This window comes from Diprion similis, chromosome 2 (assembly GCF_021155765.1).
Source record: "Diprion similis isolate iyDipSimi1 chromosome 2, iyDipSimi1.1, whole genome shotgun sequence".
NCBI classification, from domain to species: Eukaryota; Metazoa; Arthropoda; class Insecta; order Hymenoptera; family Diprionidae; genus Diprion; species Diprion similis.
This window is the reverse complement of record NC_060106.1, coordinates 21,944,535-22,062,365: the sequence shown is the minus strand read 5'-3', so window position 1 is coordinate 22,062,365 and position 117,831 is coordinate 21,944,535. Positions and strand designations below refer to the sequence as shown.

At 41.7% G+C, this 117,831-nt stretch overlaps 8 protein-coding genes across 9 annotated transcripts; 3 read left to right on the top strand and 5 right to left on the bottom strand.

The window, feature by feature from the left end:
- Positions 1–3,413: 3,413 nt before the first annotated feature.
- LOC124416020 (pikachurin) lies at positions 3,414–69,631 on the bottom strand. Its single transcript, XM_046896836.1, has 14 exons — positions 69,350–69,631; positions 50,415–50,531; positions 38,859–39,127; positions 37,647–37,893; positions 21,358–21,559; positions 17,811–17,955; positions 10,727–10,913; positions 7,121–7,260; positions 6,817–7,040; positions 6,506–6,755; positions 5,813–6,117; positions 5,250–5,495; positions 4,257–4,360; positions 3,414–3,778 (listed from the first exon to the last, which is right to left on the bottom strand). The coding sequence occupies exons 1-14, from the start codon at positions 69,456–69,458 to the stop codon at positions 3,630–3,632; spliced, it is 2,694 nt and encodes an 897-aa protein (XP_046752792.1). The 5' UTR covers positions 69,459–69,631; the 3' UTR covers positions 3,414–3,629.
- A 2,068-nt stretch (positions 69,632–71,699) lies between these two features.
- On the bottom strand, positions 71,700–84,544 carry LOC124414682 (putative ferric-chelate reductase 1 homolog). The gene is made up of 12 exons (XM_046895699.1): positions 84,304–84,544; positions 76,890–77,256; positions 76,514–76,605; positions 76,279–76,438; positions 75,296–75,493; positions 74,991–75,086; positions 74,742–74,898; positions 74,181–74,407; positions 73,880–74,120; positions 73,672–73,784; positions 73,481–73,594; positions 71,700–72,974 (listed from the first exon to the last, which is right to left on the bottom strand). The coding sequence occupies exons 2-12, from the start codon at positions 77,211–77,213 to the stop codon at positions 72,834–72,836; spliced, it is 1,863 nt and encodes a 620-aa protein (XP_046751655.1). The 5' UTR covers positions 77,214–77,256; positions 84,304–84,544; the 3' UTR covers positions 71,700–72,833.
- Positions 84,545–86,175: 1,631 nt separating this feature from the next.
- On the top strand, positions 86,176–90,248 carry LOC124414772. Of its 2 annotated transcripts, none has more exons than XM_046895841.1 (9): positions 86,176–86,320; positions 87,696–87,974; positions 88,031–88,294; positions 88,374–88,543; positions 88,650–88,721; positions 88,891–89,345; positions 89,543–89,653; positions 89,843–90,027; positions 90,114–90,248. In XM_046895841.1, the coding sequence occupies exons 1-8, from the start codon at positions 86,291–86,293 to the stop codon at positions 90,025–90,027; spliced, it is 1,566 nt and encodes a 521-aa protein (XP_046751797.1). In that variant the 5' UTR covers positions 86,176–86,290; the 3' UTR covers positions 90,114–90,248. The 2 variants fall into 2 exon arrangements, with proteins under 2 accessions (XP_046751797.1, XP_046751805.1); XM_046895849.1 differs by having other exon boundaries at positions 86,195–86,250.
- On the top strand, positions 90,057–91,516 carry LOC124416328. Its single transcript, XM_046897261.1, has one exon. It carries the CDS (start codon positions 90,057–90,059, stop codon positions 91,458–91,460), a length of 1,404 nt encoding a protein of 467 aa, XP_046753217.1. The 3' UTR covers positions 91,461–91,516.
- A 1,338-nt stretch (positions 91,517–92,854) lies between these two features.
- LOC124414761 lies at positions 92,855–95,252 on the top strand. The gene is made up of 9 exons (XM_046895831.1): positions 92,855–93,000; positions 93,092–93,337; positions 93,414–93,677; positions 93,830–93,999; positions 94,069–94,140; positions 94,213–94,511; positions 94,584–94,748; positions 94,838–94,936; positions 95,007–95,252. Exons 1-9 carry the CDS (start codon positions 92,944–92,946, stop codon positions 95,201–95,203), a joined length of 1,569 nt encoding a protein of 522 aa, XP_046751787.1. The 5' UTR covers positions 92,855–92,943; the 3' UTR covers positions 95,204–95,252.
- A 1,231-nt stretch (positions 95,253–96,483) lies between these two features.
- Positions 96,484–99,815, bottom strand: LOC124414939. Its single transcript, XM_046896134.1, has 4 exons — positions 99,543–99,815; positions 98,013–98,234; positions 97,643–97,854; positions 96,484–97,324 (listed from the first exon to the last, which is right to left on the bottom strand). Exons 1-4 carry the CDS (start codon positions 99,543–99,545, stop codon positions 96,616–96,618), a joined length of 1,146 nt encoding a protein of 381 aa, XP_046752090.1. The 5' UTR covers positions 99,546–99,815; the 3' UTR covers positions 96,484–96,615.
- A 7,320-nt stretch (positions 99,816–107,135) lies between these two features.
- LOC124414690 lies at positions 107,136–112,918 on the bottom strand. The gene is made up of 7 exons (XM_046895711.1): positions 112,427–112,918; positions 109,554–109,771; positions 109,284–109,465; positions 109,046–109,187; positions 108,191–108,910; positions 107,883–108,112; positions 107,136–107,790 (listed from the first exon to the last, which is right to left on the bottom strand). Exons 1-7 carry the CDS (start codon positions 112,458–112,460, stop codon positions 107,463–107,465), a joined length of 1,854 nt encoding a protein of 617 aa, XP_046751667.1. The 5' UTR covers positions 112,461–112,918; the 3' UTR covers positions 107,136–107,462.
- A 1,413-nt stretch (positions 112,919–114,331) lies between these two features.
- Positions 114,332–117,437, bottom strand: LOC124414785 (spliceosome-associated protein CWC27 homolog). The gene is made up of 8 exons (XM_046895863.1): positions 117,305–117,437; positions 116,787–116,996; positions 116,441–116,641; positions 116,101–116,240; positions 115,758–116,012; positions 115,512–115,685; positions 115,223–115,410; positions 114,332–115,160 (listed from the first exon to the last, which is right to left on the bottom strand). The coding sequence occupies exons 1-8, from the start codon at positions 117,344–117,346 to the stop codon at positions 114,832–114,834; spliced, it is 1,539 nt and encodes a 512-aa protein (XP_046751819.1). The 5' UTR covers positions 117,347–117,437; the 3' UTR covers positions 114,332–114,831.
- Between the last annotated feature and the right edge of the window lie 394 nt (positions 117,438–117,831).

The window sequence follows — 117,831 nt, the reverse complement described above, 5'->3', positions numbered from 1 at the left end:
TCATCATTTGCTAAATGTTGAATATGCATCATAGGTATTATATGGCATGTGTGTATGTATACTTATAGCATTACACCACTAACAACTTCATATACAATCATATTTCTTTATTTTACGTTAGTGTATATATATATATATATATATATACATGTGTATATATATATATATACATTTTTTTTTATTATTCCCTACGCAATTACCATTTATTTACTTTTTGTTTGTATATTATATTATATTCATTATATATATATAATATATAGTTTCCAGAAAATAACGCTTGTACAAAATTGACTATAGCCGATTGCTTCTACGATGTGTGGTGTGTGTATGTGTGTGTGTGATTTTTTTTTTGCCTTTTTTTGTTTTTTTATTTGTTTTTGTTTTCGTGTATTCATATCCGTAAGTATGTTATGTTTATAAGTGTGTGTATATTTATTTGTTCATTCACGAATGTTTTTGTCGTTTTACCTTTTTCACAGTTTGTTTTTCACCTTATTTCAATATATTCTTTATTGTTTCATTTTCTCATTACCTTTCACATAATGCTTCGCTGCTTTCTATTTTCAAATTTGATTCTCGATTAATTATCATGACCCTATACCTTGTCGTTCGGTAATTTTTTCATAATCGAGATAACTCGTCAAGCCATTGCATATATTTTCTCCCTTATCATGCTGTACGTCAAATATCTCATATACTCGACTCGTATGATGATCGATTAATTATAATAGACACAATCCTTAATACATAATTTTTGATTCATTCATTTCACTCTCGTTCTCACTCTCTCTCTCTCTCTCTCTCTTTCTCTCTAATTCTACTCGAAATTCTCATTCACTCGGATATGGCGCGTATATGTATGTGTATATATATATATATATACGTATTGACCTGGGATTTTTCCGACCGGTTAACTTTTCATCAATAATTTTAGCTATTTCTTTTCCTTTTCTTGCTGCGACTCGTCAAGGTTTATACACCAAAGGCGAATATTCATACATATAAATATATAATATAGTACCTATGTATCTACTGTTAGGTGTATGTGTATGTGTGTCTGTTCAGGTGATTGTTATTAATCATTTGAAATTTTTATTTCTTTCTTTTCTAAAAACACGTGAAAAAATTCTACGGACATATAAAAGTAGTGGCGTGTAGTGCAAGTTAAATTATTTATTTTTTTTTATTTAAATCTTTTTTTCAAATTTTCTTCTTCTGCCTCTTCTCTTCATTTTCCCCTCTGTTGAAATTCGTGTGATTATACATCACGTGAACGTTGTAATAATACAGCGTATTTTAACAGGTATTGTTTATCATATAGATAATAAACTGCAGCGGCTTTTCGTATAATAAATATAATTACAATGTGCGTGGACGTGCTTTAGCTGTGACAATTATGGTACACACATATATTATACATGTACATGGATATTATCTAAATGCACAGGATGGCCTACTCAACCCGTAAAAGAAATGAATAATAAAAAGAAAATTTTTGATTTCACACTTTTGAAAATCATATCATCTCATCGGGAATAGCTCTTTACACTTTTAGGAAAGTATCGTTTAAACGGGACGATCGAGTTGTGATTTGCATCTTTTTTTCGCACAAGCTAAGACAGTGTTGACATCGATCATTGCGATAGATGTTCAAATGTATCTCCTAGTTGGATTAAATTTTATATTCATTAGTTGATAAAAATTACCTGCAGTGTCGAGACAGTCAAAATAATCGTATTTGTTAAAACAAACTCACTTGGGGCCATCCTATAATAGTGAGAGTATAGCTGCTGCTGCGCTGGGAAATGTGAACTTGATAAGAATTGTCAAATTGGTAAAAGCAAATGAGAAAATACGAAAACTCCGGCATCGTGTGTTTCCGGTCGGATCAAGTGTACAACAAGGGTGTAAAAAATTGACGTCAAGGAGGCGTGTATAATTATTCAATCATTTCGTTTTACTCAACCAACCGTCATTTTTGTTAGGCCAGGCTAATCGTTTTCTACCGTAGCAACTTGCGGTTATTAACTTGTACAGTTTCAAGTTACACCTGACTTGTATATTTGTGTATAATTCATCTCTGACGGAACAGAGATTGAAGCAAGATACAAAAAGGACGAATCGAATTCCGCTCACCTCGACAAGTGGAGCCATAGTAGTTAGGTAGCCAATGCATGGTGGAATTAATAAGTTTTTGAATTCACTGCGCAGTACTATTGCGTCGGCCATTTTCCATCATAATTGTCACAAGAACGTCTTCATGCATTTGTAAACAAGCAAGCAGACTGTCTGTTTGATTACAAAACACAGATATTCTCACTATTAATTTATCATTCCAAAGACGACGAGAACAGCGGTAAATAATTTTTGAGGTTATGTTAACGATACAACTCGCCTTAAAATTCATGAACGATATTTATACGATTTACCTCTGACTCTGGCACGATCCTTACATGATATTTACATTTCTGTAACACAATCAAAGTATATAATGTTATCGATTTTGAATTCCCGCTCGAAATGGCTGGCGTAATACTACAACTTTCCCATTGGCTATTCACGAGGTCTGCGCATTACTACACCTTATTAATTTCACCATGGTACAATGCCTGCTGTTTACACAGCTGCAAGTTGCGATACGAGTAAAAGGCTTCGCCTATAGGTCAAAAGTCTCAATTGAATCTCTATAATATTTACAACAAGCTGACTAAATCCGCTTCTTCAATCATATTATATAATATAGTTAATAGTAGCGCTACAAGTATATCATATAGTTATAACATCGGTGGACTCGGTCGGTGGCTCGGTTTGAAAACGAACGTACGTACTTATTAATTGTGAACATACCGCGTTTACGGATGTAAAGTCCAAGTCTCGTATGATACAATGATATACAAAGTGGATTCTTGGCGGCTGTATGATTCGTCGCGTCGTCTGCTGAGATTTAATGCGCACGCGCTAAATGCGAGAGTGGATAAACAGCCAGGATGACCAACTGTCTCTAGGCTGAATTTTTTCACAGTTTTCGGCGGCAGTCACGCTCCATTCATGACTGTCAAAATTTTTTAGGTTAGAGACAGTTGGTCACCCTGACAAACATCCACTTTCGAATTGTAGCGCATGCGCATTAAATTTTAGCAGACGACGGACGGTGGAATTCACTCTGTACATTGCGCACATCTAGGTATACAATATAATCGCTGTATTGCGAGGAGTTTAGAGGAGGAAACGAAAATTGCATGACAGGGTGAAATATGTGTAGAAATTTGAATTCTTAAGTCATACGAAACATCGAACCGTTCATCCCGCGATAATTATTATACTTTGTATCTCTCTCTTTGGTCTCGGTTCCAACGTAATTGCCAAACTCCAAAGTGATCGAGCAGCTGGTTTCCTTATTTGATTTTTTTTTCTTTTGTTATAAATCTTTTTGCGCGTTATCGTATAAGTTATCGATGAATCGCGTTGTTCTGAATAATCATAATGCATTAATTTCCGTCTGGTCAAAACCCACTTAAACTTTGTCGATATTTTTCACATTATATGTATATTGTGTATATTATATTATCCTAGTTTTCTTTATTCATTCCTATGGAGAATTTCGGGGCCTAGAGGAACTTCCGGCGACCTCAGGGAATGCAGGAATGCGTGTTCGTCGCCTGACCTGGAGACGATAAGGCGACCGAGAAATCCGTGTCCAAGACCAAGTCGCTCACGCAACCAACGATTCCTCTGGTGTATCGGCCACCCGTCGTCCTCACAACGTCCGGAGCACCCCCTGAAGGATAATAAATTTCACCATTTTTCACCCAGGGATTATTTCCCAAAAACAATAAATCCAGGAAAACCGATTAAGCATGGTTGAAAACTGATTTTCCAAGAGATTAGTCTGAGTATTAATAATCACGTAAATTTTCTGTTTCACATATTCCGATGTGTCTGTAATATATCCACAAGAATTTAAACGTCAATCTGTAATTTTTTATGTATACCTGATAGATGAATAAATTAAAAATCAAAATTGTTCAATTTCTTTTCATTCTTTTTTCAATACTTTTGCTTACTGCATATTTTTTTTATTACTTTGATTCCCGACTCGACCATAATTTTAACTTTTACTGCCTGTGATCATATTTCCCGCAAATCCAAATCTTCCACTTTATTCCCTTGTGACATAATGTAGGTACTATTGAGTATTGCCCGGCTTACGCCTGGTATCAAAGAACGAGATAAGGCCCAGCAGCGATCGGACTTACCGACATAGAGGCCCGTGTCCGTGTTGAGTTGCCTGAGCTGCCCCGGCGAGGAAACGGAAACGCCGGTCCCGCTGTCGACGACGAGAGAAGCCCACTGTTCGTTCCTGAAAATCGATAAGCCACCAAAAAAATTAGCCCGGAAGTCTAGTGCGATTTTTTACACGCTGCGAGTGAAGCGGTGGAATAAAATTTACCACGCAGAGGAAAAAATTATATCGTACCTCTCTTGTTATGGAACTCGTGTAGTTTAACAGATTTGATTTAAAATGAATTATCTTATTTTCGGGTTCTCATTTTCACGAACAAAATGTAACATCAATTGCTAAAAACTTCTCAAATTTATCAAACGAGGCGAAGAAATCGTGATATAGTTGATTCGCGTGACAATGGTTTCACTTGAGAACGTAAATTGTTGTCGTGAAAACTTTTTCGCTCTATCAAATTACGCCTCTTTAAAGCAAATAAACATTTCTTTCGTCATGTTTTATCTGACTGATTTGATTTGATCTGACGGAAAGAACAACGATTCAAATAACCGAGGCCGTAATTGAAATTCCCGTCTTCGAACTGACTTGGCTCTCCTGATTTCAATGGCAGGTCGTCAACTGGGACTAAAACACTACGTCGCGTCGCGTCGGTCCGGGATGAAGGCTCGGATTAGAGGTCGGTCTTTGTGTACACAAGGGATTTGAGGGGCTCGAGATTTCTCGCTGATCTCAGATCAGAGTCAAAGTGTTTAATTCATAACGAAGGGCGTAACGAAATATGCGTGGAAACACGTGAAACAATCAACTTAGAATAAACCCGACTTTCGCTTAGCTAAAATCCTGAGAATTATCATAAATACGCTTTAAAAATAATCCGTATTTAAATGTCCCAGGAATACTTGTTTTCAATAATCCAGCGATTGTTTTTCTCACACTGCGTTAAGCAGTTCCTTATTTTCTGTCTCGATATGCAAACTGAAACGCTGGTTTAATTCGGATTACTCACCTGACGGCTCTGACCCGATGCCAAAGATCGTCGTCGAGTCTCGTCAGATTGTATCTTAGCGAGGCTTCGCCGGAACCGAGATTATAGGCGAGTGTTAGATAGCCCTGATCCAGTCCCAGGGCGAGGAAATCGCCGTTAGTATCCATCGTCTCCTGAGGGTCGAGCTGCCTTCCGCTCCAGAGAAGAAGGCCACTGCTGCTGCTCACCCTGAATCTCATGTTGATGTCGACCCTGAAGCTGATTATTCTACGCCAAGCGTGGAACAGAAAAACATACGATCAATTGCTGTGAGCAAATCAGATTTTATGGGGTGAAAATTTACGTTGGACTTCACTTGTCATAATTAATCGGTGCCTTAATGAAGTGGTTTTTGAAAAAAGTTTTACCAAATCTGAAAACAGCGAAGGACGCATCGATCCTTCTCTGGTGAACAAAAAAAAAAAAAAAAAATTTACTCGCTGTTATAAATTGACAGTTTTCGGGTCTCGATGGTTTCGATCGACTTTGCGAACAAAGAAAAGCCGACTTTCCACTTAAATCTGGAATTTGGCAAATCCACTCACCTCTTCATAGTGTCAGCATCACTGAAGTGAAGGTAGCTGTTGGCACCGGAAAAACTGGGAACGGCGCGTTCGTAGCGACTGGGTTTCGTGGCCCTGATCCCAGGATCGGGTCCGGGAATCGGAGTCCCCGGGGACGCCTCGTCGACGTCAAGTTCGGGGCAAGGATGAGGCATTCCTGGCCGACAGCGGCAGGTGAACCTTTCGCGAAGGGGACGACACTCGGCGTCGCCGCAGGGCCGTGCCTCGCAGGCGTGCCCGCAATTCCCGACATTCACGCCACCCAGAGCCTCGGCCAAGATGCCAACCTGAATCAGGATCGTCCTGGGTAAGAACTTGTCGCGTGGTTCGACGATTTGATGAGATATAGATAATGTAACGGTTTTGGATTTGGTTTCGAATTATCATTAGATTTATATTTATACAGGTAAATAACTCAGGAACAGATAAACGGATTTTTTTAAGAATCTGACAAATCGGAAGCCGGTAAAAAGCGCATCGATTGAGACGAAAATCGGAAAAATTTTTAGTTTCGACTTCGGAATATCGTCGGGAAAAAATCTGGTCTTGATTAACTGTTGGCATGATTATCGCTAAAACTCTCTCGGAGATTAAAAGAATGTAAAACGTGGGCAGACTTTCGTTTCCCAAAAAGGGAGGAACCCCCTTTGGAAGTCTCGTCCATCAACTACTCACCTCCCTCCGATTGAGGGTAACGGACTGAATGCACCCGACGAAGCTCGCGGTGGTTTTCAACTTTGGTGAGTATACGTCCGTCGCGGGAGCGCCTCCGAGGTATAAACTAAGGGGCAAAGAGAGCTGAGTGAAGGCTCCCGGCGCCAGGATCTCTCGGGGTGGTTCGTCGTCGACCTCGAGGGAAGCGAGGCGCCCCGTCCTGGAGACGTGGACCTCGAGCCACTCGCCGAGACGAACGGGATTCTCACTCCTGAAAGAAGGAACCGCGATGATCGCCGCGTCCTGGATACCATCGTCGTCGGGGGACTCACCTGAGGGTCGCAGGGCCGGTTCCAAGGTCAAAGGTGAACTGAAGGTGTCCCGCGGCGAGGTAAAGTGCGACAAAATCTCCGGTCGCGTCGCTGTGATGCCCGTTGTAGAGGATGACACCGTCGGACGCGGTCGGCTTCAGAGTTACGCCAAGCTCGAGCCACGACAAAGAAGAATCGCCGAGTCCCGGGTACCTCAGGTACGACGAGCCGTTGAACGAGGGCACCTGAAATTTGGAAGGCCCTGTAAGAAACGAGCCCTCAACTTCCCCCGAGGAGCAACAGCGGAGGGTGAGTTGCTACTCACCTGGAGGTCGACTCGGGTCTCGCAAAGGTCGCCGGTGTACCCCAGAGGGCAGAGACAGACGGCGGTGTCGCCTCCGGTCGTCAGACACTTGCCTCCGTGGGAGCAGGGCACCTTGCTGCATCTGTCGGCAGTGCATTCCTCTGGAAAAAATCATCGAGATTCGTTAATTTTGAGGTGCTGGGAGAGAGGTGGTGGAAGGAAGGGTGGAAGGGTGGGAATGTAGCGACGACGAGGCAGCCGAATCGATATTAAAACCGCGGCGATAATAACGAGGGTATAATGAAGAGGACGGCAGGTGGATGAGGTGAGGTGAGAGCGGTTACGTCGACGAGGACGGACGTCACTGTACGTCGTCGGACAAAACGCCCCTTCACCCAGCTGCCGCTGCTGCGGTAACGAAGTGGAGTATCGATGAAAGCGAACTCCGCGGGTTCGAGGGACGCTTCGTTTTTCACCGTGGAATAAACGATTCGTCCTTGTATACACGCGTCATCCTGTCTACTTTGTGTCCTGGATTCCTGGGTCGAATGTATTCAGGACATTATACGAACCTTCAGCGCGTGGGTACAGAGATATTTTTGCAAAAGGTGTTCTCCTCGAATCCGCGCGATACTCTGTAAACTATTATCATTGTACCTAAGCATCGCAAATTTTAAACTCGATCAAAGACTCCAGGTTGTACAGCAGGAAGTAGATCAATTTCGCGTGAAAGTTGGTTCGAGAAAAAGAGTAAAACGTCGTTAGACCTGCAGGACTACGATCTGGACCTCAAGGGTTGAAATTTTCACGGAAGCTGAAGGTCGCGAAAGGGTCGAACTGTTATTCTACATCGCGTCTGACAATATCAATCGGGTGAAAAGGATCAAGGGATGCCCGGGGTTTCAGAGTCCGAGCCTCGGTCGGCTGCTTATTATCACTCCGAGAGGGGAAAGACAATTGCGTAGGTAGGTTATAGGGATCAGCCGGCGTGAGTGAAGGCTGTCAGAGATATTCACACACACACACGCACACACACCTTAAAACCTACCCTTGGAGGAAATATTGCACGCAAACTTTCGGCGCGGCCGTGGTTACCATTCGGCCAATCGAATGTCACTCCAGGGGTGACCTGGAGGGGTGTGGAATGCCCTCGGGCATCCCGACGATGCTGCACGCGATGATTCGATACCCCGATTCGCACGGCTTCATTCAGCCTTTCTGCAAAACTCGGCGAATCTAACGTATACCAGCTGGTATAATCGAAATGCATGCAAAGCGTCCCAGAATAATTTGAAAAAAAACAGAATGGTAAGGAAAAAAATAACTCTTGCTAGGGTTTCAGCGAGAGGTTGTTGTCGGAAAAAATTCTTGCCTTAGATGGTTCACCGGGGAATGGAGTTTTTCTTTTCCTCGAAGCTCGTGTCGTCAACTCCCAGTCTATACCTTGAGCTTTATGGGTATCGAGTCGCACTATTTTCCCAGAGGCGAAAAAATCAAGGTACGTTTGCAACTTGACGGTATAACAATTTTCTATTTGAGTTCAATGATGGTTCTGAATCCACAGTGAACTCGGAAAATCCAATACAAATACGGAAATAAAGTCTCTTTTCACCAAACCCACCTTGTTTGAACTCTTCTATACACCATTTTCTCACATTATTACTAATTCTGATTCGTCGTTTTTCCGGGTTCTAGACGTCAAAAGGAAAAAACGAAACCCTTATAGGATCGCTTCGTTGTCTGTTGTTTGTCTGCCCGTCTGTCAAGACCTTTTTTCTCAAGAATGGGTAGAGATATCAAGTTGAAATTAATATCAAATACCAAGATCTACGGTCCTTTAGATGTGTAAAAAATTGAAGCTCCTAAGTCAACTAAATCGAAAGATACTGCCATTTATATCACGTATATTCTGATACGCGCAAACGAGTCCTACTCGAACTTGTCGTTTTTATTTTTTTTTTATTTTTCATTTTCAAACGGGCGTGCATCAATTCCGCGGTGAAATCACTGGCAAGTTTAAGTTACACTTCCTCGCTAAGCACGTGCCAGGTACAGTTATTGCCCGCACAGTTGTTACCGTTATTCCACTTGTTACCAGCTGCAGCTGGCTCTTCCGGCCAAAAGTTCATTAGCAAACTTACAATTTATTACCACCGGCTCTGTTTCACTCGAGCCCATATAGTAATTATGAAACAAAAACGTCTAATTGCCCGAATTATCATTATTCCTAATTACACTAACGTGGCTTCACTGCCACCAACGAACAACCAAAAGTATCATACATGGGCTTGTTCGAGAATGAGAAGCAAAAACCTCGCGATTTTTTCACGAGCCGAACTTCTACCTCAGCAGAAACAATGAATTCTCCGCTTTTTTATAACCGCTGAATCTCTGGCTTCATAGACATAATAAAAACGTGGAATACATGCAGCATGTTACACCGAGCATAACGTCATCCCAAGGAACTGTTTATCGTTTAGACGTAGGTATACCTACATAACTTCAGTCATGCGCCCACATACAACATTTTATGACAGATTTTTCACTTACGCCACGTACGTTTCTAAGGTTTTTTTTTCCTCTCTTCATTCATCTTTTCTTATTTCTTTTTCTTTTCACGAGATTATCAAGCGAAAAGAGTGTATAAAACCTACAGCAACATAGGACTGAATTTGGGGAAAATTTAAGACCCTGAAGTATTATCGACTGTTCCTAAATCCATTGTGAGGATAAGAATATCAGCAAAACAGAATTTATTTTCCCATAATAGCTTGAGGTCCGAACGTTCGAACGATCCTTTGTGTCTCTCGCGATTTCCAAGTTTTCCCGAGTTTCCTCGAAACTTTTTCAACGCCGTCTTCCCTTCCCTCCTTCTGTTTTCTCACTTTACTCTCTGCCCGGGCATCCGTGATCCTATTTTCCGCACTCGTTCATCCGGGGCGACAGAATCGCCGTAGGTATGCCTTCCCTCGGGTCTCGACGGGGCAAAATGCGACGAAAAAAAATGTCGGTATTCTTCGACGTGAGCTTGGAACCTCAGATTTTTCACCCTGATTCCCGATCGGCCCGAAACAAGCCGGCGGTAACCGGTAATGTGATTATTCTGTTACGTGTCTCGACGTGAGCTTCGCTCTCATTCACCCTTTTTAGCTCTCTATACACAAAGCACATTTGACTCCCACGTTGCAAGCTCGCGAGAATATTTGAAGGCGACCGTTATCCCCGAACTTTTGCCCGTAATTGAATTCCAGGATAACACTGATCGAATTATCAGTCTAAATTGTTCTAAATTCGGCTCGTTTGCAGCATCGAGTATACATTATACTGATCACCGATAGTTTTGGAGCCTGTATTACCGGCATTAATCAGCGAATAGTAATTTATACATGACTGAAATTGCAAAAAAAAAAAAGTTTATAGATAATCCCGTCAATTTTATTGCAGAATTTTTTTTGTTTTTGAATCCAAACGAAGACAGTCTCAAAATCTCATGATAATTTTCCTGAGCTTACAACGGTTTCGTAGCGCAGTTCAATTTGCTCACTCGGCCGTTAGGACGCAATCTTGTGTGTTCAGGGAGAAGCTGGCAAATATTTTTCGCGTGGTAGCGGATGTTGAAGGACTCACCGACGTCGAATCCGTTGGCGGCATCCCCGAGAGGGGCGAGAGGAAACCGATAGTGATGCTCGTTGGCTTCCAAGTGTCTTACGCATCCCCTGAACCCGACGGTCACCGGAAGTCTTTCGAGCCCTGTTGTGTTTCCGGGTCCGCCGACAAACAGGGGCTCCCTGAAGGTGATCCTGGAGAATAATCCCTGCAGGAATAAAAACAGGATTGAGAAAAGTCCCCGTGCGTATACTTCCTGCGGCATATTTATTTACTTTATATGGTTTATTTACGACGGGTATAACAACCCCAAGCTTTCCCACCTCCGTTATTACAGGCACGGGGTGTTCGCCCCAGGCATCCTGCAGTTGCACACAAGCTACGTAAGTATAACAAGAATTGCAGAAGCTTAAGCGCCGTTTCGCTCCCGTGGGTTATATTCATAATCCTCATCCTCATCCCCTTTTTGTTACCCGTACACAAAACAAGATTCTGCTCGTAGGTATTACAAAGGGGATTCTGGGGGGTACACAAATGGAACTGCAGGACGCCCCTGATATCCTTTTTTGCGAATTCGACTTCTCTTCATTTCGAATCTGTTTGCCTGAAAACTGGGAACGTACGTTGACGAAATTCCCATTTTATGGAAACGAAATCCGCCCTTTGTGTTGGTTTATTTTTTTGTTCAATCCTGCTAAAGGTAGAACGTACCTACTATAAAAATTCGAAACCGTCAATTGTTCGAGGAGAACGAGAATGAACGGATAAAGTAAAAATGGTCAAAATTCAAGTGCTGCCATCGATTGTGCTGTTCATCAAAGGAACGGTAATGACTAATAAAACAACAGAATAACTGTGCAACTAATTCAAGAAGAGTCAATGTTTTCGAGAGGTTCAAAACGAGAACGAACTACCTAGTCGGATTGTATATTTTGTAATTTGCATCGCACATAATTAGCCGTTCTAATTATCCCATATTTACTTGCTATCGCGTTCTTCGCGACTAGCTTGTGTATTCCCGGAATGACCAGCGCTAATAACGCTATACATACTGTATACCGTAGTTTAGCACATATAATATAATAAACAGGACGAAACTTTCCTGTAGAAGCTAATTAAATCCCCTTCGGTAACGCTTTGACGGATTAAACGTGCAGGGGGACAATAAGCCAAGGTTAAACAGGCGCAGCTAATTGGCAAGGTTAACGTACGTCACCCACGTGGGTGTTTCCAAGCCCAAAAACAGCGAGGTTTTGAGCCTCTCGTTTTCTCCGTTTACACCCCCATCTCAGGGTGTAATTTTTTTTTTCTCTTCCACCTACATTTCCACCTCGTTTGCCCCTGTTTGCGCCGTGTCGTTCTTAAGGCTATTAACTTCCGGTTTTGCGAGAGGGGACTTAGACGGTGACGTATAAGTAGGTGTATGCTAACGTTTATTGCCGAACATCTTCCAAGTATCACGAATCTCTTTGCAGACAGAGAGCGAGGTAAAAATAGAGATAAAAAAAAAGCGGGAAGAGTGACACGTAAAGATGGCGCTCGCGAGAAGAAGGGTGAGAATGAGTCCAAGAGCAGGAGGGGAGGAGAGTCTGAAGTATAAGTGAAGGAGCTTTAAAGAGCGTTTAGCTCTTAGCGAGGCGTCGCCTTCGTCGTCTGCGCGGAATATGGCACGCCGACACTTCATCGGTCAGGATTTGACGGAAGGATGAAGCGAGGAAGGACGAAGAGCGGTTGGAGGGAGGCGGAATCCTCTCCACCGACTTGCCGCTGGTCCGAGGGTCCTAGAGTAATGAATTTTCTCGTCGGAAGCGCCAGGAAAGAGCTGGCAGAGGGTGCGGAGGATCCACCTGTCTCCCCGCAGCTAGACAATCGAGCTTAATTGGAATTTCAAGTTAAAACTGGAAGGGAGCGCGGAGGTTTCGAATTAGGCTAGCAAGCAACGACGGGGTGGAGAGGGTGAGGAAAGCCTGGCGACGACAGCCGGAAACTCGGGGGAAAAACAACCCCGTAGAAATTGCAGTTATACGCGCCAAGGCATCTATGAGTACCGGCAGGAAAGCTGGTTGAGCTTTTAAGGTGCTTGTAAGACGCGTTGTACACCTCAAAAACGCGGGGAAGCAAAACTCCTAAACCGCTCAAGCGATCAGAATGAAACTTGGGCAGTTAATATCTTATTTTGGCAAAAAGTGGGGCATCTTTTTACTTTTTCAAAATTTTGAAAAAAATTTTACAGATTGGTTACCACCCACAGAAATTGGACAAATTTTCACAGTTGCACTGAACGGATCGAACTCTCCAGTATGTTGCCACTCGGCGGTAATGAAACACATATTTTGAGCCTAGTCCCATGAGATTTGATGGTGAAATGACGAAATGGCAGGTGATCTGGTTTTCGATTACGAAGAACACTGAAATCTCATTTTGGCGACAGTTGTTACCGACATTACGCGCATGCCGGTAATGCATGCGTGTAATGTCAGTAAAAAATTACCGACATGCGTGAAAGGTCGGTAACAAATGTCACCAAAATAAAATTTCGGTGTTCTTCGTAACCGAATTCTTTTTTTTTTAATCACACATTTTGTTTTCAAAACACTATGTTTAAACGACAAGGAAAATTCTTGTTCCAAAATTATTTTTTTTTGCTCAAAATGAACTTCAATTCAAGAAGCAAATCAATATTGAATTATGATGAATTCATATCAGTACTAAAGCTGAAAGCAATTTGTTCACGTTCAACCTTTTTCAAATTTTCAGTAAACACACTGCTCGTGCTTCCATATCAAACCTTCGTCAAATGGATTTCCAAGCCTTGTCAACCTTAGGTCCCTGAAATCCAGAGTACATGTTATTTTCTTTTTCTTTTCTTTTTCTAACTGAGTTATACGATAAAGAAAAATCTTGGCCTTGACAAAAGAAATATATGAAACGGAGAAGATTTAATTGAATGTGCAGACGATTTATTGGACTATTGAGGAACGTAAATGTATAAACAAAGTGGATTTTTGAATAGATGAAATTAGGATTTGAAATTAGAAGTTTAATTGGTTGGAGGCAGGAATAGAAGTTGATTAGATGAACTTTGGAATTGAAGTGTACTCAATGAAGTGAGGATTAGAAGTATAGTTGACGAAAGTTGGAATAGATGTATGTCTGACACAAAGAGTGTGAATGCAAGAAAGATGCGAGGATTGAGAGTGGTGGGGAATAGAAGTAGCCGAGTAAGTGCGATAGCGAGTGGCGGAGTAGTTTGAGACCGGGTGCGGATAGGAGGAGAGGAAAGAGGCTATAAGATTACTGGAAGGAATGTGGGAGAGTTAATAAGCAGCGAGAAGATGGGGATAAAACGTGTGGACGGCCCGCCGAACATAGCAGCCTTATTGAATCTACCTTTTTTTTTTTTGCTCTCCAATTTTATCCGTTTTACACTTACCAAAGAAATATCGATGAATAGTTATTAGATTTTGAAGAAAGGTGTGTCATGAAAATTGTCAATCCTTTTACCTGCAAGTCTTACAATTGAGAAAATGCTGACTACCAAAAAATTCCCATTTTCCAAAAATTTCTCGACACACTTTATCACGCAAGTGGATAAAAACCGTCGAGTAAAGTGAATTGGATTTAATCGGTTCGAATGACGAAGTTGAAAGAAAAACGTATATATACCCGACCTTCGATGAAAGCGTTTTCACGAAACATGTGACATCTGCAGGATAATTATCGTGATAAAAAAGCTACGTTGTAAAAATAAGAGTGAAAAATTGTGCAACCATGAACGGTTAGTTTAAAGATCGTTGATTATGCGGAGCAGAAGGCTCGGCATGTCTGCAGTATAACTGTTTATAGGTTAGGTTACATACACAGAGCGAGTCTTTCATTATAACTAAGCATTTACACGCACATAGGTACACACATGTTACGTGTATAAGCCGGTAAAGAGGCCAAGATCAATACCGTTGTCGACAACTCAATAATTCAGCCTCTTTCTCCTCAAAGTTTTCCACGGTGTATGTATACCTCCTCCACCTCCCCCCCCCCCCCCCTCCACCGCTCCTTCGAAAGTTTCCGGCTTTGGAAAAGGCGTCGTGACGGATGGGGTTGTTAGGAGGACTGAAACAGCGTCGTGGGCGGACGGCGCGCATATCAAGTACAAATTCAGCCGGCACGGCACGGCGTCGCGTCGCTTCTCCTTCCACCCTCGGCAAGGAGTGCCTGTAAGGAGTGAGCTTTTCGTTTTAATCATCATTCCGGCGGCTCCCTGCACCCAGCGACATGTCTCATGTGATGTAAAACAATGTAGCCGTGTCTCGCTGTGTCTCGCTCTTTTTTATCACCTCGCGAGGCAAGCAAGGCCAGGAATCTGCGATCCGCAAGCTCTCGCCTCTGTGCATACATTTATATGTGTATATAAATATATGTATGTACATATCGGTATGCATGTTCCGCGGATACATGGCCTGGATATGTTAGCTCGCGGTCTGCATGCATCGCTAGACATTCCTGGGGCTGAACCGACACCCAACACCGCCTGTTTCGACGATCCTTTTTTCTTTTTTTTTTAAGCTGTTTCCAATTCGAGGTACAGTAATAGGTTATGTTGGATCGATCTTGCAGGGATGCAAGGATTCTGTGATTTTTTTCATTCGAAGGGGGTCGGTGGCTCAGAATCAGTACGTTTACTTTGAAAAATACGTTTTCTTTGTAAGTTTGAAATCCAGCGAAACAAAAATCCAAAATATAATAGCCTATTTTGGTTCTTCCAGCTTACGATGAAGCAGCATCGAAACTTTAACTGATATTTTTTCCGACTGAAGGTGGTGAGGGTAATTCGATCCTGGAATTAAAATCAATTTCTCAACTTCGTCCAAGCTTTCTTTCGAGTTAGACGCAGACAATAGATCCTTCAGTTTTATTCGCGTATTTCTATAGCCAGCGGGATCGAATGGCTCTTACAATTAGGAATCTCGATTGAAAGACTGCAGCTCGAGACGATGGCAAGAGAGTAGTTACGTCGTACCTACGATATGTACGCGCGTATTCATATACCTTCGAAGTATATACCTATACCTATACAGTACATAAATCAAGAGAGTTATGTGTATACATAACCTCCAGTATACTGCATGAACTTTCAACTTTGCATAAGAAAAGTCCCGCGCGTCACTTGGCAAGCGTCTCGTAGACTCTCCTTAAAAATACACCCCCTTTCTTTTCTGCGCTTTTTCCTGCATCCTTATTCTTCTCAGCGGGAGTTGGGATTCCGTACGTAAATTACACTATCGGTAGTGGTGTAAAACTAAAGCGAAATCTCGCTTCCTTCGAAGTGAAAAAGCTCGATCAAAACGATCGTCAAATTCAAGAACGACGACCGCTCCTTTTTCTGCTAAAGCCCATTTCACGCGATTTTGAGCGTAATATTGATTGGCTTCGATTTACTGTTTGCATATTAAACATCGATCCTCACTTGGCGATTAATTCTCCACACTAGCTCGATCGGAATTGGATCGAGAGAAAACTTGGGCGTGGAAATAACTCGGTCTACAATTTTTATATTCTATTTTTGCATGTTTATTACGTCAATTTTATCTACCGGAGGATCTTTGGCGGCATTTGAAGTATACATACAGCGTAGATTGATTGAAAATTTGGAGTATATTAACGGTAAATTCCTGTTCGAGTTATGTACCTTCATATTGCTATAAACACCCCGTTTTCCGAGCCAAAATTTTACAACATCGTGCTCCCGTCAACGGGGTGGAGAAGTATTATTATTGCAAAGGTAACACATGTCATTCGTCAGTTTCACGCAACGAAACGTTACACGTAAAATCATGCCGGGGACGAACTCTGGTTGAAAAAAAAATTCACGTCACTGTCACTGCAAATTTTAAGCGATGACTGTCAGAGAAGAGAAACGTATTCAAGGAATTAACGTCCATTACCTAGAGTAATTATCTCAGCAGAGAATAACCCAGAGAAATACTCTGTAATCCATCATGGCGCTGATTATGCGTGAGACAAAAGAAAAAAAAACTCATCAAAGTGTGCTAGCAAAGAGCTTTGTTTATTAAGATAATTCATAGTGACACCGAACGTCGTTTTTTTTTTTTTTTGCACAACCAGACCAATCACAGCCCGGTTTTGAAATTGGCCAATTCTCGAATTTTCATCACCCGTGAAGAGAAACTGGCGTAAGGCGTGATGCGGAACTTCGGCTCCCTCGGTTTGGGATGGAAGATGCAGGGAGGGAATTCGGAGGGTGGGGTGCGATAAGGCTTCGTCTTCCTCGGGTGAACACCGAGGGCTTCTCTCTCGTCCTCCTGCCGGTGATGCTTTCTTCTCCAATTTTCCAGTACTCCAGTAATTAAGCTAACCATCAAAGGATTTATCACTCTCGCTGAGTCAATCCTTCTCACAGTAATCACTGCATCCTTTGACTCGCCGTTTCGCCTCGACATTCCGCAAAACAGGCTGCGCTCAATCGCTCTTTTATAATCTTAATCTATGCACACAGATTTAATATAATCAAGTCTTCACGTTACGTCGGATGACTCGGATTTTTCTTCTTTATCGGTAAAGTTAGTCAGTCTGAGTGGGGATATTCTCTACGCTCGATAGGTCTAGAAAAAGGTTCGCGACTTGGCTAATCGTAAGTCAAGTGTCGGTAACGGAATCTGTATCCAGAACTTCCCTTGACCGTTTACTTAAGAAGTTATTAGTTACTTTGAAATCATATCTTGTTTACCATTCTTTGCTTAAAAGGAGCAAATCGGTTTCTTGTTTTGGTAAAATGACTCATTAGCTATATGCGTACATCTGCAACAAAGTGTTCGTTTCATAGGACAATCTATATACTTTGGTGAATTTGAAAAAAGATTCCGTTAATGATACAAAGTCCTTAAAAAAAATACTTTCTTCAAACGAAAAGAGCGTTTCTTCTGCATTTTGCGATATCAACCAAAACTCTGTTTACTTTTGACACATTATAAGAAAAATGTTTACTTTATGATAAATAACATTTTTCTCAGAGTCCACTTTTCGCACCGTTTTCCACGTATCGCGATCTTTTCTTTTTTTCGTCATCCGATTCCTGACTACCACGTACCTTCGATCTTCCCTGCACTCGCCGTCCACCGTTAAGCTGGATCCAGGCATCCCACCGATGCCTGTAAACTGCCAGGGTATTCCACTCGTTCAGTTTCACCGTATCCGACGTCCGAGCGATGCCGACGCCACTCCCACAGTCGAATCTGCAATCACATTGAAGCAAACGGATGTCTGATGCGCGAGAATTCATTTATTGGCTTCATTTACAGATAAGGAGTTTAATAATTAATGATCCAAAAGAATCTAGGAAATCGATGAAACTTGCGAGCTTGGTATCTGTATTTTTAAAAAGAATACTATGATCAACGAACTTGACTGTTTGTTTTGTACTTTTCTTGTTTAAGAAACGTCGAAAAAAGTTTGAAAAACATGTTCTTAAAAATAAGAAACATTTTTACAACAATGGCTATTTTACTCCATAACCTCATTGCCAATTGAGTGTCTAGCTCTCTAGCCTAAGACTCATCGTCGAAAGACTAAACAACGAGGCGGGAGGGTGAACAAAAACCCGATGAACAGACGGCCCGCAGCTGTGAACAAACAGGATGAAACCTCGTTTTCTGCGTATTCCGTCTCATTTCAGAGTAAGTCGATTCTGGAAGGTGCCGGGGGTTTGAGGTTTGGGGAGGCTTAGTTAGACGGGTTGGTGGGTTGTTATCTCGGAGAGTCGAATCGTCCCGAAATCTTAATCAGACAGCAATGGTATGAGTCTCCGTTGTCTGGTGTCATGCCATCTTTAACCGTGGCGGTGGCAGGCCATGAGTTGAGAGAAAGCCTAAGACGAGCCGAGCTGATGGCATATGGCCCCAAATAAACCGGGGTAGTTGCACAGGTACCTGGAAGCAGGCTGAGGGTGTGCGCCACCCCTTCTTGTGCCTTGTGATACGTGGGCCTTGTGCCTCTTTCACCCTCCGCCCCCAGCAGCAGTCGTTTCGCGATGGGAGACGTAAGCTAATCTCAATTAGGGTTAATTAATTCTATTTACGAGGGAGAGACAGAGAAAGGGAGAAGGGAAGAGAAGGGAAAGAGGTGCTCCGGGGAGATCGTCTAGCCACTTCACCTTTCACCCCCGGTTTTTATCGCCTTCCGGCCATCTGCCAACCCGGACTTCGCAGGCTTGTTGGAGCTGACGGCTAACAACTCGCTGCAATCGGTGAACCTGCACTTTAACGAGAGATTAGTGTAAATTTCTTGACTGTAGCAGTGTAACTGAAAACGTCTCGGGTTCGCGACGCGACATCTCACGAATGTTGATAGGAGAAACGTAACTGAGAACACTGAAGGAAGATGGTTCATCCTGAAATATAGTCTCTTTGATGCGCCTGAAGCGTATAAAGATTAATTTGTATTTGTCAAGTTGAGAAATATCAAAGTACAGAAAGCTTCTTAAGCTACAAATGCGTGAATTTAGCTGATCGAAATTCTTTTAGCTGTGATTCAAAGAAACGATTTGAACAAACTCAAAATCGGTATAGTGTTACGTGCTCAGACCCTCTTCGCACTCACAACTCATTCTTTGTCCCTCTTATCTAGAAACTTCGTCATTTTATACCCAACAATCTCTCACACATCCTGTAACACTTTGCTCTCCGCTCTGCTCACGATTCTTCACTATTCATCTATCCTTTGAACGACTCAATTCGAATAAATGACAATAAATGTCAACAGTTATAAATATAAAAAGTTATTCTATCCTAACACCATCATCCTAACCTACGGTTGTCGTAAGACGAGAAAGCCAAGCCTAACCTTGGTTATCCCTCACCGCTCGGGAATAAACGTCCGTCAAGTCGTAACATTGGTGGCAGCGGTGGGATTCCGTGATCGAATCATGATTTTGCGAAAGATTTTGCTGCAATATCGACGAATCTACCCAGCAAAGAATTGTTAGCGAGAAATAAGCGTTTCTCCGGTATCTCTAGCAGTTCACATGTCCAAAATGGTACAAGACTACACATTGTGGAAATCCGAGCGTCGAATTTGGATGCAAAATGTAAATAGTTGATGACGTGAGAAAACAATGAAAATTGGACGTTGGACGTTTGCCAGGACTGCTCGCGAGAATACTAGGCTTCTGACAAAGACAGCCCGGTGGCTTTTCAATGGCCACACAGTAGGTGAGAAGCAAAGAAAGGAAACCCGAAGAATAATCGGAACGTGGAAGTGGATAATGGACCAAAAGTCGCGAGCCCGAGTTGTACCTAATTAGCGATAGTAGCGACACAGCAGTAGAATGGCAAAGTGAGTTCTGAACACAGATTCCTACATTACCGGCACGAGCCAAGACACAAACCTTTTCCTACACTGTTCGAGGTTGGGGGATATCCCCACTGTGACTAACTTTATCGATAATATTAGACAACCAGATGATCCGATGATCGATCAAATCAGTCAGAGTGGGAATATCCCTCTCCCGCGAACGTTCTTGACACAGGTTTGTGTCTTGGCTAGTGTCGATCAAGTGGGAATCTCTGTCCAAAACTCCTCTTGCTATTTCTATCAAAGCCGCCAACTGAGAGTCTGAATCTCGGCCTTCGTTCTGAGATTCATCCTCGAGGATCAAGCTCGCCAAAATTAAGAGGCTCGAGTTTCTCCAGATGGTATTCGACTTGAAATTGCGCAGACGAGTCCCGAATGTTGTTGCTATCCTTTTTGCTACGAGCATTTCCCGATATTTCTGCATTTGTGATAATAAACTTGATTTTTTCCAACACTGTCAGTGTAAGATATATGATCGAGTGAGATGAACGAAATTTCGAACGAACCTGTTCATATGCTTGGCTCTCAGAACGATCGTTCAGGCGCTACAACTTACCAAACTTTATACATAAAGCTGCACATGCAAAGATCGTGAAGACGGTAGCATTGGATGATTAGTCATTAGACCTTCGAGCCTGCGTGCAGTTAATTCGATTCGATACGCGAAGGAGGTTGAACTATGCGAAATTCGGTAGTTGGCGTCAGGAACCACGGAGTAGGTGGCAAAGGCCAAGTTCTGGGATAGAATTTCATCCTGTTCAACATCGATCGTTAAGACAAGGGGCAGACAGACAGGCAGTGAGAGAGTCTACCCGTCCGTGACGAGACTGACTTTTCCTGTTTTTATTCCTGTCGCCGAAACGCGTTACCTTCCTCACTCAAGAATTGCGAGTAAACTTTTTTCGACTCGTCCCAACTTTACGAAAACTTGAAACCCGTACGAGGATCCGCCAGCAATAAGGACGAAAACGCGGATAGGATTCTCTGAAAACTCGACCTCGTAACGCCTAAAGAAAAACAGGATCTCAGTTTCTTTCGAATTGTTTTCTCCAGTTCGTCCAACTTCCAACGAAAAATTCGATAACGTCTCTTGTCCTGAGAAAAAAATCCTCTAAATTCTTCACGATTCGAGTCCATTGGTGAAAATTTCCGATCCAGGCTCGATTTGTAGTTTCTGAAAAATGGGCTTGGAAATCTGGTGCATATTCCTCGATTTTGTGAATGGGGCAGTGGAAATACCATACTGGGACCAGAAGCTAGATGATTTAATGTTCGGTTCCGCTTACCTAAACTCCACGAAGCCGTGATGGAGTATCAGGGCCATAAAGTCACCCTGGAGATCGTCCCGCTCGCCGGCCAGCAGGAGTACCCCGTCCCAGGCTTCCGGGCGAAACTCGAGTTCCAGTTGAACGTGTTTGTACGCCGCTCTCAGGGCCGGAAATGCGAGCCAACCGGATCCGGTGAAGCGAGGAGACCTCACTTCCAATTCTGTGAAATTTAAACCCCCCATTATGACGCGTTACTTAGTCATCATAATATTGGGATAATCAAATGGACGATTCGTTGAGTTTGAGGGACAAGATTTTTCGCCAATCCACCGGAGCATTGACATAATGCAAAATACGGAAGAGTGAACGGCTTGTACGTACGCCCTCCGATTGCAAATGTGATCACTTTGAATAATCCTCCGGAAGAGAGAGAAATATAACCTTGCATGTATATGAAACGATTCACCCCAGCTGTGCGATGCTTCTTGTAACGGGTTGTATTCCCTTAAGCTTTAAGCCCTAAATGGATTATCGAATCACGTGTGCCGGACGTGTAATTGTTTATACCGTCCCGTCCGAAAACCGAAATATAATAGTAATCGCGGAAAGATGAGAAACCGGTTTCCCAAGCTTAGGAAAAAAATTTTCCAACTAGACCGGAAAAAACATCATCAGAAGAAAAGGATGTGATAAAAGATATCTGCATGCGGCAGCCAATTAATCCGAAATCCATTCGTTTCCTCGAATCCCGGAGGTGAGGCAAAGCGTCGTTTCATCTCACAGGACATGTGGCAAGGTTTGAGGTGAACCGAGGAACGAATGAAGGTAAAGCGCCGCATTATAAAAAGATTGATTCGTGAACCGTGAGTCGACGTCGTAAGAAAGCCGAGGTGTAAGTGAGAGGGGGGGGGGGTCTAATAAAAAAAGAAAACTGACAAGAGAGCCGAAAAACAGAACAGGATAAAAAAAAAAAGGAAAAAGAAAAGAAAAAGGACAAGGGTAAAAAATTGCCGATCCTAAGCCCCGCAGATGGCAACCGAAACTAAATTCGGAGGATCCGTATCAATCACGACGGGAAATATGCCGCGACTTCGAAGGGGAAACGCGATGTTTCGCGTGTTACCGAGACGGCGATAAATGAGCTCCGGCAATGAGTCGGAAGCCCTTTTATCCCGTGCATCCCCCTTTCAAACCTGCTGCGCAAAAACGCTGCATTGGCTCGTGAATGAAGCCTGCAGCTTCTTTCTTCTTTTCTCTGTTACCTCATTCGTTGGTTGGATTTTGTTTTTTATTTCTCTGTTGAGTGTGACTTTATTGTTGCTGTTTTTCTTTTCCTTTTTTTGTCTCTTTCCTTTCTACTTTTCGACTACGCAAATGAAAATTACCGAGTTAAATTTTTCGGTATAATTTTGCGCTTGTACTTACTATTTTTTCTTTTCTCAAAACAAAAATATTATATTCATTTTCGAAGAACAACGTTCAAAATTCGCCCCCTTCATATTTCCGCGATTCACATACACGCTGGAGGACTTCGAAATTTTTTAGCCAACGATCAGCCTGCCTCGCGAAATAGATTTCGAGAGTGGAAATCAAGTTCCGTCAGTTTGATTAATGGATTTAGTTGTCGGGCCCTTGTACGAGTATAATTACAGGCTTTACCAAAGAATTCAAATTATCTATCGTATTGATTGCCCTCGAGGCAGCACATAGTTGCAGACGACGGGGTTTTGCAGGATGGTTACCAGCGAGCCCGGTACATACAAATGACTATATACCGAACCTACCTACACCTACTCTTACATACAGGTATAGGCTAATCCATAGGGAAATTCCTGACTCCATTAAACCGCCTCAGCTACTCCTCCCCTTCATTTCGGTTCACCTGGCTATACATATACACCAATTTTCCCATTCCATACCATCACGCACGCACGCATGCACGCACGCACACGCGTGACGTGTAATAAAATCGTTATCAGGGGAGAAATTTTGTGGCAGCGGTAGAGCCGTTAGGCTACGAAAATTGACCAAAAAACTTGAAACCAGCGCGAAATTCATTCGGCCGGAAATCGCTTCTATTCACTACAGAATCATATCGAAAATTGAAATTTATCGATCAAACTCGAGAAATTAAAACGACGCGTGAAATTATTTCACCCAGGTGAAACCTGAGTCAGCAAATCCCGCTGTTTAAATGATTTCAAGGATTTCGCGAGCGCGTTTTTAGGAAAAGCGTCGTGTGGCGGTTTAATTTACACCCGAGAAAGTTTCACCCTGCAATTAATCGTCGAATTTATAGCAACTCCGTGCAGCCGCGCGTTTTACTCGGTCAAAAAAGAAGAAAAAAAAGAAAGAAAAAAAAACTCCTTGGAGAACGAAACGCGACGTCGTCCTCCATCCTCGCGTGCCGAATGCAGGAGGTCCTGCAGCGGCGGAATCGATTATGGTAATAACGATGCCGAGGCGTGTGCGGCATTACACGCGTCATTTACTACCCGCAATACACGAAACACGGTTTGTCAGAGCTTGCAAGCGTCGCGCCGCTTCGTGCGGTTCGAATCTATCGATTCTATGCGACGCTGTGGGAGTGCGGAGAAATGGGTTTTCGGTGCCGACCGGCGAAGGAACACGCCATTCGCTCGTTTCACTCTGGCTCTTCTGGAAACATTTGGGGACCCGCGCTTCGACGTTGCCCAGGCCAATTTCTTCTTGCCGAGCTTGTAATCAGTCTGATTTAGGGGTGAATAGTCACCGAATGCGGTCTAAATAAAAAATTGTAAGGAAAGGAGAAAGCGTTCAAAAAGACAATTTCCATATGAGCAGGCACGAAAAAATGTACTATAATATTTTCTGGTCACAATGCAAAACGAATCTTCATTTCATACGCGGAACTATACTTTTTGGCTATGGTAAGAATTGAAAATAGTAATAAAATGAAAAAGAAAAAAACTAATTAGTAAATTACAGAACTCAAAATTTTTTACGGCGCGGTGAATGATGGGGATGACTTTCTGGCAGGTATTAATACGGAGGCGGTGAATACCGAGGCGCATGGCCGAAGCACGCGAAAAAAACATTAAGAGCAACTAATTTAGCTGCAACATTCTGTTGGAAAAACTGCAGGAACGGCTCTTGGAAGCGATACGGGGGATAATTAGAGTTTTCGGAAAGTAAGTTCCGAAGTTTATCGTTGAGAAAAGACATCAGTGAACCTTTTTTGATTCGCGTAAAATTTTAAACACCAATAAAGTCTGAAGAAACAAGTGTTTCCTGTCTGTTCGAATTTATCGTACAATATACTCGCGATCGGTTTACGTTCGCGGATATTCGTAAGAGTAACGTAAAAAATTGAGGCGTCTAAAAAGCTCCTTGCGCAACTGTTTATTGCTTTATAAAAATGAGAAACAATTTCACAGCTATATATTCCAGGCAGCGTAGAAAATAAAATTTGCTCTTTAATTTTTAATTGAAAAAAATGTTGACAATCTGTTTGAAAGTCTAATTTCATAAATAATTCGAAAATATTAAACTTCAACATATTTGTCTCGTTTGTACTGCGGTTTCAACTCCTTTTCAGAAAGATTTAACGTGATTTGATTATCGCTAGTATAATCATCCGATTAAAAAATGGTTGGCGACTTTTGTTCTTCATGCTGCAGGGTTAGCTGTGGATGAATTTTCTCATAACCTAGTCTTATCATAGTAGCAGTTTACCAGCCCTTTGAAGTGTAATGTACAATCGGGTAAAAGTCACGAGCCATAGTCAAAGTAAAAGCGGTTGCGGTGTGGTGTACATAGAAGGCGGGCATCGTTTATCGAATACCTTCGGCCTTCTCTTTGTACAAGAATTCAATAGGTATAAGAGACCAGCAGCGTCAGAGGTGTCGCAGAGAAAAAGAACCTACGATATCACTTATCGAGATATTTATTCGATCTGACTAGCTTGACCGAATTTCCAAGATTTCAACTTTCGATAGAACGAAGTCTTTCTTTTCTTCATCTCATCGGCTAATATTCGATAAAATTCTTAAAGATCAGAGAAGTGATAACAATGGCAATGAAATTGTTTTCTATCATCGCGAAGCGGCGAGAAAAAAGCTTTCTCAATGGGATTCGAATTTTATGAGAAGAAATCTCCCGAGCCTATAAGAAAATGACTTTTTATGGCCACGCGTATCGGAATTTCGTCTCCGAGCTGCTCATTTTCGACGTGACGTCATTACGCCATTTACGATTATTTCACAGCGTAGATTATTAAGGGAGAAAAAGCGGCGGCGGTGGGGCAGGAATTCGGCACTGTTAGGTTGTCAGGCGATGAATTCCACGACGAAAGCAGCTTGCGATGCGAGGATGCCGCTTATGCCGGTCTCGCAATGTTATACAGCGCGTAACTGGGTCACCGAAAATGACACATTACTGGGTACACCATTATATTCACGTCTACTCCCTGCCCGTTTCTCTTATTTCTGTCTTTTTTCCCCTTCTCCTTGAAAGGTAAAAAATAAAAAAGTCACGAGAAAACCGCTCAACGATTTAAATAAATTATGAAGCTTTTTTACTCTCCACATAATTTTTACAAGGTGCAGGAGACGTCTGGGCAAAATAAATTTTCGAAACATTTTGTGATTTTTAGGAAATAACTGCAGTGTAAGAAACTTTGGACATCGTAGTGCGAGTTGCAGGACGTCATCGTATTTTAAAAAATGTAGAAAGCATCGAGAGGCGAAGAACACGAAGGACTTTAAAGCGTTCCAAATTACATATACATACATACAAGGCCTACGTAACGTTAGATATTCAAATAAGCAACGATGGTTTTGTAATCTAACATGAAAATCCGCTTGTAAAGTGTCACTTTTTCCTCTTATTGTTATTCGAAAGTTCAGTTTATTCATTAGCTTCTCGAATCACGTCGGGTTATATTATGTGGGCGGAAGTTGGAGGAATGAAGTAGGAGAAGGTGGAAAAAAGAGCTATAATGCCCGTCTTTCTGCACTGGTTCCATCGATTTTGTAATCAAGTCAAACGCGAGGAACACCGAGGAACACCGAGAAGACGGCTTTGCCGCTGTAGCTGATCGTGAGCAACGCCGAAGCTCCTCTAAACAAATGTATTTATTGCTATGCGCCACGTCACTGACAGCTGTGCGCGGGCAAAAGTTTAAGACCAACATTCGAATTTGAAAAGGTCGAGGAACGAAGTCTGCGACGGTGACCCGGGCTTTCCCTTCTCGATAATGCTCGTCACCTTTTGCTCGAACCTTTGACCACGGACCTCGACTCACCTGTCAGCCCTTTTCATCATTAACCCTTTCAGTCACAGTGGGTCGCTTAGTGTCTCACGTCCGTTTTTGCAAATTTCCATGTCCCAACTCTATCACAATTTATTTACAACTTCAAATGATCTTTGTTACTTTGTATGACTACGAATATGGGAAAATCCAATTTGATAGTATTTTCTATTTTACATCCACCATATTAGATTTAGAAACGATCAAATTGTGACTTCAGATTCGTGATCAGCGACCCTAAGAATCCTCTGAGTAATAAAATTCAGGGCAAAATATTGAGTGGACAAATGTGTGACTCGACGAGTTAATTCCGGAATAACACGTGTAAGTAAGTTTAAAAATCGTCACTCGGTTGATAACACGAATATAATTATTTACTGCAGAATTTGAAAATATTCTGAGAAGATCAGCACGTTGAAAATCAATGTTTTTTCGGTTATTTCGACACAACATAGTTGCATATTAATTATTCATTCGCAAGAAATGAAAAATGAAATTATAAACTAGAACTTGGACATCGTTTTTATTTTTCAACTTTTTTTTTTGTCATCTTTTAAATCGCTTCTAAATAGTAAAAAAAAACTGATATGTTCGTTAGATTTTATACTCCGATGATTCGTTATTATTGAGAAGTTTTTTCGTACAATTTCATTTGAGACAGATTTTTTTCCTTAACATTAACATTATAAGACGTGCATTTCTATGGAGACTGTACCGACTTTGTATGTGATCGACGAAAAAACGATATCGACTCGATTGTTGGAATAAAAAAGTGAAATCGAAAGGTTCTACTAAATTTTAAAGAATTTCGAAGCTTCGCGAAATGAATAATCGAAATCGTTTCCAAATCAATAATATTTGTCCTTGCATATTTAAGGAAATCATTATCCCTTACGATTTGCGAATAAATTAATTCGACAAATGCGCATTGCGCGACCATCTCGTCATCAAATAAACCCAAGGTATTGATCTCCGACTCACCAACCCCCAGAAGAGAGATCGGAGAGAAAAAAGTAAAATAAGCTGGGGCGGTGGAATCGGCGTACCAACGTCAGGCGCGTCACGTGGAACCTACCCGGTTTATCGGGGCGTCGATATCCTTCGGGATCCGACGGTGGCACGTAGATTATACATTTCGAGGATCGAGGCAATTCTAATGTAAGTAGAGGCGTAACACTTGGAGCCACCGAGTATTTCATCCTTCAGACTTTAGAATCTGGCAAGAACCGATTCCAACAGGTCGTGCTGGAAATTTACGTTATTTTTAGGAGGCTTACCTACGTGCGGTGCTCTCTCTCGAAACGTGATTCAGCCGCCTCGACGCTTTATTCCCTCCACCATATTTTTTATTTATTTTATTTATTTTTTGTTTTCTTCTTGTTGTTTTATTTTTTACCAACCGTATAACGCGCCTTATGCCTACGGGGATTTATCACTGCGGATACAACCGACGATTTCAGGCAGTGGTAACACGCAGGCTGCGTCAGACAGGAGGACGAGCATGTGACACACGTGTTTAAACTTTTACTACACGTGCGACGCCGGCCGAATTGGCTTTCTTGTTTATTACGGAATATTACGCCCACGGAAAAATTCACTGCAGGTATGACGGAATACGTGTGTGTGTGAAAAAAAAACGAAAGAAAGTACGAACACCAAACGGTTTGCTTCACCCTCTTCCTCCCCCCTCTCACCCCCCCTGCCGCACTCTCTCTCTCTCTATTGGCAATAATTTTTATAATACAGTTTCAGCTTGTATTCTCTGTTCGTTGTATTTTTAAAATTTGTTTATCTTTCTTTCCACCCTCGAAAAACGACAAAAATGAAAAACAAATTCCCGGTGACTCGATTATTTATATTTACATGTGAATTCTGGAAACGTAATATTTGCGTGGAGTACCTCGAACGATTCATCATTCATTTCCAGTGTTGATAATACGTGAAACAGCAACCGTTATTTGAGATGAGAAACCCAACAGAATTCCATCAGGGGACTGAATATTGAGTTTTGTGTGTTTTCGTTTTATTTTTTATTTTTTTATACAAACGCTGCAATCTCGTGCCTGGCATAAAAATCTCACGTTTATTGTTAAACTATATACCGAAGCCCTGTTTAATCCCCACTAAATAATTTGTTTTTGAAAAATTGTTGCAAAAAAAAAAAAAAAAAAAATTTATTTTCTAATTAAAGAAAAGAGACGGGTTTCAAGGAAAAACTCCGGGCTCGTTTTAGCTTTCTTTAAATCTTTTCATGACTCCGAAGCTTTTTTTCTTTCGCTTATCAAGCATGCGAAAAATTTAAATCACACTTTAGAGGTTGGTCCTTCCCTGCGTGGAATTTCATTTCATTTCATTTCATTTCATTTCACGTTCCTGAAGTCAACGTTTCACCGTATATATATATTCTTTCATTCTTACCACGGATGCGGCATCATAGCCTTACGGCTAATCGCGGTGTCGATATATTTTTATCCAGAGTTTGTCGCAATCGCGTGATTAAGTGTAGCCGTGTGATCAGCGGGGGTGGGCAGCTGCCTTACAGGCCCTTCGACCAGGAACACCCGGGGTTAAAGAGGAGCAACCATCACCGTCGGCCGGGCAAGCGAGTCTACAAACTCCTCGTTTATTGATTTTCGCCGGTTTCCAGCGGCGGGCGAACGGCGAACGAGCTCTTCGGAGTAGCTTCTTAATTTCATCGAGTCACCCTCACCTCCCGCGATGGCCGTCAGGAGCTTGCGGATGCGTGGTCAACTTTTACGGGCTTGAGAAAAAAAGGGTCCGCAAAAATAATAGAAGAAACGGCCAAAAAGCCAAAGTCGTTTTATCAGCCTCGAATTATTTTTTCCCCCTACGTTTCCTCGCAGAAGGTGTGTTTCAACACGAACGAAGCTTTGCAACGACGCAGGTTTTTCCCTCTCATTTACCGTCAAGAACGTTACTTCGTTGATTCTTCAAAACCAACGACGGCGTGAAATTAACAGTTTTGAATTTTTACCGCTCCTCGTGTAATCCGGACGTGCCTCAAATTGGTTTTTTCAACAAATTTATGTATATACCGGTTAAACGAAAGAACGAAAAGGTGGGCTGAACCAATTTGCGAGTCTCGTTTTTATCCTATTGGTCAAAGAATTATTATTCCTCTGTCCGAACGTATATTCATATTGAATTATTACATCCGCGTATTATACACGTATTGAAAATTGTCAAGTAAGATGAAGTCTCGTGAGAAAATTTGATCTTGAATCTTGAAATAATTCAGATTGCATCGGATGATCGAAACAACCTTCTTTCTCACGTTTCAATAAAAAATAAAAACACTGCTTTCTACACAACCCCGTTTCCCATCACCCCCCCCCCTAAATTGCGACTGTATGGACATAAAATCGTGGATGATGTTATATATCGGGGTGCGTGCGTGGAATGCTGAATCGTAATCCCACTCGATCGTATAATTATGAATTTGACGATGATGGGAATTTCGATGGAGCGATAATTCATCGCGATCGTAGCTTCAACACCGGAAACGACAATTGCCGCGCTGTTGCTTCGCGATTCAGTACGTGACTATCATCGTTGTATGTAATCTCCAAGCTACAGTTACATCGAATAATTTCTTAACATCTTGTTATATCACGCCTGCGAGATGTGAATAATTTATCATTCTGGAGGCAGCTGTTCTTTTGGTAGACAATTTTTTACATGTAGAAACGTCGAGGACTGTCTCGTGTGCGAAGAAAAGCTCTAACGGAGCAAGACAAACTCGACGTTCAGTCGCCGTGCCTTTCAGATCTTTCATGCTTTGTGACTTTTTCCCCTTGCACCCCCGCCCTCGAATTCCTTGCGAGTTATAAGACTGGTAAAAAGAGTGATACTAGCTTCTGACTGTAGAAAATCAAATATTTAAAGGGTGATGTGGATGGTGTTGTGAAAAAAATTCAACCCTCCAATTTGTACGGGGATCGTGAAATTCAAGTTTCAGTATCTGCAGATGGATTGCTGAAACCGCTTCGAACGACAGAAATTTCCATTCAATTTTTCGCGCGCGTGTCTCATTGTCAGTAAATTTATTAGAGGTGATTTCCATTCTTCACCATGAATATTTTGTTTTTAACACAACTTCTGAAATCCGGAAGCAGAGAGTCTTATTCTCCTCCACCTCCTTTTTCCTCGGGTCACGCATTCACGTTTTAGCCAACGTTTCATTTCGGTAGTGCGAATGCCACGCCGTCTGCGATATCGCCACCCTCCCGTTCCCAACCCCCCATAGGGCGGCTTCTCGTCATAGGAGACCCAGACGCTTGGCCTCCTGCTCTTGTACGTCTTCTTCTCACTGTTTCAGATTGTCACACTACAACTGCGGAGCATCCACCTTATGGATGGATGTACGGATCGTGTGGAATTCGAATTTATGGTATAGGTAAAACTACGATACCGTGAAGTCTTATTACTGAAATCTCGAATTATTTCAAAAATATTCTATTTTGTCATTTACAAATAATTTTTAACTCTGTATGCACGGAAATAAAATTTCTTTTACGTAGGGAAAAACTTGAGGCGACAATTTCATTTTTTTTCTCGTCCTATTAAACGAGAACCGATGGAACAGTTTCAATGAAATTCAGAACACAAAATGGGTCTCATAAAAATTTGTTATTTTCAACAAAGCGTTATCGTCGAATAGCTATTGCTGACTGATATTAATAACAGCCGTAAATCAGCAGAACTCATATTTTGATGTATACCTATCAGACAATTAATAGGTCCAACAAAATCACGATATTCAATCAACGAAATTTTTTGCGGGTAGAAACATGATTTACCTTTGAATCTTTAAACGATTCGAAAGTCCGCAGAGTCCAAAGAAGTAAATATTTTATTGAGAATATAGTTAAATAATGATTTGGTCAATCCAACAAACCGTGCTTCATTGATACGAACTTTTTTCGAAACGATGCAGAGCCGAAAATATACGACTGGCGAATCGTCCTTTGAAGCTAAAGTTGTAGGCAAGATATTTTTCGAAAGCAATTCTAAAAATTAGTTATCGACGATATTTTATGCTATATAGTCATGTACCCCTATATGCACACAATATATTACATGTCTACATAATGTACTTTTACATATATGTAATACATGTAAGTCTGCATACATTCCGCAATGACAGGCGAAGATCCGCATGGCGTATGGGGTTTACGGAAAATGTGGGAGGATCGTCTGCAAATTTTTCGCTTCACCGGAGCCGATAGTTCAACGAGGTGTATCGTCGCAGAACAGCTGCAGCCCCGAAACTCTGGAAGACTCCGTTACTTTAATACGTCAGAACTCCCCTTGCAGCAATCGCCGTGACGCACCCCGAGCTTTTCTTTTCCACGGTGTTCTCCTTCTCTCTTCTCCGAATGCAATTCACGCGAAAAACTGCAGCTAGAGCCGATAGTAAATAAAAGATAAAAATTCACGACGCGATAAAACGACGTTGTTGAAATTAAGGACATCTAACTAGTTACACCTAACTAGGTTGGGCTAGTAACTTTTAGCTGTACGTTCCCCTGTTTATACTCCTGGTTCTCCGTCGTCGATATTCTCTCCCCATAACGTGGTGTGAGTACATATTTTGTGCCTGTGTGCCTAAGAGTGCAACTTCTTTCTCTCGCGCGCTGGACTGGACTTAAGTAAGATGTGTACCAACGGCGTCAAAATACCCTAGATCGGTGGTGATTAATTGTTGTGACGTTGGATCGGCGTGGGAAAAAAATGAGCGGGACTTTAAATAACTCACATTACAACTATACATGATAGCATTACCGAGCAGGGTAGCGCTCATTAGAAAAAAAAATTCCCTAGCAATATAAGGATTTCTTTAGACTGTTGGTACACATCTCACTTAACGGCTTCAACCTTGAAGAAAGGAGCGTGTCGTAGGAGTTCTAGACACACGATCCTGCTTACAATAAATAGTATCTACAATCATAGATTCAACCTACAACTGATAAATGTTACAAACTGCATGAAAACGTTCCTTCATCGTTTTTTTGTGCCACCGTTTCACTTCGGCCGCCCGTTTTCCAATGCCTGGCAAATTCGAGATCGGAACGAGAGTTAATCAACGCTGATTTCAAGGTGTTTGATTGAAAACCGTTGATCGTGGATACCGACCTGGTAATAACCAGGGCGAGAAACCGCGGAACAATGAATATCGCGCGCTGCAGTGTGTATTCGGTATACCAACAGATATATCGGGCAGTTAGCTGCGCACCGAATGTGTGTAGAGGTCGCATCCCTCGGAATTGGCAATCAGGAATGATTAGAACGGGAGAGAACAATTCCGCCAGCGTTGGAAAAATTGACGCTGCTGTATACGTTATACATATATACAATATAGGGTTTACCAACTGTTTCTAACCTCAAAATTTTTGAGGTTATATTGATGTCGGTAAGCCCGGTTAACTCTGGCAAACTGCCGCTCTCGGATTGTATCGCGTATGCATTAAATTTTAGCATACGATGGACCATGCAGTCGTTAAGAAATCACTCCGAGGTCTTATTACGATTTTTCACTTTCCGCGTTTCCGACCATCCAAGTATTCTTACGTGTCTCATTACGAATCAACGCCGGTTGGTTTCGGCCATAGAAAGTTTGTTATTTAGAGAGGACGCCTCATACTCATATGTGTCTAACTTATTGATCGGACCTTGGTCTAACTATTTTGCATCCGGGTTACAACAATAAAAAAAAGATATCGCGGCTGCAAAATCGAGGAGATTAAGATGAAATTTGCAGGACCAATTTTCAGAAGTTTCGTAGCATCACAGCAGTCCATCTTGAGAATTAGAGGGAAAGACGAGAGAGAGAGAGCGTAAAAAAGAAGGTCATCTTTCAAATTCCGAGCTATTGAACTCCCGGTCGACGATTCAAGGGTCGAGGATGAGGTCACGCCTTCGCTTCGAGCACATCTTCAGAGTCGAGCGAGGCGTCGCGACTGGCGAACCGCCAAAAGCGTATTAAATCCTTGGCGTTAAATTGAGCCAATTAGGCGGAAATTTCCTGCAGCAGCCCCGCGGCTGCTTGCCAGCGAAATTCACCGAGCCTTACAGTCACCTGCGAGCGATGATCGAGGTAGAGAAAATCTGAACCCGATTACGCGATCTTCGCTAATGCTCGCTGCTCGGATATCCGACATGCTGCTTATCCGCCCTTTAATATTCCTGCTTTTTTTCTTTTTTTTTTCTATCATGCGTCATAAATTTTATTTCTTGTTGGTTTTTTCGTGCCCTCGTTTCTCAACCGAAAAAATATTGCGTGCTTGGTAGAATTTGAAATACAGGGAAAAGAAAATAGAAAGTCTTTCCGGTATACCTACAAGCCATAAGGCAGCTCGTGTATCTAGTTATTAAGTACGGATGTGATCACTGTTAGTATTGCCAATATCGCGCCCGAGTTCTGAAGGAAATTCAATTTCCGCCGAGCATTGCGTGCCTCGCGTCAAATATGGGTGCTTGTAGGACTTCTTGCAGGGAAAAACTCGACGCGTATCAATATGCGTAAGTATTATGCATGAGCCGCGGCATGTCTATACATACACACAATATGCCTACCTACATTACGTACCCACAGCAGGAACAGAAACGCGAGACGAAATCATCGAGGGGTAAAAATTGGGTGAGCCGCAACGCCTCTGTCACGGCAAATAAACCTTAAGGATTTAACGGATACTGCGAGGGGATTAGGTATATCTGATATTCAAAGGGATCTTGAAATGCCTCTTATTTATAAATTATAATTGAGATGGAGGAGTTTTCAATTGCCCGAAAATTCATTAGTAATGAGCAGCCGGGGTTTCAGCTGTTATCGTCTTTTTCGATATCATTGTTTTTCTTTTTCCGTTTCTTTTCGAGAAACAGGGTAAAATCGTGATTGATATCAAATTATCATTTCATTTTTTAAAAATATAAGAACACAAAAAACATTGAAATCAATCGCAAACTAAAACGTGGGTAGAAAATATTAGAAACGAAAAACCCGTGATTCAAATATAAGCCATTAGAAAGATGAATGCGATGCAGGTGAACTGGTTTCGGACTGAACAACATATTTTCCAATTTCAGAATCGTATCTAAAAGCATGTCGCACGGTAACATATCTTCGATCGGTTTTACGCTGTCTACGAGGTAAACAACACCTGCTGCGGCATTGAATTCGATAAAATTATTCCACAGCGGAATCCCAGGAGCATATAAAGATGCAAAGGGTTGATCGGAACGAGGGGGTGGCATGTCAGACTGCTTAATGGCGCTAAACGAATTACGCGGAAGGAAGAAAATACTGCTTCCAGAAATAAGAATGAGCAATCAGCGTCGATCGAAGAGGAATTTTTGGTCATTTGACAGACGCGTGATATCTAAAGAAAAAATTAAAACCGGTTCCGCAAGACGACATTCTGGTCATTAGTCTGCAGTTGGGCGAGAAGTAGCTCTTGGCTAATTTTAAACACACACCTATTCCACCGACTCGAGAGTCTCGTTATTCCCGACAAAGGAGGTGAGCATGGACTGCAGGTTTTTCCCTTTTTCCTGCAAATTTTTTTCTCGTTCTTGCGAGGCTTTAGCCCTGTCGAATTAGGATGTGACCCGGAAAAAAATGTAAGTAGCGATTTGCTGTTTGGAGCAAAAAAAATTCATTCGAAAAAAAAAATTCACCCCCTCTTTCCGGGTCTTAATCAAAAAACGTCGATCCTAGGAAAAAATTGATAACTGCCAAAATTGTAGGAAATTTAATTCCAAATAATTTTGGTAATAACCATTTTTTGTCTAAAATGGAAAATAAACGAGTTATTCAGTAAATTCAAGATGGCGGCTGAAGCAATGGGGTGCGAATCCCGAAACCCGAAATCTAGACCGCCAGTGACCCCTCCCCCCAACGATTTCCGAAAAAAAATCGCTACTTGTGATTTTTTCCGAGTCAGCCCTTTTTTTAGTCTAATTCGACTGAACTTTTTTGAAAACCCAGCATATTAGGAGACTCACTTGCGGGCAATTCCATGTATACCAATATAAATACTGCACCTTGAAGAAAAAGCAGTAATTTTGCGAGTATTCATTACGCTCATATATAGATATAATTTACTTCTAAACGCTATACGATGAAAGAAACAAATCTCTCGATTTGAAAGGTGAAAAAGTTGGAGAAAGAAAAAGACGCGCAAGAATAGGAATGAAAGTAGAGAACTGGCTACAGCTACTAAAACAGTACGATTCAACATTACTCTCCCTCCTATCGGCGGAAAGTTTGTACAATTTTCATTTTTATTTCAGCTCTCGAGTAGCGGCAGAAGGAAAAGAGAAAATCAGAAGAAAGAAGAAAAAAAAAAAAATCAACGCCAGGATTCGCTGCAGCGGTTTTGGCGTTGCCGGGGAGATAAAAACTCGCCTGATCCAACCGAGAAGTTATACTACTGCGAGTAGTTTCGGGGATACGGTATATTCTCGCTCTACGACCAGCAAAAAGTTTCGAAAGACTCGATAAACCTGCAGGTGCAAGTATCTAACGCTGCCGAGAGATTTAGGGTGTAATTAAATGGGTATATTCGTGCCGATTCCGCTGGAATTTTTGACTGCAGAAAAGGTTTGACTTTGGAAAATATGTGCGATGTGCTGATCACTATTATTTGAGAAGCAAATTATAAAAGATTTCCATTGAATTTTATGCACTGCGTGAAAAAAATTGCGATTTTGGATTTGAAATGGAACTGGATCGATGATGAAGATTTATATGTAAAACGACAAGGATGAGAAAAAGTGAGGATTACAGGCATGTATTGTATGTGTATAGGTGTAATGGCTTGCAGAGGGTGAGCAAATATAAATAGAGAATCGGACAGGGAAAACCCTTCGCAAGGCTGTCATCTGCGCCGACCGGGTTAATCCTAGGGCAGGTTTGGTCCGGGTGTTGTCATCGCGAAGCGGTATTCCCTTATTCCCTTATTCCCTTATTCCCTTCGGGCCCTGCGGAGCCTCATGCGTCAGGCTTAAGCCGGGAGAAGCAGACCCAGCAAAGGGGGTAAACGGGTTGAAAAAAGGGGCGGCTTTCTCATCGAGAATGCCGTGGTGAAGCAACGTCAGAACGCCGCCGGTGTTCAATATCGCCGTCTTGTTATTATACTTGCTTTTCATTTCTTTGCAAAACTTGAACCGGCTATCCTCGAAAGATATTGGCCTAGTTTTGAACTGTACAAAGTTTCTCGGGAGGCTCGAAGTGCCTCATATCTGGCCACTGAGGCAAGTCTAGATGGGTGTATGTAATGATAAGAAGAGAAGGAACGTCGGGATAAAAGTATACAACACCAGCCTGAGGGAATGAAACTGTATATACGGAGCGAGGGTATAATCGGGGAAAAAATTTTATCCCATCGTCTGAATATAATATTGCAGCTTATGTCGTAAAGTCGAGTTTCGAATTCATAACAGATTGAAAAACGGGGAACCTTTTTCGCCTGTTTCTTCTTTACATTCACAATCAGCATGAAGAATTATCAAAGAAATTAACCCTATGGCGATTTTTTTACGCTGACTTCAAAAACAGAATGCATACAAAGCCAGTTCTGAATATAGATTCCTACACTGACACAGTTGCCGACTCTTAGCCAAGACACAAACTCTGTTCTAGTACGTCTGAATATACAGAAAGATGCCCATTTTGAGTGTCTTTATCGATCATCGGTTCATTTAGTTGACCGACGTTATCGATCATCCGATGAGGTCAATCAAATTGGGGATATTCCCCACTCTCGAACGTTCTAGAAAAGGGTTCGCATCTTGGCTAAGTGTCGGTAACTGTGTCGGTATAGAAACCTGCATCTAGAACCGGCTGCGTATACCTGCTATTAACGCGTTGACACAGCTTCTGTATTTGATTACAATTTCCTTGTCCCCCGCGCGTCTCGAACCTCTGAACCCCTGATAATTGGAGATTGAAGGAAGACTAATGGATGAGGATAAGGCTCGGGTAGTCTTTGCTTACCGTCCTGACATCGATCACCGCCTCTCCCAAGCGGACACTGGCATCTCTGAGCAAAGGAAGCCTCGGTCAGTCTCGTGGTCGCAGCTGCGGTGGCCTCGAGTCCCGCCTGACTGACCTGACTTCCATCATCGGCGCGGCGAGGCTCCACGTAGCAATTCCCACCCGGGCCGCATTCCAGGACGCAGGCAGGGTCTGTGCTGACCACCGCTTCGGTGGTCGACGTCGATTTTAGCTCCTGCGTCTGACCCTGCGAAGGTCGAAAAGGCTCGTCATAGGTTTAGCAAATTAATTGTACCTTAATAATTGTAAGGTACGGTGTTTTCTGTAGAGGTGTTATCAATGAGAGGTTTGATATCGGATTTTCAAATATTAATAATTTTTTGCTTGTATCTGATCCTTGGTTCTAAAACTACCAAAAAATAAATTCTTACTGTGTAACCCTCTGGCAATTGGTTTTAGCCATCAAGAAATTCACAATTTGTGTCATAAATTTATAATTTTGGACAATAAAAGGATCGATGATTAGGTCTAAGCGTGTCAATAACTGACACAACAATCTTAATATTTTTTTTCTGCATGATTCGACAGTACGTTTGACCAATTTTCCAATTTTCCAAAGTATGTACATTTCTGAGAAAGGAAATGTTGAAAGTATTAGATTCCCAAGACCTAAAATCAGTGGACATTGAATTTGGATACGATAATTATGCGTCAGCACGCGCAATGAAAAATATTGTTTGATTTCCTAGAGCAGTTGGGGTACAACTTTATGGTAAACGGAAACAGAGCTCCCCTGAAAACAATAAAAATACAAAAGCAAACAAACTCAACAAAAAGTAAGAGGCACGTTCTTTGAAGTAGCTCCGTGTTTCGCTTTATATAAATATCGGCAGTGAAATTTGAAAACATTATAAAGGATCCACTATAATCAACTGAAAGCACGAAATTCTGTCAACCTTCTCTCTCTCTCTCTCTCTGTCTCTCTCAACACTCTACAAGTGGAACACACTTCCGGTCAACGAGTAAACTCATCCACCGAGCTAATATTGCCTATGTCCATTTCTGCACGCAGGGGGTTTGCAAATTAATTTTCGCCCCAGCAATCCATCGGCCCCTATAACGCGGTTTCATCCAGAGGGTTCGGAAATTTGTAACTTTGGTGAAAAATTCGTTTATTTAAGGTTCGAAAGAATTTGCGGATTTCAAACTCACCTGGGATGTTGGCGAAGGGTCGATAACGTGATTCGGAATCTCGTTGGTCTCTTCCCTGGCATCTGGGCTCGAATCGTTCGGGGAAATCGGGGGTGACGACGAGCCGACCTCGGGTCCTGGGTCCAGGTGAATTACGAAGGACGCTCCCCTCATGTACAGGATGTCCTCGACCGCGTCCTCGTCGTCAGGGTCAGGACTCAGCTCGTCACTTTCCGCGTCCTCGATGAACTCGCCCAGATCGCCCATCGAGGGTGACGTCGAGTTCAACTCTGGAACGAGAGGTTGAGAAGAACGAATTACTTTCAGGGGTTATGCTTTGCAGACCGTTGTGCCGGAAATTGAAGATATTCGTAATTTTTATTTCGAGTATGACGTCCTGCCTTGTAAGGATGGAAATCGATTCGAAGTTCCGTTGGAAAAAGTTCTAATTTTCAATTAAACTTTGAATGAATCGTACTCAAATTTACTGGATACTAGCAGATCACTGCATTCTGATACTAGATGAAAATATCTGTCATTGCACCAGAAAATTATGGTAGGATGTAAAATTTCAATATTAAAAAGATTATAATTTGACCCCTAAAATGAAGGGATTGAGTTTTTCGTAGATAATTTCGACGTTTTCGAGCGTGAAAATCGTGCCCAATCATCGTAAAATGGATGTTTTGATGTGTGATCAATTTCTTGTCCGACGATGCTGATTTTATTGCTGATCCGGAGCTGATCAAGTTTTGTGCGAAGTCGGCAAATCGATCAAAATTGTTTCTGAATTATTTCTAAGAATGTGTTTTCCGATTGAAAGTTTATCGATTGGTTCAGTTTCGTTTAACTCACAGCTGATCAGATCTCAATTAGAATCCAAGCAATCTCTGAGTTTTTCTTGCATCATTAACTTTGCATCTTGTTTTTACGCGATTTCTACGATTCTCATCGCAAATCGATATCGAAAAGAGGGCGCGATCCTTTCATTTCCGTGTACAAACATTATTACAGTTTCAATATCGTTTCCATTCCACCTCGAAGAAGGCTGTGTCCTCTCGAAGCGACATTCAATTTCACTAACGACGTCGCTGTAGATATAAAAATGTGAGAAGAGTTCGACGACAAGGTGTTGCAGGAAAAGGAAAAAGGAGTTGGACGGAATCGAGGCCAGGATACCGCGATGGAGGTTTTAAGACCGATTAATCTTCGTCGTGGAATGGAAACGGCGGCGTTTTAGCCACGCCCGAGACAAAGCAAGGGTTCAAGCCACGGCTCGATGTGAGACGTGAGAGGAGGGCTAACTGTACAGGGAAATTATTCTATTTCAACCTGGGGAGAGGCGAGGAAGGAAGAAGGAAGAAGCAGGAAGCAGGATGGCCATTGCCAGACACGGTTATTAAATTTTAAGTGGCGGAATTACCGTCGCTCCTTTCGCCGCTACTATTCCGCATCTTTCCTGCATGCTATACGGGAACGATATCTAGCTCCAGGTTATCGTTCCAGTATTGTTTCCCTGATTACAGCCTCGAGTCCTGACGAAGAAGCGTTAAATTTGACCCCCTCACCCTCACGCGTCTCGCTTTGTAATTAACCCTTTGATTATAAACAGAGCTAGAATCTGTCGTGCAATCAAATTCTTTATTTTGCATCTTTATTCAACTTTGTAGAAACCAATTATCAGTTGGGATTGAAAAGTAAGATAGAAAGTTTTTTCTCGTTCCGACAGTCACAAAACAAGTAACATCAAAATTTTAGATCAAATAATTTTCATTTTCATAATAAACTCTGCAGAGATAGCTCGTTCGGTTTAAATAAACTGTCAATAATTTTAAGTTCAATGAAATCGAACCAATGAACCAGGTTTCGTTTAAATCGATCCATCCGAATTTGAATTATTGTCTAATAAAAGAAAATCCCGTTTTTACAAATATCGCAGAATTGCAGTTATTTTTTTTTTTGGTTGGGGTGATTTTGCAAAAAATCTGATCGGTGTTGGGTTACAAAATCCGCATCGATTGAGGCCGAGATCATCAAAGTCCGTTAGAAATTACACATGGCTGATAGCTATTTTCTAGATTTCAGCAAACTTAATTTTCAGTTCAAAGAAATATTTAATGGTAAAGTAATTTTTTCGTAGTGCGTACATTCCACGAATTGTTCGCAGCGTAATTTTGCTATCTGGGTAGAATATGTACGGGGAATTTTTGCAGAGGAATCGCATGTGGTTTTTCGGTGTCGATTTCGGTCTGTTGGCTTCACCGCAAAATTCGTATCTGATTGCAGGGACACGGTAAATAACTTGTTGCGTGTAACAGACCAGAATTTCAACCCATCCCCTATACCGAAAGTAGCGGCTTAATGACAATTCGACATTTTAATGGAGCATGTTATATATAAACAAAAATTATAAGAGAGAAAAATAAATTTAATCTCAATTTAAAATCCATTACCGAAGCAGCGTGATTTAACGCGCTTGGGAAAATGAGATAGAAAAAGAAAAAGAAGCAGCAGAAAAAATAGCGTCAAGAGGGATACATAAATTAGTAGCATAAACTTTGATCAAAACTAATTTATTTCCTTTTCGCATCTTTCACGTCGCATTAAATTAAACTTGAACTTTAGTTCGTGAATAATAGTGATGATAATAATGATAGAAAAAAAAGTGAGGCAACCGTTCAAGTTTTCAGATTAAAAAACAAAACGACGATGGTATAATGCGAATGAAAGTAAAGGCTGAAGAGAAAAATAAGAAGAAGAAGAAGAAGAAGAAGAAGAAAGCCGTATACATAAGCTTATACAGGCAATCACGAAAATCGAGGAGGGGCTTAAAAATCCAGATCGGCTTAATTCGGGGGTGCTTTTCAATATATACGAAGGGTGGAGAGGGGGAGGTTCACAAGTTTCGAAGAACATTAGGCGAGCCGTAAAAGGGTCGGGTAAAACGAGGAGAAAAACCCACGACGGCGGGCAGCGAGCCTGAAATGTATTCGAACGAACGCGAAATCCGGGTCGATTTCCCCTCGCCCTTTCCCTTTGCCAGACAACCCCTGGCGCAAAATCCTTCAAATCCCTGCGAGATCCGTCAATCCTTTCTGAAAACCCACGCGTCGATCGCGACTGCAACTCGCTGCCGCATTTGTCGTGGAAGAAAAGTTTCTCTGCACCGATAGGCAGAATAAATTGTGATTTTTTCCGTCTATTAATTTTTTCATCCCTCTTCAAAATATAATACGTCGATTAAAGGTGAGAAACTTCCGCTCGCAGCGCCAATGGCGGCAATTCTCTGAACTCTGCACCCTGTGCTTTTCTATTGAGCCATTATTCGCGGATAGGCGCGAATTTCCGGGCAGCAGATTAAAGATTTGGATAAGAAGATACCAGCGAGAATGAGATCCGTTCAACAAAGGACGCCTGGGCTCGCTAATTTCCCTTCGATGGCCAACGAACCGAGATATTATCGTCGAATAAAGACTGCCATTTTGATGTCAAAAAGACGCCACCTCGAGTGACTTTGCTGATTTAAATAATGTTCGAATATATGATGATGTATTCGAAAATTATTTCCAATTTTTAGTAAAACAAAACAAAAGTTAGAGAAACGAGAGCCGAAATTTATCTGAATAAATGCAAAGGAAACTCCAAATTTGATATAAAACTAAATTCCTTTTTTCTCGCCTGCATTATCCGGTGGCCCAAAGGCATTAATGCCTCGGTGTACCGGACGTGGACAGGTTCGAATCAGAGGATTGACAAGGGTGGCTGCACGCTTCAGCGATGATTTATCAAGGTCATTAAGAGTCGTGATTTAGGGGGAAACGCGTTAGGGTTAAAACGGGGATTTTTGAACTGTGACGTTCAGCGAGTGTGTCGTCCAAATCCGCGACGGAAGCTTTTGGCGCTCGCTTTGAAAAATTGCGTTCTTTTTTATTAGCGGAATTACAGTACGCTGATAAATAGCAGTCAATAGTAGTTTAAAAACTATCTACCTTGGATTAATTATTCAAGACAGAATAAAAATTCACAAGCAAACGAAAAAATTTCCATTTCCAAGGCCGTCTGATTCCACCTGGCGTAAAATTTTGCATACCTTACAATTCGAAAGAGTTAGACAAAGTGTGACAACAGCGCGAAATTGCGGAGAAACGTATATTCGAAATCCTATTCCGTGGCAGAGTGGTGACAAAATGTAAATGAATGCGATTCTCACCGCAGTCGATGTTTGCAAAACTCGTTACGTGAGTTCCGTTGAATTCTACACCGTTCTGCAAACGCTTTGGCTAAACCACGAGCCATCAATCTCATGCAGAACTTCAAAGATCACCAAAGCCCTGCGAAATGCGAGTCGCTGGGAGTTTTCAGAAAACGACATTGAGTAATAATAACCATATATATAAGTAATAATAACCCGTCCATATTGGATATTTTCTCGGGAAGTTGTTGTAATACATCATCGCATTTGCTCCAGCAGCAAACGCCTACGTTATACCCCGAATTAACACGGCTATATCGATTTCCAAGGGCTGACTAAAGGCCCGCGTAAATCCTTCCCACACACGCAGCCTTCTCGCAAGGTTGCATAACGCGCGAATTCCCTCTCAATTCTCGCATCTGCCTATTTACGAGGTTCATGTTTTTAAGGAAAAATTATCATTTTGCATCCTTAGGATTTTCTGAAGATAAACTAGTGAGCCATGATAGAGAAAACATGTTCATATTTTGAGAGTCATTATAAAATTATACAATTTACGTTAATTTGTTAACGTTAGTAACTTCAACCCCGTGTCTATTTCGTCTTTCACATAGTCATGAACGTAATGTATGTATGTACACTTGTCCGTAGGGATTTCGAAACGACTAATTTCTTGGACAAGTCAGTTACGTTGGCAATACAGAATCAACCCACAGCGCCACCACCGGCCGGCTGTAAAACAGACTCAATTTTTATAAACGCAAGTTAACCCAATAAACCTGAATCTAACCTAAAAATAAAAATTCGACACTCACGAGTCATGTTATGTTTACAAAGGCAATCTAACCCAAAAATTCAAAATTCGACGGTCATAGGTTATGTTATATTTACGAAGATAACCCAACCTAAAAGTACAAAATTCGACGGTCATGGGTTGTGTGTAACCTAAAGATACAAAATTCGACGACCACGGGTTGTGTTACGTTTACGAAGATAATACAACCCGAAAGTACAAACTCGATGTCCATGGTTTGTGTTATGTTTACAAGGATGAAGCTAGTTTCTAGACCGGCCGAACTGATTCTGCATTGCCAACGTAACCGACTTGTCCAAAAAATGAACCGTCACAAAATCACTGCTGAAAAGTGTACGATGGTGAAAATATTTTCGGAATCTATGTCAGATTCGTGCGCCAATGGCGTCCTCCGGAAGGACTAAGAATCTCCAACGGAGGTCGCGGGAGCCCTGCATATGAAATTAGTCGACCTTATCCTGAACGAGAAGAAACGTTACATAGCAGTCTCGTAAATCGGCGTGACTCGACTTGACCGACAGAGCAGCGCTCCTCGATCGTTATTTGATTAAGCACATCTCTACAGATACGCCTGATCATCGGACAAAGCGGGTGAATTCAATATCCAGCCTGAGTAGCTGTTTGCCTGTTTACTCATGCCCAAAGCTTGGTACACCACCCACGCGTCTATTATTCCTGCAGACGACGCAGTCCTCATTATCCGGGACGATCATTATCCTCGCTCTGTGTGGAGCTGAGTTAAAGCTCTCTGAGAATTACACTCCCACGTCCTTAAATGTAAAAGGGTTTCGATACGCAACCTGTAAGCTCGTATACTAAACATCGATTCAAACCGCGATATTCTACCAAATTCAGCAACACCGTTTCCTTTGCACATGTATATTCAAGACTCGGGTTTATACATGTGAAAATCGGTTTCTGGACACTGATTTCAAACACAGCGTAAAAAAGGTTGTAAAAGTTTACGAATTGTGATCTAAGAACTGCCTCATCCAACTTGATTTACCCAAAAATCAGTTTCTAATTCTAAAAATCACTCGATTCAAAAATTTAGAACAAAATAACAATCCGGAAGTATATTCCGAAACAATTAATGTTAGTGTATGAAATTATGGTATAAATTTAAAATTTTGGACATACCTTGCCGAGAAAAATGCTCTACGAATCTATCGTCCTTGTTTTAATTTTCACTCACCAATTTAGGGGAGCTTTCCCGTTTTGTGGAAAGAAAAAAAACGACTGCGGGGTAAAAAAGCGGCGCATCAACTTCCTCCGGCTTTTTCAAAGCTGCGAATATGTATCCGCATACTCGTATATACCTATGTAGGTGTGTATGCATAGATATAATTTGTAAGTGTTGGGGGGGGATCGTCCTGGTCGTCGTTGTTGGGCGCAGCCACGCCTTTTGACGCGCCTTACAGGCGGCGCACCCTGTGCATTTTACTCTCGTCTTTCAGCCCTTATTACGTGCCGGCAACCCTTCGAGAATCCTATCTGAATGGATGGATCCACGGTCTGAATGCCACCACGATACCTGCTCCCGTTCCAAGCTGTACGATTTTATGGCGTATATCTTTTGAGGTGGTGTTTACCGTGCGCCGGTTTTACGCTTTATTCAGGCAGGCGTAATAACCGCAAAGCTTAATTCCTTCCCAGCGGTTAGATTTCTAAACGAAAAATTTCCAGTGCCACAAAGTCGCAGCTTTTTCTCCTACGATTTTTGACGAGACGTTACAACGTAATTCGATGAAAAATTTCACGCATTTTGTGAAAAGCTTCGATACGACACGCTTTCTGAATTCGAAGCTTTTTTTTATCGGTCGTCTCGCTAAACTCATCGATTAACTGATCGGTTTCTTTTAAAAAGAGAAGGCGGAAAGGAGGAAAGGAGGTAATCAGCAAAGTATCTTCGGCTGGTTCAGACCAGAAACAGATGCGAAGACAGTCGCTCGAGGCAACAGCGAAGAAAATTAACCCGTGAAAATCTTTTTCACCGGTATTTGACTACGAATATTGGATTATCGGAGATGTAAGTAAGTACAGTAAGAGAGTTTGAGAATCTTCAAACTTAGCATAAGAACACAAGTTGAATACCATGAAGAGAAATAAGCTGTACTTTTTTCTTCCAATTCGTTTTTTTCCAAGGCCGGAAGCTTCGAGGAAAATTGAGCATCCGCAGCCTCGATTCTAAAACGATATTCTTTATTCTGATCGGAGTAAAAGATAAGAACGTCAGAGCGATGGTCGGGTTGTTGCCCGACGATGAGAAGCCGGAGAAATTAAACTCATTCTAAATTAGTGCCGAGACGTTGAGCCGTTGTATTCGAGAAGGGACTGCACCGAGTCAGGGTTTTCGTTTTCCTCGGTGGATGGTGTGAACGGAGGGCAAAAAATATATTTACAAATTCAACTGAACAAAAAATTCCTATCAAATTTTTATACATATTGATTAAATCATGTTATTCCTAGTCATAAATGATTTTCAATTATTAATCAGATTGCAACGTTTGAATGAAACTATTCACCTTGAATTGAAAAAGTATTCCACAAACTTTGGGCTAAAAAAATTTGTATACTATTCTCTGATCGACTTACGCAAATGAATAAATAAATATTAGCGAATATTGAATATCCAACGAAATTAGGTTTATTCGTAACAAACCTTGCATCGGATGCAGTCGTTACCTTTTTCAACGTGCGTATTAAGGGGATGAATATAAACAAAGACATAAACCTTCGGATTATCCAGCGAGGGAACCGTAAGTTTTCGAAGTAATTTTATTCCGGAACTGTGTGTCTCTCTTTCTGTCTTTTTTCCTGGCCGCATCCTCTGTACGCTTTTCCTCTTCTTTTCTCCATAAGTATTTCCTTCTCTCTTCTTTTGCCACCACGTACGTGTATAGTTTCTCAGAATTTTCCATCCCCCTGGGCTTCTAGACGTTCAACGATCATCGCTATTCCTTATTCTTTTTTTAAAGTATTGCTCGAAATGAAGCGTGACTTTGTTCAAAACACTTTCTTAAAGACTCATGGACGAAAGAATTTGGATCAAAAGTTATAACAAGAAATTAAAAACATTTAAAAACTTTCCAGCAATTTTATTTGTGCCAATGATCGTGATGGCGAATAAAATAAACTCCCTTTATATGTAATCAAAATCATTTTATGAAAATTCAAACAATACAAACTAATATAGATCGATATAAAAATTTGAGAAACATGATTCACAATTGGAACGTTTAAAACGATTTGGCTTTGCTGTTTTTTATTCGATTCTAATGATTTTGAGCTTATTTCATTTGCCACAGATACCTCTGCAGATCCCATGAAAAAAAAAATCTTAAATAGTAAATTTTTTTTTCAATTTGTGGATCAGCGTACAAAATGATCCCAAAAACAATAGATATAAAAGGACGAAAGACTCAACCAGAATCCTAAAAGAGCTTTTCTCAAATGATCGATATCATAGCTTGCGATGCTCGGATTTGCTCCAATTCATTTCTGTTACATAGCAGAGATGTTTTATTTATATGAGTTTGCGGTCATCGATGCAAAAATAAAATTGCTGCAAATTTGTCAAACGCTGTTTCCTATTTCCTAAATTCTTAGTTCAAACTCAACGTCCCATTAACTTTCGATCGGCTCGTATGTTCAATATTTCATGAAACATATCCGAAAGTCCTCAAGATGAAAGTCGCAACGTTTTCGATAAAAGCATATATACCCGATTCCAAGTCGATTTGCCGAACACATCGCCAAACATTTTTCCAAGGAGTGAAAATTAACGGCGATAAATCGAGGAACGGAATGGCTGCAAGAAACTTGGTAAATAATTCAAGAGGCTGCGCTAATCTGCGGATAAAAAGTGCATCCGCCGCCTTCGTTCGACGCTTCGAGTCCCAGAGGAAGAACGACAGACGTACGTACAACGGGGTGGGGGATGAACATCGCCAAACGTATCCGAAGACATCATTGTCAAAAATTCGGTTGTAAGACCGAAGGCACGATCCGTCATCATGCCGCGTCGCGACGTGTCAGAAGACGACGTCTGTCGCGTCCTCGCCCTCCTCCTCCTCCTCCTGGATGGAACAAGACGCTGCCGAGTCTTTAGCGAAAGTGACGATCAAGAGCCTGGAGGAAGCGTCGAGTCACCCCCTTGGTAGGTATACAATTATATACACGAAGGCCAATAAATTACTGGCCCAAACCCCGTCTTTTTTCACGCGCGATTTCATCCCCCCCTGTGTCGCTTTTTTACACTCCCTTATGTTATTGCTGCACTCGTCGATAATTATCCCCGAGCGAACTTTTCTAACACCAACTTGAAACCCTTCCTTTATTCTCTGTCCTTCCACTCACTAGCCAGTATACCTATAAACACGGTGTTCAGTGGCGCTGGAAATGTCCTTGAATTTGTTAAGAATTTTTTACCGACCAGTATGATAAGGTAGAATTTGTGCATAGAATTATGACAGATGTAGATTAGTGATGTAACGAATATTCGCAATAATACATTATATTTTGGTTATAAAAATTGTGAAAATAATATTAAATAATACAATAAACATTATTTCAATTTGATAATGAACTTCAATTGAAACACTTAATTTTCCGTATAAAATATTCTTTGATTTACTCATTTTACCAAATCTTTAATCCCACTCTAACCTGTAGGTAAATTAATTTATTTCTGCCACCAATTTGTCGTTAAATAATCAAACAAACAACCGACTTAGATTTCAATTTTGACCTATCGGTCAATAAATTATCGACTTTCAACCACGTTCAGAAATGGCGCCAGATTTAAAAATGCATCTTCGCATTTGCATTCGTATTCGTGAATACTTAAAAATTTACCATCCTTACATCACTAATGCATACCTACGCGCTGTCGTCTCGTCTACCTTGTACCTTCTGCTCGTCTCGACGTCATGCGTCAGAAGCAACCGTGTGGAAGAGACTGCTTGTCCACTAGCCTGCGGATTGCTTCGCGTCCCGCGTCGTTACCCTCTCTTTCAACGTCTGACTTCGAAACTCGATATCTGTTTACCTGCCTACCTGCCTTATATACTTTGGTCCCGACGAAATGCGACCCTCAGGAAGCTTCGAACCCTTCCGGCTCGACTTTACACGTCTCGACTTTCTACGCGAAGGGTCGAAGCTACCAGCGTTCCGATAGAAGTTTTGTGCAATTTTTTTTTTTTTTCTCAGAATGGACATTGCGATGTATCGGGCATTCCAGGCCAACTCCACCAGTATATCAACATTTTCAGTGTGTTAAACTCTTTTTTGAGTCACAGTATAGTCCACAAAAATACTAATTTTTTCATTGTTTCTTTTTTATTCAATGATATTTTACTTGTGAACAAACAAACTATTTTTTTGGTCTACGTTTGATATAATTCTCAGAATATTCTGAAAAAGGGATTAATCTTTTTTTTCGCCTGGGAAATTTAGGATTTACATCGATCAGCTATAATAGAACTTTCTTAAAATTTCGAAAGGATTTGCGAATTTTATCTGTATCAATGAAAAAATTCTCAGCTCGGGGATATTTTAACGAAAGTTAGGGAAATGATTTATGATATTAAATTGTGTGAATTCAATATTTTCAAAGAGCTAAAGAAACTGAAAGAGAAAATTATTCCAATCTTAAGTAATGATACCGGAATAAGAAGCTACTGTGAAAGTATTTAAATACCAAAAACTGAAAAACCGTTATAAGAAAATTGACAAATAAAATTTCAAGGCTTTCAGAAAGGCCAATATTGACTACAAAAGTGTGAATCAAATGGAAAATGGCGAAGGTATAACCAACGTATAATCAAGTGCAAACCTATTGCGAATATGAGATTCCATTGCAAGGAGCAAATTGGTAAATAAATTAATGTATTTAATTTAAATCACCTTCACAGTGGGCGCGACGGTTCTCCATAGTAGAAAAAAACGTTTCCAATTAATTGAAATCTATTCACCTTGCTCCTCGAGGTTAATTTGAATAGCAGACTCCCGATGTAAAATCGTCTTATGTATCTTATGTATACATATATGTTGTATATATATGTATATATGTATGTATAATAAACATCCGCTACGATTCATCCAGTTTCTCATGCACCAAGATCCATTGCGCCGTTTTTTCCCAGGACTGAAGAGGAGCTGCCCGGCTAGTTTGCATCTGATGTCGAGGGAGGGAAAAGGAGAAGGAGGAGGAGGAGGTTTCGCGACAGCTACTAGAGGCAGTCGGGTGAAGGAGGTGATTAAAAACGGTGACGAGGAGCTAATTACCCGCAAGAGAAGGAGCGGGAGGGAGGCAGGGAAAAATACAAGCAGGAATTATGAATGGCACTCTGGTAACAAGCTCCTTCCTCCTTCGTCCCCCGCGACCGCAGGACGTAAAAGGTCCCGCGAAAATTGTTAGCCAACAATTGTTTAAACAACTCCTCGTGTGCACGTGGCATGGCACGCCAATTCTCGAATAAATTTGGCACGCAAATATGTTTCGCGTAAATATTATCATATATTCCCACGTGACACATGGACGTTCAGGTTTGACGACGCGAGGACTCACCTGCGCAACTGTATCCGTTTTTATGAAGGATGTATCCGTCTCTGCAGTCGCACTCGTACATCCCGTCGTGAAGCTCGTAGCACAGCTGTTCGCATGGTGATCCATGGCCGCATCTACCTGCAGCATTAAAGGAAAAAGAAAACAATTATTCACGTGAAATGTAGCCTGAATTTTTTTGAAACTCAAAGTAGATGCTAGGAATGACCAAAAATAATCAATTTTCTATTAAATTGATTATCTTTTTCCTCATTATGATCGAGTATAATGGATGATTATTTTTCAAACTCGATTATTTTTCCATGCAATAAGTTTTTGGTTTTTAATCTTATCGATGACGTGACACAATTTCAATTTATGTAATCAGAGTATCAATTATTATCATTGTCTTACGTATTAAGTACCGATTTAATATGATAAGTTGAAAATAAATGAATACTTTCACCTGAAATTTAAAATATCTTGAATAAAACTATAAATTGTCCAAAAACTTTACCGCTATTAAAATTACGTACTGAAATTTACAGAGTTATTGGTTTCATATGCACCGTTTCAAAAGAATACGAAATAATCGATTAATCGATCAATTTTTATCGATTCAATCGAGTCATCTTCGGAAATTTTTTTTCATTTAGTTTATATTAGTGGCCATCGCTAGCAGATAGGTAACCAAAGTATCTTCAGTTTGATAATCTGCGAAGTCTTTCAGCGAAAATACTTGGTACAATTTCGAAACGTATAAAAAATTTTATACGCCTATCGAAGAGGATTGTTTTTCACTTTTTTTTATATATCTTTACTTGACCACAGTGTGATTCGTATCAAGCACTGTGACATTATATCTTGGATATAAAATTTCGTCTGTGTTGTTAAAAAATTAACGTTAAAGAAACGAACAACTCGTGTTGAAAAATGAATATGATTGCAACGATATACGCAGTATGGATTATTAATAATCTCGTGGATCAGTTCAGGGGGGCGGTTTTGCCTCGAATTAAGGACGTACAGTCGGATCAAAAATGCTCCGAAACAAGCACATGTAAAATACGAATTAAAAAAGGGCTGATGAAGCTAATCGAGTTCAATGTATCGAAGGTGTTTCTGTGATCTAGGAGTAGATTATAAAATACTGAATTTTTTTTCATTCAAACTATTCCATTAATAAAAAATTAGATAAGTACAATATCACAATAAAAATTGAACGGTGAATTATTTTTATGCAAAATCAAACTCAGACGACTTGTGGAGAATTCGTTTGCGAATGAGATGAGATATTTTTGATTTCATGAGAAATGAAAAAAAAAAAAAAAAAAAAAACAATTCAGTTCCTCCGATGTTGTCAATATAATAAGACGTTTTGAAATTTCATCCTGCATAACGAGAGCTTTCTTTTGCATTCAAATAAAACCTATATTGACTTGAATACCAAAAAATGTCTAACTTCTAATTTCTATTTAGTCACATTTTTTACCTGACTGTACAACTCATACATTTATGAACCCCGGGAGTATCGTCAAAATCAGTATCGTCGTGTTATACTTCATAATTTTCATCGCTAAAATGCTTCCCAATTCCCACACGGCGATAAAACGCAATGATAAACATCCGTTTCAGAAAAAAACAGAGACCAAAACGAGTTGGGTCAAAGCTGTGACCGTCAAAATTGTGAATATAAAAAAAATTGTACGTTGAAGAGCAAAAGTGTATGTTCTAAAAAATAAATCCAAGAGACAATTCTTCGCGAACCGAAGAGGGAATCGATTTTTTTTATTTCTAGATATTCTTTTCTTCTCTATCGATAAAGCATGAAACGCAACACTGAAAGGGACTTTTGCGCCTGTGCTTATTAGGCGAGAGACGGTGGAGTTTGTAGGTATAGCAAGCTGAAGACTGGTTCCAATCGAGCCAACTCACCCCTCTCGATTCTCCTTCTGTGGCAAAATGAAACGAGTGGCTAACCTCCGTGGCAAGAGGAACGCGGGGAAGACGGATAAGAGGGGGTGGATCGGAGGACGGGGGTAGGGGATGGCCCAAAGAGAAAGAGATAAGAGAGAAACAGGGAAGAAAAAAGTGCGTCTAACGATCGATCGATCTCTCGGCAACCCTCGACGCCCCCTTCGTTTCTCCTTATTCCGCCCTTCTCCCATGAGCAAAGGACTAGAGAACGAACGATACCGACTTGAACGAAGGAAAAGTTCAATTGGCTGGAGGGGAGGAAGGCTCGAAATGTGATCCATAATTTTTCCTCCCCGTTCTTGCAGAGGGCCCGCAGCAGCTATTTCGTATCAACGTTCGCATAATTGGAAAATTCTTATCGCTTAGGCTCTGCAAATTCTGCCACACAGGCTTGGTTGACGGCTCGAATTCAGGCAAATTGGAGTACGGGAAATTGAAGGAAAAACAACCCTATGAAAGTTGAGGACTTTGAGAAAATTAAACTCGAGGACTGTTGGATGTTATCATTTTCGCATTTTTATTTTTTTGTTTTTTTTTATAATGAACGATAGCTGAGTTAATATTTTGCAAATTGATACAACCAGTGATGGAAAAGTAGGAAATTTTATGAAATATATTCAGTTGATCAATGAATTTCAATTCAAGTGGAAAAGACTCGGATGCGGAGAAGGATAAAAAGCGCATTCCCTCGAAAATAACTTTGCAAAAGGGGAAAAAGGAAAATTGTATCCGTAAGGATTTTCTTCGCCACATCCTTTTCTCCTACGTGCGAATAAAGTCACGCGCTCCGTACATGCTGCACGTGCAAAAAGACTCGCAACATCGCGAATCTGAGAAGAATCTTCAATATTGATGAATAAGAGGTGCGCTCGCATGAATACGAAGAATCTGTACGTAAATAAGAAATTCCCTCGTTCGTCGGAGTTTCAACTCGGATAAAATTTCGCGGTGAAAATACAGTGACGTGATACGTTGAAGCTTGCAAACTTTCGCAGATCGTAACGCTCCAATCTCTTGCGCAAATGCCGTGTTAAGCTTTTCAAGTTGGCTGAAAATTTTGTCTGAAAAAAAAATTCCGTCACATTTTTAGGTTTTACAGGACCTAAAACCGAGCTTTTCCTGACATTTTTCCTGTTCTAGTAACTTACTAAGAACCTAGATCGTTGGGTTTATGACCTCTATATTCGATTAAAATTCAATTCGAATTGAAGAAAAATATTGTGCAAGTAGAAAAAAAATTCATTTAAGTCAATTTGTTTTCTCGACTAAAAAAAGCGAGACCTGTTACCTGAAAAAATAATTTCTAATTCCCATGATAGAAAACTAATATTTTCAGTTTTTCCATGACCAGATTAAAAATCCCTTGACAATTCCAGGTTTTCCAAATTTCCCAGATGAGTGGCCATCCTGGCTTTTACAACTTGCGTTGAATATCCACCGCGAAACTGGTAAAACCTCAAACCTGCGCGCCAATCTGAATGCATGCTCGTAAAACCGGGGAAATACCGTATTGTTTTCTTTTTATTCATTTTTCTTCAATTCATTCCGCAGGCAATGTGCAGGGTGCACTTCGAACACCACGCTGAATAGTAAGTGCCGAGTGCTGAGGAGGTATTATGTCCGTTCCGGATATTATACGTATCGCGGCCACTTTGACCCGAGCAATATTGCAACGCGCCTCGGCTGTCAAAGCTCTCGAAATAATAAGCAAAAACTATGAGTGTGTGGATAGGCATCCTGCTTTTGCAACAACAACAAAAGAATTGGTTATTAATTTTTACACGCTCAACGAAAATAACTTCTATAATATAGGCGAGTTAATTAACCCGTTGAAACGAGCAGCATATTGTTGCACTTTTTTTTCGTTTTTGTTACAACGCTGTATTCGTGCAATTCAATTTCTAATAAAATTTAAATTAAACCGAACGTGCTTAAAATTATCAAATAATGCAAGTGACTGATACAAATTCACGCCTCTTGAGTAAATTTTATGAAACAGGTGATAAAGGTGATTGACTTTTTTTTCTACTATCGTGGCAAATAAAATCGCAGTTTTCGTTTTAGCCGAATTGCATGTCAACCTGACTGTGGTTAGACAGTCTCGAGATGCAAGGTACCCAGATGAGTATACGAATGTCTAGAATCACGAAGCCACTGTAAAGCACTTGTTTCTTTGAACAAGCTAGGCAGACGAGAAAACAAGCGGTGCTGCAGCCAAGGGGAGAAGCAATCGGTTCTCTTTGTAGAACAAACTCCAGAGTCGTAACGGGTTCATTATCATGTTCAGAGAGTATGTGGACGTTTTTTTTTTTTTTTTTTTTTTTTTTATTCATAGCTCCACGATTGCGAAACGGATGACTGCAGTTCTTCGTCGTTCTTTCCTCGTTTTACTTGCAGGTTTTGCTTTTTTCACCTGTGAGTAAAGTAGAGAAAGCATTGAACAAAGCATAAAAGCAAGAATCAAAAGAAAGTAAATAAAAAGAATCGTTCGGTCGAACCTCCGAAAAGATTGTTTGATTTTGTGTTGTAATTTTGATTTCATCTTTTCACCTCCCATGACTGTCGTAATTCGGATAATCCGTTGCAAATTGGCTTTTCGAAAGGTCAGGGGTTAAGATGTGCCGTGAATTTGAACGGGATTTTATTTAGTGTCATATATATATTTCTACATTATTATTATTATTATTATTATTATCGTTTATATAAAATAAACTATGCAGAGCATTACATATATGTTTACAAAATACACGGATCACTAGTGCTGCATATATTTACAGTTAATTGATAAGGGAGGCCGCCATTGGACCATTGCAGCCTGTAAATAGAGGCACTTGATTACTACATTCAACGAAATGAAAGCGGCACGGCAAAGCGGAGAGCGAATGGAAAAAATTGTTCACGTTACGAGAAGTGTAATTGGCACGCTTGTTTGCCAAATGAGTGGGCCGAAAGAGCTTTGAAACATGCTTCTTTGATCTAGAATTTTGAATGATCATTCAACCGACGGTAACGCCGGCGTAACGTCACTCGGCAATTAAGCGGTACATTAAACTTGAAATTGATTGAATCTTCCTTAGTAACTAAATTACGACGAGGCCTAAGTCCCGTGGCCGCTGTGCTTTCAGCGTAAAGATGAACCAGGACCGTATTGTACTCTTCTAATCGTAAAACCCATGGCTCGAGGAACCCTTAACTGAACAGTAATGATCGCTTCAGAGGCTGCAGGCAGTCACTTTGAAGGACATTAATTTGAGTCAAAGACGCGTGAGAAATTCTTCGAAACGAATTCTGTGCGATGGTTGAAAATAACTTGAAATGATTTTGGAAACGATTACCGAGAAGAAACTAGAAAGATAGAGACAGAGAGAGATGGTTCAGGAAATTATTTGTAATATAAACTCTAAAAAATTCTTGAAATGGAATTTCTGCGAACAGTTGGAGAAATTTTTTCTCCATGTGCGTCACGCGGTAGACTCTTCAATTATATTCGAAGTGTGTAGCGGTTGGAGATGGAGAAAAATTGCGTAAAATCTCCCGACCGAGTGGCAGGTATATGTAGATGAGTAAAAGTAAGGGTGTATAGAGGGTACAGTCAGGTGAAAAAAGTGTCGAAACATAAACGTGACGCAGAGAAAAGTATAAAAAGTCTCACTGAATCCAATCAAGTTCCATTTAATAAGTAAAACTGAGCTGTTTGTCATTAAAATCGGATAAACTGTATGGATTTCAGAATAAAAAAAATATTAGTCCAATGCGTTTTTTTTATGTTTTAAAATTTTCTATTGCGTCACAGAGTCACTTTTGTTTATAAATTAAACTTGATTGCCTTAAGTTTGACTCTCCAAGTCGTGTTTTTTCTCTGACAAATTTTTGCCTCGACTGTACGCCCCGCAAATCCTTAAAATACTCGACAATGTCCCGGTAGCAATGAGCCCGTGTCTCAGGATTCTCTCGACCTTCTTCGCAACCGCGAAGACCTGCAGGATGGTGACGAAAATATTATTCAAAGGCTGGAAGGTATAGCTGCTGTACAGACGGAGGTTATACACACTAAGATTGAAAAACAATATTAATAATTCATCCGTTTTCCATTCGAAATCCCCCGGCACGACACGACGCGACGCGATCTCCCGGAGGGAGGATTCGCGTGCCCACTTCATACTCGAGGAACCTTCGAGGGTGAAGAAACTCCGTTTTTGAGTTGGGAACCCCTGCGCGACAAGGGTGCCCTGGGAGCGTCGTCATGGCAACAACTGATACTCGGACACGAGGTCGACCTGCACCTCGAGATTCGGCATCGTCATCGTCTTCCTCTTCCTCTTCCTGTTCCCATTCCTGTTCCTGTTCCCCTTCACATCCTTCCACACTGCATCGGCTCGAATCGCTTCCCACAATACTCTCGTGAACGGACAACCCTCGACGTCCCCGACTCGACTCTCGACATCCTCGAGCACTTGATAAGCCGTGTACAGAGAAATGCATAGTGCTTGGAGGAGAGACAGTCTGCGGCTCAACGTACGCTAATCACGTTTACGGGTTGGTCATTTCGTTCCTCAGGATGTAGGTCAACGTCCCGAAGGAGCACCAAACCTATGATTTCCCTTATTGTTAGTGGTGTACATACTCTTCTGAACCATCTCTTATACCCAGACCCTACCAAAGTAGTACACACTCGACTAACGTTTAACTTATGAAGAAAATGAAGTCAACTAATCGAAAACTGACGAGGTGAGAGTAGTTGAAGCCAATATTTGACTACATGTCAACCATACGTGCCATGAATGTCCGGCAAGATTTAAATTTTATTTACAGTCAATAGTATCATCGAGCATATAGTCATCGTTTTGCCAACTTTATATCAAATTTTTCGTCTCCTGACATTATGTCTGCTTTAATTGGATAGTCAACATTTCGAGAAAGGTTCTTATTCATGGGTAGCAAAGTTTGAAGTACCAACTTAATTTGCAATTTTACAGGATCATTTCTGGCGTGAACGCATTCGAGCTAATACGCTGCTCAAAAAGACCCGATTCCAGTAGTCAATATTTCTGAAGGACGAAACTGTTAAAAAAAAAAAAAGTTGGACAGAGAAAAGTCTTACTCTCAACTTTTCTGATAACTGTTGATACTTTCCAACGTCTTCGATTCCCCCGCTCCATCGTCAGAAGAGCTACGCGTATCGACATATATATATATACATATACATGTATATACGTTTAAAATTCGACAGCGAGAAACAGCGCGCCAATTAGCGACAGTCACGATCCGATACCGAGTAAAAGTTTCCCGGTAAAAAGTTCTTTAATTGTATATAAGAAACGTGCCCCTGAAGAACCGCACCCTCTGCCGTTTGGCTGTCGACAGATAGCTTATATTCACGGCCACCCTCGGGGATGAGAAGACGTCCCCCAAAATTGTATACCTATATATATATACCGTCCTCCGCTCTTCTCGCTCTTCGACGACGCAGAGACGAAGCTTGGAAAAGTCTTGCATAGTTAATTTGAGCCTAGAGTAAAAGTACGGAACGAAGGGGAAGGGGGAGGGGGGGAGGGAGGGGAGTAGAAGTGGCTATGGAGGAGGGTCGAAGGTGGAATAAGGTGCTCCGAAATGAGGACGAGGTGAATAATAAATCAACACGACTAACTAGGCGACATAAAATAATTCCAGAACCTGCAAGATCGCAGATTAAGAGCCGAGTCGCGACTTTGCGGGTATTCGCAGCGTGTAAGACTGACCGGATGGAAAGAAACAGTGAAGAGAGTGAAGAGGGTGACGTGCCTCGAGAAATTAATTCAGCCCCGATTGATCTGGAGAATTCCTTCGAGTCGATTTAACGTTTGCTATACAAAGTCGAAGGTGTCACTGATAGCACGCGATTGGCAATCCGCTCACGTATAGAGCTAATTCAGATCCAACGTCTGAACGCGTGATCAAGTCTATTATTATCTCTTGGAAAGATCTTCACGGTCAACAGCTCCCCCCCCCCCCCTCAATGCCTTTCCACGCAAGCAATATTGTGAATAGAAGATTTTTTCCTCCCTCGCTAACAAATTACCCTGAGACGCCACCATTGTTTCGAGATAATATCATCTTTCACGCTTTCAGCTCTTCCAAATAATCCATCACGGTATATCTACACTCCAAGGCACAATTAGTGGGTATTGATTGAATCACGGACTAAATCTAGCCGTTTCGATTCGATTGAAGCGATTTTTTAGAGACTGAACTCGATCCAATTTGCGGGATAACGGAGAGATTTTTTCAATTCATGAACAGGAAATTTTTGCAAAACGACAACGACGTTTCATAGAAAGTATGTATAACATATAGAAAGAGAATCCTCTGGAATCTGCGAGGTAATAATCCGAATTCTTTCAATTTTTATGAAAAGAGATTAAGGAAAGGGGCGAGAAGGCGGTAACGGTGAAAGCCTTTGGACGGTAATCGACTGGCATTGTGATTTACGAGTGGAAAAATTGGACAGACAGAGTGGCGGGGTTGTGTGAAATATTATTATTATTTTTTTGTTCTGTTCGGAAAAAAGCCTTCCCAGAATCCCGGTAGGTATACTATTAAATTGAATTTACTGATCGAACGAACGAAGTGACAAGATGACAAATGACGACACCCATATTGTCACTTAACGGATTTATGCTTTCAACCGACTCCGCAATTAAATCGGTTCCATTCCGACGTGGAATGCGAATAATATAGCGGTGATGAAATAACATAAGAAGGAATCTTCATTCCAGCGAGAATGTGTGGATTATATAGTAATATTGCTGAAATTAGTATGCGTGAAAAGTCGTATTGCCCTCGCGCCTGTTGCGCCGATTATACTCGATGGAATTATTATGAAAATAGGCGTCATAAAAATTTTATAAAACACCTAAATAATACATGATACTCTTGCTCCCACGAGGACACGAGTGTATGCATAATAAACTGGTGCCTAAGGGTGTCATACGTTACATGTACGAAGAGAGGAAATTTTTTCAGAGACAACGAAAAACTCGGTTTTGACCGAGCCCCAAACTTGGAAGAAATAAATATTTCACTGTGTAACAAACATAATAATGCGATCAGTTGATTCATTTTTTTAACACCAACGCAAACACACGTCGTAATTAAGTCTAAAAACATCCTTTCTCTCCGTGAATACGTTGCATATTAGGTGCACTCAGGAGAGAAACCGTTCTGCGGCAAGTGTTATATGGCTTATAAAGGTTAAGCCATCCAGCTTATACTCTGACCTAACTGCAAGGTACGGATATTCAGCAATGCACTTTATGAACGCGCATCGCGTACTTCTACGTCTCCAAGACTGCAGACATTCGAGTCCCAAGCTGGTCTGGCATACGGATTACGACCGGTGGTGCTTAATGTACGACCGCGTAAGCTGCGAACTGCATGCTGCAGGTGATCAAAGACGAGAGAAATTCTATACACCTACGTGAAGTTGGGCGTGTATTAGTTCTGCACTGTGTGCCATACCGTATCAGCATCCGACTTCCATGGTTGGTATGGTCAAGTAAATTTTACGCACTCTTCGATCTTTCCAAAGGTACAAGCAGCCTCATTTTATAGCCGATTGCATCCAAAGGTGAACGAACATCTGGACTCCGATTTCACAGACAACGGCATACAATCGACACCGCGCATTAACACGAGCCTGGGGCGTGATAACGTGCGTTGGTTGAAACTGGTATTGATTTGCAATTCCTCTATGGATTGGTAATTATCGTCGAAGGCAGACCATTCGATCGTACCTGCAATAATACGCGCACACGTTTTCAACCGACATCATATCCAGAAGGATGAACAATGCATCGAAGCTCTACAGACCTGCACACCCATGTATGTGATACCGCACACAGAACTGAAGTCCCTTGTCATATATCTCGGAAAATAATAACGCGCAGTAACCCGATTCCCATGCGAACGAAAGGTCCCGTGGGACGAGTAAGGATGAGACGTGCACGGCAACACCCTGCAGTGAACGGAAAATTCCAGGTGCCTTGAATTCGAGCCAACCAGAGATGAAGACGCGCGTCAGAGGCCGGAAATTCTGTCCAACAAGCTCCGATGAGGGATGCTGTAATTGACATGACGGATTCGTTCTCTTTCCCACCGCAGACCTTGATTGTGGGATCCGAATTATGGATCCTCAAATCAGGAACCAGGTATGATTTTCATGAGCAGCATCGCTGAGCAAAATCGTGCCGAAGAAAGAGGTTGGATCTGATAAATCGAAGCTTCGGTATACCTTCGCTCGACAAAAGGAGTTCAAGTTCCCTGGCGTGACACAACGGATTATACCTTGTATTACACCCTCCGTCAATCGTTATTTCCGCACGCACGCTATTTCGTTATTGTATATACTTAATGGCATATCTTAGTCACGCTTCTATCCCAAATGACTAGCGCACTTCAAACTGTTGCGAGAAACACGTCATTTTATATTGATTTGTCTAGTGGATCAGGAGCGAGAACGCGATTCTCCTGTAAATGTTGTGATCCATAAAATATGGTTACGTGGATGAAATATGCCTGGAAGAAAAAGAAAAATCAAATGGCGTCTATTTTTCAGTAATCCAATAGATGCCTGCGACGATGTTCTGATCTGACAGTGATGAAGATTACCGGAGAGTTTATTGTGGAAGCCACAACTAATCCTCATCGATACCTCGACATCCTTCAGGGTATCCCAAAAGAAGCTTCACATCCGTTAAAACAGGCTGCGAACCATCGAGGGAACCACGATGTGGGAAAATGGGGAAAAGAAAGGTCGAAAGGTTGTCGATACTTAATTGAAGAGCCAGACGGGTGATGCGAGTATCATTTGCACTCCCCCTTTGTCCGATCATCCGTAGGTCAGCAAAGAATGGCTTCCGTATGTTTGGCGCTGCCGGGTTTATGTTTGGCTTCGCTTTCCACCAATGCTGCCTTTTGACGAAATCGACAAGCAACACCGAAACGCGAATCCTTAGACTATAATTTACGTAGGATACCATATCATCATCCAGCCACTCGGAATTCACCCCCAAAGGATCACCGTCAACGTACGTCGACCACTGGTCAAAGCAATCACTCGTACCGTTATCCTTATAATCGTTCGATGAGGATGATTGGTTAGAGTGTGATGTCCCGGGGTGAAGCAAGTGCGATGAACCTCAACCACGTTGCGAAGAGGACGATGCGACGAGCTGAATTGACAAATAACAAGGGCACCCCACTGAGGTGAACTCGTAACAAAGTTACTCACGCGACGTATGAATGGTGTGGGTGACGGGCTGGCGTATAGATCGCGGGGGTGAATCATTCCGACGGAATCTACCCAGCAGCATCTCTCCTCGTAATGAGCTTCAAGGGAAGAAGAACGTTTTCTTGCCAAGTTCGTTCAGCTCGGCGAAATGGGAATCGCATCTCGTGACAATAATTGATGTGTTTTCGTTTCGCGGTTATACGAGAGGATCCGGCTACGGATTACCGCGTTTCAATATCTCGTCACTAATAATTCTCACAGATTCATCACTTTCGCACACATGAAATTCGGCCGAATATCTTCCCTCAATTCCTTCGTATAAAAATTTCATTCAAATATAAAATTGTCCAGCCTGCATATGATAGGTCTGTTTATTTTCAACTATTCTCTAGGCTTGTATCACTCCGTTCGATACTCCAGCAATGCCTCGCCGTCTGGGGGAAAGAAGCCATTCGTAGTCACGGATCGTTTGGGAAATTGATTCGGTCTATTTAAATCGATACCCATATCGGGGGTGTTGAATTGACTTGATCTGAAGTCATACTTCATCCTTTGAAAAAAAAAAAGAAACTAACTTCTGTCAGAGTCGCCTGAACCTACGTGTAATAAAATATGTAATACGCCTGTCTAATGGGCGCCAGCATGTGGAAAGGAAATTTTCTGATTGATGTGATGTATCAGAGGACGAGTCTCATTTCCACGACCTCCATGGCACGCCACGTCCTCCGGCTCGAGTGGGTACCCAGACTTCGCTTCACCTAGACCTGTGTAATCCACGCGTATACAAGAGTCGACGAGAAGGGCGCAGCCTCGAGAAAATCTCACGTAGTCGTCACTTTGTCACGCGTTCGATGATCTCGCACGAGCTTCCGTATCACGTACGGTACGCCATCTTTTGCCTTCTATAATATCAGGCAATTTTCATGACAGAAATCACGGAACGTTTCTTATTATTTCATACAAAATTGTAAATATGTAAAGTTTTTCGTAAGGAATTACCAGGCTTCGTTGAAAATTGTAATGTTGTCAAATGTTGAGCTCCATAAATTCAGTCACGTTCGGGTTTGTACCGTGAAAAATGTCATTGAGCTTGATATTGGTTGTTTTTGGCTTAAACAATTTAGTTTCATTTGATGCCAAAGAATATATCCAAACGATTCATTCCCATCGTTCGGACTTTTCTTGATGTTATAAAATTATTTCATTACAAAATGGCGTGTACATACAATGTCATTTTCTCGGTACCGCAGTATAAAATAATGTGCTAAAATCATTGAAACGCTGTTCAATCTGCGATGAAACGGTACAACTTTATACGGATGAATTTAGTAACCTTAAAGTAACGATATGAGAGAAAATTTTAAAGTAATGTCTTTCAATGAGTTGGCTTTTCAGAATTAATGTAAATTTTGTTTACAATGGCTAACTAAATTTCGTAAAGTCATAAAGCTGCGAATTACCGATTTTCCCTAGGATGCATCGTTATGGTAAAGCCGCCAACTTTCATTCTCATGCAATTCATATATTTACCATTAAATTTGATAAGTTCTTCCGAACTATTAGTATCGATTCTAGGCAATCGCGTGTAGAATTATGAGAGAACAATGGCCTGTATTACACGATACAGCTGTTGTGTCTAATCTCAATTGACAGTCGAGGGCTGACTTGATTATTCGAGCGGCATGATTCCGGACAAGGGTAGTAGGAGCACACATACCTGCTAGGCGTCGTTAATTTTCCATTGACTAATTACGCACGGCTCGTCTGACGCCGGTCAATTGAATTTCCCGATACCACGTGCATGCCGAGGCTGTCCAGTATATGTGCAGGGTACGTATAACCCAGAAGACCACACGCCTGGCCGTGCTTAAACCCACGCGTGAACCAGAACTCGATCCCCGACATTTGCAGAAGAGGCGCCGGCGCGCCCCGCCATTAGCCGAAGCGAAAAACGACCGTCCCGGGACTCCCTGAACCTACCAAATCGACCGTTAGGCCACATTCAATTGTTCTCGCGGCCCGACAGTGCTGCCAACAATTTTCAAAAATTTATCACCCCTCCCCCCTCCCTTGCCAAAGGTTCGAGTCAATTTTATTAGTTCGCCGATTCCACGCGTCGAATAAATCGAGACCCATCAGGAAAATGAGGGGTGAAGTTGGTAACGTGTTTAGGAAAAATCGTTGTTTTGCACCTTTTACAGAATTTCTGAAATTTATTAAACCACGATGCAGACAATATATCTACTCTTATTTTCAAAGGCTAACTCGTTAATTTAAAGTCATTAGAAAATTGCGCATAATGACTTGCTTTCCGGATGTTTCGTTACGTCAGCGCTACTAACTTCAGCATCATTCAATCGGGATGAATGAAACCCAAGAATTCAGGACCCGTTTTGCGTCGACGACGCAACGGTCAAACATCAACATCGTGCGATCGTATCAGCGTGATATCGATCGAATTATTTGTCAATCACTGATTTTGATCAGACACTCGAACGTCATTGGGTGTTTGAAGAGGCGTTGATAAAATTTCCTCAGGTCCGATACCACTCGAATTGATCTCGATCTTCACCGAAATAGGGTTAGGATTATTCCAGCAAGATACTGTCCTAATATTTGATCTCGGAAATTGGTACGACAGAAGTTTGGCCACATAAAGTTATCGTTTTGTCCCATTTATTAACCGTTAAATACCTTTGCAAGGAACAAAGGAATTCAACAAAGTGTGTAACGCTTAAAAAAAAATCTCGCAATGTATTTATTCGAGTCAAATCGTATCACCTTCCTGCAGGGCTGTTATTCGTTCCCGATCGAACCAGGCGAGGAGTATGGCCGATGTAAACGGTCACCTCTACGAGCAGTTGGGTCATGGATTTTCCATTTCCACGGTCACTTGGTGACCTGGGCCCCGGCGAGTAACCCGCGTATTGAATTTATCGAACGAGGTTGGAAAATGCAGGTCGAAATTCCATTTCCTTTTCCCAACTTTAACTTGAAAGCTTCCTTCCTGACCATTACACGTTCCGTATTTCACACGCCGCGGGGTTCCAAAATACTTACCCAACATCGCAATTTTCAGCCCATCGTATAAGAGCAGAACGTAGAATATAAATAAGCAGAAGTGCAGGTTGAGAATACAAGCGTCCGATTCCAGGACGTAATGATATTCCTTTCTGCGCTCTCGTGCACTTCAACAAATCCGTTTTCCTTGTCAGTGTTTCCTTTTCAACATCCCGTTACGTCCACGTCTAGGGACAAAATTCTAGCAGAATCTTGAATCTTTATTTTATCCCGTTGTCGTTTCGAGTGCTGCACAATATAAAACCGCAAAGAGGGAAAATCTGACTGTCAGACTCACTTGTGACTCAAGTTCTTATGACGGCATTTCGTAACAAACTAAACCAGAGGGTCTTTTGTTGCAACGGGTATCTCTCTATTTGTCCCAGGATTTTCCCTGCTGCAGCGATATGGAAGCGATAGATATCTCAGATTCGATCCCTTTCGGATGAGGCCACTGATGGAATTGCCAAAAGACGAAGGAACTCGGTAACTCCCATCGAGCCCTCTCGACTTAGCCGCCGGGACTCGACGCCTGGAATAACAGACTCAGCAGGCAGAGTAAAGTCTTTGTAGCTTCTGAATAGCCAGGACGCCCCGTCGTTGATCCCAGATCCTGCACTCGAGCTTTGGTCTTCGCTAGGTTAATGCCACTAATTCGATTCCCGAATTTCATCTCAAGATTCCCGCCCCGCTATCACAGTCCGCGACACTTTGAATTCTGCCGAGTGGAATAAGGGAGCGAAAAATATCCTCTTCTTTACCAATTTTATCGAAACTAAAGTAGTTGACGGAATAACGTCCCTCGATTGATAAAAGAGAGAAAGGTTTTTTCCCGTTTCTTTGCGGAATTCTGTCAATATTCTTATCAATCACGATCACGTATAGATACTATTATTCATCGAGTTGATAAAAATGGAGAGATATAGTAAACTTGATGGGGAAAATTCGTTGAACAAGTGAGGTGTTGGGGAAGAAGATCGCGGCATCACACGAATTGACAAAACCCATCAATTCTCGTTAATGTCGTTGTGGATAATTGACAAGATCTGATTGCCGTTTCATCTCCGTCTGCACATCAATATCAGAACCTTCACCTCGTTCGACGTCGCGTTTAATACCCAACCCCAGTGCCCCAAAAAATTCTCTTGCACCCTCCGTTCTAATTTGAAAGGTAGGTATAAAAATTTCTGATAACGAAATTTCCTCGCAAGCCATGATTGAAAAACTTTTTTCTCTCGACGTATAGGTGTACTTCGTGATCTTCATCGCCAAACTTGAAATTTTTCCACACTTGCACACAGCAGATATATTATAATTATGAGGACCGGAACTCTTTTCGTTTCTGTAAATATAAGATATTGCTTGAAAATTTTTTCATACGCTTTACTGCAGAGACCAGATTCGAAACCATCGTAAAATCTCTCCCATAAAAAACATGTAAGTACCTACAATTATCTACTTTTACAGTTATCTGGTAATTTACTGTCATAATTCCCGAGACAAACGTCATTACGAGGTCGGGGGGGTTGCAGCTTGGACGGTCTGAAATCATAACTATTTGTAGGTTCTTTTTTAAGAAAGAAAATGAAAACACTTAAAGCAATTTCAGTCTGAGGGCTTTATTATTTATAGTTTCAAGACCATTTTAGATTCTTTCACTGAAATTAATACGACGAACGACTCCGAACTCGAGGGCTTTTGCAATGGCGCATCACCTGACGTCACCAACATATAGCAGAGAGAAAAATTTTGTTCAATTAAAAACACTTTTTCAGGCTCGAGCTCGTAGCCCAAATGAAAAAAAAAAAATTCCCGTATACATACGATTATAAAGCAAAAATTTCATTTTCAACAAAAAATTCCCGTATACATACGATTGTAAAGCAAAAATTTCATTTTTAACAAAAAATTCCCGTATACATACGATTATAAAGCAAAAATTTCATTTTCAACAAAAAATTTTAGGATTGAAATTAAAAAATCTAGCCACGAGCTCGAATCGATTAAGAAGTGTTAAAGATTGTGTCAAAATTTCAAGTCTATCGGATTAAAATTGACCGAGGAACATGTGCTACCGAATTTAAAAAGGTGGTCGTTCGCTACTGATATGCGCCATGCCGCCATTTTGTTATTAATCTCAAAGTAAAAATTGTAAATGTTCTTGAAACCATAAGTAATAAAGTCCTCAAACTCAATTTGCTCTAAATGTTTTCATTTTCTAACCCCCCCCCCCCCCCCCCTTTATAAGTATAATAATAAAAGTTGGAGCTTCTCGGGGGACAAAGTAATGGAAACACAGAGGGCGAAGAAACGGAGTTTGCTAAGACGGTGGTGCAGCGGAACGAGGGAGTGTAATTATTGCCCTGTAGTTTAATTTTCCCGCGCAAACTAATAGCTGGACGAGTATACCTAAAAGCGAGCGCCGCATGAAAGTTGCATTGAAAATTCAACATCGCTGGATGTAATATCGAGCCGTGCTGTTGTTGTCTCTCGCAATTTTTCCTCGAACAACACTACCCTAATACCAGTTCAGCTTAGTCCCACACCAAAAACCATCAGCTCCTGGCGTTTCATCCGAATCCGGAAACCGCCCACGAGTTTGGTATTATAGACCCCCTAAAGCCGCGTTGTTTACAAACATTTGATCCCCGGGACAAAGCTCTGTTTTCACTTTTCGCGTTATACCTTATACAGCAGAGCGCAAGGTGAGAACTTAACAGCTTTTCATCAAGGGAATTCACCGCGGGGAAACCTCATTTTCTGTAAACGTGTAGAAATTTCACTCGAGCACGCAGCGGCCCGAGCTTTCACCTCATCGCCGAGCTTTTTGTTGGGTGCCTGTTATACGGTCTATTCGCAAGTGTCCGGCGCATTCCGAAAAACCCTTCTGGGATTCGCGCCAGTCGAGGTCCCCGACTGACATTTACCTGCTCACCCTTACATTCGATATTTATAAACGTGTAAGCTCACATCCGGGGTTGTTTATCAGCCTGGTGGACGTTTCATGCGGATCAATTCACTCCATATGGTTCATAGTTGTAATTCTTCTCCGGCAGTCGACGTTCGATTCTAAATATACGTTTCCGAACCGCGCGATAAATTTTACTCCAGTATTCGTACAGCTGTCTCGATTCAAGGTAATTAATTGACGTGAAGTATTAATGAATTCACGCCCAACGTCCCGGTGGTACAAGCACGTATAATTCTTCGAAATCGACTACAAGTGATATCATCGACACCCAGCGCTCAATCGTTCCCGAAATATCCGTGAGCATAATAGTTTATTATAATATTCCATCACTAGGTGTGATTCCAATTCAGGGTGAATAATCAAGTAATTACTAAAAGTCATAAACGAACAACAAGTAACAGAAAACTGAAGTCATTCGATTTACTGTGTATGAAAAACCGAGAAAATCAATTTCGTACGTTCAAAAATTGTTTAAATGTCAACGTTGAGTGAAACATTTCACGTTTTAATCAAATGAAACCATTCTCTCCGATCTAATCAATATCCAGGGAAACCTCAACTCTGGGAACCTTTCTATCGGTGGTTTGGCTACGATGCGTAGAAACAGCAGAGAGACAGACGCACGAATCAGAATGGATGTAGAAGTATGGAATAAAACAACGAAACAACAAAAGGACGAGCGCTAACGAGCGCTGATATTAATTGCGCCGAGGCCATTAGCAAACGAGGCCTGCTGCACGGATTCATTCGCCCTCGTGAATTGTCCCAAAACTAGAAACGTGAGGTGTGGTGTCTGTGTGCCAGCTCCAGTGATATCTACGCGTTTAACTCGAAATTGTAATGCTCAACCCCTTCGGTTATATGTTCCTGACAAACTGTCCGCAATTAGTCGTTTTTCAAATTAATGGAATCCTCAAAAATCGGACTGGAAAAAAGTGGCAACATCAAAAATTCATAGAATTAAATAACTCAGAATGTACAATAGGTTCCATGTCTCTGGATTGAACATTTTCTGCCTTTATAATTAGTTCCTGAAAGACAAATTCAGAGACGTGAACTGCTCCGGGGATGAAAAAATTTTCAATTTTCAGATCTCACCACGTCGTGAAATATTGTACGCGGCAAAGAAACGCTCAGACAATGTCGACTAGGTATTTCCATATTTCGATAAAAACCGGATATACAAGGAACGTTTTCAAAAAATTATTCATGCATCCAGCTGACTCATGCATGGCACCGCACGTCAAGTTTATTAGTGCGAGGCGTTTCGCGGTGAATTTTGAAGATGCACAGTACCATACAGTAACTAAAATGTCGGCTTGAAATTGATCGTTACTTATGCTTCAAAAATAGAGAGTTTTATTTTCACTTAAAAAACATTATAGTAACAGGAAATAAAACAGTGATAGGATATCAAATTTTCGGAAGTAAAAGCTTTTCCCAATTTTCTAGTCTCAAATATTAGGTGTAATTTTTTTTCTCTCTCATTTTTTGATACACAGATATTTTGGGTGGTATAGTATGATGCAGATCTTTCGAAATCAAGGTCTGTAAATTTTCCGCAAATTTTTTCCTCGTCCCAAAATTCTCACGGAAGAATTCCTGCTGTTTCCAGGACTTCCGTTGCGGTTTTTAATAAAAAATATCTAATTTATAATACAACTATCTGACGGAATAACTCACCTTGGAAGGCTGCCTCGAACGTAGCTTTATCCTCCACAGGATTTTGGGCGCATAATTCGAGGGCAAGGTGCCCAAAAATCACAAAAAACCAACACAAATGTCGAGCCATTGTCCACCGTATAACATATACACTGATATTGTTTGACCGGAGGTAGATGAAACGTATAAGAAGCAATGAAAAAAAAAAAAAACTGCTGAACTCAAAATAAAATCACTAACGATGCATTATCGAAGAAACTATCGTTCACTCTTCGCGTTCACAGAACAACGTTAATCCTGTTCCTTTTCTTTAACTCGCTATTTTTTCACGTTCGTTTTAGTAGTAGAAATGAAAACTGGAAAAATCTCACTCTGAACGTCCGTTTCTATTCACCACAACGTTCGCTCATTGTCAGTGCCGTCTACCTGTGTACACGAATTTTTACTCTCTACTCGACGACTCGCTCTCTCACCTCCTCGACACCCTCTTTCGCTTTCCCGCTACGTCTACTACTACTACTACTTCTACTACGACTGCTACTACTACTACTAAACTATTCAGTTTTACACGGAGCTGGAAAAGCTTGCAAGCACTGGAGTAACACTGGAGTAAGATATCGTCGTACGTCAAAAATCACTCGACGCTGTCATTGTTATTATAATGATGATATTACGATTATTTATTTTTGTTCCATTTCGTTGTTACACCAAAAAAGAAGTCAAAAGTTTTCCAATTACTCCAGCCTCGATTGTTGAATTGAAAAATTGTTCATCGCTGTCCAGTTGCAGGGAATATGTGAAGGGAAAACGAACTCGAGAAATGAGATATCGTTTCGATTCTCTAATCTCAACAAATCGTCGATCGCAGATTAATTAATAACAGTTGACACCATAGATAAACGAACTCGTCTATTACCTCGGCAAACTCACTGCCTCTCCACGTTTTCCACTTCATCCCGCACCGCGCGAAGAACAATTTTCACTATTCATACCGCGTTTCGTTCGCTTCATAAATATTATTCTATGCAAACAGGGAACGCGTGCTCGCGTGGTGGTTGCCTATGAACGAGGATACATGCAACGAAAGAGGGGTGCGAGTACCGTCAAGAGATTGAAGGGGCGGCGAGGGAGAGGGAGAGGGAGAGGGAGGAGGTAGCTGACTCGAGCCGAGGGTAGTATAAGAATGTGTGCGCAAACCTTGTCACTCGATAAGGGCTTTTCGTCTCGTTCGCGTTCAATTTTAATACCGCCGATGAACGCGGCTCGTCTCGATCCCGATTTCGGATATTATACTATACCGGTTTTCGCGAAGCTGCGCGAGGTGCGCGCGGCGGATTGCGTTTTTTCCTGAAACGTCGACGACGACGACGACGATAATACGCGACGAAGGTATCGGGTACTCCTCGTTCCGGGCTCTGCTCTCGCGACGAGATCAGTCGTCGACGCCGGCCGGCGACTTCAATCGAACTGCGGGGGCTGATCGACTGTGGCGCCACCGTCAGAGGCTCCTTGCGTCACGGTCGCCGCCTTCGATCCACCCCCCGCCATCTTGCCAAACTCACCGAGCGCACACACGCAGGCGTCCGTCAGCCGCCCCAACCCCCGACTGTCCTCTCTATGCCTCGCTACTAACCCTGTACAAAAACATTCAACGATCGACGCTCCCTCCACCCCCACCCCCCCCCCCCCCAACCACGGCACCGGATGCCGAATACATCTATATCCATAAACCAACCCCCCACATTCCCAAACCCCATTTCCGTCCATCCCGGTCCCGGTTTAGTGATGTAGAAAGCACCCTTAGAGTTGCCTGCCGAGAAATATTCTCTAGTCGATCCTAGGCCACCCCTTCGTTTCTTCGATATCTTCGGCGCAACGCGCAACTTTGTTGTGCATATACTTCGCTAAGGCTAGTATAAGAGGTCTGTTGTGCAGCTGCTTACAGGGCGACGAGTGCTTCAATGAAAGTTACAGATTTTTTCAGACTTGACTTTCCTAATAGCGTTGCCTTTGGTTGGAACAATTGGATTTTTGACATCTGACAACAGATTTGTGCAAGACTTCGAATAATGCAGATTCTGACGTCAGACCCCGAGTCATATGTGGAAGTGGACACCTTATGGTGTCTGCAGTTGCAGCTTGTAGGCAGACTTACTTCAGAATGCTACTAGTTTCGTTACATCGTAGATTCAACGGAATGTGATTGAAAGGTTTGAATGAAATGATTGAAAGGTGACAAGATTTTGTCACGAACGTTTTTACTTTCGCAAATAAGTGGTGAACGATTTGTCTGATTTATGTCAAAATCTGATCGGTATTGAGTTAAAAAAACAAAGCATCGATGCGGACCAAAATCAGTGAAATCCATTAATTCGTACTGTCGATGTTTATTACGTTTCATTGAGCGTACATGTATAATACTACTAATATATAATCTATGTGCGTAAAAATACATACGTCGATGCGATCTGATATTGCTTTTTCCTTGTTACATCGGTCAGTTATTACAACTTTTGAGCATTACGTGAAACAGTAACCGAACGACTTTTGAACATTCTGCAACTGCGATAAATTATTTGAAAATCAACAGGAATTTCTAAAAAAAATGTCAACTTATACCGTGTACGCATATGTATATCGACTTAAATAACACTATACTAAATAGGTATGTAAATTAATAATATAATATGTAAATAAATTATCTTTCCAAAACGAAATTAAATACTTGTACGCATTCAACGAGCAAGCACCTGATGCTATGGTATTATTTTTAAAACACGGAAAATAAAATGTATATTTGCGTATGTATACGGTTTATAAAAAATGCCATTTATAGGTATCGCGTAGTTTGTACATGTACCTAGAATATGCATAAGTAATTAATAACTACAAAAATGGGTTAATAATAATAATTCAATATCAACAACAATGTGTAATGTGAAAGCCTATCGGGTAAAGTTTCTTAAAACGTACGATACAATTTTTCTTATTTTCCTTTTCCTGCAATCAACCGCCTTAAAGTACGCACTTAGGGTCAATTATCATTGTATGAAGGTGGGTACAATTATTATTGCAGTCGTAAATAAGAGCTCGTTGGACGGTGTACATAATATTGGTCAACATTACAGGTATGTATAAATGTATAAGTATCAAACACGTATATAAAATTTATAAAATTCATTTTTTGTATACGAATATTATAAATATATTTATGGAAACTACGACAACTCCGTTGCAAAACTTCTCTGGCTTTGTTTGTACTTAGTACTGGACAATTTACAGGCTTCAAGAACACGCCACACCGCCTATCCCTTATATCATAAACTCATAACTTGAGCCTTTCGCGATGTTCAAAGAATTTTATACAAAGGACTATGAATATCGGAAGATCGAAAAAAAATATTGGATAAAAGAAGGAAATTGATAAATGAAGAACGATATTCCTTTGCACAATTATTAAGTATCATATGGATACGGTCGGAGCGGAACGCCGTATTGTGGCAGATCAATACTTCGATATGGTGCTGGTCAAGGAGGCCCAAGTTTCTTCGATTGGTGCCAGGACGACTATGACGATGAGGGCGGCACTGAAGCAGGCAACGATTACGAAGTAAAGGCCAAAGATCGTCTTCCTCAGTCCGGCTTGCTGTGGATCAGAGTTCGGTTCGTAATGTAATCAGTTGGCGATTAGATACGTGAGAAAAGTGTAAGAAATCAGATTTCCTTAAGGTTTCCTTACGCTGCACTGCTAATTTTACGGCCTATTTCAAACTGAGAACTGCGATCTAAGACGAGATGCTAACAGTTAAACGTCGGCGAAATTTCCTCTCGCATTATGGATCATCCCCAAAACCCGGGTCATATGGATTGAATTAAACCGGGAATTCGGGTCCAATTAAAATGAATTAGCAAATGAAGATCGCTTATCCAGTTTAACACTAATAGGTGGATCGAACGCCTGCTATACATCACGCCGTCTGACGATCAGTCGACGGGTCGATCTATAACCAAGTCGCGAGGCGACGCGATTGTATCCCCGGAGTTTATTATCACCTCATACAAAGACGCTTATGCAAGAGCTGGCGTCAAGCAGCTCTCGAGAAGTTGAGAGCGAACGTGTGGGAGTAGAAATGATATTATCATGAAACTTACGGGCGCGTCCCGCCTGGCGTCTGGATGCGTCATCGCGCTTCTCGCGTGCATATCCTTCATTGGGAAGGAATTGATACGGTGGCTGGCTTGCCGGTCGGAGGCACATCCGGCGAACTGTAAAATGACGAAGGTGAAAAAATCCGGTCAGACTCGCCTGTAAACGATCTTGAAATGGATCGTGGTTCACTCACCGTTAGAATGAGGTGCGTGAGGATGTGGAAAACGACGTAGGCCACCATCACCCAGGTCACCCAATCCGGGAGCCTCGCCTTGTTCGTTGGAACGGCGAAGAATATGGCGACAACTGAAATTTTACAGATAAAAGAAATTCGGTGAGAACGTTTTTTCTTCTCTTTCAAAAAACACTCAGGACAAAGGAAGATAAGGATATCGTCTTACTGCCGCAGATGTGGGCGGCGTTCCCGACGAACCAGTGACTCCAGTTGAAGATCGTTCTTCGCGGTGTGCCGGGGTGAGGCCTCAGCGCAGCCATGAAAGGCTGGACGAAGCACAAGATCGTTGTGGCCAGGCCGAAGGAAGCGTGCAGAGTTGCAGTGCTCCAAGCCTCGAGCTCGACGAAGATTATAACGAAGGCAGCGATGGTCAGGGACCAGGTGAGGAGCATGAAGAATCTATGCCACTGTGGGAACAATCGAATTAAAACGATGAAGAACTGATTAACTCGGTGTGAGGTACGAACCGTGAACCACTGATCCTTTCCACAGAGCTGAGAATTGACCCACGTCTGCCTGTAGTATCTGGCCAAAAGGATGCCGATAGAGGCCGCGCCGACCCAGGCGGCAAGCATCAAGGCCCCGTGGACTCGAATAAGAAGGTTGCTGGCCGCCAAGAAACCCCCGACATCCGACAGGAGTTTCGCTTCACCGGAGGCGGCGTAGGCGACGTCGTGGAAATCGACGCCGTTGCCTGAAAACCGATCAAAGTTAACGACCCAGTCGAGAAATCCGAGACCTGTGGCGTTCGGGTGATCGACGAGCGTTAATCCGGGACGTCACGGCGTCAATTTTGGCCTAATGCGTAACGATGCCCCCAAGGCCAAGTGACTAGGCTGGTCATCAATCTGGGCTCACGTTTCGTCACATCTAAGTGATTAGTGAGCCGAGTTTGTGACTTTCGAGTAAATTCTGACGTCAAAAGCAGCACTGCAGTCTGGCCGTTGAGGGTACGCGTGACGTACTTGCGGAACGGCAATCGCCGGTCGAGACATCTGCAGGACGAGGGAAGGAAGTGGCTTACTCACGTCTCAAAGCACTTCCGGCGGCGACCAACAAGTGGTAAGGGGTGTTGACGAGGTCGAACTGCCGGCCTTCAACGATGGTTGACTTTTCTCTCCAGAATCTGCAGGTTATCGTGTCGTCGGTGACCGTGCCAGAGTCGAATTGCACGAGTCCACGTGGCTGCAAGTGGGAATACAAGAGAGGAACTTGATATAATAGCACAACAAAGAGGACTGAACCGCGGTTGAAATACACGAAGCATGAATACTAACGGTCGACTGTCTCGTGTTCGTTTTTCCAACATTCCAAGACGTGAATAGGTCCACAGAAGTCGCGTTGTTGACGCACTCTACCACGCTGTCTTCACCCTGTGGCAACGATACAGAGTTATGATATTTCACAGGTAAAAAGCACTATAATACCGGTCAAAACGAAGCTGTGGAAGAGATTTTTTTATGCAAATTATACATCTTACCGCATCACAATACAGCAAGCGAGGCATTGCATTGAAACGCATATTGTTGAAATGACACTGTATACCATACTACTTAGCAATGTCAATCTCGAGACAATTTACCATTTTACTGTCGGTCGAAAGCCCGACCGCGACGTAGGCGCTCTTACGGGCTGTCATCTCGAAGAGGTAGCGTTCTCCACGAACCAGAACTGAGACAGCGGCCTTGCAATTCTTATTTCGGACGCAATTGTCTGGAGTTCCAAAGCAATTTTTCGTTGATCCACAACCATTGTAGAATGGATCGTCAGTGACTGGAGCCTGGATGTAAGCGTTAAGTAAAGTCAAATTTCATCGTGTGATTTATTTCGAGCTCACGATCAGTAAGCTTAGGGAGGGAAGGGAGGGCCTAGCAAACGAGAAAGAAAATTACACCAAATGGCCTGATTAGACTATGTAATTCAAAAAGGAAAGTGTAAGACTATTGTTAAGAAATGCTTTTTAACGCTTCGAGGATAGAATGATAAACGCGAAGTTTATTTGGAAACGGAGAACCGTCTGAGGATGATAGGTAACTTTAGGTAATGCTATCCCATAAAACTAATATTTCAACTCTCTGTCCTCGTCGCGATGCCGTAAAAAACGAATAAGCACTTCCTCATATTAGACAAATTGGGCGGTTATTATATTAATATGGTTAAATTTCCCACACAGTATTGGCAAACATCACGAAAATTGTTTGGGAGAAGGGAAATATTGACCAAATCATGGAATACAATGTAAAAACCAGTAGGAAGTTAAACTGAAAAACTATGAGCCACTTTCTTCGACCAAGTCTGTGAGATGAGAGTTTGAGAGTCTTCGACGAAGAATCTTGGCACTAATTAAAAAAATTTCCACCTCTGAATCCGAGAAATTTGTTTCTCAAGTTCGGAAGATATTTCAGTCGAGAACGAAAACAATTCAGTCTTCCGAAGATCCTGAAACTTTTCTTGTCCGCATCTTCGACGAACTGAACCTCTGGGACAATAGCTTAATCACGCTTAAGGGTACGGAGGAGTGGAGAATGGATGGAACGAAAATTAGAGAAGACTGAGACTGCTCACCCTGTCTTCGACAGAGGGGGTGTAAATCGGAGGCGTAGTTGTCCTGGGAGAAGTCGCCGCGGTTGGGACCGTCTTTACGTCGATGGACCTTCGGAGTACGCTGACCCTCGGTGACTCAACGCCGACCCAGTACGTGGAATAGTCTTGGGCGAATGTAGAGCTGGAAGAGAAGGATTTAGAACGTGCTGTGGAGTTTTTGCGAGGCGATTACACTCGGGTCAGAAAGTCGACTCACTTGAAAATAATCGTCCCAACGTAGTCTTCCGGTGCTTCCCAGTCGAACTCGAGATTCTGTTTACTGTCCGTGTTTATGTGCGTAACTCCGTTCTGAAATCGAGGTTAAACTCGGTTAGAAGTCGCCTGATCATGCCTCGAGTTTCACTCAAGGCTGACAATGAGTGACTGGTCACTTTCAAGTTTAATGGACGTCTTTCTATTCTGCGGTTCTACCTTGGCTCATAATTCCTGTTACAACGACCTTTGTCCATTAAAAGCTAAATGATCTGTTGGCACCAAACCAATTGAACATATATCTACCCCCTGAGTAGTTTGGGTGATATGTAATGGAATTCCAGCCAGCCAAACTCTTGTTGCAAATCACTTCCGGTTACCTTGAGTCCCTCGGTACACTCCAGGACCTTGGCGCCGTCGGGCAGGCTGACAAACTCGCCGACGAACTCGCCGGTGTCAACGTCTCTGGCGACCATCATGAAGCCTTCGTAGGCCAAACCCTGAGGGCTTCCCAATATCAGCCTTACTCTGCCTTGCCCAGCTGCTGGCAGAACCTCATATGGTGGAGGCGAATTTTGCAGCGAACCACCCGGATGAAGAGGCCTCAAGTCCAGACAAGTCCTCGTCGGCGCTCCATTTGGCAGACTCTGACTTCCTCCGAAAAACACCCCCACAACCAGCATCAGTCGCATGAAGATGGCCATCGTTGCAAATTTCTATTTGTTAGATTCTTTCTTGACAGCGGACCTGAAACACGAGGTTTTCCAAATTAGGTATAACAATATTGCGACCTGAAGTTAGCCTAGATTGCGATCAATTCAAAAACTCAATCCTCGGAAGTCTTGCGCACTGTGTTATCGGTCTCAATTTCACCCCGAAAGGCGACATTGTGCGTGAAATAAAATAACGCCATGAGGAATTATTTAATCCGGAGGAAAATGAGCCGGAAATACGTCTCTTTTCGGTTGGTAATTTTTCACCCGCGAGTTATTTTCCTCTCGAGTCATCGTCCTGGCTCACCTCCGCTACGTTACCCAATTCGTAAAAAATAACGTCAATGATTCCTTCGGGAAGTGCGGCTCGGGCTCCCTGGGATCTTCCAGGCGAGGGTGTGAGAGACGTTCACGCTTACCAAAGCAAACATTACGCCGCCCGTGATGCCGCGCTGTATATGCGCACAGTTTAACCGGTAATTGAGCGCATAAATATGCCAATATTAAATGCGCAAGTAACATCCGCTCAATTTACTACCTCAACGCGGAAAGCTTCGCCGAATTGCTCAGAGGAGAATGGGAAGTTTAGTCCATGTCAATTCGAATCACAATTGCATGCAATCAGCTGTGACGAGTGAGGGGAAAGTGCAATGCAAGCAGATACTCACACTCACCAGAAACGCAGTGCGCTTGCAATTCCTGAAAGATTTATCAGGTCAGTTATCAGATAAAATAAATATAATTGCAAAGTCTTTACCAGCATTTAAGTCATTCGTTCACACAAAACTGTGCAGCGGCAGTATTTTACATAGTTCAGAGTGCAGTGGACTGCAATTGGAGTTATCATCGACGACGTCTGTAATTTCTTTGCGATTAAAAGATAGTGAAGGAACGCGGTTTTCCTGGGATTTGTTACAGTCATCGAGGTGTGTAATATCGCAAGGTCACCTTTCATGGTGCTTGTATATCGAGTCCGTTCCGCTTGTAGTGGACGGCGCGATTGATCGCGAACAAATATGTGCGTGTAACACATTTTTCTACGAACCTAGGTAAGGTGTACAAAGGAGCTGTAGGAAAACGATATACGTAGCAGATCTGCAGCCGATAATTGCGCACTTCGAGTTTCATTTGCAGGCTGCAGTTGTCTCACGAATACCATAAGTGTACATGTAATCGAAGCTATTCTTGCACCGTGACTTATATTTCAAACGATGTACAGCAGTTGAAGGAATTGCTGAATATACTTGTGTAATTTGATAGAATTCTCGCCGATTCTGCGGACTATCGCGGTAAATAACAAAGTGCCTGCGTTTTCTGAATTTCTGTCCCCCCTCCTCCTCCTACTTCACCTCCTTGCCCCGCCGGTAGCAATTATTATAACTCATGCAACGAGACAAACCCTCACCGTGCGTGATGGTTTCCGACTGGATTTTTATGCTAAGCACTAAAAGACTTTCTGGGTCACTCGGTGGTCGTTGCGAAATATGAATTCGCTCGTTTAGATTCTGATGGTTATACTACTAAATATTCTCAATTTATTACACATACACACGGTGTTACGTTATAAGCACGTTATTCTGTCTGCCATTTGACTTCGCTCTGATAATTCTGTCACAGATCAGTAATGCAGAATTAAAATGACGCTGTCCGGAATATAGTTATACTTGTGAATACTTTTTTAGCCTTATACATCTGACCGACTGACTAATACGGGTTTTTCAAATGACGCTGAAAGCCGATCTCTGTTCATATGGAAGTATGTAAAAAAAACTTATAATTTTTTTATCTCAAGGAAACATATTTCCTGAGAGACAGGAAATGCGCATCGAACATCTTACGTCGAACGTTCAAAGTGAAACTTTGGTGAAAAAGTCGTTCTTCCCGCAACCATATTAAAATACACTCAGGCCAAAACTCCGATGTATAAATTAATTTGCATAACTATCGTCAAATGTTATTTTTATTTAACATCACTGTGCTGCTTTCGAGGCCCGATGAATCTCACGCAAAGGCCCGTATCAGTTATCACGAACATTCATCTCCGCTTGTATACATATACCAGAATATTATAATGTAAGATAAGCATATCGCTGCAGTCTCTCACGCGATCTGAACCGACGCGTGCGCGTGACAACGGTAATCTTTCCATCTCAAAATCGAGGTCAGTCCCATTAATCGAAATGGTGAAAAGATCTTTAGTAGACTTTGGATCGGCGTGATAATCACCGGAATTGTTTTTGCGATCGATCTTCAAGTCGTTAAACTACACGGAGAACTCTGTTGCTCCGTTCGTCTTCAAGTTGCATAAATTTCGGGAAACATCTGCAAGATTATTAGGCAATAGGCAACGGGTCAGCATCGTTCCCATAAATACCAAGCGTGCAGTGCACCAGAGAATTCGATTGCGGTGAAAGTTAGTTTGAACACGAGCTGCCATATCACGTGATGCTTTCTATGAGTGTCGAGCCGATGCACAGTATTCCTATCTGATTGTGAGTTGTCCTACGTGTAATTTAGTCGCAGTCATTGGCTTGTAGCTTCCGTTCAGCTAAAAGCGTGCCAGTTAATTTTCAGAGGATTTTTAATTGCTTCCAGGCTATTTACTTGTTGCGGAACTTGTTGCAGATGCAGTGTATATGCAACTGTAATTATCTCCTTAACGAGAATGCTTCCCATCTAGGTTGAAAACTAATTCGAAAAAAAGAAAACGAAATTTGAAATCACCATTTCCTATATATTCGGGAGATTTTCGGACCAAGAAAAAGCCCGGGAAGACCAATGGAATGTCTAACTCGAAGATAATTCATATTTCTCAGATATAATTTCACCTTCACCGTCTATAAAGGAAGGGGAATATACGGTTTCATCAAGTACAATTTTATCGCTTCTCGTTCCAGTGACATGGAATGTCTGGTGAAAATTAAGTGAAAACGCGGCGAAAAGTCAATACCTACGTGGAGGTGTGATGAAGTTTGCTACACGCTAGACTAAAGGCGAGTTAATGCAGGCTTTCCGAGTGGTGAATGCGGCATACGTAGGGGGGACGATATGAATCTACCGTAGAAATTTGACAGCCGATAACTCTCGCGTTTGGGTCATTGTAGTAATCTTTTATTGGACATCGTTGCGACCGCATTATAATCGACTCTCTTTCCCGGCTGCAGCGAGCACTTTACACGTGATGTGAAAGAGAATGAATCCAATAATAGTAGAAAAGTAAGAGCTGCCGATCCGGCAACTCGAAGATAATTAATAACTCGTTAAAAACCCGCGTTCATACCAATTCATTCTCGACATCAGTGTCAAAGCTAGTGCGGTAGAGCAACTGGCAGTATTCTTATTCTGTTTCAACCGTAGACTTTTTTTTATTCGTCAAATAATAAAGCTATTGGTCTCAAATTCGAGTGTTGTTATCGTCGGTTTATAATTATTTCTTCTTCCATCGTTCAAACGATAGCAAAAACGCTGGGTTATCATCATAATAATGGTTCGAATTTTCTTACAATCCACAAAACCAGCAAGTACAATTTGAATTTCGATCGAACACCTGAAAATATATCTATTTGTATAATGTAGCTGAGAAGGTCGTGACGTGATCTCGGACCGCTTGTTACTTTTCTTTTATTTTACCACGCGAACGTGACTCAGTAATACCGCAAATACTAATAATGTTGAACAGCGCAAAAATCGACTGCCACAAAAAGAAGAAGCAGGTAGATATACACAAAAAGCAGAGACAGGAAGATTGGAAACAAAGCTCTGGGAGTGCGGTTGAATAACGTGAAGTCAATTCACGCGGGTGCACTCGTCTGATTTCCGGCGATTAACAGAAACCTCATCTCACGATAGGTACCTACCTAATTACTAAAAATATTACAAAATCTACGTACTGTACGTGCAATTCTACCAATACGACAGATAAAAAGCAACGTTTCTGTCAGCCATTGTTTCTTGTCGAAGGAGGCCAAGGCTCGGCACACGGTATTTCCCATTTTATTTATATTCCTAGGCAGTTAATCAGCGCTCAAGCAATGGTACACGCACGGAATTTCCCTGCAGTCGGCATGTAGCAAAGCATGTTGTGGTAATGCTGTAGTATTCGGGAATTATCACGAACCTCTAACTACCAACATGAGCCATGACTCGAATAGATAACGGTTAATAGCTTCTTTCGACTACATCGGGCAACATTGAACTTCGCTTTTATTCCAGCGATTCGCAATTGGATTTTTTGCAAAGGATAATCGACGTTGGGAAATTGCAAATATATACGTTGAATTAAGTAACGACAGATCGATACACGTACATCATATCAATACTCAAAGTGAAAGATCACTGTAAGCAAACAGTAGAATGCATAGCGTAGCACTTAGTGCCTTCCGGTAATACACAAGAGCTACATGTGAAGGAGATAAGTTTTTCACATTTGGCTCTGTGCGAATAACTGTAATTTTATTCATTGATTGACATTATTCTAAGGCCTGCAAAAATAATCAGACTTACGTTGTGTACTTTACTAACTACTTTTGTTAATTCGGAGTTATAATTGCAAGCGAAGAATGAGATGTGACCCTCGATTTAATTATTAGAATTTTATAAATCGAACATGGATTGAAATGAACATTTAAAAATGGACAAAAAATTTATTGGTAAGTAACAAGATTTGAGATTCAGTGACAAGGTTATTTGACATGGAATGAGCCATACTCATAATTTTTACAAAAACAGAATCAGGCATGTATCGACGAAATTTAAGATTCGAATTCGAGAAATGAATTCGATGTCGATCGATTCTATAAGTTGTCACAAAAATTGTACACAGATTTCTGAGATCAAGCAAATATTCTTCATTTATACATAAGGAACGTCTTTACTCGTACAGGAAAAGACTGCAAAAAAAATAATTTTTTCAGCCGTTGCATAAATTAACACTTCTCGACTATCGTAATCTTTAGGAAGTTCCCGTGACGCTGCATGATATACTCGTACTCATTGACCCTGTTACTACAGTCCAATTATATCTCAATTCTGAATACCAAGAAATTCCATTACCCGAGGTCAGAAAGACTGGCTGCGAATGTGGGATTGTCAATTTGCAACGCATCGTCTGGTGGAAAAAAATCAAACTAATACAACCTGACTAACAGCTGATCATTGACTGTGTTTTTTGGCGTGTGGATAATAGAACATGCATATTATTGGTTGCGTTTCATTAATTTATGTGACACGAGTAATTTGGAAGCCCAAGAATTTCTATTTGCCTCCATTAAAATTGAAAACTTATGTTATTTAGTTATGAAATTTCGCCGAAAACCAGGCTCTGACGTCACGAGGAGACATTATCCAATAACGTGTCTGGCATATTTGGGTTTGGAAACATCGCCTAACAATGCGACCAATAAACGTCGAAGTGACTAAATAAATAACGAGCCTTAGTTCTCGGAAGCGGGTATTTACATCATTCATAATTTCGTGGCAATGTTAGGTACTTTGGAGCTCAAGGTGGTTGCCATAGTTACCAGCTACGTCGTGGCTGTCAATGCGGATTTGACTCGTGAGAAACATTCTCCTGAGGAACGACGCTGAGTGTTCACCTCGAGACTCGAACAATGAAAAAAATTCAAACCATCGACTTTTTCTCGTACCTATCTAGTTGGCGGTAGTGAGCAGTGGAAGGCTCGAATCCTTTCCTGGCACGCTCGACCGTTTCTACAACACGCTATTCATTCGCTCGCGGTATGCGGAGGCTCCGGGTGCCGGCTACACCGGTGTCAGGGAACAGCAGGTTATAGTAGTTCCATGCTCAATCAATACGCATATAATTCGAAAGTGGAGAAAGGTTCGCGCTCCAGTGCTTGGTACGAAAACGGCGCCGATATGCGGCACTTGAAACGCGTGCCTCTTTCAGAAACGGGGCTCAATAACCAGCTTTTCACTAAATTGTCTAACGACAAGATCTACGTGAGAAGCAAGTGAGTAACGAGCAAATAAGCTTCCCGAAGCTGATATTGACATTCGTCGAAAGGCACGGACGAGAGAAGAAAACAAAAATGAAGAAAAACAATAACGTCTACATTGCCGGCAGGAAGAATTGAGAACCAGCTATTTATGAGGCTGACGTTAGTAACGTTATATTATTGTGATGACTCGTGTTTCAGAAAACCCGTTATTTCATAATTTTAGGAATCTCTGAAATGCAGTAAATTGTTGTAATAAGGCAAACTTAGACACTTTCAAGTCACTAAAAAATTGCAAGATAGTTATTTTTTTTCCCCAATGTGTCGTTACGCTAACGTTACTACCTTCAGCCTCGTACCAATAATCTCAAGTTTACGCTGATTGTGACTATCGATACAGTTATATTAGTAGATGCAACGTATACTCGCTTATATGTAAACTTTTCTGTTATTTTCACTCGTTACTAATTGTCGTAAGCATAAATGTAGCTGGTATACGTATGACTGTGTATATATTTGCAGCCGTTACTAATGGTAAGTGAATATTATTGTTGTCAGACGCGAGCCGACATATGTGACTCATACATATTTTTTCTGAACGCGGTTCAAATACTTGCTACGGCACGGTCGCGCGGTTGTTTTTATTTTAGGAGCTAAATTTGTCTCGACAGTCGATATTAAGCCTCGGATATTGGGCGAACGTCACCGCAGATCGGGGATCCATACCAGATACGTGTGTAGCGTTTAAATATGAAAACAAGAACTTGCACTGGTCAGATTAAACGGTAGGTAAAATGTTTAAACCGGTGATAATACGACCAATTTTTTCCAATACACGGTCAAGCATTCAGGTATTTATTCTGGCTGTATTTATTTCCTTGTTATTTTCGTATTCTTCCTTCTTCACGAGAATACGCTTACTTCATAATTCATGACCGAATCCCTGCTGATGGAACTTAGAGCTGCTAGACTGTACTTATAAAATCATAGTTCATGCTTCGCGTACAAATTATGGCATTAAACTCCCCGCGTGCTCGGGTTGAAATTTTTTTTATCACAGAGTATATTGAGCGTTTGAATATTTTTTCATACTTCTGTAAAAGGTGATAGTAATGTTAACTTACCGATAGTATTCACAGCTTGACGTTTGTCTTTCACCCGAATTTTACACGCACCATACACCCGAAGACCTTGGCGAGAAAGTTAGAGATCCAGAGTGTTATTTTTAAAATGAACTCTTTTTCAAATCCTTCGATTATCGGTCAATTTTAAGCGATTTGTTATGTCGTTTGAAATTCCGTTCAGTTTTTAGCGCACTTAGCGGCTTCGTGTCACTCCGAGTTTAGTGAAATTCGAATAAATTTAACGCGGAGTTAGTGTGTCGAACGAGTTACAGAGAGTGAAGAAGAATGAAGAATCGGGTGTTGAAAACTTTTTCGAACACCTAACAATTCATCTTCGGGTAAAACTGGGTATTCCTTCTGGGAAATTTCGATGACAGCCGATATATTTGAGCGCAGTGCGCAGCGCCGTTCCGTTTCAAGAACCGTTTAACAAATAACGATCCAAAGTTTGAGGAGAAAAAGTTTAACTGAACGCCTAGTAATCCATCGTATGACGACGCCTTCGATAACTCGACTCAGCCGTGTTCAAGTTAATTTCAACACTTGTTGATTCATTCATTCACAGCGCGTATATTTCCAACCAGGACAACGCGAACCACACCTCGATGAGGACTGCATGGGACGCGGACCGAGTTGAAAGGCCCTCGCGCGCGTCTCAGGCCCGTACCAAGTCCCCCGAGTCCACGGCGCTCGAAGTCTCCGGGCCCGAACCTTCAACTTCCGAGAATTCATACGAGAACATAGCCCGCCGACCGTGGAACGGACCACTTTCTCCTCAACGCTCGGATCTGTTCTTGAAACGAAAAGCCATAGGGTTTAATTTCCCGGGCGCCCAGCACCACCCTCTTCGTCCCTGGAGTCATGGATCTTGGAGAGAGGGAGCCGACGGTACGCGATGCGGCCTCCAACCGCTGGTACCGTTCGCCGTCCTCTTTCTACCTTCCACTTCCCTCCTTCCACCTTGTAACTCCTACTCCCGACTAGGTATTTCCACTTCTTTCAGGCGCAGCCTGCATTCGGTATACCTAAACGAACCGTCATGACCTGGCTGAAAGATATTTCTGGTGGGCTGGATGTGTGCGGCCCGTTCCGAGGCACACGCAGATGGTTTTTCCATTGAAATCACAGCCGGGCTCTTCAAGGTGCCGTTTGAGCAGATGCCGCCAAAATTACTCGCTGAGTCACAGCGAACTGCAGGTAAGTCGTGTCTCTGTTATACCTGCAGCAAGCCAGGTGCTATCGATCCCCGGAATCGTCCCCCAGTCGATAAGCTAGAGAATACTGGCCTCCACATCCAGAACTTTAAGCTCTTTTCCTTGGACCAACTGAACCAATTGCAAATTCCTGTGAATCAAGGAGAGCTATACTCGATTTCGACGTTGACCGAAATCTTCAAGTCCACTGATCACGAACACAAAAAAATAAATAACAGCCACATGCTTCCACAATGCCAATTGACAATGTATTCCACATGCAATTCTGACCAAAAACACGCCAACGCATTTCTTTCTATTCTCTTAAAATGGAAATGTATTAGTATGCTTTTGTTCAATTAAATGGCCAAAATAGAAAACGTATAACACAGTCGGTAAGGACTGACCATAGCATCCGTTTGGAAACTTGGCAACTGAGTCATCCATGGGTATTTCCACGCTAATTATTATGATACCGACAATCGCTAATGGATCAAGTGTTCACTTAACCGCGATGTGGGCAATGCCGAATTTAACGAAGAGGTGTCGATGCTTGTGGTATCGCAGCTCGTCGAGCCATCGACCAGTGCTTGAGACAGCGCAGGCGTTCCAAATTCAAAGTTGGCTTATCGTGAGCATGCGGCGATTGCTTTCGAATACACAACACTGAGTCAAGTTACTCTCGACTTTGGATCACAGACAGTGATATCTTCTACTCGTTACTCTTCTACAAGGAGTAGCTAGACAATTTCTGGTGGCGTTTGATCAACGAGTGTTTTTATAAATTCAGTGGAATGTCCATGTTCTCGTGTTGCATACGCCGGGTGAGTGGATATTTTCTAATTACTATGTTCAAACCCAGTATACATTCTTTGGTGTAAATTATTTGTCATTGTGAGTAGTTGACTTAATTTCCGGTAACCCTTTTATACTTTCGGTACAAAGTAATCGAGAGAGCAGCGATGATGACGCGAGTAAGACCAGCAACCATGATTAACATTATGTATTTAAAAAAAAACAATTACTCGTACAGCTGACCACATCGTGGTCACCGGAGAAACGTCACATAATACTTCAAGAAGTGGATGCAATTGTGAAATTCTTGTAATTTATCGTGTCAAAGTATTTTCCCTACTTTGAATCCGGAAATGAGTCAGATTACGGTCAATTCAAACGGAAGCTGTGCAACGAATTATCAGCAAGTCACAATATAAGGTAAAAGCAATTGTTGAGTGAAGTGATATAATGAAATAAATGCCCCTCTGGTTTATGCAAGGAATTTTGAAAGCTACAAAACACGGTTTTCGAAAGATTTATAGTCTCAGTCACTCCGTCATTCTTTGGATTATAGCCCTCTGCTGACTCGAATACGATAAAACAAAACGAGAGATCTTTTAGGATACAAATAGCGATATTTGACGTTCTAAGGCTTTCAACTGTTCCGGTAAAATATTCCTTTTATCGCACCAATAGCAAATTCAGTGTAAAAACTGTGGAAACTGTTCCATCATTATAAAGAGTATAACTTGCAAACAAGAGATCGAACTGTTTGCCTTGAGTGATACATTATTCTCAGAATAATGATGAAAAAAAATGTACAGAAAAATTTTACCCCAAGTATAAATGTATGGGTATCAGTTTTCTGAACTGGGATCAATTTGGTCACGATCCGAAAGTCAATGTTGACAGTAATATTCCACTTTCTTTGGAGAATGGTTGTATATTCATATCATGTTGTATATTTTACCAAAGTTATAAAGAACTCGTTCATTTGTAGCATGTGTCTAACCGATGGCGTTGTTGCAGTTTTCAACTGACCGTACTTTTTCACATTAAATAAAAGGTAAAAATGCATCGTGGCCTATTTCCGCACGTGACCTACTCCTAACGGCACCCCTGCCTACGATGTGGCAAAATGGGTGAACAACATGTACCTAATCGACCGAGACCGTCAGAGTGAACGGATAAATTTTCCGCTATTTAGGAAATTTCATGCCCTACACGAGCGTCAAAGGGGCGAGAACCGTGCCCTTGCTCTATAATCAGCATCTCTATTAATAGATACTATACGTTTGCGATCGCGATCACGTCAGTGAATGTAATACCACGAAGTAAGGAGATCAGCAGTTCCACGACCGCGTATAATTTCGATCTCCTTTGACCCATCACTTTTCCCGAATAACTTTTAACCTGCCGCAGTCAAACCGGGGCGGAAGTGACGCTGGCCAGATGCAGGAATCTGCCTCGCTCGAAGCACCGGACATCTCCTGGGAGAATACCCTCGGGGCTCCGAATGGTGTTCCCATCGACGAGGATACCAAGAAGATCCTCAAACCATGCCTGGACCTGCCACCACCTCCGCCAATCTCCTTGAACGAGCTGATCACTAAGAGTGAGAATTTTCCAATCACGATTCCGGTCAACACCGTGCGTGCCCGAGCCCTGAAGGAACGGGGCATCAGCCCTGACACACTCGAGGTTTGCACTGTTAGAAATCACCCTGAGATAGCGAATTGATCCTTTCCCGAACCTAGGTCAACGCCAACTCGACGTATCCGCTGATCCACGAGGCCATGATTCCGTTGATAGCCAACTGGCTCAAGTACAAACGAACCCACGGAAGCGTGTTGGAAAAGGCGTTGTATGAAGAAATGGGCTTAATTCAGTTGATCCAGCGTCTTCTGGAACAAAGAGCCGTTGTCTTCGTTGGTCCTCGCGACAAGTACCTGCTTATGGATAAAAACACCGGATCTGAGGGCTGGGAATACGTCGGTACGGAGGAGGAGAAAGAACCTTTGGTAAGTGGCGCTGTACTTACCACCTCACCGTTTCACACTATGTTAGCGATAACGTTAAGCTATAACTCTGCGTAACCAGGTGCTGTCCAAGTGTCTCTCCTACGACGAAATCAAATTGTCTGCGATGATGATGATGTCGTCGCACACTGAATTCATTAATGACGGGTCACGGGATAACAAAGGCATTGTTTCTAGTGACTCTGACTCGGTTCAGCCCCGAGGCGTAATCATCGGAGTTGTAGGATCGAGGTAAGAAAGCGCTACGTGAACCTGAACCATTCGCTCTGAAGTCCTTCTGATTTTTCATATGTGAAGTAGACTCATCAGCTGTTACCATGTAACGATCGCTTCTCAGGTTCCAGCGGGCAGGAGTTATGGAGTATCAAGATATCGTGGTGACACCGTTACAGAACAACATGGATAATGGGTAAGCTTAAGAAATTCGGATGTGGTAGGAAGACAGACAGACACATAAGATCTCTATCCAAATGCTATCAAATCTCTTTTTCCGGATCGATTGTGAGTGAAAATTAAAAAGGAAAAAGATGACCTGCAATTCCAGGATAAATCAAGCAATGTCGAATTGTAAAACTTAGATATGGCCCAGCTACCGACGGGACGACAGAAGAGAGACGAGGTCTTCGGGTCACGTGGGCTAGATTTTACGGTGAAGAATACCTGCCACTTTACGAGGAAGCGGTTAAGCGGTTGAAATCGAAAGATAACAAGAGGTACGTCGTCGTCCCGATATCGCGACAGTATATTTTTGACGTTGAGAACTACATGAAGAGGACGCTTCTCTCCGTGGAGATGATTTTACTGGAAGCAAACTCGAGGGCGGAGAAACAGAACACAACGGCCTTCTTGCACGTCGTTGGTTTCGGCCTTGGAGTATGGAAAACACTTCAGGATCAGGAAATATACTTTTTAAAAACATTCGAGATCGCAATAGGCAAGATGAAGAAGAAGCTCAAGTTCGTTTCTGATATAATGTTCGCCTACTTCAGACAGCAGAAATGCGGGGGTGCCGGAAACGGGGATTATTTAGGAGGTTCGTATGCTGCTATATACTCATGTGTGATGCATATAATCTACATTGAAACCTTTAATCTTTCATTCGTCATTAAATTTAAAAACTTTATGTCCACGATTAGTCTGCGGCGGCTTTTCTTTTTTCACTAAAATGATGGTTAGCAGATCCGATTTGCGATGCATGATGTAGTACATAGAACGATACCATCGTTTCAGATATCAAGATTCACTTCGCTCTGAGAGAACCACACAGCAGATTATTCCGAGCTACTGATGCGAACAAACTTCTAGTGGTCACTTATGCCTGGGATGGAAACTCTTTGCCAGGTAAAAATAGCTTACGTATGTAATACCACGCCAAAGTCACTGCAGTCGAGGTATCCGATCACGTTCACTTCTATTTCATTCCGTCAACGCATGACTAGTCCATAATGAAGAATAAACGATGCGCCTAATGTGATAGGTCACGACATGTAATTTATTACTTTGTTATAATACACATTACTCTAAACACAGGTAATGAATTTTGGTTTGGGTCTTTGGCAACCAGTGGAGATCCAGCCGCTGCTTGCAGCAGCCAAATAGCAGAGCTTCACAATGCCCGGGTAAATACTCACGCCTCAGCAACAAGTCTCCACATTGCATCGCCGGAACACGGTATCCTTCATATAGCTGACTACGCAAGACTCCATCTTGCTTAGGTAGATAAAACAGTCTATTTTGAATATACATGTATATTATATATTCGTTTAGTATCTATAAATTAGTTTATCCTCTGAACGCTCAGGACAGGATCGGTGGCCCATCATTGGCCATCAGTGAGCAAAAAGAGCCCAGATCACCGCGTGCCCAGAGAAGCTACAGCGCGGAAATCGATTTTCTGCAAAAGACGCAGGCAGTGAGGCGTACCGAGGATCGCCGGTACACAGACTTCGGAGAGGCTGGGCGCTGGATGCCATCCTCAAAGCAGGTCTCAAAGACAAAGAGGCTTCCCTTCCCGACCCAAGACTCGATAGAAGAAGAAGAAGACGCAATTCAAGCGGACAAAGCGACATGGGAGAGCGATCAAAGTGAGCTCAGGGACCAGGAAGAAAGATCGCATGGTAAACAAATTAGCCCGAGAACTAAGATGTCCGAAGCTTTCAGCGCTGGAGAGCACGATACTATGGTGCCGATGAAAAACACAAAGAGTCACGCCACCAGAAGCCATAGCGCTGGGGCGACTTGCTCCAGAAGCAGAGATCACTCAAGCTTTGGCTCGCCCCCTTCCAGGCCATGCAGGGAACGCAGATACACCGACACCACCCTGGATCCGCCAGGGTGGGATTCTCCGACGATCGGCTTCGTTTGTGACGACGTCTTTCAGGCTAACCAGCACTCGGAAGATGCAAAATCTGCATCCTTGGGATCAACACCGACTGGCACAGTACGTCGGGGCATCACGGAGCAGCGAGACTACAAAAGGAGCCCGTCCTCCGAGCCAGCGAGGTGTACCACTGGGGTAAATCAGCGAATCCGTGATCTCTACGACTTCAAAGTCGAGACCGAGTGGCCCAGGAAGGCGAGACACCCACCCCGAAAGAACTTTTGGATCAGCAAGAGCAGAAGTGACGAAAAGGAGCACCACGAATCGTCGGCGTCCAAAGAACGGAACGCAGACGTATTGCAAAAACGGGCCTTCGAAGATCTGGACGAAGACGAGCGCGAGGAACGGCTCAGAATATTCCACGAAAAGCTGAGGTTCAGTGAGGATCTTGGACAGCCGATCGACCAGCGGGAGCGGAGGCTTCACTCTGCTGATGACTTTGGCAACGAGAGAGCATGCAGACAGATTTGGAGTGCTAAGCGAACTTCCAGGGGTTCGAGAGAGTCCTGGATCAGCTACACCGAGATCAGCCAAGCCAGGCAGGAGTCCCGAGTAAGCGACGCGAGCTACGTAAGCATCGAGGTGTTCGAGAGAAGCGTTGAGGCCTCGACGAGAAAAGCCTTCAGCCAAGGCGATGAACCGACTCCTTCGTCGTCAACGCCGCCAACACCGCCGTCGACTCCAATGTCGAAAAACTCGACGGGAAAACGAAATCCGCACCCGAAACCCGAAAGACAGGGTTCCAAGTTCAAGATCTATCTGGTATAGGGAATTAGAGTCAGATGTTATGGAACGTCTTTTTAACGAATTACCGGAGTACTGTTTACCGAGCCTTTGTTGTAAGGCTATAAGTTACAGTTGGAACCACATTTGCGGCATAAGACGTAAACACTTAATTCCATGGATTTACCTACTCTCTAGCTATATCAGACAAATCGATAACGCCGATAAAAACCTCGAGATAACGCATCCTCACTATCAGATCGAGTCACCTACTCTAACAGTGTGTGTAAAATAAATCTGACTAGGCGTATTCACAATGGCTCAAAAACCTATAGATACGGAATTGGATAATTGGGATACCGTATTTTTATTAATAATGTAGCACAGCAATGGACACACAAAACTTATTCGTGTATATCCACACACTTAAGTTGATAATTTAAACTTCATATATTTTCTACTGATTATCTCCCACACGTGCAAATTTCGTCGTTGCTCTCTAAAAATCTGCGAAGAAGAGATGTTTTGTGTATTTACTAACGGGAATTCAGTGACCCTTTCAATCGAGAAACATATACGTCGTAGAAATAAAGAAGAGATCTATGGTCGTAACTTTATAGTTGTTCAAAAGTTGTACCCTGCATTCCTTCAGAGGTGATGTAAGTGAATATCGATGAACACTGTATCTTCAGATCGCATGTCTATAATCGAATCATGGTGTTGGAACTTTGTATAAATCTATACATAATTATGTATTAAAAAAGGAATCAAGATCATTAGCGTTTCGCTTTATCTTCTTGTTTTTCTTGCACTCAATGATGTATGTGATAGTTTTATCATCGCAGAAGTACTATTTTTACTCATACCGTAATAGACTTCATGCGAAAAAAATATTCAATCTGATAACCGTCTTCTTTCATTTAATCAATATCTTAGCCTATCTCTACGATACCTCCTTGACTAATATCTTGCAATCTCTCCCAGTGCAGTGCAGGCATTGTAAACCAATTCATGAATAGTGTTGTATTATGCATTCGATACAAAACCGGAAAAAAAATTCTCAAGTATTTCGAGGAATATCTAACATCGATTATCTCCCATGTGTGGAGCAATGCTGGACTATACTATCTGCTTTAGTTGATCTCACATACTTTTCATCCGAATGACGTCACAGCGAACATCAGTGACTCACTGTGATTAACCCACAGTTAAACCCAGCTGATCGTTCGCGGGCAAACAGGCCAAGACCGGCACCGACTTGTGCTGGCGTGCAAAATGCGAATGCCGTAGCGAGAGCAATCGAACGTCACCGAATGGATATAAAAGTACCGCGCACCGAGCATTCGGCGCAAAACCGTGTAGTTCAGTCGTGTTAAAGTAGCCGTACAGCTCGGTTCAGCTTCAGTTAGTGAACCGCTCTCATACCTGTCGCATACTAAGCCGGGATTTACCGACTGTTGGAATTACTGAGGCATCGATAAGCAACTCGTTTTCACTCTCGTCAGTACCTAAAAAAAAAGCTGTAAGCATGCCTCCGAAGTTGCACAAGCGGGCTTCTACATCGCAAAATACACCGACGGCAAAGGTATGTAATTAGATGGTGTAATATGGAAAACTGACGCTAAGGAAAATTTGAACTGAACACACGTAGAGTTGAAAAAATGTTTATCGCAAAGCGCAAAAGTAATCAGAAGAAAGCACCTCCGAATGTCTCATGGCCTAGTCGGCTTAGCGAGCTCGATGGAAGCCGTCTGAACGAGGTGACTAGACAACTGCTTACGGGGTGTTTGGAAACCACGAGACCTCCGCCGGTCAACTTACCGATACTCATTAAAAACAGCAACTCTTTTCCGCTAAAGTTCCCCATCAACACTGTGCGCAATTCAGAACTTCAGAAGCGAATCCCGAAAGCGACTCTTGAGGTATAGGTCCACCGATGCTCTTATGATAACAAAAAACGGATAGAGTATCTTAAATGAGTTTTCTTCTTACCATCAGCGTCACGCCAACTCGGTCTATCCCTTAATTCATGAAGACATGCTGCCACTTATTGCCGACTGGTTGAAACATAAGCGGGAAAAAGGAAGCGCAGTCGAAAAAAAACTCTACGAAAATGTGGGACTGATTGAGCTGGTACAACGACTCCTCGAGCGCAGAGCAGTCTGCTTCATGAGTCGGAAGGACAAGTTCAAGACCCTCGAGGTGGAGCTGGGATTCGGCGGGTGGGAGCAAATCGGTACAGACAAGGAATTACTCCCTTTGGTAAGCCTCAGTAAGAAATGCATCTGTGAAAGTCACAGACTGTTTCTAATGTGATTCACTTGGACTGGTAAGAATATTCAGGTCGTTGGATTAATGGTTTGTTACGTGAAAACGACGATGCTTTTTTACCTGTACCAACAAAATGATTTCAGGTATTAGAAAAATACCTCTCCTATGATGAGGTCAAGTTGTCAGCAATGCTAACGATGTCATCGCATACGGAGTTCATCAATGATGGATCGCGAAATAACAAGGGAATCTTGGCAAATGATCCCGGTGAAGTTGAGCCAAGGGGCGTTATTGTAGGCGTAGTGGGTTCAAGGTGAATTATCCAAAATCTGGGCCCTCATCGACGGAAATGCACTCAGACTAACGTTTCATTGGCTTCCAGGTTCCAAAGACCCGGTTTCATGGAGTACCAAGATATTGCAGTTGCGCCAGATCAAAACACTGTTGAAAACGGGTCAGTTCCAGTTTTCAACATTGTGTTTAAGTAGTTTCGATTATTTTTTTCAATTAATTGTTAAACACGTAGATACGGCGCCACTCCTCCGTCACAAAGCAAGGACTCCGCTGATCTTCAGGATCTACGCCGAGTCTGGGCTCAATTTTACGGAGAGTCCCATTTGCCTCTTTATGAAGAGGTTGCTGAGCGGCTTCAAAGGACACGAACGGACCCGAAGTATGTCTCTGTCGGACGGAAGTACATTTTCGACGCGGAAAATTACCTCAAACGGACAATTATCACCGCCGAAATTATTCTGCTAGAGGCAAACGCACGTGCCAGTGAACTTGAAACTACTGCCTACATTCACGTCGTTGGATTCGGTCTAGGTAATATTTGAAAGTGGCGTTATTTTGAAATATGAACTACGTACGCAATGGCCATTAAACATGGATTCACAGGCGTCTGGAAGGCCTTACCCGAGCAAGAAGTTTACTTTATGAAGGCTTTCGAAATTGCAATGAAGAGATTGATGAAAAAGATTCCTCTTGTCAGCGACGTGATGTTTGCCTACTTGAAGAACGAAACTGACTGCGGTGGAGTGGAAAACGGCGGCGACTTTGGTCGTAAGTTCGTCTCAGTAATCCTACTGGTCATCTTATTGCCATGAGCGTCATTATTATTGTCATATTCATCATTAATCTATAACTGACAGACATAAAGATCCACTTTGGGAAGCGAGAACCACACACAGTTATCAACGAGGAGAAACTAATCGTTGTAACCTACGCCTGGGATGGAAACGCTTTGCCAGGTACGTTGATCATTCGGGAGCAGCATGGTCAAAGAATTATATGGTGGTGAAAAAATTTGATTCTTTACAGGGAACGAATTCTGGATGGGAAAGTTAGCCACAAGTGGAGATCCCGCCGCCGCGTGTAGCACCCAAATCGCAGAACTCCACAACGTCAGTATTAATCCGGTCGCTTCTGCGGCTAATCTTCATATTGCTTCGATGGAATTTGGAATCCAACATGTCGCTGATTACGCTAAACTGAGACTGGCTAATGCCAGTGAGTAACCAATGCGATTCAACATGAGCACAGTTACGATAAGGACCGATATGATAGAGAATGATAAAAGATTGGCAGAGTAACTGTTTTGCATAAATTAAAATTGAATCATTATAGAAATACCGATGAACTTCAAATTTGTTCCTAACTGTTGCCGAGACAGCACGCATATATCCAAAAGACATTGTCTTTTACAGATTTTTTGGATCAGCGCAGTTGGCTTTTATTTTGTACTTACATGGAATCGTTACAGCTTTTTAAAGATAAGTAAAAAATACAATTGTACAATGGGACACAACTGTGTCAGATAGGATATTTTGTACCACCAAACACCATCATCCAGCAATTCACGCTTCGTGGAAATGAAGTTGTGATCAAGTTTTACTGAAACTTTAATGATAGGTACAGAACTAGTAGGTCACTGTGCGTTCTGCAGTGTCGTCAACTGTTATTATACCGACATTTACTCACTTGTTTCCAGCTTCCGTTCATCAACGTCATTTTGTTGCATTTACAAACTATCTAAGGTACTCACAGTTACCGACGAGCACTCACAAACTTATAGAAATACCGACTGCCGATACTTCTGCTAACTATTCTCCCAACCATCTGGTACCAAAATTTTGCACAATAACTTAAGATGATTTTAGGAAAGAATGGGAAATATGGGTATTCCGAGGAATACTCTGTAGTGTTTCGTGAAAAGTAAGATCACGTTCACCGGAATAATTATGATCGTCCGAATTATCCTGTGAGTAGGACCAAATTACTCTCAGTAAAATTAACCAAATCTCATATATGTACCGTAATCATTCAGCGGGAAGTATACACATTTATTTAGGTACATAAACTTTATAAAAAAATTGAACGTGGAAAGTTGATTTTAACAACTTTATCATATTATAGTTACATTTAAATAATTGTTTGTTCCTGTATTTCTGTTCTTTGAGTTATATTTCTACACGAAATTTTCCAACCAATCTATTTTACACATCTTTCGCGAAATAGAATAACGTAAGTATACATCTATATGTATATATTTATAATATTTATAATATTTATAAAATTCTCCTCATCTCCGTAGGATGCCACAATCAGCTTTTTAATTTCTTATTTTCATTTTGGCGACAAAAAATTCAAAGAATATTCGACAGGGAGCTCTAGAAGGCCTAACTTTTCAGCGTCAGTCACACGTACGAACAGGAACAGCTTATAAATACGCACGTAACTTTTACTAACAAATATCATCTGAAACTTAATGCAAAAAAAATATTTCTTTTCTGCTTCCATCTTCACATAAGCCTTCCGATATTCCGTTCTGAATATTCCAGCGATTTTCCATTGCAAAGATCCTTCTATACATACACACAAGAGTAGTTTTTCAACCGTCATGGAAATCCACTTTTCTTGTCTTCACCTTCTACTTCCTGTTTACTCTCTTAAACTCTGAGGTCCTAAACACAGCCGTGCCATCTTTGGTCAAACTGATCCGTGCCCTCTTCCTGGCGTTCGTTGTAACAGGGGAAAGTCCTTTGCTCTGGACGCCCTGATCCTCCTCAGCAGCTTCCACCTTGAGCCGTTTGTGTGACACAGAACTCACTGCGCCTCCAGGACCGCTTCCGCTTCCGGTTCCAGTTCCAACCACGCCACCAGACCCGTTGCTCAAGATGGCTGGGCCGTTGGTGGCAGGGGATTTCCCGTAGCCGATATGCCTGGCGCCATTCACAATGCCAGATGTCAAGCCGTTCGCTGTTCCGTTAGCGGAATTATAGTGGTTCCCCGGTCTTTCTCTCGGGACGTTACTCCCAGCAACGTTTCCCGCGTTTCCAGCACCCATCGGGGCGATCATTAGGAGATCGTTTCCGTTTCTGTGACAAGTTAGAAATGAGTGTGCCGTATGTCGCTGAGCAGCATAGCCCGGCTTGTATCCGCCGTCAGGTGTCAAGTTGCTGGTGATTTTTTCTTGTTTGAAGAACCCTGGACTTCCGGGTTTCGTCTGATGTGATCCAAAGTATATAGGCTCGCTCTTCACCCGTAACTCGGGAACAGTCGAATTGCAACTTGACTGCAATCCGTTCCGATCTTGGCCCTGTTGCCAGTCAAGCACGTTGCTCAGAAGTCTTATGTACCTGAGAAAGAAAAGACAAATATGCGGGAAGCAGAAGTCAGTTTAGATTCTTCCAGCCTGACCAGTCACAGCAATTGTTCTTTACTGCTATACCGAAGTTTCAATGTCGCTCAAAATCGCGTGAATCGGTTGAAATCTCGGCTAACGATTTGAAACTAATTGTAAAATATTTGACCCGGAATTTTCATCATGAAATTCGACGCTACATAAAAATTTGACGACTGCAGGTGTTTTGAGAAAATAAAGACAGAGAAGAATAAAAAAAAGTTTCCTTCAACGTATAAAAACGAACTGCGAACCATCTAATTTGTCTGGTTACCTGATTGCCATTCGCAGAATCTCATTTTTCGAAAGTTTCTTATCCGGTGGATGCGTGGGTACCAGTTTCCTCAGTTCTGCGAACGCTCCGCTAACATTCTGCTGCCTCCAGCGCTCGCGGCTGTTGGTGAAGAGCTTTCGAACACCCAGACCCCCAGTCCGAGGAACCGGGGAACCCAGGCGACTCCCTCCAGATCCAGAAATCCCGTCGAGCTTCGGAGCAATAGAACAACGAATAGGTATAATAGAAGTACGGGCGAAATTTTTTCTCCATCGTTAATTTGAGATTTTTACAAGGTACACCCATGTTTCCACCACCTTCTGCGACCGCGCCTGAAAGTCTGACAGTTTAAAAATTTAAAGAAGCTTACCGAGCTGGTAGCCCGACGTCGTTTGCCGTGCTCATCCTCGTCGTCGGTGTCGTGAGAGTAAAATTCATCCGAGAAGGTCGCTTCCTCCTCGGTGTCCCGAGGCGTCCCGGGAGAATCTCCGATATCGCCGATCTCGCCGTCGGCAGAGATCAGCGAATCCGCCGGTGAACCGTTTTCCGTATCCGGTGCCGATCCGTTGCTGTTTCCGTAAGTTAGCATCGGCTGAAACAACGACAGTTCTCCGATAAACGTACAGCGTATCGTACGTGGGTCGAAACGAGATTATTGATCATTCCCCGAACCCTTTGAAAATACTTTATCGGAGAGTCGGGATAATTAGTATGAAATGGTAACAGAAATCGTTCGATATCAATTTCGTTCAGCTTCTTGTTTCCGCTTAAGACCTTTGATACGAATATAAAATTGCAGTGTTCAAAAATAATTTGAAACCACATTAATTCCTGCACGATATGCTTTCGTCCCTAATTCTCAACTATTCCCGCACAACAGTGTTCTTTGTTATCACTCAAGGCGTGATCTCAATGCTTTATTAAAATTCTCTATTCATATTTTATCAGACAGAACATTTACTACCGACAAAAAATCATCTGCTAAAATTTATGCTTGTTAATTTTTTCCTCCAGCGATATGGCGGCACAATTCGCCCACTGAATCATCAACGATTTCCGATACAACAAAACGATACAAATTATACACGCAAGTACTCTGAAAAGATGCGTTTCTGAACAAATCGTAACATTTTATCACTTCTCGTTACAACTTTCCCTACATAAGCACACAGCTATCCTTTAAAATTTCACTAAAACCATAGTGATGAGAGCAATTGCATCAATACAGCCAGATCATCATGTACAGTAGTTTTTTATCTCTGATCTCCAATTGCTAAACCGATTCTTACAGTAGCAAATTCACTCAAAATCTATTACGTAATGACTTGACGTAGCTAGGTGTTAAACGCTTTTTTATCAAGGCTCCCCGTCAGACATTCGCACGACGAGCAGTTGCATTTTTGATCACATATTTACATAACACACAGTAAATCCAACACACAAATTCAACGCACTGTGTCTTCTACAGAAAACATTTCAACACGTACGTAACTCAACACAATACCCCTTCTACACAACACGCATTCAACGCAATCATCAAATCGTCGAAAGTAAGAACTATCTGCATTCGAGCATTCATCTACTTACTTCATTTACTCAAGTATTTGTTTTATACTGAAATTAATTAATGAAGTGAAATGATTAGTGAAGTTTTCAAATGTTAACATAAACATATGTTATTCGGATGTGATACCGCGTTTTCATCGCTTGTCAACGACAGTATGTCAAAGTATTTAGAATCTAGACAGTAGTCGATCCAACTTCTCGTGGCAGTAGACGAAGACCAGAAATTTCTCTTCGGCCAGCGTCGTAGTCAATCAAAAAAGAAACGTATCACTAACTGCGGTACCAAACTCGCGGTAAGTTTCCGAATAATCTCAGTAACGTTGCCAGTCCTTACCATAATCTCTTTCTGTTCGATCCCCGGTGATGCGAGAACGATAAGCCTCTATACCCGTACAAAAAGTTGGTGCACCGTCGAAGTGAGATTAACGTGATAACAGCTTACTAAATTCACCTTTAAACGAGAACAATCCAAAAATAATGTTTGCACACCGCACGAGAGGAACCGATGAAATAACTTTGCCACTCTGCATCCGACCGCTGATGCGGAAGAAGACGCTGACTTGTACCTCCGTCCGACATCTGCGGAAGCAGTCGTCAACTCCGAGTTGTATAGCTGCCGCAATTTGACTGACGCTATGGCGCGAGTGCACCCTGACACAGATGAAAAATTAGCAAGCCGGGGCGGGTGTTGGCGACTCCCTATGTGATCCCGTGGGTGGAGCCGCGCCTGATCCTTGCGCCGTGGTCGCTTGGTGGTCCAGCGCCATTCGTCCCGCCGGAATCACCATCCGGTACTCTGGTGGCTAGACGCTTTTCTGGTCTCTCCTCGGCCCGATAAGGCCTCGTGGATGATAAAACGGCGAATTTCAACGGAACAGGACCACGAAATAATTTTCGACGCGTGTCCATTCGTCAGGAACCCGAAAACGGTAGGATTTTTGGAGTGGTCGTTGTGTACTTGGTGAAAAAATTGAGTTTTTTCGAAAAAAGTAGTCTTGAAATTTTACGTGTTCGTCAAAGAATTTGCCAGTAGTACTTTTAGACGAAGGCGATTTTCCTTACATCACCAATGGCGGTGTTATCGTACAAGAATCAGATGCGTGGTCACTTTCAGCCGACTGTATCACCCTTACGAAAAAGGCTTCTGAACCAATTTAAAGCGATGATTCGACAAGCACGCAAAAAAGTTTCTTGTCAAATCGTGGTTAATCATTCGTTAAATATTCGACCAGTAAAAGGTTGAAAACCAATTGCAACATCGCGATGGTATGGATTTTGCACAGCTTTGTGGCAGAAAGTAGTGCGGACAACAACATCTGCATGCATCCCTACGACATTCATTATCTCACGATAGCGATGTGCTCGAGACATGACGAATGAGTGTCTTCCATTGTTGGTTTTATAAAACTCGTTCATCTGGGGCTAAAGACAAGATTTCACCTTCCTTTTGGTGGTGGTGGTCTAGGAGCGTTGTTGCAAATAATGATGTCGAGCTCGTTTATTCTGAGCATGGTATAAAACAGAATATTTTAGACTGTAGGCAGTGCAGTAATTATTGTTCGTACATCAATTAACATTCTTCGTCTATTTTTTTACTTCGCGCTGTTCGTAGCGTTTCATCACCATCGATGCTAATGTTTCTCGTCCTGTTATACGCACTGCGTTGTATGTAATCATACGAGGAAGTTGTCGTACGTAACAACTTGATATCATTCCGCAGATAAATAACATTCCCCAGACAAGTTGATAAGTATCTATAAATACGTACAAAGATTATTGTCAACGAATCATGTCAACGGATGACATGAATAGAAACGGAAAAACAATCTCTTTGAATCCAATGAAATAATACGATATTATATTATTATTTCATTGCTTTTCATTGTTAGAGCAGAAACTGCTTTTTACATTATCCAAAAATTTAGCCATTTTTTTTTACGTACGATCGAATTCTCATCAGTGGGTAAATGAATAAAAAAAATTCTGCCATATACCCTAGCAAAATCACTGCATCTCTTTTTATTCCGGAATATTATTTCACCGTCTTTCCCAGCCAATGAAAGTCAAATTAGCTCGCTAAGGGTCTGGCAACCGCGGAGTTGGTGGGAGACGACGGTTGATTTAACGGAGACAAAAAGAAGGGAACAAGGCAGCCCTTTCAGGCGGGGGGCGGCTTATTGGCGACCCCCTGCAGTCAAGTGGCATCGGGATAGCTTGTATGCGGAGAGACATACCAGGCACGTGTGTATTGTGACAGTTTCGAGGGTCGGTGGGGTACGTACGGTTTTTCCTAGGGATCATCCCGATGAAATTATCACGATCGGGCTCATTGGAGCGTCATTACGCCGTGATCTATACCCGCCAATCTGCGTGGGAGCCTCGACGCGTTAGATACAATTTTTACTGTATCGACGATTGTAATAATTGCTGGATTTCTCATGGTTTTTCATTTTCTTTATTCTCCTCTTCACTCCGCTCAATTTTCTTGCAGAAAATATTATCCTTGGATTTATGAGACGTGCGTGAATATCACAGCGAAATTCTCGCTGCATAAAAAAATGTACCTACAGGCCATGATCTTTGTTACTTGAAAGACAGTCGACAATGAAAGCAAACGCACTGACCGTAAAATCGAAACATGTTCTTAACTCTTGGGGGCTGACGAGACTGACTGATGGGCGTGGTTCAAAACGATTTCAAACTTTACAGTCCACTGCAGTTGTTGCTTCTCAACGAGATAAACAGATTAGAGAGTGGCAACCCCTCTGGGAATTATTTCCTGTTTCTAAAGACAACAAGATACAGATAACTACTGACAGTTCCAACGACGAATATACTTATGTCTTCTGTCAAAGTGAATAATGTACAGAATTCGATGGGTCATCAACAGCTGTGAGTAATTATACATATATAGCCTTATTAGTGTAATCTTTGGAAGGAAGTCAGATAACGTGGTAAGTAAGAGAAAATACTGGTGTCAAGCATTCGATTGCCATTGAATAGGTTTTATTGTCTTGGATTCTACGTTATTCTTTTAAGATCATGCAGACAAATACTGAATAACGATAATCATGTAGAGTACAGTGGCGTTCAGGATCTGAAAATCACATTTCATAAAAAAATGTTGCACATTAATTATTGCTCAGTACTTCGGTGAATCTCTAAAACGTCTTACCGAGTAGAGGTTTGGATAATCCATGGAAAATACATTGCTTGCCATGAAAGAAATTCTGCTGCCGTTTATTTCATCGAGGAACTCCAGGAGCTTAAATAATAAAATACTAGCAGTAACCTGCATGTGGTCAACATCTGAAACTCACTCAAAAATATTTAGATATCATTAAATCTTATATCACCAACCTCAATCTTTGACTCTGAGTCGATTTTTGACGCGTCTATTGATGCGACGTAAAATTTAGTAACTTCAATCTGTAATGAAAATTTTAAGTGTTTTCAATAATTTTCATACTCGAAGCAATCTACCATATATGATACCTCGAGTGCATCAATCCTTGTCGGTTTTTGATTAGTCTATAAAGTTTCAAAGCTATTACTGAAAGGTGTTATTGTTGAACGAAAGATTACACTGCGTGGCGTGACTTTTTATTTTATTGTCTCATTATAAAATTATCAGATAAACTTAACGCGTATATAAGGAATACATTGATAATCTTTCCACAGCCGGCGGTGTCCGTTGTTCCGAACGAGCGGAATTGTTTTCAATACTTGACAAAGCCATTGAAAGGATTGTGTTCATCCCTCCCTGAATGTTGAAACTCAATTCCATTATACGATTAGAAAAAAATATATCGCAACATTGATTGTCACATCCGCGATGTCTGTACTGCCCCTAAGTACTGGACAAACGGATTGATATAACATTTATTGTTATATTTCATATATCTACAAGGTTCTAAATATCGTTTTCTATTTTGTTTGAAGTCTCTCAAAGGGTTAACAGCCTTCCAACCATAACTCAAAATCCGATCGGCACTCACCAAAAATTAAAGACATTAAAAGCAGTTCATCTCGCATCCAGCCAGGACCAAGCAAACGAACAATAGTAAAATCCAATCCGTCACACAGGAGACATACAACTGGGAGAGGGCTGAACTCAGATAACCAAGCGGGTTTTTGTTTTGTAATTCATGTAAAATTACGTACCTCTCTGACGACAATTTCGAAGCTATGAAAAACCACGGCCATTCTAACAAGACACCAGCTCCATCCTAATACGAGATTCATCGCCAACCAATAGCTGGACGAGGGTTCATCAATCCGGTCTACGAAGAACAGGGTCATGCTACCAAACAAGGCGAAGAGGCAGGTCATCTGATACAAGATGACTATCAGCAAACATGAGAATCCGTAGACCAAATTTACTTGGTCGACTATTTTCGTAACGCTTCTGTAGGCGAGACGGAATTCTTCCAGACGAAACCTTACGTTCAGCTGGAAAGTATCGTCGACCCGTCGATGGTCTTGCCGTCCAGGAGCAGACTTCCAGCACTTCCAATCACACTCATTTATACCGGAAAACTGACCCTTCACTTCGCAGTTTAATGCAGCCACCGTAATCTTGTACCATTACATGAAGCATAAGAGAACTACGGTATTGAACGTTGAAATGAAATTACAAACTACATCGTAACGTTGATATTACCTGGAGATGAATGAGAACTACGGCCAGCACGATCTCAACGTAAGCAATAGTGAACTTGGAGGGTAATGCCCAGAAAAAGTCAACAAAGAAACTGCCGGGCATCGAACAGAAATTGACGATAATTGTAACGTCGATGTTCACAATTATATCTTAATTTTCAAAGACTTGTAATGATAAATGCGGATCGATTTTTTTCTTACCATTTTCAAGTCTACGCGGTGCGAAACATACCTGAAGTTCCATGAAGTGGTCAATAGAGAACCAAGAATCTCTACAACGAGGGTCAGTATGGCGTAGGCAATGATGTAACCAAACTTCTGCGCTTCCGGATAATCGGTGTGCCTCAAAACGTTGAAATACAACGATGAAAGACTGTTCAAAAGTTGTTCTATCTCACCCCGATACAGAATCGCAGTTTGGATCAGACAGATCAGCACACCATCAGTTCCCCCGAAGGTAACCATGCTGGCTATGTAGTGGAGACTGTTTTGTTCCAAATTGAATCCACCATCATACGGGCTGAAACAGCCAATCGACATGTGAATACCTGCTTTACATGTTAACGTAGTCATTGAGCACTTTCTACCGACAATAGCTATTTATGTGGCATGCCCGTAAACCGCCCGTTTTTTTTGGCACGGATAAAGATTTCAGGATGAGCTGAAGGCGAGCCGGAAGCGAGCCGGAAGCGAATACTGAAATTATCCGAGCCAAAAACCGGCTTACGGGCATGCCACATACAATATTTTTTACGGTATGGGCATTGAAAAGCAAAACGAATAGTGAGGTTATGTCGCGATCTGTTCGATGAAGCTACTTTATTCGGCAGTTTGGGATGCGCACTTCGAACTGCGCATCAAAACTCCGGAATAAAGACTTTATTCCGCAACTTTGTTCGCTGCCGTATAAAGCGTCACTTTACGGAACGGAAACTGCCACAAAAAGTGGACTTTCGATGCCCATGCCGTAAAAACATATGATTTGCTATAATTATTTTGTGTATGTACGTATTAGGCACCTGATCGTCCGTTGAATAAATCTGGCTAAGATTAAGAGAGTCTGGACTATTCCAATTGGAATAGCGCGTCTGCTGCCTGTCCATGGAGTCCAAGAAACGTTTCGGTTGCGGGAAAACGAGAGTGACCTCATTTTTGGGCTTTTCAATCTAACAGGGAAAATTCCTGCAATATGAAAGAGCCAATATCCGACTTGTATGACACGGGACTTCATTTGTGTTATCGGAATTGAATTTTTCTGCAACACGCTCAGCTGACAATTGTTGTGTTACTGGCCAAAGCCACCAGTGGTAACGACTTCGAAACGGAAAATTGTCGGTGATAAACCGTATCTATATCGTTCGACGACTATGGATAGGGACAAATTACCCTCAATTTCGTAAAGCTTTGATGTAATTCGCGCCCGATTCCGTCTACACCGCATGCTAGGCTCGGCGCCCCTCGATTCTGACACGTGCCTAAAAAACGTATAATAATATCCTCATGAATTTGTGGCGCAGGATAAAGAGGCGAATAAAATACCCCGTCAATTCCTGGCCCTTAATCGTACCGTAACCATTATGATCCTTCGGGTTTCGACAAAGGGTATACAGAAATACTTCTGCAATATTACTTCCATTATGATACCTCGCCTACTTCGTCGCAATTTCGTCTAGTTGAAACTCTAAAACGTGAAAAGCGATAAGCTTCAGCGTTACACTTTTAATATCCACTTTTCCAACTCTACGAATGTACGTAACGCGAAAACCGGTCTAAGGGGCACGCGACAAGAAAGGGGCGCTGGTATAGCGGTTTCCCACAGGTCTGTTACACTGGTCGCCCTGCGGTTTAGTTGGGACGTGCCGTTGAATCAATTTTCATACTTATATGATCCAACGATTAGTCAAAAGCATTTCGACCTAGGCCAAAAGAATATCCGATGAACGTGGAAGGTACCCGGTCAAAATTCTGTATGATTGAACTGAATCGTTTTCATACTACTTCCAAGGACTTCGCACCATTGGACTGAATGAGTATTGAGTACGGACTGCCATGACGGCACTCAAGTCAGTATATTCAATTCAATTGGTAGAGAACTAGGATTTTCATTACAAGACGAAGCTATATCCTCCGGAAATGGTTGAGTGATACGCATTGAATCAATTGGTCAGCAGTTTTAAATTCGGAACCCCACTGATCATGAATGTCGAAATTAGGCGGTATGAACTACGAGTAACTTATGGGCCCATTATAACAGAGGACCCTATGTTATCGAGGAGTTCAGAATGGCGCCGCGATTGAATTAGCACGGTGAAGAGGTGTTGCCTCGCGACACCCACACTCGTGTGTTACGTGCTGCACTCGTATTTGTTGTGCACGAGGGTGGGTATAGAGATCAGAGATTAGAGAGGGTGTGCCAAAAGGCAGGAGAGGCGTGCCTCCAGCTAGAATCGCGCAGTGTCCCATGAACGTCAACCACCACCACCTCCACCACCACCACGCCACGCGGCACCTACAATAATACCGGGTAGCATCGGGGGTTAAATCAATTTCCCTTATCGCCCTCGGGCAGCCAGCGACACCTAGCAACACGCACCTTATAGCTACTCGCCCTACTCTCTCGACCAATTTCTGCTAATTTCGTTACCTATGCGCCGGTTAGTCTCTCTCTCTCTCTCTCTCTCTCTGGCAAATCTATTACGTGATATGGGATGAACGAATGGAACACTTTTCTTGGGAAAATACTTGCTACAATACTTTGTGTCGTTTGTTAAATTCGTCGTTCGCCACATTCTGGATAACTGATCTTTGTATACATAATGCACAATTTCCGCACATATGCGACTTATTTTCAACGGTCCCTCACCACATGTGGATGGTGAATTTTTCAGCATGCCGAAGTTATCGACCGCAGAAGGAAAATAGCGGAGATGAAAAATCTACAGCCCTCGGTCCGGGAAGGTTGGGAGGAGGGTAAGCTGGGAGTGTTCGGTGCTGATAAGAAACTCACTCCGCCCACGTCCCCCGCCGCCCTTGCCACGGGGTCAATGTATTATCACCGATGCGAATGGGAGCATGAAAAATTAATCCACGGGATTAAACGCGAGGACACGACGGAGGATTAGTTTTTAAGACGCTGAAAAGCGTCGAGTGGAAAGTAGATGGTGAATGAAGTCGCTCCAATTTCAAAAGAGTTAACCCTGGTTTAATTATATCGTGTAAAAAATTAGTAACGGTAAGTATATACATATATATGTACTTATTAATCAATATCACAACGCAGCATCACTTATTGGGTACACGGGTTCAACTGCGGCTCAGAACCACAGTACGATAATATATAAAATTACAATATTTAATTATATCTGTCCCTGAATGCACAAATATATAAACAATTTTTCCGCTAATTGACATTCTTCTTCGGCTGCAGTATAGAGATCATTTGTTGAACTACCGAACCTTCATTCTAAACGCCTTGCACTATCACCTTCCACTGCTAAACCATCGAGAGTTCTCTATTTTCCGAAGTAGAAATTCTTTTCGCCTAGAAGACACAGCCGGAAGTTTCCCATCAAGAGCTTAGACTCTTCGGCGTTCAATGAAAGGCGAATACGAGAACTAGGATAGGCACTAACACTATGCAAATCACGTAGATAGCCGTCCTCGGCTCGCAAGTCGACACCACTACGTACTCCTCGTTCCACTGGGAGTCATTTCCGGTCAATGGTAATTCCAGGACCGCCTTCTGGCTGCTGAAGAAACTCAAGGGCAGCGAACAGGCGCCGGTGCTGTTCTTGCAGGACTGCATCGGATTCGACGTGTCGTACGAAGTTTTCTGCAGCTCGAATCGTATCCTTATAAAGTTCGGCTGGATCTCATTCTCGGAATTGAAGACAAAGAAGTAGTAACCGTTCGTCGGTACCCTGAAATACCAATGTACAATGCATTGCGTCATTAAATGACAGTGAGTGAAACGACTCCGGAAAATTAGAAAAAATTTTCATTCGTGCCAAACCTGTAAGTCACGGTGTTGGACAAAGAAGCGGCGACGTGGTCACCCTCGAACTTCGGGGTACAGTGACGGTGAGGCGTTAGTGGAAGATTCAAAATCAGCCCATTGCACTCCAGAAGACGCTCCTCGGAGCTGCTGAACGAACTCCAGAACTCGCTGTTGCTTCTATCGTTCATAGTTGTTTCGTTCACGGTGCCACGATCCTCGGCTATGCCGTCCGGGTTCAACATCCCCTTCGTTATTCAATCGATCAATTAATTCACAACATCAATTTCCGTTAATAAGGTGGAGGCAATTCTCACGTCACCTACCTCCTCGATGGCGGCATCTCCTTCCGCGTCGTCCTCGTTAAGTTCAGCATTGAGCGGGGAGGAAAGTATGATTTCCCTTCTTCTTCTCCTTCTTCTACGCTCCTCTGCACTCAAGACATTCCCATCGTCCTCAATAGCGTCGTTAACCATCCTCCGGAGCCCCTCAGACGTCGCGTCTCTCTCCGGTCCGATCTCCGCCATTAGATCCTTGAGCACGGTTTTGCCCCTGGGTCCGAGAGATCTAAGCTTTGCAAGCACGTCCTTGAATACTTCGCCCGAGTCGAGTCGTGTGTCAGTCGTCGTGTTCGGGATCTCCTCGTCGGTCTCTCTTTCCGTCGTGGGTATCCGCGGAACCGGCATCGTCTGCGTCTGCTCCGCGTAGCTCTGAGTCGCCAGGAGTTCATCATCGCTATTGAACAGATTCATATAGTCCTCGGGAATCCCAGTCGGTGGTCGGTCGATGTTCGAGACCTCTCTGTACGTTCCTTCGTAGTGGTGATGTGGCGTCTCCTTCTGCTTATTCTTCGTTGATAGAGTCTTCGCGAAGAGTTGGGTGAGGATATTCCGCATTTGCTTGGAGTCCAGCTCGTGGCTCGACAATTGCTGCACGCCACTGGATGCAGGTAAGGTATGATTAACGCCCGGGATTCTACTTTCATCGTGAAACTTGACCCCGGCTCGCGCCCTCTTCATCTTTTCAGGTTCATTGCTGGGCCCATCCTACGAGTGAAAGAAGGTTAATGTTTTTGGATTGTTCTCCCTCATGCTTGAGGTTCTACAAGTACCTTTCACGGTGTACATTATACTCGACTTGAAAGACTTTTATCCATGACAGAAAAAATGAATAAAGCTTACAGGCAGGGTCAGATTTAGGAGTCCCTGTTCTTGGGCGATCTCAAAGAGTTCTTCGAGTTCCTCACTACTGTCATCACCAATGAACGCGCACTCGTGAAGGTGCTTGTGACCCCGAATAATCGTCAACGAAGCACCTGGCCATCTGTCACAGCACAAAATCACAACTCAAAGTACGGTCACTAGTGAACCCCCCATATTCATGTGGTTGTTGTGTAATCTTGAAAGAAAATCAGACTACCTTACACAGGTTGAGACTGTGACGCTACTGCCTCGGAGCAGATAAAAGCCCCAGTACTCCTTCATGTCGTCCTCGAGGACCAGGTGCCTCGTCATCGCCACGGGTACCGTTTCCTCCTTGATCTCTGGCTGCTGGTCCAGCAGGTAAGCATTGAATGTTCCATTTACTTTCACCAACTGCGTCTGTGAAAAAAAGTAGACACGCACCGACGTTAAGTTAAAAGATGTTAAATTTCTGTTTCTTTTTTTTCAGGATTTATTTTTAACTAACCTGGCACCAAGTTGTCGACACTTTTCCATCGATTAACCGTTGGTCAGACGCAGCCAAGGGATAAAGCTGATCCGAATATACGTGATAGCGCAAGTAAATCGGACCAGTGACCAGTAACGCGGGCAAAAACGTCCCCAGGACACAGAGACGAAACAACCTGAAGGGGATCTTGAAGGATCGTCGCCGGGGCTCCCAATCCCTGGGTCGCACACCTTCCTCTGCGAAAGATTGAAGGTAAGTTGTAGAGTTCAAGTTGACTGATTAAGGCGATTATGATTTTCCAGCGTTCAGGCGTGCTTAAAACTCTGAACCAAGAATAAAATCGATTGAATTATCCGAATGAGAATAGATAATGGCCTTTCATTTGAAACACATGAAATAAGTGAAGTTCCTCTGATCGAGCTATAACAATGATAGACATTATTTAAAAGATACACATCCGCATCACTATAATGCGATTACTTTGCGTTTACTATGGCGAAGTGTGGAGGACAAATATGTATGTTTTACAAACCCAATCGGTAGGCCTCGATTGTAATGCGCAGTCGAGATTTTCATTCTAATCCTTAAGATTGAACTACATATTACATGTTATAATGATGTTGGATACACCGAGATTCGAGAATTTTCTAATGTTATATGAATTGCAAGGGTGTACTAGTGTATCGTGAATACAGTAGATAATTGTCGAGTTTTTCTCTGTAGTATCATTATATCAATCCGTAAATCAGCAAGTCTATAATATCTCTGATCAACAGTGTAATCAGTAACAAGTGGTGTAGTTCTATGCATAAACAATCTTCCGATGTCTCGCGATAAAACACTTCACTTCTTCAGATAAGTTAAAACTAAGTAATCTCAATCTACTTATCAACTATACCATAACGATCACCGACAGACTTTGCAGAAGTTAATTTAGCAACAAACGTGTCACTGATTGTGAGATACCAGCTCGTTTCACTAGTGGAAAATTATACGTTGTAATACGACCACGTAGGTGATTTGGACGAAGGGATATTTGCTCCTGACATCTTTAAATTCTCCCCATCTCGATTCACCACAACTACTCTATACCATAATGATTTGTACCTCTGTACGACCTAAAACGTGCATATTTTTCCAGGGAAATTTCATCGTCTGTAATCGTGAATTATAAATAATCCCGTTTAATTCCGAGCGTATCTTATCTACAGGCAAAGTAATGCGATTTCAGTTTTCTTATTGCCGCCAGCCTATATCGTACATCAAGCTATATAGTACCACCCGCCCTATATCAAGTATCTTAAAATTTTATGGTAATTGGTCGTAATCAAGTTGTAAATCTTAGCGGTTTTCAAAACAATGCGAAAATCAACGTTACGACAGCTCAAGACTTCCTACGCACGCGTTTAGAGTCTAGTTTATGTATATAACTTGTTGACTTAGTTTTCCACTACACTTTTCACCGTTCATGCAAATAAATTGTTCCCGACTTTTAAAATTGATGTTAATGTCTACGATTTTAATATCCTTAGCTGAAAATTGGTGTACTAGTCCGAGAAATATCTCGTTTCAGACTAACTTTTCATCTTTTAGTGAAAGTTCAATCCTCATAATTTTTAGAGGGTGGTGAAATACCACTACATGATATATTTTTCGAAAGATCTAGCAGAAGTCATGAAAACTTGAAAAATTTTACAGTTGGCAGTTTCTTGTGGCTACTTTGATTGATTTAATCTCGCTTCATCTACCCCACCCACCCTCTTAAAACGACTAAAAGAAGTTAGCGACTTGCGAAGTCTTTTTTCCGTGACATCTTTCAAATTTCAAGTTTGCTTCGGAAAAAATTTCTAATCGGTTCATGAAGAGAGTGCCGGCATATGGCAATATATACGAATAATCTGCTGCCAGGTTCGGCATGGACTTTAATCCCACTAATCGTAAGTACATAAGCATCGATCACTTTCGTTATACCAAAGAAAGGGTGGGTTTGCCTATGTCAATCACGAGTGACATTAGATGATTACTTTCTTGTGTTATACAGACTAGCACACAGGTATACCTATAAACTATTTTACAAATGACGCACCGTGTTCAAGTCCGTCAATCCGCTTACAGCCCTCGAGAACAAAAGCTTAAACTTTAAACATCGATCCCGATGACCCACTCTGAAATGAAATGGCGGAGATAACTTTATTTACAATGACTACGCAAGCCGCAAGATCCGTGTTTACAGAAGCATTGGTCAAATAAGATGTCTCAGAAAAATACAGTTTGAAAAACATTTACTTTTGTAACAATCGCGATATATTGTACAATACTGCAGTAATAAGATAGAAATCATACGTTTATGAAAAATGGTATTTCTGTTTTCGAAAGTACGTGCTTCCCAGTTTGTATAATTTTTACGCATTATACGATATATATAAATGATTGAAAACCAGAGTTAGGTTCGAAAAAATAACACAAGCGAGTTGGACTCTAAAATTTATTTCGTTTCTGTTAAATTTGGCGGGAAATCCGTGAGCATTCTCGAGAGACGTGATTGAATATGTATAGTCGACAGGCTTTCGGTAATGATATGTTAAATAACGCATGTGATTACCACACGCACGTGTCACACAGACCCCAAAATATCTGGAGAATCTTACGAATATGTTTACCTACCGATGTATCCGCAATATCGGCGCCAATTCGTCGAATTATATTCCACGATTAGTCGCAGCCACACGTGTATCAATCATTGCCCAATACTGACATGTAATTAGTCAAGATAGTCAAGATTTTCAGCGAAACGAATAACCGAAGCGTGGTTTAGTTTATTGATATTTAGAGAAATGTTACACCATTAACAATGTAAGTTTAACGCGGTGATATAGTCTCAACATACGTACCAAGGAAGTCTGCTTTGAGTGGAACACTTGCCATTTAGTTTATAAATATTCGCCAATAATTCAAGCCCCACTCCAGCTGCTACCCCGAAAACGAGACGAAAATATTATGAAGCCCAGCGTTGTTGATAATAGTTTTCACTTCTTCTTCATCGATCGATAAATGCAACAAGTTCTCAAATGATTTTCCTCAGTTTTAATCCATCCGTATTACATTTTAAACTTATACCATGTACAGTTGTAGCGTCGCAGTCGGTAAATTCACTCACGACACATTTTGTAATTCACATTAACAATTACAATACCGACTGGCAGTGATAAAAACTCAAAATCACTTTATTTTCAGTGGGATTTTCAATACTGTTTTTTTTCTTTTATTGCTCTCCTATACATCGACTGATTTCCAAGGAAATCCTTGCACTATAGATTTCCGCGCATGTATTGTTCTGGCCCGCGCATTTGATTATATATATAGAAAATATTTATCGTTTTCAGAATAGATCGCTTTCACGTGTGTGAATCGTGCGATGAGTCAGTTGTAAATAACTAAACCGTTATAAAGTAATACAAAACTATAATATAAATGTACGTCTAAACATTGAATACATCAGTCAACGAGTGACCGTATTAGTCAGTAATAATATCAATTATGGATAAATAAATGCTTCGGCTGTTCTCGGTTATTATATAATAAAATATAAAAATACTACAATCTGGTACTAGATGGTCCAGCGAAACGGGTTAAATACAAACTGACGAATTATCTGACAGCGAGCGTGCGCTGATAATTGTTACGCTCTACGCGATTTTATCGTCTCTCTACAAGTTTGTGCATATGCGCGTGCGTCTGTGTAAATGTGGCAGGAAGTTATATAAGAATTAGATTTTCACCGAATGCTGTCTCTTAGCCGACTGACGCTCTATCCCGCGCAAACTTATTACTAGTCGTTTTCCCTTATCAATTTTCAAGCGTCTATATAGATTACGATAGGATAGCATCATGTGTATTCCTTACACGCGTGCGTTGTAATAACGTTGATATAACGGATAATCCGCATATAGTTAACGCTTATTTTTTCACAATCGCTACGACTGCTTTCCCTTTATATGTTATATATACCACCGGCGTAACTACAAATTTTTTGCTGATTACATTTCCTTTTTTTTTTTTTCTCTAGTTGAATTGGAGACGGATTATATGTATTATGGCACGCGTCAAAACGCTTCGCAAACACAATTACGCCCAATTGCAATAATTACGCAAATCCAAGTGAATAAATTTTACTGCGTATGTAAGGTGTCAGGCATTTTATGGGACGTTAATAAATTAAGCATCTACAGCTATCTTATTTCGCTATACAATCGGTTGTCCGGCGATAGTAGATTTACTCTTTAATTGTCAGATCAAAATGGTACAGTTACATGGCAATATCGTCGGCTATTCAAAATATAGCAATGATATTAATAAAAACAACGAAAGTAACAGTAATAATGACAACAAGAATGACAAAACTGAAAATATCGTCAACCTGATAATTCTCTTTTACATTAAATCTCTTTTACGACTTCACGTATAATTCTGAGCCGTCAAGTCATCGCAGAATTATGTAATCTTTTCTTATCGTACGCGTGCGACGTTTCCCACGCTGTTTTTCATCATTTCTGGGTGTTTATATTCTTTTAAGAACATTTATATAACGTAACAACATTATATTAGAGTCGCATATAATCTTCATGTGACTCTTGACCAGTCGAACTACTGACCTAAGTACCAAAACCAAATGAATGTTCATTTGCAATTAGAATAAATCTACAGACTAGTTGTCAAAAAATTATTTAGAAATATTTGACAATGAATCGCGCAAGGGGGGAAACAGGTGTGGTATCTGACATGAAATGTATCTCTAGAAAAAAGAATTACTTTATTCTTTAGATTAATTAAAGAGTTATTGATACATGATCGTAACTAGAATATATCATTTGTACATCGTTTGATTATTATCTTGTTATAAGTGCAAACATTGCTAATCGATACTCGATACGAATATTTCCACCAGAATAATTTCAATGATATAACGCTTTACCTGCATTAAAACTAAATATTTGCGTTAACGGGAACTAGTAGCGATATTATGTACACTGCAAGTTGCTTGTACCGTAAATACGGATGTAAATAAAGATAATATTACATTTAGCGAACGCGATCTGTAATTTGTAATTAATTCCTGGGTTTAAATTGTGTCCGAATTTGCGAGTGTTGAATTAGATTTGCATCAAATGCAAATAATGCTTATTCGATTTGTAATAATTTTGGAATTTATAATTTAGAACACTGGAAACTAGTTTTTAGATTTGAAGACGACACTTTTTGTGAAAGTCTATACGGTTCATTAGAGTTTTATACATAGTTATTGTTTGTGCCGAGAGTGTTCACCGTCTTTCAATTTTGGTGTTTTCTCACCGCGTCTTCTTTTGTTCAATGGATTTCTCGGATCATAAATCTCGAACCAATCGTCGGCCTTTGTACTGGCATCTTTAGCCAAAACTGGCGTTTTTTCCTCGAACCGTAAAGTGTGCGCCATCCATTTTTCGTTGTCGAATCCGTCATCGTCTTCGTTATCGGATTTTTTCTTTTGTTCCGTGTCTTCACTCGACTCCTCAACCTGTTCCTTAGCGCTTTGCAGCTTGCTTCGAAACTTTTGCAAAAGCTGCAGAGTGAAATTTTCTCGGGATGCGCCTGTAAGAATGCAGAAAAGTGAAAACACTGTATTGGAAGTATACTTTCCGAGTAAGGATTACCTTTCTTCGGCAATTTCGATTTAGCCTCCTTATACTTCTCCTGGGTTTCTATGTATTCCCTTAAAACGCTAGATTTCTTTTCCTTCTCTTGTTCTTTCTCCACCTGTATCTTGGCTTCCTCTTCTTTTGCTTTTTTATCACTTCTGACGTCGCGTTTCAAGTCTCGGATTTCTTTTCGTATCTCCTCGCTAAAAGGCAATAATAAGATTAATTTGAACGGTAAAAATAGACACCAGCAGCCAATTTATCTACTTCAAAATTGAAAAAGTATATCATCTTCGTTACATACGCTTTTTTCTTTCGTTCTTCAAAACGATCTTTACCCAGGTAATAAGCTTCTTCTTCGGGCTCACCATCATTGTCGATGTCGTGGACTTCAGCGACCTTCGGATCTTTTGATTTCTTATTCTCTGATATACTTTTAGTGTCTTTTAACTTATTTTTTATCCTTTCTCTCATAGCTCTAGGAGAGTAAAGTCCCACAGTTAAAAAATCATTAGCTTGTAGAAGAATTCGAAAAATAAACATTACTCACTGCTTTTCTTTACTCAGATTGGCAATCTCCTCGGGTGATTTTTCTTCAGTTGCACTGTCCGAGTCGCTATCCTCATCTCCTTTTGTCTTTTTACTCGGTGGTTCGCCATTGTCTATAGCAGGCTCTGAACTTAGCTTAGGATCGGCCAAATTATCATGAGCTGATTTTCCTTTGCTACTAAATTGTTTGCTCAAGACAACAGACTCCTCTTCATCTTCCTCTGCTTCCTCTCCAAAAGATAGAAGTTTGAAGTTTCTGCAATTACAAGGTTTCAACACGACCAAAATGTTAATAGTGCTGACAAGGTAAACTTCTTCTAGAATTGTGTAAAAAAGATTAGTACTTCACGCCAGATTTTTTCTCTTTCTTTTTCAGCCTTTCCGCCCCAACTTGTTTGGGTTCAACTCGAGGCTCGATGTCGGTAAACGGATTATTCAAAACCTCTGTTTTAACAATTTTTTGTGGATACAAGGGACGATCGTTCTGAAATGAAAATCGCATGATTATAAAAGTTTAGAAAAGTCATGAGAATGAATGTCACATTTGGTACGTTAAAGATGACAAATTTTTTTCAATTCCTGCATCTTATACTTCAAAGATGGATACTTTAAAAGGAACTACTAAACGTACCAAAAATTCTCAACTTCCATATGGGAATATGATGATGAAAAAATTCCCAGTACCTCATCGACCAACGCGTCCTCAAGTTTGAGCATGTTGTAAATTGTCTCTCCTGTAACTTTACCAAATATCGTGTGTTTATTCTGCAATTCAGGTGTTGCTGCCAGTGTGAAAAAAAACTGAGAACCGTTATCGTCTTTTCCTGAATTGGCCATAGCAAGCAAGCCTCTCCGGCAAAAACGTAATCTGCTATGAAATTCATCCTGTAATGAATAAACAAAAAATTCTTCAACTTATACGTAAGTACCATATATATATTTTATGCGTATTTCTATTCGATTGAAAATACTCAACGGTAATTGAGTAACGACACATCAGTTTAAAACAACTTTCCAAATAGTGCCTCACCTTGAAAGGACCATTGTATATACTCTCGCCACCCTCCCCAGTTCCAGTGGGATCACCACCTTGTATAATAAAACCTTTTTCAACTCTGTGAAAAATGGTACCATCGTAATAACCTTCCAAACAAAGCTGTATGAAGTTTCTACAAGCTTTTGGTGCTTCCTTGGTCCATAATTCTAAGTCTATTTCGCCAACAGTCGTCTTCAGTATCACCTTGAAAAATTTTAATATTCAGTTTACCTGGTATAAGTAAGGCCTCAACATCCATTACTCATATAAAGTTAATGATGAGATAAAGCGCACTTCATGCATAATAAAACTGTTGCTCGTAAGAAATGACTCGTAAAATTTGACGATTACTTTTAATAAACCAACTTAAAACGTGTTGTACAATTGCTAATCCTTATTCTCGGCGACAATCACAACAGTAAATCCGTGCGAATTGGAGGTTAAGTTGTACCGCGCAAAGATTATATTGCTCTATTCTTTTCGCAAGCTTGTAAAGTTATTTAACTTCATACCTTCCCTGTCGTAGGCGGCTCTTGTATGTATATGTTACTCATAGTGGTCGAATATCTTTAACATTTGCAGAAATATTTGAAAACTGTTGGGTCCTGCTGGTCCTGGTAGTTTATCGACTTTTCATATTTCCATTATTTCCGTATGGAAACGGGTGAGCTCATTGAAAGCTCATTCATTGGCCGGCGACTAAATTGTCTACACTACCATCCGTTGGTAAGTATTAGACTCATAATCAAAATTAGCCCCTTAACAGGCCTCAGCTGTTACGTCGGTACAAAAGATTCCTTCAATCAAGTTTGAAACGCTCTAGGCAGACAAACCGTACGTAGAACTTATTGAAAATACACACAAATACACGATGCTGAGAGTTGTGATTTCAAATTAATTTATTTAATTTACACATCATGATAACTGAGTTTTATCAATGGTTTTATCAACAGAATTTAAGGCCAGGTTGCGAATCTGCCATGTGAATATAACATATGTAGAATTGAATACTCAAGAAACATGTTGTTTTTTTAAATCA

Excerpts from the sequence above, each read along its gene's own strand:
- LOC124414772 (XM_046895841.1), top strand. The coding sequence starts at position 86,291 with ATGTCCATGTTCTCGTGTTGCATACGCCGG. Across the intron at positions 86,321-87,695 it reads TCTCGTGTTGCATACGCCGG|TCAAACCGGGGCGGAAGTGA; the intron begins GTGAGTGGATAT and ends AACCTGCCGCAG. Across the intron at positions 87,975-88,030 it reads TCAGCCCTGACACACTCGAG|GTCAACGCCAACTCGACGTA; the intron begins GTTTGCACTGTT and ends TCCCGAACCTAG.
- LOC124414761 (XM_046895831.1), top strand. The coding sequence starts at position 92,944 with ATGCCTCCGAAGTTGCACAAGCGGGCTTCTACATCGCAAAATACACCG. Across the intron at positions 93,678-93,829 it reads ACAAGGAATTACTCCCTTTG|GTATTAGAAAAATACCTCTC; the intron begins GTAAGCCTCAGT and ends AAATGATTTCAG. Across the intron at positions 94,749-94,837 it reads AAACGGCGGCGACTTTGGTC|ACATAAAGATCCACTTTGGG; the intron begins GTAAGTTCGTCT and ends TATAACTGACAG.
- LOC124414690 (XM_046895711.1), bottom strand. The coding sequence starts at position 112,460 with ATGGCAAGTGTTCCACTCAAAGCAGACTTCCTTG. Across the intron at positions 109,772-112,426 it reads ACTCAAAGCAGACTTCCTTG|AGGAAGGTGTGCGACCCAGG; the intron begins GTACGTATGTTG and ends AATCTTTCGCAG. Across the intron at positions 108,911-109,045 it reads TCCTAAATCTGACCCTGCCT|GATGGGCCCAGCAATGAACC; the intron begins GTAAGCTTTATT and ends TTTCACTCGTAG.
- LOC124414785 (XM_046895863.1), bottom strand. The coding sequence starts at position 117,346 with ATGAGTAACATATACATACAAGAGCCGCCTACGACAGGGAAG. Across the intron at positions 116,642-116,786 it reads TATACAATGGTCCTTTCAAG|GATGAATTTCATAGCAGATT; the intron begins GTGAGGCACTAT and ends TATTCATTACAG. Across the intron at positions 115,161-115,222 it reads ATCGAAATTGCCGAAGAAAG|GCGCATCCCGAGAAAATTTC; the intron begins GTAATCCTTACT and ends GCATTCTTACAG.
- LOC124416020 (XM_046896836.1), bottom strand. The coding sequence starts at position 69,458 with ATGGCTCGACATTTGTGTTGGTTTTTTGTGATTTTTGGGCACCTTGCC. Across the intron at positions 21,560-37,646 it reads CGGTGATCGATGTCAGGACG|AATTGGAAGTGAGGTCTCCT; the intron begins GTAAGCAAAGAC and ends TAAATTTCACAG. Across the intron at positions 3,779-4,256 it reads GGACACGGGCCTCTATGTCG|GGGGTGCTCCGGACGTTGTG; the intron begins GTAAGTCCGATC and ends ATTATCCTTCAG.
- LOC124414682 (XM_046895699.1), bottom strand. The coding sequence starts at position 77,213 with ATGGCCATCTTCATGCGACTGATGCTGGTTGTGGGGGTGTTTTTCGGA. Across the intron at positions 75,087-75,295 it reads TTTCGACCGACAGTAAAATG|GGTGAAGACAGCGTGGTAGA; the intron begins GTAAATTGTCTC and ends TCGTTGCCACAG. Across the intron at positions 73,785-73,879 it reads CGCCGCCCACATCTGCGGCA|TTGTCGCCATATTCTTCGCC; the intron begins GTAAGACGATAT and ends GTAAAATTTCAG.
- LOC124414939 (XM_046896134.1), bottom strand. Across the intron at positions 97,855-98,012 it reads GACGTCGGGCTACCAGCTCG|CTCGACGGGATTTCTGGATC; the intron begins GTAAGCTTCTTT and ends ATTGCTCCGAAG. Across the intron at positions 97,325-97,642 it reads ATTCTGCGAATGGCAATCAG|GTACATAAGACTTCTGAGCA; the intron begins GTAACCAGACAA and ends TTTCTTTCTCAG.
- LOC124416328 (XM_046897261.1), top strand. The coding sequence starts at position 90,057 with ATGTATATTATATATTCGTTTAGTATCTATAAATTAGTTTATCCTCTG.